Source organism: Erigeron canadensis, chromosome 9 (genome assembly GCF_010389155.1).
Source record: "Erigeron canadensis isolate Cc75 chromosome 9, C_canadensis_v1, whole genome shotgun sequence".
Classification (NCBI taxonomy): Eukaryota; Viridiplantae; Streptophyta; class Magnoliopsida; order Asterales; family Asteraceae; genus Erigeron; species Erigeron canadensis.
Window position 1 is genome coordinate 30,221,765 of NC_057769.1, and position 121,896 is coordinate 30,343,660.

Sequence of the window (121,896 nt, forward strand, 5' to 3'; positions counted from 1 at the left end):
TACAAAGCTTTGTTTGCTTCTTCCGTCCACGTGAAGTCCTTCTGTCGGATGCATCCCTTCAAGGTCTTGAAGAAAGGTAGTTGTCTATCGGCTCCTCGTGAGAGAAACCGATTGAGCGCGACAATCTTTCCGTTCAGGCTTTGCACCTCTTTGATGATTTTGGGCGGCGAGATTTATTTCAGTTTGTTTACTTTGGAAGGGTTGGCGTGGATGCCTTTGTTACTGATGTAGTACCCGAGAAACTTCCCTTCCTCTACACCGAATGAACATTTTTTCGGATTAAGTTTCATGTTTATCTTCTGTAGGTTACTGAAGGTCTCTCGAATGTCGTCGAGGAGTCCTTCTTCGTCTCTGCTCTTAATAACCATGTCGTTTACGTACGCCTCCAGGTTTTTCCCTATCTGCGTAGCGAAGGGCTTATCAATTAATATCTGGTACGTAGCCCTTGTGTTTTTTAGGCCGAAGGGCATTTTTTTGTAACAGTGTGTCCCTTTGCTTGTATAGAAGGTTGTTTTGTCCTCATCTTCCTTCGCCATTTGTATCTGGTGATACCCCTTGTAGGCATACAAGAAGCACTTGAACCTGTGATCCACAAGTTATTCTACCTTCAAGTGTATTTCAGGCAGGGGTAGCAATCTTTGAGGCACGACTTGTTGATGTTCGTGAAGTCAACACACATTCGCCACCCTCCGTTCCTTTTTTTTTACGATAACCGGATTTGCAATCCAGATGGGGTAAGGGGACTCTCGGATTATTCCCGCCTTTAGCAGCTCATCTACCTCCTTGCGGGCGGCTTCATCCCGGTCAGCCGAAAGGCTACGCTTTTTCTTGTGAATCGGCTCTATATGCTTGCGTTCGTTCAGACGGTGCTCCGTTACGAACGTCTTTCCCTCCAACGTTAGGGTCCTCGGGACCCCAGTCATATATCCATATTCGACTGTAATAACTTTTGAAGCTTGTATTTGCATGCATCTGAGAGATGAGCCCCTTTGGAGACCAGTTGATCCGGGAAAGAAGGATTGATGACTACCTTTGTATCGTCTGCTTGCTTTTGGGGTCCTGTCGCAACGGGGGTTCCTTCATCGTCCGGTTTTTTTACGTCATTGATCTGCTTAGTTCGTTCGTAAGATGAGTAGATCTCGCCCATTCCAGTCTCGGATCTGAACTTGACGAGTCTATGGATTACGGAAGGAACCATTTCGAATCGCTGCATTGTCGTCCTTCCCAGAAGGATGTTCTAGGGCGGCGGGGATCGCACGATGACGAGATCCAATGTTTCTGTCCTCTTGTGCGTCTTATCTTCGATGCAAACATCCAGATCGATTTCTCCCAAGGGCCAGGAGTGTTCCCCTGAAAACCCTACCAAAGGGTCCCCGTGGATCGGTTTTTTGTGCTCTTATGGCGTCTGGTAATGTGAGGAAGCAGTGTTCGTAGATGACGTCACACTCGCTTCCGCGGTCCAGGTAGACCTTTCGCACTTTGATGTTGAATATCATGGCCTTAATAATCAGAGGATCACTTGAGGGTTTTCCTTCCAGGGCGGGAAATAGTAGCCTTCTGGCCTTTCTTTGGCCGGCACTGATCCTCCTGTCGCTGTTTGATTAATCGCCAACACTGATCTTCTTTCTTTCAGGTGTTTATATATATTTTTCTTAACCATCATGTAGGGTGAAAATGCACAAAAACATATTTTATGGGTTGTGAAGACCTAAACAACGTTAAGGTCCCACGGATGGCGCCAAATGATTGTACACTAAGCCGTGATCGGGTTAAGGAAATGGGTGATAGGTGTTTTGAGATTGTTCGTTGGCGATTCCCCGAAGGTAGGGCTCTAGCTTCTTTACGCCAATTGAACAAGGTGGAAAGGTGGTTTATATTTAATCGTGATGAATATGTGATATGATGCCTTTGAGGTCTTTCTTTCCCTCCCTTTATAAAGGAGTGCCCGGTCTATGAAGTGGTCCAAGTTCATTCTAGGGTTTTTCCCCTCTTTACGGGCTTCAACAACTTCCCATATTTGACCGGTTTTATTGATGGGATTCAATCCTTTATTTATAGGGGATTGATTTTGTGATTTAATTCCGTCTGAGACCTTCGTTACAGACAATCCTTCGAGTCGCAAGTAGTATTGTTTGGCGGGTACATCATTACGCGCGTACAATGCTAGTATATATAAGAATATTTTAAAATTTTATAAACCATAAATTAGCGAAGTGCGAGTAAAGAATATCGATTATCTTCAATTCTTGGCTCCTTACAATAATTGATCGTTATATATGGACATGGACTCATTGATCTATCACTAATTGTCCTCTCATTAATGGGCCCGGCTCATTATATACTACATTTTTCTCGTGTGGTATATATGGTCCACGGTTCATATATATGTGTGTATTATTGGTTTGTAAGAATTGAAATTAATTAAAACGAGTACAATCTTATATATCTACTACATGTATGTCATATACTTCTTTAGCAATTAAAGTTATGTTTATTTTATGATTTTTTTTCCTCACGTGTTTCTCATGAACTCGTCCTTTTTTGAGTTAACGAAACTGCCTCAAATATTTTCGAACATATAGTTGCACAACAAAAACAAGATTTTGATGGGATCGTCGAGAAAATTATGATGGTGATGCCAGTTAAAGAGTAGCTTGATGTGATATTATTAGGTCCCGTAAGATATAAACAAGTATATCTATTCAACATGAATTAGTTTTATATGGTCCACATCAAGATTTGTGTAAAGATATATATGTTTATTTTATTTTATTTTTTAGCTCAATGAATTTAAACACAAGATTAAATTTTAAGTTATTTTATTGAATGATCAAACAAAAGTAGTTGCGGAAATACAAACATTTATGAAATCTAACTATCTAATTGAATAAACAAATATAATTTTAAATCTATCATTTACAAAATATATACTCAGTCAAAGCTGTAAGTTGATTTCACAATGTGGGAACTGGGAAATGTGTAAAGGAATAGAGGATATAGTGTGTAAAGTCACGTGGCTTTTATGATACTTGAGTAAAATTACATACTCTCTCCGTCTTATTTCTTTCCGTCTTATTTTTGTTGTCCACTGTTGATTTTCAAAGCCTTTTTGTTTTAACTTTGACCGTAAAAATTTGTATTTGTATTATATAATACTTGATAAAAGTTATAACATTGAAAAATTCATTTAAAATTAAATTTATTTATATATTTTATATCAAGTGTTATAGAATATAAACAAAAATATTTGCAGTCAAAGTTGAGCTTGAAAGTTAACAATGAATCACTAAAATGGGACTGAGATATTATTTACATTAACGTTATCAGGGGTTTAATTTTAGTCCACCTACTTGCTCTTGATCATTGATGGAAATGATTTAGCAAACATCCAGCGTTTGTTGGGCCCGGAAAAACTCACTAGACCATTAACTGGATTACAAAATCATACCTAGTTTGATGGACGGGTATATCATGCAGTCTTTTTAGTCTTTGTTTAAGCTGGGCCTATCTATACATGTTTAGACGTGGCCAAAAATCAGTTTTGGGTCAAAGGTTGGTCAACCCGATAAACCGGTTTGACCAAACCAGAATTAGTTTGAAACCGGTTTAGTCAAAAAGTTGATCGGGTTTTTCTCAAAAACCAAAACCGAACTGATATGAAAGTGATAAAAAGTCAAATCTAGAAATTGAAAACCAAACTGATTTTCAAACCGACGGCTTTTCTAAAAACTGAACCGGTTTCGGAGAAACTTGTTTTCGGATCGGTTTTTGTTTTTTCGAAACTGGTTTGGGCATGCCTATCTATGTTTTGAAGAAAAGGAAAAGAAAAAAGGGACTCATTTTTTGAAAGGTGAATTTCGCTGAAAACTTCGTGTCGCGATTGGACAGTGGAAGGTCTAGCATACGTTGTCTTAACCGGGTCTACGCTAGAGAGCTCACTCGAAGTAGAAATGTCTATTTCAAATACCCGATTGGGGGAAAAACCCCTATTAATCAGCCCGAAGGCACGACGATCAATAGGGGTAAACCTTGCTCTCTCAGACTTGAACATGGGTATATCCAAGCCAAGCCTTCATAAAGGGACTTCCTTATGTCCTCCCCAAGGCTTGAACTCAAGACCTCATGAATAAGAGGATGGTATTTCAACCATTGAGCTAATGAAAAAGGGACTCATTTGAGTTCTTTTGCTATGTTCGGAGCTCTTATTCCGTCGAAAGTTTTTGAACAAAGTCTTGTTTTTTTTCTCGTTATCTCGTACATTTAGTGATTCAGACGTAAACTTCTAAAATTTCCCTACAGACTAAGGCTGTGTTTGATAGCCACTGAATGGTATGGTTCAGTGTCTAAGGATGAATCGGTCAGTGTTTATGATGTTTGTTTAGGATACTAAATAGAATATGAACTGAACGAATGGTGACAAAGTCTTCTGAATCGTTCCGGCTCCAAAGTGATGCCAAACCATTCAACATATCCATTTTACCAATATATCCTTTATTATATGTAGAGCTCCCTTTTGATCAGAATTCCTTTTTTCTTTTTTTAACACGTAACAAAAATCCAGACAAAGTACAATCATATGTTTTTCTTCAAAATTTTAATATTTCAAACTGTAGGTGTGAAGTTAATATATATTTAATTATTATATAATAGATAACAAAATTTCCAATATATACACAATCGCTGAAAGTACGTTGTAAGCAAATTATTATCTATAAAATTATATTTATTATTATGCATATATATAAATATTTCTTTGTGTGTAGTATATATGTAAAAAAACTAGAACACCTTTAACAAAATTATCAGAGTCAACATGTATACAAAAGGTTAGAATGGTCATTTTCTATTATTCAGAACAGATATTAAACAATTTTTTTTATTCAGAACTAAATACATTCAGATACCTGAAATCATTCAGACTTTAAAATCATTCCGCACTAAATCATTTTGTGTTATCAAACACAACCTAAGACCTAAAATCAACTTAAGAAACCTCTAAATGAATAAAAATAAAATACACCAATTGATGTATTCTCTTCCATAACGTTCCTATGTTGGATTCCCATCGACGGCCTTAGCTCGAGAAGAAAGAAGAGACCCACACCACCATCGTCGGAAAAGAAAGGAGGAAACCACACCTCCGTTAATAGACACAACTTTTTCACACACTAGCTTATTTGACATATATATATTATTATATACTTGAAATCACTTAATTACATTTAGCTTAATTGGCATAAATTTATTTTAAATCACTTAATTACATTCGGTATCATTGAGTTCACGAAACAAATGTAAAAAACCTTCAGTTCGTTTGATTTTCATCTTTAAACAAGTCGGATTTGGAAGAAGTCGTGGTTAACTCGATGATACTTGATATGGAATATGGCAAATTTGTATTATGATTATTTCACTTGCAACTCCAAATGACTCGAAACGTGCCAAATTTATTTGTATAAATCTTAATTTGTCAATGGAAAACTAAAAATTAAGGGTGCGTTTGGTTGCAAAAAACATCATTTGTTTTCCATTTTTGTTTTCCAAAAAAACATGAAATACAGAAAATGCGGTTCAATCATAGTTTTCTAAGAATGTTTTCCAAGAAAACAAAAATTAATGTTTTTCACATTTCAATAAAAAACTTAAAAACCTTTTTTTTCTTCTTGTTTTTCATTTTCCCTTTCATTCCTAAATCTCTAACATGTTTTCAAGTTTTATAATTAAAACACATTTTTAAAATTTTATTTGTTATTTAAATAATAAAACTCCTTTCATTTTCTAAAAAATTATAAATAAAAAACTTAAAAATATATTCAACAACTAAACGGCCCTAAGCATTTATTTTGTTTAACCTCTACAACAGAAACCAATAGATATTTTTTACAAAACGTCTTATTTACAAAACCATAATTAACCTTTGAATGGTTAATCTATAAACAAAAGGAAAATGTTATATGATGTTAATATTAAAGTGATACATTCATATCAATTTTTACACATGTTAATAACTCTCATTAATTTTGTAATTTGTGAAAAAAATATTATATAACTAAATGATGTTAACATCATATAAGTTATCTTCATTAAAAAATAAGGGAATTATTGTGAGCGTTAGTGCAAAATCCCACAATCAATAAATCGTTAAAATGTCAAGTTTTGATCATTCGATGGCTATATATAGAGCATTATTAGCATTTCCATTTCTAGTTCTAAAAGTAAACTTATATATATTTTTATTTCTTTTGAAAATATACTATATAATTTTTTTTCAACATTTCAGTCTTGAAAATATATACTTAAATTCCCAATGTTTGTTAATTTCTAATATAAATATAATCATTTAATATACCTATAATAATTCTAATGAAATTATTTATAACGTTTTTAAAACAACATACGACCCCTTTACATCAAATAATAACCATATCCCTACTACAACCGCTAGCACATACCCGCTAGTCATTGCATTGTGCGGATACCCTTTAATATATATATATATATATATATATATGTGTGTGTGTGTTATTTGTATTTGTATATATTATATAAACTAAATTGTAATATATCCTTTTTAAACATTCTCTTTCAAAACAGTAGTCACGATTAAAAGTTGTTATTAGAGAAAAGAAAATTAACAGATTATACATGTTAATTTTCTCGTTATAGTTTTAGAAAAAGTAGGAAAGAAAGATATTTTACAAGACATTTTCCATAATATCTATTTAGAAATATATGAATCTGTGTGCACGGTCCTCGACAAATTAAATGGTAGTACTATCAATATATGGAAAACAATCATAAGTAGAAAGAAACTAATAGACTTCTCATCTTCAAGTCCATAAATACCACCACCATCCATCCCCTATCACATATAACACACTACTCATCACAAATTCACAATATCTCTTCTAATGGAAAGCATCATTATACAAAATATGATCATATCATTCTCCCATATTGTGGGATTTATTTAGATACAAACTTGAAAAAACAATATTATAGTTGGATTTGATAAATTGGTATATCCACCACAAAGCCCCTTCTACTAATAATTTGTGCAAGTAATGAGTACATCTTTTTACTAGCATCATTTAATCCAATATATGTTTGCCTACATCATATAATGTTTGGATATTATTTAACCCAAACCAAGACAAGTGATGACTTTTATCACAAATGATATGCAAATAAAGTTTATTTTGCTAATATAACAAACAATGAGTAAACATTATAGAAGGATACCAAACTTTACAAAACTTTCCACTTGAAGTACTCTATTTACTTCCCACTACTCCATGTAGTTGATATAACGTATCTATTCACTATTATAATGACAACATGGCATTGTTTTCACAATCTTGCTGATTCCTCCAACGACCTTATACATCGGATCATCATCACGTACTATATCTTCGGCATAAAGTTTGTTAATTGTGACATATTTCGGCCCTCTTGAATATACTGCTATAGGCATTTCATCACAAAAAGAAAAACATGTTCTTATATCTTAGCAAAAAGTATGCTAGCTAGCAGTGGCGGAGCCAGGAATTTTATCCCGGGGTTGCTGAACAGTTTTCATGATACTTATAAGTGTAAAGTTAAACTACAAATTTCATTTACTCTAGTCTGAGGTTGCCAATTACTTTAAAACTGGTTAAATACTTAAAAATAGTACTAGAAATATAGAGTTTTATAAAAATTGTGAGGTTGTCATGGCCACCTGTAATCACCACATAGCTCCTCCACTCATAGCTAGTGATGACTTTTAAATTGTTGATATCTATAATAGAGTAAATTACACTTTTCATCCTTGAAGTTGACACGTTTTTCACTTATGATCCCTAAACTTTAGACAGCGGTGTTTGGAGGTGACGGTAAACGGCGGTGTTTGGTGGTAAATGTAGGCAGCGGTGGCTGGTGGTGATTGTAAGCGATGGTGGCTAGTGTTGATTGTAGTGGCGGTGGCTGGTGGTAATTATAGGGCGGCGGTGACCGGAGGTGGCGGTGGGTGGCAGTGGCTCGTGGTGGTTATAGACGACGGTGGCTGGTGTTGGTTACAGACGACGGTGGCTGGTAGCGGCGGCTGTTGTTGGTGGTTATTAGGTGGTGGTGATTGGAGAGGCTTGGGGGTAAAGAGAAAATAAATGTCTAGTCGGAAAGTTTCATCGGAAAAGATGATCGTAAAAGAAAGAATGGAAGAATAAATTTATTTGTATGATTTTCATTTTTCGTCCCTCAAGTAGCTATTTTTTCACTTTTCGTCCCTCAGGTAGCTATTTTTTCACTTTTCGTCTCTCGGTATATGGTGAAATGACATTAGTGCCTTTACGTGTCTAGCACGTGCGTACGTTAATGGCCATTTTTTAATACCATAAGGACAAATGACGATTATAAAAAAAATGGTCAACTTTAGAGTCAAAATTATAATTTTTAAAATTTAAGAATTAAAAGTAAAAAAACATGCAAACTTCAAAGATAAAAAGTGTATTTATTCTATAATATAATGAAGATTTAGTAATGATTTTTGTCTCTTTTGTGCGCTATATAAATTCGCGGCATCGATAATGATCCAACCTCTCCATATATCTACTGTATTACGAGTATTAAATTTCCAAATCAAGCAAGTGCCAACACAACCAAATAGTCAACTCAATAGTCACTATCACCGAAAGAAATGAAAGAGACAAGATAAGTAGTTGGACTTGCTGAATAGTAAGAGCGAAAGAAGTGGACCGGTTTGAGAGAGGACTTCCCCACGGGTCGCCGGATAGATGTCGGATTTGATTCGTCAATAGAACGCGGCAACACGCCACAAAAAAATGTTCCGTTTTAACTCCCTTCAAAACACACCAACCAAGGATAAAATTAACACCAGGTTCAAATATTAGCCGTTACCCATTTTGTGATTTCTGTTATTCCTTCTTTTCGCTTTTAAGCAAATACTCATATAGTGTGGTAAATATGCAAATATAAACATAAACCTTTATTATAAAATTAAGTATCAATCCTTAGCTTAAATTTGAAACATATATAGCTTCCGAATCATAGAACGAAAAAATAATTGTTATTACATTACATATTAGTGACATATACATGAATTTGCACATGTTTATCCAGTGGCGAAGCTTGAAAATTTTCAGTGGGGGTCGGGATCTAAATTTTCTTTTCCCTAACACTATTTTTTCTAAAATGGGGGGTCGAAACCGAGTATATCAAAATTTTTCTATACGAAAACAATATACCCCTACATCGCAAAAAAATTTCAGGGAATCGAGCGCCCCTCCCCGCCCCTTAAAAGCTACGCCCATGTTTATACTCAATTGGTTATTCGAGTTATTCGGGTCATCCAAATCTTTGTATACCAAGCCATACAAAAGACTTCGGTTCGGGTTAACCCGAATAATCTTGTAAAACCCGATTAAAGTGACCCATATGATCAAAAGTCATTTGAGTCAGATCAGGTTATTTGAGCAAATCATGTCTTAAAAAAATCTAAAAAATCGTTATTTGTATTATACATCCAACCTATATATAACATTAAATTATTATCTTTTGTATTACGAGAGTAAATAAATATAGAATGATATGTTAAAATTTTATAATATCATAATTTAACAAATAAAATAAAATATGTTGAAAAGTGATGATTTATTATTTTTACAATCTTTTATTTTTTATTATTCTAGACAGATAAAATAAAGTATTATAAAACACTAAAGATCTTAAATTCAATATATGGAGTCAATATTTATTACATTATATGATAACAATCTATATAAACTTATAATTTGATAATAACATACGACATAAAACAAAAAATAAATGCTATAAACAAAAGTCAAATTAGTGATTATAAAAAAAGTAATTTAAAATTTAAAAATTATTTTATTATATTATTAAGATAAAAACTCATATCTAGTCTAGTGATTTTGTCTCTCTATACTCACCTTTAGTTATAAAAGATATCTATATCATACTTTTATATAAAAATTATCACACCTCTCATTTTTAGAAATAATTACACAATGGTTACATACAGAATTACTAAATTATTCTTAATAAACACTCACTACAGAAAAAGTTTTTATTAAATACCAAATTTGCACTTAATGAATTAATTTACAATCTAGACCTTTATATTAATAAATTACATTTTAAGCTATTTTTTTTTAACAGCAGTGGTGATTGGAGTCAGCGGCATGCCTCTTCATCATCCGGTAGAGATCGACCACGTCACAAGCGCAGTCAATTCGAGGGCATGACTGGCGGTAGAAGTCTCACTATCGTTCTGGAGGAAACTAGCTAAATGCTAGAGAAAACCCTCATGCTTCACCTCATTGACAAAGACTTCCCAATATGTCTTTCAAAGATTTTGAACCTGTAACCAACATTTGGCTGAAAAACATAAAGGGCATTAAATAACATTTTAAGCTATTATATTTTAAAAATTTCACTATCACAATTACATCAACCTACACCGCTTAACACCACCACCAATAGTATCATCACCGACACCAATAGACCGCCTTCACTACTACCGCCGCCGCATTGCACGGGTACCATGCTCATTTATTCTATATCTCTTAGGGCGGAAATTAAGGATTTTTTACATCATAAAATTTTGAATTTAAAACCTCTGCTTATTTGAAGCTCGGTAAGATCATTATGGGACACCAACGAACACACTCTAAAACTCGATATCTTAAACACGTTTAGTTAAGCTTTTCTTTTTATGTAGTTACATTTTTGTTGTAGTTAAAATATATTTTATTTTGAAAAAACTAGCTAATCAATAAAAGCCAACACTTTATTTTATTTTTTAAAGGTGAATTTCGCTTAAAAACTTCGTGTCGCGATTCGACAGTGGGAGGTCTAACATACGTTGTCTTAACCGGGTCCGCGTTAGAGAGCTCCTTCGAAGTAGAAATGCCTATTTCAAATACCCGATGGGGGAAACCCTGCCATCTCAAACTTGAACCTGAGTATACCCAAGCCAAGCCTTCATAGAAAGACTTCCTATGTACTTCCCAAGTCTTGAACCCAAAACTTCTTGCTTGTAAGGCAGATCTGCTTGTAAGGCATGTGCTCAACCACTTGAGCTAACTAGCAAGTATGCCAACACTTTACCTAATACATCTTCAACGGACTAAACCAAGTCAGGTATTCCAATGATTATGACTAATTATCACAAATTATCATAGACTAATCATATGTGGGGGTTTATTGGTTTAACCGTTTAAGCATAAAACAAAATCAGCGACCACATAAGATCTGACTTTTCAAAAGCCTGAAATTTATAAAATTAAATATACATATATGCGTAATCTTTTATTATAATTTTTTTTTAAAAGTTAAATTTTATTCATAAACCGCCAAACACCCACAAACTGTGGAGTGGCCAACTCTTTTACAAGTATACTATAAAGATTACAAATTTACATTGAAAGATGTCCATTCTTGCCAACTAGGAGAATTTAGACTCGACCGATTCTTGAGCCATAAAAAACTCAAGGCCTTGATCTCGTGAATAATCTTCTCCACCTTGATCGCTTTGCCTTCGAACTTCTTCTCATTCCTTGCCTTCCAAATACACCAACAAGTGACAAAGACCACCCCCTTAAATACCTTCCTTGTTTTCTTCCCAAATCCCATATGCATATATAAATCAAATGTCTTTCACAGAAAAGATAAAGATGGGATTTACCTTACACCAAACACTAATTCTATACCACACATCCATAGCAATCTCGCAAGAGCATAAAATGTGTTCGATGGATTCATCCACTTCCTGACATAAACTGCAAACCAAGCTTCCATAGACACAATTTTTATCTTTCAGAGCCAATAACGTTGGTAATCTATCCATGGAAGCTCTCCACATGAAGACATTACAGTTCTTCGCAACCCATTTGGACCATTTGAAGATGAAGTAATTACCTTGACTCGTCCCACTTCTAAGATACTCCTTCACTCCTTTGACTGAAAACACGGTATCTTTGTTTCCAATCCACTTTCATTTATCATTCTGTTGCTTTAGAACAATCCCGTCCATCAACCTCTTTAATTCTGTCCATTCCTGTATTTCTTCTATAGATGAGAGACCACGAGTCTACAAGCAATCAGACCCAAAAGTCTTGGAGATTGGGCAGAACCTGTCCTTGACGTAACACTTTTTCTTCTTCTTGAGTTTGAACAGATAGAGAAATATGTTTCTTAACGGCTTATCACAAGCCCAAACATCTAACCAGAATCGGATCGTATCCCCTGCCCCATATACACCTTTGAAACACCCACTTAACAACGAATTCCCGACCTTAACTTTATTAATGCAACTCACAATAGATTTCCAAACCCCTGTAACCCCACTATTAATTGGTAAAGGCTCCCAACATCTCTTGGTATTGTGTATAGCATCTATAACCTTTTTCCATAAAGTTCCTTTTTCATTTCTATACCGCCACAACCATTTAGACAAGAGAGCTATATTCAAATCTTTTAATTTGCTTAAACCCAACCCACCGGATGAGACATGTGAGGCTACTCTATCCCACGAAACCCAATGTATCTTTTTTGTATCTCCACCCACGCCCCAAAGAAACTTCCGAATTATAGCCTCAAGCCCATTCACTACTTTTTCCGGTACTTTGAACAAGGAAAAGTAGTAAGTGGGTAAACTTTCCATGACTGATTTGATTAAAGTTACCCTACCAGCTATGGAAAATACTTCTCGCCTTCCGCACCGCAAGTCTAGATTCAAAAATGATATATAGAAAATCCCAACTCGCAACACGATTCATGTTACCCCTATCCGAATACTCAGGTGGTCAAAAGGGAGTGACCCACCTTTATAGCATAATCGTTCAGCCATTCTATTAATCTCATTATTATCGATCCCCACCCCTTTTATTATACTTAAAGCATAGTTGCTCTAATAACTTATCGACCAATCACAACTCTCGATTTTTTGAAGTTGACAATTGTTTTCAATTTTGACTTTAATTTATATTTTTTTTTGTTTTCCATCACAAATTTACACTTTTTACCCAATAATTTTAATATATTAAATAAATAATAATTGTTAATATATATCTAATAAAATAATAGTTAATATTTATCCAATAAAATAAAAACTAATAAATATCCAATTGAATAATAACTAATATATATCCAATAGTATGTTCTATCATATAAACATAAAATTAATTAATTAAAAATAAATAAAATTTGATGTAAATATATTAACATTTTAAGAACAACTTCGATGAATATATTTGAAAAAAATATTTTAATATAAAACTTAAAGTGTTGATATATCGATCAATTTTTATTACTCAAAATAGTATATTATGTTTTAAGTTATAATAAAAAAAAATCTAATATTGATAATATCGTAAGCCCCGTGTATTAGAACGAGCCTAAAACAGTTGAACTAATAACTTATTGACCAATTACATCGTTCAATTTCATCAAATTGATTCTCGCTTATGTCATCATAATCCTAATAATCATTATTATATTTCTAGCAAAAGTCTCACTAATTTACACTTTTTTTGTTTTCCATCAATAATTTATATTTTTTAGCCCTAAATACTTAATTTATACTTTTTATAAAATTTAGTCCCATCAACTTGAGAATATTTTTTATGATATTTCATTATTTAATTAATTTGTTTATCGACCAATAACAGCTCTCGATTTTTCTCTAATTTTTCACAAGTATGTTTAATATTACATTATGAATATAATTGGTTTAAAATTTTTTTATAATATAGAAAATATTGTAACATTTGCCTTGTGGAGTGACTATGGCAAACAAATCCATCATTATTTCTCATGTAATTATTGTATTACTACTTGTAAAGTATAACACTTGAAATCGTATATCTTCAAAATTATAAGCTTTTATGACTTAAATAGTTAATTGTATGAAGATCTGGTATTAATAGTATAGTAAGTCTCTGGACACGGGTCTAAAATCTAGTAAATAACTATGTCATTACCTAATAATAAAAAAATTAAACTATGTGAGCATAGTTAAAACGTTAAAATACGTATTTTAGTTTTTAGGTTCGTTCGGTCAAGTTGTTCTAACCTAGTAGCCTTTTCATTCCACTCGTCATATTTAATTTTCTTTTATTTTTTACCCAAAATTTGTTATAGGGGTGCCACTGGAATTATATCTTTAATGAAAATATATGAAATTCAACTACAAAATAATTGTTCCAAATCCTGATTCACGCCTTCTTTTAAGATTTCCATAGAACATGACACTGATTGTTTTTTCTTTTATGCATTTTCTATGCAAACAGCTACTACATGTTCGGCGGAAAACATCAAAATTCTGTTCAGATCTATTACAAAACACTCTTTTTTGACTTTTTTAATCTTCGAAGAAAAATTTGATTCTAAAAAGTCAATAATTACTGATGTCAACATATAGAAAAAAAACTGATCAACTAATTTTAACTAGAAAGAAACTTTCATTAGTCTATTATTATTTAACATATAATAATAATAATTTCTGGTGCAACTTGTCTAATCTAATTAAATATCTAGTTAAATATACTTTTGATTGACAAATAGCGAAAAATAATATTTTTACATATGCACATTTAATCTGTCTAGATGTTCGTATGTAACTCTAAGTAGGGGGTTGATGGGTCGGGTTAATTTGGTTTTGCATTATTTGGTTCGGGTTATTCGAGTTACGATGAATTATAAATTAACCCGTAACACAAACCGAATAAGATTTGAGTTATTCGGGTTTGGATTGTTCGGGTTTGGGTTTTTTGGATCGGGTTTTGGGTAACCCAAATATAATGTGATTGAATTTTCGTGCATTAATTACGCAACATTATAACAACATAATTTCAATTTCAAAAACTTGAATAATAGTGATACTTATATAGATTAAGTTCTTTATATTTGAAAGGGTTGAAACACTTTTGATCATGTGTATTTTGAATTATTGCATGAAAAAGATGATTGTATTATTAGAATTAAAGTCATAGACAAAACAATTAAATATAGACTATATACAAATATAAAAACTACTGATATTAAATAAACAAATTTTGACAATATATAACTCTTCTTATATTCATATTTTTATTATCTTTTATTAGTGTAATTTTAAACATCTATTATTATTTAACTTTGCACGTTTCTGATTTTGTTTATAAATGAAATTTTAATATTCAAATAATATATACTTTAAACAAGTTTAATGTGTTATATTAGTGTATTAATATATATATATATATATACTATAAAATTTAATATTCAAATAATATATACTTTGGGTTATTCGGGTTTTATTAAATTTTCACCTGCAACCCAAACCGATTAAGCTTTGGGTTAATCGGGTTAATCCAAATGACGACCCACAAAAAAAAAAACTCAACCCGTTTCACCCAAACCCATTCAGGTTGGGTCGAGTTATTTGGGTTTGGTTATTTTCAACACCCCTAAACTATAAGTATCGAATCAATGGACATGGCTTCCTTTTTAGCGTAAAAATTAACTGCCAATATTGTCATCTACGAGTTATGGAATTTAATATTGTCCACTTGTATCATCACACATCTTCTTTGAACAAATAAAAATATGGCAACGCATGTTAGAATGTATGAACAAATATCACATAAATATTCATGTAAGCGCAACGGAATAATCGAATATGCAATTATATTAATTAACAAAAAGAGAATCGAAACATGTACCGTATGCAAAGCTTCCAATAAAATAAATAATAATAAGATTATTATTATTGTAGGGTTTAAAGTAAAACCCCTCTACAATTGCACACTAAACACCCCTATACCGTATGCTAGTACCCAAATCACGATCAACAACCCCTTGTTTTTATCCCTAAATGTCAAAACCCTAAGCAAAACCAAAACCCTTTTTTCTTGCTTGTAGCCGTCGACCAAAAGGAGAGACAAGAGGAGAAAACCCAAACTTAATTTTTTGTGTAATTGTGTGTAAACCCCTTTGAATTAAGCCCTCTATATATAGGCATAATTGTAAGGGTTTTTAACCTTGGTGGACAAGTAATCTCAAGGCTTAACAAGCCTTGAAATTTTCGGCCCTATGGAGTGGAATTAGGAAACAATTCTAATTCATAATTTCACTCCAACACCTCTTCTTAAATTTATTAAAAACAATTAACCTTTTAATTTAGTTTAAATATATATTTCATGATTATATTAATTAATATATTATTTTAATATACTAATTAATAATATAGAGTTACTGTGTCATTTCGTGTGACCTCGTAGGCTTAAATTATTTTCGGACATGCAGTTATTATAACGTGATCACATACCAACAACTCTCACTAAAGCATGTTATACAAAGGCAATAATATGGGTAGCGTCTAGCAACACGCCAATGCTCCCAGAAATATTTAAGGATAGTTTCTTAAAATATTATTTGAAATGATTTAATCTTTAATATCCCTTTGTTTTAGAAACCCTTGTTAATTATGAATATGGGTCAATGTCATTTCATAATTTAACGATTATGTTTCTCATTTTTACAATTAATCAAGATTACTAAGTTAATCAAGACATCCTATTGAGTTCATTTGGGTATGCGCATACAAACATCTTAATTAATCAATAAGGGCGCCAAATGGTTTCATACTTCAGTTGCAAGTTGAAGGAACAAATTCTATATTGACTACACGTGTTAGTCATGTCGTTTCACTACATTTCTGAAAATAGCCTTTTATTACTGCCTTGTTCAGGACAGTTAGAACTATATCAAGAAAATGCAATCCACACATACATAATCTGCTTGTATCTCAAGTCTAAGGATAAATAAATTAATAATTTCACGAATTTCACTTAATGATGCCGATCCATAAAATAAAAATTCGTTAAGTAGGGTAAGTCCGATATTCATCTCTTTGAATACCATGTGAGTTTGGCAGGACCATCTTCAAAATATTCCCTTTAATATTTTCACCAATCTCTCACATTTGCCTTAGTTTAACTATATTCCCATATAGTTAATCGCTTTAGAATATTTTAAAAAATATTCATAGATTTAAACATGCAAATATAGGACACAATTATTATAAAATGAAAACACTCATACCAAGTATAAAATTTATTTATTAAAGTAACAATCGTTTAACATCCTATTATCCAAATACCAATCACAGATTTACATGATATAACTAGCAAAATTTAAGACCTATGCCCTCAACATGCTTATTGAGCTTTCCTTTTGACAAAGCCTTTGTAAAAGGATCTACTAAGTTACAATCTATGTGAACTTTGAGTAATTTGATTTTGCTCAAGAAGTTGGAATAAATCTCTTTGAAATTAGAAGGTTCATTTAAATCTCCTAATACGTGTTCTTCAGATTCAACCATAAGATTTAATTTTTCACGAGCACATATTGTCCTTGAGGACCTACGAAGTGGAATCGCTTCATCTTCAACTTGAAGTTCATTTTGAGATTCATCTCTTTGAACATTCCCCCCCCCCCCAAGTTGATGATTGCTAATATTTACAGAAGTTGACACATCTTCTTGAGCCTCATCAAGTTCAACAATCCTCCCACTGTCTTCTTGAGATATGAGTTTCCTTTCAAGGAACTCAGCAAATCGAGATACCTTAACAGTGTTTTCAGTAGGAAAGTAGAAGTAGTAACTCATTGTTTCTTTTGGCCATCCTACAAAGATGCACTTAACAGATCTAGATTCAAGTTTGTCAAGCATATCTCGTTTCACAAGTGTCTCACATCCCCAAACCTTTCAGTAAGACAATTTGGGAACACTCTCATGCCACAATTCCTGCGATGTCTTGTCAACCTTCTTAGTTGGAACCATATTGAGAATGCGAACAACAGTCTGGCATAATCCCAAAACGAAAAAGGAAGAGTTGTATGATTCATCATTGATCGAACCATTTCTAACAAGGTTCGATTTCTCCTCTTCGAAACACCATTATGTTGTAGAGTATATGGATGAGTAAGTTGTTGAACTATTCCACAAGCTTTAAGATAATCTTTAAACTCTTGGCTTAAGTATTCACCACCTCGATCCGAATAAAGAATCTTGATGATTCTACTGAGTTGATTCTCTACTTCACTTTTAAACTCCTTGATAGTTTCGAAGACTTCATGTTTATGTTTAAGCAAGTAAACATAACCATAACGACTAAAATCATCCGTAAAAGTGACGAAGTAGCTAGCTCCTTTTTTGACACATGTCTAAATGGGCCACATACATCCGTATGTATTAGTCCAACTAGCTCTTTAACCCTCTCCGGTTTATTTGAAAAATGTTTTCTTGTAATTTTGTCGGAAACACAAGATACACATTTGTCAAATGATTCATCATTTGTTTGTAAAATTCCTTCACTTTGAAGTCTTTCAATGTGTTTCTTTCCAACATGAGCAAGACGACAATGCCAAAGATAAGTCTAGTCCAAATTGGGCTTAACTCGTTTGCTAACATTTACATTGAATTATCACTTGAATCACAACCATGCATATCAATTTTATAAATACCATCACAAGCAATAACATTAAAATAGTGAACATTATTTCAAGAAACTGGAATACCATAATCATTAAAAACATTACTGAATCCGTTGTTTTTCAACAAAGAAACTGAAATGATACCTCTAGTAATAAAAGGTGCATAATGAAAATTGTCTAAAATAATGACTAAACCAGTAGGTAAAACTAAATGATAGTCGCCTATTTCTTCTACAGCTGCATGATATGTCGTATTTTATACTCATTTCCCACGGTTACTATAGTTGATTTAGCATGTTTGTTGAGTCATTTTTATATACATTTGGCGCGTTTATGGTATTTGTTAGTATTTCAGGTTACTGACATGTATTTAAGCATAAATCTGGGAAAAAAACCGATATTATTAAGGTGAAATAAAGGCTAACTAATGAGTTCTGGAACATTTGGATGAAGTTTGCAGAAAGTCAACAGAAGTCAAAGTTGGAAGAGGAGGTGTTGCGCCGCAATAGAATTCCAGAGAGTTTTGTTGCGCCGCTACTGAGCTCATTGTGCCGCAACCCGATCAGTTCTCATTCAGGCTAAGTCAACGAAAGTCAAAGTCAACTGCAAAGTCAAATGGAGTTGTGCCGCAACTGGGTGCGAATATGGACAAAATTTTTGGAAACTATATATAGCTTGCTTAATCAATCTTAAACCCTACCTTACTTTCTCCAGCCGATTTTTGCATCTTTAGAAGAGGGTTTTCATCATTTTATTCATCTTTGAAGAGCAAGAATACGATTGGATTATTTTCATCATTCGTTATTCAGTTTTTAGTTATTCGGAGAACGATTTCAACATTCGGTACAATATATTTTCATATATTATTCTTTGTTTTTATATTTTCATTATGAGTAGCTAATTCTCTTTGCACCCGCTTGGGTAGTAAGCATGTCATAGGGTCAATTGAATGTTACTTGCAATCGTTGAACAAGATTTTTATGTTTAATCGAAGATCCATATTTATCTGAGTTTAAATATTGTTTTTGTCTTTTATATTTATTGATTAATAATTGTAATTAGAAGTTCAGAAAAAATCTATGTCATTGTCAATTGGTTTATGAAATGGTTAATCGATCTATAATTACCTAAAGTCGTTGGAGTTCGGAAGAAACTAACGATAAAGATTATAAACAGTTAAATTTACTTTGAATGTGTAAACATCTATGATAGAGGAAACTGATTAGGTGAATAAGCAGTTCGGAAGAAAGCTTTTAAAGGTTAAATCGTAAAAATCAACTCAGGATCTTAATGCTTAATTATTTTGAATAGAAATTAAACGCGGAAGCAATAACTATATTTAGAACAATTAAAGTGTCAAGTGTAACGTAAGTTCGTCTTGTCATTCTTTTGAGTCGTTCAACAAATGCAAGTAATGTTTAGACCCGATGATTGGCACGTGAGCTGATCCAAGTAGGTGTCCTTTAATTATTATTGTCATCCAAAATCATTTTTAATATCGTTTTAGGACAATCCCTGCCTCGGTTACACCTGATTTCTTTCGATTAATCCTTCGGGATTACCAATTATTTTCTAACTTTGCAACGTGGCAATTCGGCTAAAAACCCCCCCTACTTTTTTAATTACTTTATTTTAACAATTGCTTACAAAGTCCTTGTGTTCGACCTCGGATTTGCCAAGTAAACTATACTGCATACGATCGGGTCCACTGCCCGCAAGTGTGTAGTAGTCAGTCGCTATGTGATTCGTGTTATAAATTTTAAGACTCGAAATTACACATCACTGTTGGTAGGCCATTTCCCACGAACAGTTGTAAAGATCCTGGCTTCAGTTTCTTTCTCCTTCTAAGTCCCTGTAAAGAATTATAGAAATGAGTATCACACACGGTGTTGTAAACCCATGAATTACGCTTAATAAAGGAATATAATTCAATTGTGAAGATACCTGAAGTACTGGCCGAACCAGTTTGCTTCTTCTTCAACTCAGATAGATATTTAGAACAATTCCTCTTCCAGTGTCCCACTTCATTGCAGTGATAACAAATCTGGTCTTTAGCTGGATGTTCCTTTTTCCCTGGAGGGGTCTTATTAGGTTTAGGAGTAGCAACTTGTTTTCCTTTACCTTCATTCTTGCCCTTAGCTCTCGGTTGTTTCCCTTTCTGGATCTTAACCCCCTTGATCATGAGAATTTGCGGTGTAGCAGACTTCTTTGGAAGCTTCTTCTCATACTCATTCGCCATGGCATGAAGTTCAGCAATGGTTTTATTCATGCTATGCATATTGTAATTGCGCACAAATTCCTCAAAGTCCTTAGATAAAGACTTGAGAATCATGCCAATAGCAATAGGTTGAGGATAAGCATAATTCAACCTTTCCAATTGCTCAAGTACCTTTTCATCTTGAGTACATGAGGACTAACCGGTGTTCCTTGCTCGTTTTTCAATTCATGAAGTGTGTCAACTAGGTCAAACAACTCCATTCCAGCTTGCTTTTCGTACAAAGACTTGAGCTCGTTAATCATATCAAGGTGAAAATAGTTTTCAAAATGCTTTTGAAGATCAGGAACCATACTCCCTAACATCAAACAAGCAACTTCATTGTGTTTATCGTATGCAACATTGTATGCAGCCAACTCTTCAGTTGTAGCATTGGCTCCTGGAACAACGAGTGTTTGTTCTTCAAGGACTTGATATTTCTTCTCCGCCCTTAGAACTATTCTTAGCTGACGAAAATAGTCATTGAAATTTGGTCCAGAAAGTTTTTCTCTTTCTAGCATCGACCTAAAAGCCGATTGGTGTATGTTTTGAGAAGGATTTGTTGTTGCCATCTACAAAACTATAAAAGTTTAATTATCGGTATTTTCGATAATAATCCTTAAGAAATGTAATTTACCCATGTTAAATTCATTTAACAATTAATTTTATTAAGGATATGATCCAATTGACACACAATCATTTCATCTGTTGATCAGCTAGAAATGACAGTACTCAAAAGGTAATCGACGATCAATAATTGCATTCATGCAATTCCTAGAGATATGGGACTTACAACAACACTTTAAAGGGTTGTTAAGTGTTTTGTAAACATGTTTTGTCCCATCTTATGCCACGGGTCAAGGATCTCACATCTTAACTCGCTTTAAGTCGCCCAATTAAGAACATGTAAATAGTCCATCATCGGTCTCACGGTGGAGTGGTAATCTACCTTGAAGAGATGAAATTCGCCTACGGTCTCATGTAGGAGCGAAAAACACTGGCAAGTGTTTTTATCAAAGTGGGTGGCAATGACTTAACTTTAAATGGGTAATGCATTTGATGTGAATCAAAAGTTTATGTATGAAGACTCATGCAAATCTTCATAACATAATGTTTAATAAAATCATTTGTATAGTCTTAACAGCACAAGAGAGCTCGGTAGCTCCATTTGAACGCACAAAGAAGCGCAAGGGCAAAGGTTTGCAATTGACGCAATTAAAAACCCGTCCTTTTAGGAGGCTAGCGCACTCTGACTTATATCTCTCTTAGAGTTTGTTCAAATGGGTGAGCCGGTGTATCTCAAGGTTGAAAGACTCTAATTTTATTAAGAAATCTCTATTTTGATAGTTCTTAGTCAAATTTATATTTTCCAATGAAACAATTTTTGCATCACCTTTATATCTCATTATAAATACACAAAAATTAATAAACTTTAATAATTTCCGAACTAATTAATCATGTAACAAATTAAGGTGGGCCACCTAAACATGGTCACTATGGTTCATGATTGCGTAAGCCTTTAAACAAGTTAATTAACAAGTAATTCACATAAACAAGCTGACTGGAAATTTCCAGTAGCTTCACGACCAGTTTAGACCTGTTTCTGGTCCGATTCAGATTTTGACTAGAAGTACAAAGTTTTAGCCCTATGTGTTGAGCATCTACTTCCCAAAGCACAACTTCAAACTCATTACGGATTAAACGATATGAATTTTTTAGTGAACTGTCGCATAGCAGAAAAATCACACGGAAAGTTCACATAGTCACACAATAAACCCTAAAATTGGACTATCATGCTTTGCTATTTATATCTCTCTATATGTAAGTATTAATCACAAGTAATTTTGCATGAATTCCTTGTGATTTTACTTTTATTTAACAACCTTAAATAATCAAGATACACAACATGCAATTTATGTCAAATAAATCATGTCAATTCACAAACTCAAAACTTGCTTAGAAGGTTTCAATCATCCATTGAATTAGGTTAAATTAATTAAACAAAACCCTAGTTTTTATTTAATTAAATTCAATTTTAAGTAATTAAAAAAAATATGAAAACTAATTTAATTATTTAACAATTAATTAAAAACAACCAACCCTTAAACCCCCCCCCCCCTTTCAAGTTTTGATCTTTGTAACTAATATATCACATATGTGGCTCGTGATACCACTGTTAGAATGTATGAACAAATATAAAATAAATATTCATGTAAGCGCAACGGAAGAATCGAATATGCAATCATATTAATTAACAAAGAAAGAATCGAAACGTGTACCTTATGCAAAGTTTCTAATAAAAATAAATAATAATAAGATTATTATTATCGTAGGGTTTAAAGTAAAACCCCTCTACGATTGCACACTAGACACCCCTATACTGTATGCTAGTACCCAAATCACGATCAACAACCCTTTGTTTTTATCCCTAAATATCGAAACCCTAAGCAAAACCAAAACCCTTTTTTTCTTGCTTGTAGCCGTCGACCAAAAGGAGAGAGAAGAAGAGAAAACCTAAACTTATTTGTTTGTGTAATTGTGTGTAAAATCCTTTGAATTAAGCCCTCTATATATAGGCACAATTGTAAGGGTTTTTAACCTTGGGGGACAAGTAATTTCAAGGCTTCCAAGCCTTGAAATTTTCGGCCCTATGGAGTGGAATTAGGAAACAATTTTTATTCCTAATTTCACTCCAACACCTCCTCTTTATTTTACTAAACACAGTGTACCTTTTAATTTAGTTTAAATAATTATGTCGTGATTATATTAATTAATATATTACTTTAATATACTAATTAATAAAATAGAGTTACCGTGTCATTTTGTGTAACCCCGTAGGCTTAAATTATTTTCGAACATGCGTTTATTATAATGTGATCACATACCAATAACGCATATATAAGACAAAACCACCAACCTAGATTACTATGATCGTTTGTTGCGATCACATCCTGTCATCGCGCATGATTGTATCAAACACAGATTCAGACATTTTTCAGGCCTCAATTTGTATAAGTGTTTTTGAGCTAACTTATATCAAACTGACTTCCACACCCAGTTTGATATTCTATCTTCAATTTTCTTCATCGACATAGATTGAATTGAGTGCATGAACATTGTTATGCAGTTCAGGCGACACAGACTTTCATATGATTATTTTTTTGCATTATTAAGTGTAATCTGGGTTAGATTACAAAAACTCAAAAGGGAAATGATTAATCTTTCTAACAAAATAGCCTAAAAATTCTACTAAATATTGGATTATGACATGTGAAAAAATCAGGGGGCAGGATTAGGAAAGAGAATTAGTGGATACCACATGTCATCTTTTTAGAATGTTAGGAGGACTTTTAGGCTATTTTGTTAGAAGGATTAGTCATTTTCCAATCATAAAGCATGGACAAAGGTAGATAATAAGACAAACAGATTTATATTACAAAGATGGAGCTAAGAGTTTTACAAATATGTACAATTACAATTAATGTACTACTAGCACGACAGCTTCTTGCTTGGAAACCCGTAACTGTAAGGATTCAATCGAAAGCTATTAAAAATAGTCTAACGGTACCAAACCGGCCCTACACACGCTCATCAATGAGCTTTGAATAACGAAACGAGTGGACGAAGCAAGGGTCGATGGCCTTGCTAGTAGTAATGTCTTCATCAATGAGCTGGTAGACTGGTGGACGGGCTCATAGATACTACGATCGACCTTATATAAAATAAAATTATTTTCATATCATACACTTCATTGACAATATGAAAATTGCGGGTGATAAAAAAAAACATGATTGAAGCTATCTTTTTTGGTGCTTGGTGGTCCATTTGGAAGCATAGAAATGACGAAGTCTTCAACAACAAAGGTCGGAGAAGAGATTTCCTTATGGATTTGATCATTGCGCAGTCTTACACGTGGTATTCTAGTAGATGCAAAAAGAGAAAGATTTCTTGGTTGGATTGGATGAATTCTCGTATCGTAGAAGTTGGTGTCCTTTGAATCAGGTGGTTTGTTTTATCTTGATTTTTGCCTTGTAATTGTAAGTGTTTGATTCGTTGACTATTCTAATTAACTCTTAGCATTTCGCTAATAGTTCTTTCTAATATATATTGCCGTTTCAAAAAAAAAAATTCTTCTTTTTTTTTCCTAAAAATAATTGTGACTATTATTTATCTAAAAACAAAAATAACAAACTCAATAGTTAAAATAACGTCACATTATATTAATTAAAATAGACTACATTTGATATAAAACATTATAGTACTGAACAGTGTCACCACCACGTGGCGTTGTCTCATTGGTTAGTTTTATACCCATTATTATTTTTGGGATCTTGTTATATTGGATTCGACTTGAGTTTTTCTTTTTTTCGGTATTTCTTGGTTTTTTGTACCGATTTTTCTTTTTAGTTACTCGCCTGTGTGGCGAGTAGCCATTCATTCATGTCACACCCTGTACCACTATTCGGATTTTGTCACATCGCTTTCAGAATTTTTACTTCCGGTTATTTTTTGGTTTTTCACACTTTTTACTTTTGAGTAATCCAACCTTTTTATCGCATCTCGTACCACTACTTGCATTTTCGCATCTGTTTAAATTTTCAACTAATATATTGATGTTTTTGGCTTTTGCACCTTTTTCCTAGTTACTCGCTTACATGGCGAGTTGCTATTCATTCATGTCATACCCGTATGGCTATTCGGACTTTGCCACATCGCATCGCTTTCAAAATTTTTACTTCGGGTTATTTTTTGATTTTTCACACTTTTTTACTTTTGAGTCATCCAACTTTTTTATCGCACATCCCCTACCACTACTTTCATTTTACTACATCACAACCGTTTGAATTTTCAACTAATATATTGATGTTTTTGCCATAGCACATCCCGTTCGGGTTTTTACTACGGGTTATTTTATGGGTTCTTGGACACTTTTAAACAAACATATTAATAAGAGGATTTTTTAATTAAAATTACGCAAAACACACAAAAGTAAAGTAACCGTTAAAACAAGACAGTTAAGACTCTGCAACGTGATGTCCGAAAATTACTAGATAGAATTTTATATAAAAACTAGTTAACTAATAAAGGTAAAAACTAAAAGATTAACGCAATAAATATATATATATATATATATATATTATTTGGTCCACTTCACTCTTTCTTTCTCATCTAATAACTAAGACCTAAGGCAACGGAGTGTTCATGGGCTCTTTGTGGGTTGTGTCGATGAGGAAGCCGTTGGCACGAAGCTCTTCCACGAGCTCTTCCAAGAATCTCTTCCATGGATGGAAGTGTTTCGACGGGGAGAGAGAGAGAGAAATTTTAGGGCCAAGCAGAGAGAGGGTGTTTTATTTTATGTTTGAGGAAGAGATGAAGAAAAAATGAAGAAGAGGTAGGGTTGGTAGTGAGTGAGGAAAAGTTGATTTAGGAGAGAGAAAAGTTGATGTGGCAGTGAGGAAGAGGGAGAAATGTGTCGACGGTTGGCAGAGGCCTAATAGAGTCTCCTACTCTCCCAACATTTCGTCTCCATTTCGTTTTTCACCTCGTCACAGGAGGAGGCCGTTGGCACTACTTCGTCTTCATGGCTCGTCATGCATTTTTGTCTCTAGGAGGAAGGGGTGGAGATTGGAGACAAGGAAGTGGGACTCTAATGAGTCCAGGTGTATTTTACGGAGTATAAGTTTTTCTTTATAAATAGTTTTGGTTTCTTTCAGCATATATATATTGATAAACGAACCAAAAAGAAGAGTTAATTGAGTCGGGCCCACAAATTTTTTTTCCTTTTTATCTTTAGAGAAGTCTTTACGAAGTATTCTTAATTTGTTTCTTTATTCTCTAATTTTTTTTTTCTTTGACTACCACAAAGACAACATTTTAGATAATAATTTTAGTAATCTTTTTTAAAATATTTTTGTTTATATATTTGAACTTGTTAATACAAGAATATATTTTTTTTCCAACTTAATTAGTCTTGATATTATAATTTTTATATACCGTCACTGGATAAATAAATATAAATACTTAAAAAGGAACTTTGACCAAAAGCAGCATGGTTGGATCAGTGGTAAATACCCTTGTCTCTGGAGACAGAGGTCATGGGTTCGATCATCATCTCATGCAAAGGTTGGAAGGCCTTTTCTACCATTTAGGTAGAAACTAGAAGCAGCCTCTCTATTTAGGTAGAAGTAAGGTCTGCCTACATCTTAACCTCCCTCATATACCGTCGAAGTATTGGGGCTCAAAACCCACAGAAGACGACACTGAGCAGTTACTTACTTACTTACTTAAAAAGGAACTTTGCTTTTATATATGCATGTGACGTGTTTGCACATTGATATATACCGGCATGGCGGCATACACACGTACATACATGATTTTATATATGGGTTCTCCATTGCTGAGCTTAATTTGTTTATATAAAATCAGAGTCAAATCCTTGCTAGTCATGCTTAACTATATAGCTACATTTATTTTATTATAATCTCTATAACCTGCCGATTTTTGTAATCGTCAATATTATACAAACAAAACATAATATTGCTCCGCAAGGATCGTAAATAACTTAATATAAATAATTAGTCTTTTACTATTTGTCTAGAAAATATTAAATTACAATGTACCGAAAAACTACTAAACTATATTAATGAATATTCAATATATGCGCCAAAAAATGGTGTGTGAAAGCCGATATTAATTAATTACCAATTGTCGATTCTGGATTGTCAACACACTAAGTGTATAAAAGTGTGTTTGTTATTATTGTATTAGGGTTATATATTTTCAAAAAAAAAATGAATAAATGATAATGTAAATTGATAAATAAGAGGTAATATACATAATATGTTAATTATGGTTATATATACCTAAAAATTTAAAACTTGAGACACAAGGCAAATGTTTTATAATAGGAAAATATTTAATGTGTCTGTGGACGGTCATAGTAACCTCTTCTGGACCTCTTCCTTCCTCTCTACCACCTCGTCCTCTATTGCTAGCAAGCTCTTTCTCGAACTCTTCATCGTGGCTCTTTCATTTAAGTAAGAGGTCGGACGAAATGTATCTGTACAGTGTATATATATTTTTTAGTATGTGTGTGTGGAGGAAGAAGTGAGTAAGAGACCATATTGGTTTTTGGGTGTGTCTAAGACAGAGAAAAAGTGACAGTAAAAGAAGAGATGAGGAAGATATATGTTTAATGAGAGTGGCCTAAAAGGTAGGTCTAAAGATATGTCTAATAAAAAATGATTGATATTCGACAAGATCAATGATAATTATTAAAAAAGAGTGATAAGTATCCTGAAATGTAACAAACTATAAACGAATATCAATAGTGGGAAATAACTAAAGTTGTGTATATTGTATGTAAACAACTCGAAATCATGTTTATTGTATGTAAAAAAATGTATCCGACCAATCAAAAACTAACAAGTGGCAGCTATATATGGTTGCCACGTATGTTTTCTTACATACGATAAACATAATTTTGAGTTGTTTACATACAATACACACGACTTTAGTTACTTTTCACTATAGACATTCGTCCAAAGTTTGTTACATTCCAGGATCGTAATCCCAAAACAATATGTAATCCTAAAAAAAGGGTAATGGAGGGAACCCTAGTCCCAGTACCACAATTGGATACCCATGATCTTATGTCAAAAATGAATAGATTCGGCATATTTTTTCAGGATAAGTATCCAGAAATGTAACAAACTTTTGACGAATGTCTGTAGTGAAAAATAACTAAAGTCGTGTGTATTGTATACAACTGGAAATTATGTTTATTGTATATAAAAAAAATGTATCCGACCAATAAAAAACTAACAAGTGTCAGCTATATATGGTTGTCACGTATGTTTTTCTTACATACAATAAACATAATTTCGAGTTGTTTACATAATATACACGACTTTAATTATTTCTCACTATAAATATTCATTTAAAGTTTGTTACATTTCAGGATAATAACCCATATTTTTACACATATTTCTCAAGGGAGGTGATCTGTACACCACTAAACTTTAACAATGCACCACCAAACATGTTTTACAGTGTTGTATTGTACAACAATATAAAGCATATTTAGCAGTGTATTGCCAAAATCTAGTGGTGTACAGATCAGTTCCCATTTCTCAAGCATATCTCTGGTTTTGAAACCTTTATATATGTGGCGTGTGTTTAATCGTACATACCGGCATATGCACATACATGATTGTATATGGGTTCTCCATTACTTGATTATATGAAATATGAGAGTCAAATCCTTGCTAGTCATGCTTAACTATAGCTATATTTATTTTATTATAGTACTCTCCATGTTTCTCTCTAATCAACCTGCCGTTATTTGTAAGCATTTTACATATATATAGTTACTAGTTCACATCTTATTGTGATGAACAATATTTCATGCATGAATCTTGTCAAATTTACACTAAATCCTACCATAGTCACCACCTACAAAAAGCCATTTTCATCTAGACCTAATCTAATTAAGAAGATATGTAGCAGTAGTGTTGTAATTATGTCGTTGCCCTTGTCACTCTCACCAGCTAGGGTTCATGCTAACTATTCAGCTAGTTTACCTCTTCATTGGAAAGAGGTTCAAGGTATGAACAATTGGGACAATCTCATCCAACCCTTAAATCCTCTTCTTCAACATGAAATCATTCGGTATGGGAAATTCGTTACTGCGTGCTATGATGCTTTTGATCTAAACCCCAATTCCACGCGCTACCTAAGTTGCAAGTACAGCAAGAAGCGAATGTTTTCTGAGGTAGGGTGGGAAGGTTGTGGTTATGAAGTTACAAAATATGTTTACGCCACCACTAACATCAATATTCCCATCCAAAATGGTGGTTCGTGTGCTAGGTGGGTTGGGTACATTGCAGTGTCCTCAGATGAAGAGGTGAAGAGGATTGGGAGGAGGGATATTTTGGTAACTTTTCGTGGGACAGTTACCTATCATGAATGGATAGCGAACTTAATGAGCTCGCTATCCCCTGCCAGGTTGGATCCTAATGATCCCAAACCTGATATCATGGTTGAGGCTGGTTTTCTCAACCTGTACACTTCTTCTGAGACCAACATCAGGTTTGGTCTTGGAAGTTGTCGTGAACAACTTCTTTCTGAGCTTTCTAGGCTTTTAAGAATGTATAAACATGAAGAATTAAGTATAACATTGGCAGGGCATAGCATGGGGAGTTCTCTAGCTTTACTACTCGCATATGACATAGCAGAAATGGGATTGAAACAACCGTCGGTCCCATTAACTGTTTTTTCTTTTGCAGGACCGAGGGTTGGGAATGTCCAATTCAAGGAACGGTGTGAGGAGTTGGGAGTGAAAGTTCTTAGAATTGTTAATGCAAATGATCCAATCACTAAACTCCCGGGAGTTATATTCAACGAGTCTTTTACGGCTTGGGGATGTGCTTGTTATGCTCATGTTGGCATTGAATTGGTACTTGATTGTCTTAAGACAGATGATCAAGATGAGACCAATGATATATCCGATATCATGATAGGTTTGGGAGCGAGAAAGGGATCGACTCTGATGGACTTCTTCAAGTTCGACGACATTCTATGTGTTCATGACATGCAAACTTATATTAATATGATCAAGAACTGTCCAAGGAGATCAAGAATTCGAAGAAAGGGTTTGGATTTGATTTTCAAATTGAAAGAAATGAATATGAAAATGTCAGTAGCATGGAGATATGTTGCAATAACATGTGTTGTGTACCATTGTGCAACATTTGCATATACTATGAGCTTATCTTATCCGTAATTTAATCTCTCTCCTTGGAAACCTCGATAAGTCATGAATATTAATTAAGGTTTGATATGGAGTATCATATACGAGTAGTAGTTTAAAAAGGCATGGAATAATATTATGTAAAAAAGTTTTAGTCCAATTTAAGTTAGATGTAATGCTGCATTAATTTTATGTTAGATTTTGGTATTTGTGATGGAGTCGAGTTGTCATATATCAAAGATAGATGGAACAAAGGTAAATATTGCGTTAACGAGTTACTCTATATAAGAAGATAGCTCTTGTGGGCAGTGGTCCATCATGCATATATGTTTCCTAGGGGAAAATGATAAATTTCATCTTTAGACCACTTTCCATCGTGCAATAATTCATTTGTGTTCCCATTTATTTGCACGATTTCTGTTATTGGCTTCAAGACCTATTTTTGTTCACTAAACGAACACTATCATATATCATATCCTAATCCACTACTCATTCTAGTTCTTTGATGATCTCATTTCATGATGTTGCCACTTTGTCATGATGGCCGGGTTATGACTTATATGATCACTTAATTAAAATGCGTTTGTATTGAAAGCTGTTTGTAAAACCATTTTAAATGTAAATATTATAATGAAAAGATCAGTATTCAGAACGTCTAACTGCTAAAAAAGTCATCTTAGGGTGATATTATACATCTATTGTATATACATGTTGTTGTAATGTGTTGCTATTAATTTAATGAAGTGGATTTTCACGCATTTCACGATGAAAGTGTAGGAACTTTCCCTTATAACACGTCAAAACTATTGTATCGTATATGACATCGTTAAATAGAAAAAAAAATTCATTAAAAGTAACTAATAAACTTTAAGGTATAAAATCACACCGTGAATTTTCTCACAATAGGGAACAAATTGGCAACTATTAAGGCGAACTAAAGTCTAAAGACTAATAAAACTGTTTTCAATAATCTGTATCTCTATCTCTATATATATATAAAAAGCTATCAGAAATCGTTCGTTTGGCGCTCTCTTAGCCCGCCACGTCAGCAATTTCTTACGTGGCGTCACAATATTGATTCAAGAGACATGTCAGCAGCTACGTCATCATTAGTGGATAAATCGGCTGCCTTGTCAGCATGTGAACGGGCCTATAACAATACATTCAAAAATGACAGTGTTTGCTGGGAGTCGAACCCAGCGACCAAGAAGATAACAAAGCAACACGCTGACCAAATGAACCACAGCCAATTTGTTGATTTTTCACCATCTAATTCTATAATAAACTATCATATCATATAGCTGTATATAAAAGTAAAATTGTCCCCACATGATTGCATATATTTCCTATTCCTTTTTCTCTTTTCTTATTTAACAAAAATGTTTTAATATTGTCATTTTCCAAATTAGAAACAATATATTTTTGATAATTTATACCCATTATTAATAATTCAATACCACTTTCATATTAAACTAAATTAATTCTTGCGTAATACGTGGGTTAAACGTATTAAGTTTTCATGAAAACTTATAATTAGATTATTTCTCATATAATACACGGGCTAAACATATTAAATTGTCATTATGACTTACAATATAATTAATAGTTATAAATAAGACATCTTGAAATTTGATGATATTATTATTTAAAAAATATTTTGTATCAAAAATTATTAGTAGGATATGTATGTTAATTATATCTTTTGTAACAATATAGTAAATGTAGATGTTGAAAAATGATGATGTTGCTATTTTGTAACAACACCCAAGAAGCGAATTTCTCTCAACATACATATTGGTAACATATTTTATTTAAATACCATTAGATACTAACAATGTAAAACTAAACATTTATAACTGATATTTATGTAAACTCAAAATATGATAATCGTAGGACATAAAACAAAATAAAATAGTATAATGTAAAAAACTATCGAAAAAGTGATTTTAAAAATTATAATATAAATTTAAGAATTATTTTCCATCAATATATCACTAAAATAGTTACTTTCTATAATTAATGACATGTTAAATTTATATAACATATCAATTTAATAAACATAGGTAAAAGATGTTGAAAAATAGTGATGTTATCATTTTTACTATCATTTATTTATTTAATTATTCTAATACTATATACATATTAGTATCTATTATTTAAAGATCTTAAAATACTAACAATATACAACTAAGTATGTATAACTAATTCTCACCCATTTATTAATTTTTTTTATATCTATGACGTTATCATATATAAAGTTATATTTGATAAAAATGTATGATATAAAACAAAAAAAATTGATATAATCAAAAATTAATTTTGAAAATAATAATTTAGATTTCAAGAACTATTTTTTATTTTCATATCTTTAAAATAATTACTTGCTATAACTATAAATTGCAGGAATTAGTTTCCATGATTAATGACTTATTAGATAAGAGTAAAACTATAAAAATAAAAAAGAAAGTATAAAACATAAGCATTTTATTAATGATAATTAAAAGTAAATTTTTATCCAAAGGTCTAAACTTTTCCATTTTAAAATAAAAGTTTCCTTAATTTTTCTTTGAAGGTATATGTTGGTTTTATATTCCAAATCAAATTAAACTTCATTAAGATTAAAATTTTAGTAACGTTTATACAAAATAATAATGTTCTAAAGTTTACTTTCAGATCATTCTTTCTTTTGAATAACAAATTCTTTTACTCTTGCTTCTAAAGTATTCTTCAAATTTAGGACTTTCTAATACACCGTAGATATGTATGAAATTTTATCAATACAATGAATCACTAATCTCATTAACATTTATATTGTTATTTGCATCAAATCATTTATTTTTGACAAGTGACTATCATCAAAATGATTTATAATATCATTTTCTTATTAATGAAGCATAAGTGGCGAGACTCCATCTCCATGGCCTTGGATATCATTTCTTTCATTAAACAATATTTTGATGAAGTAGATTTTTATCATTGAAAATTATAAGCCTTAGCCAACGGGGTGTTCGTGGGCTCTTCCTCACTTCCGTCGACGAGGAATGCATTGGCAGCAAGTGGTTCGTGGGGTTCGTTGATGAAGGGTGGTCGATGGGTGGAAGTGGCAGGACGGAGGGAGAGGGGTTGAGGGGCCAAATGAATTTTTTAGGTTTTTTTTTTTTTGAGGAAGAGGTGAAGAAGAGGTTGTAATAACCCTCATTTTTATAATATTATATATGTGCTAGTTGTGTTAATTGTGATCCCGTGAGCCTTAGTTATATGAGAAGCTAGTGAATAATGCCCCTAATTAGCAATCTTAAGCTATTATCTAGTTCTAAATCAAATTTAATAAAATGCCTTAGAACAAAAATTTTAGAGATGATCAAGCGAGTGACAATAATAATAACGTAAGTCTCACAAGTTGAGACACCAATCAAAATTCCTATGAAATATCCAACAAATCAAAAACTAAACCAAATCAAGTAAATATGATCATGATAAATAAAATTTCCAACTAAAAATATAATTGGAAGTTATATGTGCGTAAACGCGTCGAAACCTTAATAAGTAAGTATATATGCTTAAAAATAAATACAAGTTTACAACCAATGGCTTATGTAACCAACTAAAAATATAAAAATATATTCATACATGTATATATACATGACTTATACATACATGACTTATACATACATGAATATATTCCTAACTAAAACAACCAATTACTTACATTTTACTAACAAAACACTTACAAATTAAATCCACACTTAACATATACCTACACTTATACTTATACAACAAAATTTTATTAAAAAAAAAATGTGTGTCTTTTCCTTTTCCCACTCCTTATGGCCGGCCCCTTTTACCCCTCACACACCCACAATTTCAAATTCACATTACACTAAAGTCTCTCTTGAAACTCACACAAAACACACTCTTCACATACCCTTCACACACTAGTCATTATTCTCTCAAGAAAAACTCTTTTTCTCCCTCTTTCTTTCTTCAATTCGGCCAGCCAAGAACAAGGGTGAATCAAAGCTAAAATCCATCTAAACACTTGTTAATAATAAGGGTTTAAGTTAGGTGAAGCAAGGGTTTGATTAGGCTAAGGTTTAAGGGTTGTTTTGAGGTTGAAACAAGGGTTATTGGAGGCTTTTTGGGTCACGAAAATCTGCCCTTTTTCTTCAACAAAAACTTGTTCTTCAAGGGTATATATCTTCATCTCTTTACTTGTTTAATCTTGTTTATGTTCATATTAAAAAGGTTTCATCAAAAGATTATGTTTTCTTTATGTTTTATTTCAAATATACACTTAATGAGGGCAAAGTTGATAGGATCTTCCTTCTCATGCTCATGCATGTTGGATCTATGAAGAAAAATCCAATGATTCAACTAGTTTAAGGCCCAAAAGTGTGGATATATGTTTAATAGTTCTTGATGTGATTTTTCCTTTGAAAAATGGTGATATTAATATATATTATAAAGATTTAATTTCTGGAAATTTTATAAAAATATGAATTATGTTGTTGGAAAGTTTGATCTATAAAAGTTAGCATCAAAAGGTTGGATATGTGTTGATAGTTTGCAAAGAGGCTTTTTGTTTGAAAAGATGAATATGTTTTGATATGATTTTTTTATATATATTTTTCTGGAAATATTAACAAAAATAATATTTTTATGCTTTCAAATAAAAGTATGGTAAAGATTTATTGTTAAAATAATGAGATAGTTACATGCATGCTAGATTTAAGATGGTTGGATTTGTTGTTGGATTATGAGATGAAGCTAGGCTTGTCATAAGTGAAAAGTATGTTAATATTATTGCTAATATTCTGGAAAAATTGTTAATATGTCAAAAATACAAGTATGGAACTAAACAAGTCAAAATAGGCTTGAAATCGAAAACCGAAGGCTTGTAAAAATGCACTTTTAGCACACACTTGCACCAAAATCAAATGACCAAGAAAATATCACAAAGTTACTGTGAAAAATTGATATTAATATTACAAAACTCAACTTGCTTGGTTCAAGACAATAATAAGCTCAAAAATCACTTTTTCGGGTCAAATAATCACCAACCGAAAGCACAAAATTGCACATATCACACCACCACCACAATCACGACTTGGAACACCAAAATATGATGAATATTCTGGACAAAATGAAACAAGAACAAAATTCCCTTTTGAAGCACTTAATTTGCTTGAGAAATGAGGCAAAAATCACTATTTCGGTAAACGATTTTCATGTTTAAAAGTCCTCAAATTATAAAGACACAAGAGAGGTTGAATGGTTATAAATTTTTATTGATAAAAGGTGCCTAGAGAGGCCTGGGATTTTTGGACAAAGACTCTTGTGGTGATTTCCAAGTGTTTTTTGATTTAATGAACTTAAATGGGATTTAAAGGATAATTAAATCAATAATAAATTATATAAATCATGGACTTGGCCAAATTCACATAACCAATGATAAAAATATCTCAAACATACTGGAGAAAAATAATCACAAGAAAAGAACCAAGTTTTATATGCTTCAAGAATGAATAACTAAGTTAAAATCACTAATTAATCACTATTATTAAATAAATTGATAATAAAGCTTAAATAAATATATAAAACATAATATTACAAATTTAAAAAGCATAATAATCAGTAGATAATCAAAAATAATTATCCATGAATTTTAAAGGCAATTTAAGAACCTAAGAATAATTATAAGGAATTATTTAATTAATTAATGAATAAATGGAATAAATAATTAATTAAATAATAATAAATCAAGGAAATTAATATAAATCAGAAAATATATTTTAATATCCATAATATTACAGTACTAATGTCAAATAATATTACAAAGCTAAGTGCACAAAAGAAATCAGGCGTATCAAAGCCAAACTACCGAAATTCCAATAAACGCGCAAAAACGCATAACACGAAAACTACTTTTATCACCAATTCTAATTTAACCAAACATTTTGAACATCATAATGCACTTTGATTCCATAATTAAGTAACAACCAAAGATAGGCAAGCCTACTAGCATACATCTCATGATCTAGTTTACTAGTCATGCAACACACACTTACGTTGTGTATATTTCGAATACCATGGTTTAGGCTTGCTTGAGGAAAGACACCACTAGCCGAAGATCTCACTCTTAATCAGCCCTCTTTCACTCTCAAATCAAGTGAGTCATAGCCCCCTTTCAAACTATTTTATGTGTTTTAACTATCGGGGTGAAAAGCATGAGATATAAGCTAAATTGCTTTTATTATTACATATATATGAAATGATTCTTGATATTATGATTATGAAATGAAATTGTTTCGTATGTTCATTATGATAAATGATTTATATGATGAGCTTGAGTTCTGTCAAACCGCTTCTTCGGTTCACTACTATTTACTCCGATTATGGAGGCCTGTAGTTAGTTAGTTGCGCAACTAGGTTTCGTCCACCCACCCATTAGTGTAACGATGGAAGGTTGGTTGCCTTTGTGACAACCTCCACTTCCAGTCCGACCACGGGTGTTCTAGCTACCTTACTTAGGTCGTCTCCATGGCACGACCTATTATTATTATTATTATTATTATTATTATTATTATTATTATTACGGCACTTGATTGACAGCTTGTGCAAGATTTGTATTATTTATTATTGGACTTTGAAAAAAATGGTAGTAGTAGTGGCTCAAGCATTTACTCATCTAAGTTAATTGAATTATACCCTTGTGGTTATATGATAACGATTTTATTATGGTTGATTATAGTAAGTTGAGCATACGCTTTTCAAATGGCATATTGGAGGTATACATGGAAGTTTGGTGACTCTCAAATTTTTGGTTATGATGGATATATATACTTTATGTCGTTAGCTAAAAACCTATGAACTCACTCAACTCTCGTAGTTGACATTTTTTTTTCTTCATGCTTTTCAGGTTTAGAGCCGTAAGTTAGCTAATGGACCGCCTCTGGATGTTGCATTTGTTTGTTGCTTGATGGCTTGTAATGCAAACAATTATCTTTTAAATTTGGATTTGGATTATGTAATAGTTTATCGACAATTTAATTTGAACTATGTAACCTCTTGATTTGGGATGATTTTAAGACTTTAATTATGATGTTTTCCATTTAATCTTTTGTATCATGTCGTTCTGTGGCATCTCGTGTTTTCGCTGTAGTCGGGGTGTTACAGAGGTAGGGTTGGTGGTGAGTGAGGAATGGGTGATTTAGGAGAGAGAAGAGCTGATATGTGACAGTGAGGAAGAGGAAAGATGGTGTCAACGGTTGGCAGAGGCCTAAGTTGTAAATAATCATAGTTATTGATTATATGTAATAACAATTAAGTACATTATTATATCTTAACCAGCAAATTTATCCATACGTGCAACTGACGGGTATAATATTTTCTTTATAACATGTCATTCACAATGAATAACATAGTGTAAAATATAGACCGGTGCAACGTACGGGTTTCACCTAGTTAAATTATAAAGTGCTAGATGTTAGCAACGTTTAGTTGTTTAGAAAAACTATAAGCAAGGAAAAAAAATCGAGCGGCATATGAGAATGTTTAGATTCAAATTCCGCCGACTCATACTAATTAAAACGCCTTGACTTACAAGCGATCGAGAAAATACTTCTATTACGATAGTTTTCTCAAATAGAATCTTATAATATTGAGTTTATAACTTTATGTCGCTGCTCAGCTGGTTGCAATGATGACCCACCGTACCAAGAGGCCAAAAGTGTATTCGTCTTTTAAAGAAATATGATGTTACTTGACTTTCTTCTCCTCGCTTAATTAATTGAGATTGGGGAACAACAGCCTACAAAGTACAACCCTTGACTCACCGTCATTGACCAATGGCCACCGTGCAAAACGTGTTATACGACAACTAACCTTCGTCTACGTAACTTCCAAGCAATAATTAAGATTTTTACAAACCAATTAACATCACTTTTTTTTTAAACAAATTTGATCCAAAATATAAGTTTGAGATAATATACGAGTAATAGATAAACAGATAAATAATTAATGTGTTTCAGTCGTTGAACTAAAAATTACTTTATAACAAATGAAATGAAATGTTTGATAATTAAAATTATAGAAAGGAAGTATATTCTTTAACTCTGTATTAACTTTTTCTTATTTTTTTTACGTACAAATGCATATTGAATTTTACAACGAATGATCTAAATTATGTTGTTTTAATCGAGTTCATACTAGAGAGCATCCTGACTCAATATCTAGTAGGAGGAAAACCTCATAATATTTCTCCTATATGCAAGACAAAATACGTATTAATTAAGGAAAAACTTTGTCCCCTTAGACCGAACTTGAATCTCCCTATATCCAAATCATCATTGAGGTACTTTCTTACCACTCCGCTTTTAATGAAAATATTATTATGGTGCGATGCTTCGTTAAGGTAAAGGTACACGAGTATAAATCAAGATATAAATTAAGGAGGATGATGATTATAAATGGTATACCTGCACTATTATGTATAGTATATATTAAATTACCTGTCTTTTATTTTTTAAACATATCTCCGTTAACTCTTTAAATCGATTACTTTTATATCACTTAGGGAGAATAATTAGCAAGTATGTCCTAAGACCTACCTTAGCTTTTATATGATTTGTTTTTAAAAAACTATCTAATATTTTTGATACGAACTATGTTAGATACATTTGTGTTACATAGTTAAAAAAAATAATATTCATAAACTTCGGTGACTATTATGCATTTATGCGTTATACCATCTTACATAGTTACCGAAAGAATACAGACGACCACATTGAAAGAAAATGAATTCTTGTCAAACTTTCTTTCATTATCTTATTATAGTTATTTTTTTCTTAGCCCTTAGGCTATATGAATTGATCATTCATATAAAGATATGTATTTTTTAAAACTACATTTTGGTCCCTTGGTTTCCAAACTTTTTCCAAAGACAACTCTATTTTGTTTTTAACTTATAAAAAAGTTTCAAGACAATAATATATGTTGTAAAAAAATTGATGGTGCCCTTACACTCCTAAGTTGGATTAAAAAAGTTTCTTTTTCTTTGGGTATAGACAAAATTGTCTAAATCTTACATTCTCCATATTCCGCTTTGAAAAGAATCAGGTACTATTGTTGTATGTTACCCAAAAATTTGTATTGAGTCCAAATTATTTCGAAATATAGCCGGAGATTTTTCATTATTCAAAGTTTTATTAATGTTTGATGATTTATGTTAATGAAATTTTTTTGATATCGTGTACGGCCCTTAATATTGCACGAGTTTCGTTTGAGTTCTTTTACATAGTTTGGAAAATCCATATTAAAAAAAGTTAATGCACTTGATAGTCATACTGTCATAGTATATTTTCATAAAGTAGTTGGTAAAGCTTAAAAATGCAACTTTATAGGCTAATTGTAATCACACCTGGGCGGTTGGGCCTGTTGATCTTTATATTTTAACCATAAAACTAGCTTTCGAATTCTTATATCTTTTACAGGATAAGATAAAGCCCACTAAAGCTGCTTGAGATAGCCCACCAGTCTAATATTTTCTCATCAGTCATCATACATCAAGGAATGTGATATAGACATTTAGTACGTATACGAATAATTAAATTATTAGTATTAATAAAAAATAAAAGGAAAATCAATTAGAGATAAACAAAATACATTTCATTATTAAGAGTATTAGCATGTTATTATGTTAGAATATTTTATTTGAATAAAAGATAATTTCAAACTCATTCCTAGTTTTAGTTTGAATTGAATATTTTTTATATATATTAAAAGAGAAACATAAATTATAAAAATGAAAATTTTGGGCCATAAATTGAAGTTCATCTTTTATTTTCAACCCTAGGTTCAAAATGCTCATTTTTGTGGACTTTTAGTCAAAAATGATGTTAGTCCTCTAACTTCAAACACCCATACATTTCGACTTTTTACAAGTTTCCACTATTTTTTCGTAATATAAATTGCAAGCAATATAGATTGTAAGCAACATGAGAAACACTATTTTAAGTGCGGTCAAACGATTTATTACAAAAAATCATGTCTAATAATTTAATAACAAAACAATCTGAGAACCGCTCTTTTAAACGATTTTTTTTTAACGTCGGTCCATGTTTTAATGAGTGTTTTCATTTACAAGCTTACAAATTCTTGATTTTTTAATATGATTATTATGAACGATCCTCCATATTCTAATTAGGTTTTTCTTTACAAGATTATTAAAATACAAGATAAATAAGGTAATCAAAGAAAAAAAAATTTCTCATTACGGTAATTTTTTCTTCTTTTAGTTTTTTATACCTTTTAATTTATTTATTTTTTTTGTCAGCTTTTTACATATACACGTTTAACTATTTTTATATGATTCTCCCGCGTTTTTCGCTGGTTATAAGCTAGTTTACCTTAATACTAGTATATTAACCTAGGTTCAACCAGGGCATATTGATAAAAGTTTTATAAAAACGTATCTTCGTAATTGAAGTTGCAGCAGTCCAACAGTACTCGTAACCTCGAAATAATATACCTTATAATGAACTTATTAACCCGCATAATATGCGATAAAATTCTATTATGGCAAAATTATTGAAATGATTACCATGTATATATTATTAGAGTTTTTAAAAGGAAATAAAAATATTTTTTTTTAAAAAAAATCCTTAAATAACAAAAATAAAAATGCAATAAATTTTTAAAAGGAAAGTGTTTATGACATCATAAATAAATAAAGTTAAAAAGAACAAAACTTTAAGAATAAATTTGAAAATGACAAATACGTTATTTATATAATTTAGTGATGTCATAACAATCTTCTTTTATTTAGTATAGAGATTAATATGAAAACTAATGTCAGACGATTTTTTAAAGTTAAAAAAGTTTAACACATTCTTATATTGTAGTGTTGACTCCTGTATTAAAGAATTTTTTTCATTTTTAAAAGAAAAGGTTTATAAAATAAATGTCTAAATTTTAGGTAACAATTCAAAATTTGATTTTATGCTAGCTAACTTTTTGGATTTTTTAATCTAAAGAAAAGAAAAATTATTAATAAAATGACACATAAGAAAAAAGCTTATTTGTCAAAAAAGAAAAAATGACAGATAAGCCTTATAATATTCTTTCTTAGTTATATAAAGAAATAATTAGCTCAGTCCATGGATAGATAGTTTTATATGTTTTATAAATTTTGTTTTAATATTTTTTGAGTTTTTATGCTAAATTATAAAATTATGTTTGAGTAAATGAATTGATAACTTCGGTGAAATAAATAAACAATATATATATAGGTTTTAGGTAAAATAAAAGTATTAAAATAAAATAAATAAAACAATAGGTTTCTCTTCACTGAAAATCAACGTGCATCATGAAAACTTTTATATATATATATATATATACTATATAGTAAAGTTATTTTAGGAACCCCTAAAAAGACGGAAACCTTTAGGAACCTTCTTTAAATTAAAATTATAACTATATTATTGCTTACACGTGTTCATATGACTATATAGTTGTTTACACATTTTCATATGACTATCTATGTACATTTGATCACAATTCACAATCTATCTCATGGAAAATTTAATTATAAAAAAACTTGCATACATGTGATCGACTTGCATACATGTGATCATATCAATATTCGTGCACATGTGATCAAAAATCCATATCTCTACATAATTGTATAACGGATGATAATCCATGTCTCTACATAATTGTAAAATTCAAATTTAAACATTTATTATTCAAAGACAATCATCATGTAAATAATAATTATCGGTTGGGCTTGACTTGAAAAGTTCCCAAGAGTTTCTTACATTTTAAGGTTCCTGAAATACTTTCCACTATATATATACATATATATGTATTAACTTACATTTACATTTCATCAAACATCATATGCATAAAAAAAAATCAACTATAAAGTATAGATCTGGTTAAAGTACAACTATTAGACCACTAAAATATCAGTTTTTTTATATCACATAAACAAATCAGATTTTAAAAATATCATATTAAGATAAACCTTATCCGATTTAAAAAGTGTGTTTATACAAAAATAAAAATAAAAAAAAATTTAAAGAAAGAAAAAAGAATGTCTAATATATTTCTAAGTTCATTTTTTAGTATAGGATAAATACTTTATTCATTTGGATGTTAGAGTTAAAGTTATCTATGTTATAACTAAAAGAGGAGATTGGGGGTATACTTGACACCCTTTAAAACTCTTTTTAGGCCTAAAACGCTCTCTAATTGCTTTAGAGCTCTCTCTTTTTCTTTTTTTTTCTTTGTTTATTAAATAGATACATATATTTAAAACTCTATCATAAATTTTTTTCTTTCAAAACAAATCTTTTTAAGTTTTAAAGATACATAATATCCTTAAAACTCTCCTAATAAATTATTTATATATGTTGAGTCAAGGTTTGGCTGACCAGACTTGGTCGCTGGTCAGAAATCATCAGCGAGTCCAGTGACTCTTTGCCAACAATGCATTCTTATCCAAATTGTAATTCAATGCAGGAAGAATTCAAACAAGAAAAAGACAAGAGTCACATGGTGGTTATTCTAACTGTCTTGTACCATTTATAGCAAAGATGCAGTTGGATCTAGAAGATAAGGGTTTCTCTTTCATACCCGATTTGGTAAAGAAGACAAAGCTTTCTGATGCAAGTACTTCAAGCCAATAGGATCTCGACAATCACCATCCTTTCACTATCAAAGCAAGGCTGTGTTGTCCAGATTCCTCCCCTATATAAGGCAACACAGCCGCATCAAACACTTTGTGTTTGTCACCATAAGTGCGTGTCACTTACTTTCTCTCTTGTAAATTGTTTAAGTTTCTACTTAACAATTGTATGTTCATTTACTTTCTTATAAGTCAAGTTGTAATATCGACCATGCATTCACCGTTTAATCAATGATACATATGATTAGACTTGCATAGATTCTTGCATTTGAATTATACTCTTGTTCTTATTCTTTACTTATTGCAATTTACATTCTTGTCTAGATAATTAATATTAGTTAAGCAAATTGTGGACTGTCAATATATATAACCTAAATTTTTATTAATTATTCTTATTCATATTATTCATTTTTTTTCTTATCTTTAATAACAAAATCAAATTCAGTAAATTTTTCAAAAAATATATATATATATATATATATACGGTTTTTTTATATCACTTTAATTTATTTATTTTTTTTGTGTATTTTGTTTGTTTTGATTATTATTTGATATTGAATTGTTCTGTTATTGTTATTTTTTTTTATCTCTTTTAATTTAGTTTGTTGTCGGTTGTGGTTTGATTATGGATTCTTCTTCTACCACAAAAAAGTTTATTCTTTTAAATTTGTTTTGTTCATGCTTTGTTATTTTTCACCTATTTTGTTATTTATAATTTTGATTTTATCTTTGACATATATTTTGAAATTATTCATCCATCGGACGGGCCTGAAAACTAGTACAATATAAAAAATATTCAAATTTTGTGTTAGCTTTCATCACTGAGCCACTAACCTTTATTTACTTTCGATATACCATCAGTTATGTTTTAAATAAGAAAGTTATACTTCCTCCTATTTTGTTTGCATGAGATATTTATGTAACTAGAAAGGTTATACGTATCACCTCTTTTATATCTCCAACCACTTACAAGATTAGATATTTAGATGTATTTGTAGGTTAGTGTAAGAATCATATAAATTGAGAAAACTATAAAAATCTTTAGATTATAACTTGATGTGAATGATATATATGAACAGATTTGTTCACATATGAGTATATCAAGTTATACGTATTTTTACATATTTTAAACAATATCTTTTTGTTCTCATACGAAACTTTCTTTTGTTTTCACATGTGACAGAAGTCATTCACATGTGATTTAATACAAATTTTTTAAGATTTTTACAATTCGCGTAAATAAAATGGTTCTAGTTTGAACCTTCCCCAAAAACTTTAAAGTTCTCACAGTTCACGTAAATAAAAGTAAATCGAAAAAAACCCCTTGATTCTCGACACTGCATTAGTAACAACATACACATGGCACACAACACATGTTCGAGTGCTTATGTGTGTGTATATATTTATATATATGCATGTTCAAAACATAAAGTTCTTACAATGAGAAGAATATGATTTTTTTTTTTTAAAAATATGATACTTTTATTTTTTATCCATTACGATCCAAAAATAATTACACAATAAAAAAGGAAGTGATGCTAAAATAATGTTCTTGATGGTTATACACTTAGAGGAACATCTGATACTTTTATAAGCTAAAAACCCATTTTGTTTATCATTAACTTTTAGTTTTAATGATTAAGATGATGTATTTACTATTTAGTTATTTCAATAATGAAAATATCAAGAGTTCAATTCTACATTTGACAAATTGGATCAGAAGATTTTCTCTCGTTTGTGGTAAATTTTTTAACGCACTTGCAAATATCTTCAACTAAACTCGCATAATTATAAGCATCTTTATAAGATGTTTTAAAGATATTTTACTTATGTTTCAAGGTATTATACGTATGTATCCGTTGACCATTTGTTGGGGTTGTGCGGGGTGGCAACAATGGTATCACAAAAGATAAGTACTTGTGTAAGTTGGAGCCTTTATCATCTTCATTTTAAAAGACTTAATCAAAATGTCTGAACTTTTAAGGATGGACAGAAGAAAAAAGAAAATTGTAAAATGAATTATCTTCATGACTCGTTGGTACATATGGAAAACAAGAAATGATAAAATATTCTCGAATATTGGGGCATGTCTTACAAAGATTTTGCGCAATACCAGGCTTTGCGTCTCCTTTGGTATAATAGCAAAACAGAAAAACTAAATGAATTAGTTGAGATCACTGAAGGAAATTTTTCCCAAACTATTCAGACTCGAAAAGGAGAAGAAATGCTTAATTAAAGAAAGGTTTTCCAACGATTTAAAGACCTTCGGGTCCGATTGCAAGTGGAACCGGGCACCCACCTCTAATGAAGAACTTCAGGAATTGGGTAAATTACAAAGGATGTTGGCAGGGGTGGTTTTAAAGCAACAAAGTGATAGATGGGAGTGGATTGGCAGTAAGGACAACTCATTCTCAGTCAAGAGTGTCAAAGAGTACTTAAGAAAACGATAAAGGCGAATATGGGTCGGTGACTCCATCAGGTTCTGGCTCGATAAGTGGGTTGCCAACCAGCCACTCAAGGAAATTTTTCCCAAACTATTCAGACTCGAAAAGGAGTAGAAATGCTTATAAAAAGAAAGGTTTTCCAACGATTTAAAGACCTTCGGGTCCGATTGCAAGTGGAACCGGGAACCCGCCTCTAATGAAGAACTTCAGGAATTGGGTGAATTACAAAGGATGTTGGCAGGGGTGGTTTAAAAGCAACAAAGTGATAGATGGGAGTGGATTGGCAGTACGGACAACTCATTCTCAGTCAAGAGTGTCAAAGAGTACTTAAGAAAACGATACGACTACAGCGGCAGATTCACCTTTAAATGGTCCAAATGGGTAACGAAGAAATGCAACATATTTATGTGGAGGGTCTCCATGGACCGAATCCCAACTTTGACAACACTCAAATCTAGGAACTGCACGTTTGGAAGCTTGGAATGTTGTTTATGCGAAGGGAATGAGGAAACGATCGAACATCTACTTTGTTCTTGCGAGCTTGCTTTGGAGATTTGGCAAAGAATTAGTCGATGATGTAAGGTAGCAACGATTTTCCTATTTTCCGTTAGAGATATTTTCGAGGTACACAGGTATGTGGGATTAAGTAAAAGGAACAACAAGATTTTAAAAGGGATAGTCTTTGTCACATGTTGGTGCCTATGAAAAGCAAGGAACGAGAAAAGGTTCAACGGTGGCAACGTGAAGGTGAAATGTGTTATCCATGAAATCCAGACTATTAGCTTCCTATGGTTTATAAATAGAGCAAGACAAAGGAATTGTAGTTGGCTAGAATGGAATTCGTTTGAGGTGTATATGTAAATATTACCTGTAAGATACAGGTCACTCCGTTTTCTGGAGTTTGGCGAGTAGTTAATGAAGTTTACTTTTCAAAAAAAAAAAAAAGTTGAGATCATTGGTATAAATTTAAAGTTGTGTAATTTTGTATATGGTTAGTAATATTTGTTGAGAAATGATTTTAATCCTCAATCTTAGCATTTGTTATAATAAAGTGTTCAATATTGAAAGATACATATAATTGAATCGAAAAATTTAAGATGCTCATGATGGGTTCATGGTTAACACGAGACTTGGATTGGTGGCTGCTACTATAAGCTTGCTGTGATATATTGAGCTTAAGTGACATTAAGATATAACGACTCTTTCTATCTTCCAAGGTTGAAGTATGTGGCTATAAATAAAGAAAAAGAAAAAGTTTAAAAGTAGCAAGAACATCTATGAGTAACTGTTGTTTGTCTTCTTCAAACTCTCAATTCAATCTTATTATTATCAGTTTAGTTTAGGATTTTTTTTCCCCACTTTTGGATATTGAATCATGTCTTGTTTAAAACCTCTCTTTATCATCTATCTTAATATCTTCTATATCTCTTTCTATTGTTCTATATCTATTTCTCACATTTTATCAATATTTGTTCCCAAATTTGTTTTGCGATGAGTGAATAAAAATTTCTTAAAGAAAAGGAAATCATTATGTTTCAAAACTTGTATTTTGGGATATGTTACACCGTATTAAGTAAGGAAGCGAAGAGAAAAAAATTTACCCTTTGAAAAAAAAAAAAAAAAAAACACTTTACATTTTGACGAGTAGCTCCACTTCACGAGTGCACTTTCACATATACAAACACGAGTCAGCAGCAAACCCACCCATCAAATCAAATCAAAAAATAGACTCGTATATATCTACCCCATTTTGTTTTTATTTTTATTTTTGTTTTTAATATTAATATTAAAATATTTTTATTTAAATAAAGTACTCTAACATACAATTTCTCTTTCTTCCCCAAAATACAAAACCCTAAAAATACCGAAACCCCACAATCTTGTGATCTGTTTATAATTTTGCAGGATTCTTCTCATCATATTTTTCTTTTTATATTTTCTGGTAATTATATTCTATCTTCATTTCATTATATCTTAACTAAACAATTTATGTGTGTATATATATATAGTTAGTTATAATAATAATAAGTAATTAATATGTCACACACACACTTACATTTATAGGTCAGGTTGTTATAAGCTGATTCTAAGTTAATTACAATCCTTAGCGTAAAATAGATACTATCTTTCGTTCCAAAATAAGTGTCCACTGTCGTAAGAATTCCGGGTGTGGTCACACTGAAAAAAACTTGCCATACAGCGGCATGATCTTGACTTTCACGATGTGTAAAGTTTCCGAACCGCGTGCTCTAAGCATTGCTCTAGTTTATAGCGCTATAGGAGTACGATAAGTTTGCCCTTTGTTTTTTGCACAGAAGTTTATGAGTCCGGTTTTTTCAGGAAAAAAAAAAATTAATGGTAGAATAGCCGCAAACCTGAGTGATTTGGTATTGTTGTTTTATAAAGGAACATTTCTTTTGGGACAAACTAAAATTGAAAGGTAGACTATATTTTGGGACGGACGGAGTAAGAAAGAAGGAGATGCTGACATGTGGCGATTTCTGGGCTGGTGTGTCTATGTGTGTATCACTTTTATACAAAGTTTGATGCACGGCGGCCTAAAAGCTAATGCACAACTGCTACGTGTCACTTTCTAGTTTACCATATGGATTTGTTCTAAAGAACCAATGTATATGTATATATTGCTTAAATGTCTTAATTTTTTGTTCAAAAATTTGCGTGCTATGAAGCTATTGAGAACTTCATTATTAGATACTATAAGTTATGATCAAAGCATTGTATTAGTTGCATTACAATTATTTTTTTTTTTGTTTTGTTTTTATATAGGTGTATTAGGTATGGAAACGGCAGTTTATATGCTATCCTTTATCTGTTTTGATGTGCTTTTAAGTAGGAAATGTGAATAGAAATCCTTACAAATATATAATATTGGCTCATGGTTCGATCTTTTTAGGTTTAGGTTAACCAGGGGCAATCAGCGAGAATTTGGGTATCTTTGGATGTAGTAGAGCAAATGTGAACCTATATTGTGGTTAATATCAACAATAGCTGAAATATGGATGCCATAGCTGTTTCTGGAAATTCTAATTCAGAACTTCAAGTTCCAACAGAATTTGATTCCAATGATGCAGCATATGAGTATTATAAAGAATATGCAAAATCCGTGGGATTTGGAACTGCCAAACTAAGCAGTCGTCGTTCCAGGGCATCAAAGGAGTTCATTGATGCAAAATTTTCGTGTATAAGATATGGGAACAAACAACAATCTGATGATGCAATTAATCCACGACCGTCTCCTAAGATAGGTTGTAAAGCAAGTATGCATGTCAAGAGAGGTCCAAATGGGAAATGGAACATTCATAGTTTTGTAAAGGAGCATAACCATGAACTTTTGCCATCTCAGTCACATTTTTTCCGTAGTCATAGGAGTTCTGATCTGCTTAAGAATGATACTAAGGTACGTAGAAAAAGTATATTAGCTGCCATGTCCAAAAAGGATGGCGCTTATCAATCTAGTGGTTTGGAGAGTTATATTCGAGATCAAAATGATAGGGGACGGAGTCTAACTTTGGAGGAAGGAGATGCTCAAATCCTTCTTGAGCTCTTGGTAACGATGCAGGAAGAGAATCCAAATTTTTTTTATGCTGTGGATTTAAATGAAGAGCATCAACTTAGAAATGTTTTCTGGGTCGATGCTAAGGGCATGGATGATTACAAAAAATTTGGTGATGTGGTTTCTTTTGACACTACGTATTTCATGAACAAGTACAAAATACCATTGGTTGTTTTTGTTGGAGTCAACCAACATTGTCAGCCTACATTGTTTGGATGTGCGTTGATTGCAGATGACACTTCACTCACTTTTCTTTGGTTATTTAGCACGTGGTATCTGGCAATGGGAAATCAGGCCCCAAATGTAATACTCAGTGACCAGATTAATTCTATAGAATCAGCTATTGCAGTAGTCTTTCCGGGAACCCGTCACTGTTATGGTCTATGGCATGTGCTGGAAAAGGTTTGTAGGAAACTTGATTATTTGAACCCATGGCATGATACCTTCATGGCGAAGTTCAATAAATGTATACACAAGTCATGGACTGAAGAAGAATTTGAAAGGAGGTGGGAAAAAATGGTTAACAAGTTTAGTCTTAACGAGGATGTGTGGTTTCTATCATTGTACCAAGATCGCAAACTATGGGCTCCTACATTTTTGAAAAATGTATCTCTTGCTGGGTTGTATACACTCTCTAGATCCGAGAGTCCAAACTCATTCTTTGATAAATACGTTCATGCAGAAACATCTTTGAGGGACTTCGTAGCACAGTTCAAAGTTATCATGGAAGATAGGTATGAAGAACAAGCCAAAGCAGATTTTGATGCGTGGCATGACACACCTGAGCTGAAATCTCCTTCACCATTCGAAAAGCAGTTGTCCTTTGTATATACTCATGAGATCTTTAAGAAGTTTCAAGTTGAGGTTTTGGGAGCAGCTGCATGCCATCTTAAGATAGAAAAAGAAGATGGGATATCGATAACGTATGTCATAAAAGACTTTGAAAGCAGTCAAGATTACATGGTGGAATGGAATGGAACAAAATTGGATATTTGTTGTTCTTGTCGTTTATTTGAACTTAAGGGTTATCTGTGCCGGCATGCTATTGTAGTTCTTCAAATGTCTGGTGTTTTCACTATCCCAATTAAATATATACTGAAAAGATGGACAAATGCGGCTACAAGTAGGTGCCCTATCAGTGAGAATTTGGAAAATGTACACAAAAAGACCCGCCGTGTAAATGATTTGTGTCGCAGGGCTATTATATTGGGTGAGGAAGGATCAATTTCACAAGAGAGTTACAAGATTGCATTAGGTGCAATAAAAGATGCTTTGTTGCGGTGCTCGAAAGTAAATAACTCTGCCGAGGAAGAATCCCAAGGTGTGGCTACTTCCAAAGAGTTAAAGTCGTCTAACTTAAATGTGAACAAAGCTGTTATGAGAGCGGATTCTGGGAAAGAAAAGTCGAGAAAAACTGGTACTCCAGTTGTAAATGAGAAGGTCTGTTTTGCTTTTAAACTTTCTAACATTGTCTTCCATATTTCATGGCTTCAAGTTTGCTGTCTAAATAGGCTTATCTGACATGATTCAGGAACCTGCACAGCCACAAGTTGTCAATATCGGGATTGATGCTAGTTTTCACCAAATGGTGTGTATTTCTTATCACTTTTTATGAATTATGATGCATATATTTATTATAATTTATAAATGTAAACAGAAATCGGGAACAATGAGAAGATTACATTGTAATGGCTTAAGAAATAATAAGGATTACAAAGAGAATATATAACCCTTGCTTAACTGGGAGACTGATTCAGGTTAATGCTAATGGGCCAGACCCTAATTAAAGTTAATACGACTAAATTCTGACTAACTATGCTTATATTACCCTCAAGCTGGAACATCCAGCTTGTTACAGATATAACAAATTCAGCTCCTTTTGAATCTTCCTTGTAGCAATAATCCAAGGCTATAAAAGAAGCAAATATAATTGATCTCACTTGGGATTGAATGAAGCAACCTTAACAGGTCTCGATAGATCTCACTTGGTATCAAAACTCAATTTGAGTAACTAAAAAATCCATAAACGAAACAAACTGAAATAAAATATGTTGGAACAGGTCTCAACTGCACCAAAATCCAAAAGATATAGCAACCTGTCAAGACAAGCCACAACTAAACCAAAAAAAACTTAAATCATTAACAAATTACCTAAGACCAATAATCTTCTTGGTCACCGGACACTGGCACATATTCTGTCCCAGCAGACTTAACAGATCCACTATCAGATGTCCCTTCATCCATCAACCTCAATCAATCAAATTGAAACCAAAAGAGACACAATCACATCAAATGATCTGGTTAGTTAGGTTAGTTCGCTTAACGAACTAACCAGATGAACTGAACCCTAACATAGTTGCTAAAATGCAAATCCAAACATCACCAGAATATTTAACAACTTTGGTGACCTATATCTTCCGTTAGGGACATCCAATCATGAATTCCTCCAGTCAGAATGTACATCTGTAATTCTGTATGTCTAAAAGATACAGTCACAAAATTATGAAGATCCAACGGTTGACGAATGTGGTGTGTTTATTCTCCCATGGCTGCACAGAAAGTAACGAACAGAAAAGAGCAGCAACTTCGACTGTTTGCTGCATGTTGCTCAAAACTTTAACTACAAAACTGAACGATCAATACTGAGAACTGTGTACTTACTGTTTAGAACTTTCAGTATGAATTTGGGGGCGATTCAACGGTTATTGAATGTCAGATCACGATTCTACCATAACTAGGCAGATTCTGAAAAACAAGAAAAAAAACTGAGAAAAAAAAGGAACTAAAACCGAAACAGGATGTACCCGGGGTTCTGATACTATGTAAACAGAGATGGGGGAACAAAGGATTACATTGTATTGTCTTAAGAAATACTTGTAATAATGATTACAAAGATATTAGCCTTTTTTTTAGCTTGGAGACTGCTAAGTTAATGCTAATTGGACAAGCCCTAATAAAACTTGATACCAAAAATTCTGACTAACTATACTACCAATAAACATGGTTGCTACCATTAGAGTATGTTTTGATAATTCATCTGCTGCTAGTTCGTGATCTAATATATATATGTCATATCTGTTGCAGGAATTTTCTAACACAAGACTGTTACAGTTGCACAATATAATGCCACCACAATTGCAAGGTATAGTGCCGACGATGTTCCATAACGTGGCATCTACTCCTTTTCACAATGTAGCTTCAGCACATTTGCAGGATTCTCGTCTACCACATTAGCTTGAGCTCTATCTTTTTTCTCTTGTAGATAATATTTGCAATCTAGCTACATTTGTTCATACCTCTAATTTGTGTAGAAATTAGAAACAATTTTTTGACTTGGTCAGTTATCGATATTCAAATATATCAGTTAGTGCATTCAATGACTGTGCATCCTCATTCGCTAGATAATGTTTCATCTTCTTTGCTCAAGCTAGTTATTATATGTTTTTAAGTCTATTGTGATGCCAGGAAAGACCTTCGATGATATTGGATTGGAATATGGGAACATACAGTGCAAGTATGCAGATTACCGCTGTATGGTAAGAGTTATATTTTCTGACAACTAAACATTATGTACTTTTTCATTGCTGAAATTTTCATGAATGTTTTCTTAAATTCTTAAATGGTTAGACGTGGTACCATATATATGCTAAATACCCGCTCTTACTTGTAGTAGCTATGTTGTGAAATGCATAGTAGATCATTTATTATAACCTGAACCTGTTTGAACTCGTACCCAACCTGTTCCTTAACATTTTACAACTTTTGACAGTCAATTAGTTGTAAGCTACTTTCTACTGTGATACAAAACTCAAGAAGTATAATGCCCTAAGTCCCTAACACATTGCACAACTAATATATGCATGGTATACTATAACGCAAAATTCGTGAGAAAAGCTAGAAGTACATGAGAATATCTACAGATTTATGAAACAAGAAGTCCTTGAAACTTTAGGAGCTAATGTAATGATTAGGAACGAACTATTAATTATGTTCAAAACATGGTTGGAACGTTCAAAGTGATTAGCGTGTTGGGGCCTAGAATATCCTTTTCCTTTGCACTATTTAGGGTGGGTAACTTTGTATCAGGCTTCATATCCAATCACGTTGTAGTGTTCTCCGTCTTTACTGCTTACCCTCAGTTCTTAGCCAGTTTATAACAGTGGGATATAATTGCACAACACCATCAATCTTTTTAAGCATTTGTGTATGTGTCTTGGATTGGTTGCTTTTAGACATACCTATCTTATAATCAATGTGTTAGTGCCTAGAACGATTTTAGGTTTGTGATAAATGTGCATGTTATTTGTTAAAGCATAGTACGACTCTATGTTACTCGTTCTGGTAAATGTCTCCAGAGCATACGCGTCAAATCTATGTATTTTATGTGTTGGTCCCCTCTGACTTGAACTCAATGCTTCAAGACCTGAATGGTTCGAAGTCCCAATAATTTTAAGGTTATAGATCGATCTTTCGCCAGACTGTTTATGTCATGTGATGCCAAAGCCTGTCTTTTTCTAGATACTACTGTTAGATTGCTTGTTTTTATGTCTATACCTTTTTTTTTTAAATTTTATTTTGGTTATTCATGATTTGGTTTTGGTTGTTTGTTCATGTCATTTTAATCATGTAAGAGGATTGTTTGTTCACACATTCCATTTTGCAATCCAAGACATCGTGTATATTAAAACATTATCTATTTATATTTTCTGCAAACGTATACTCATTTAAAATCAAACATCTTTATAATCAAATTGTATGTTTCGGCGGTGGAGCTATATGGAGATGAAGAGATTGTGTCTATCTCATAAGTCATAATGTGTAATTGTATTAATCTTTTTCTTTTTAATTAACCTTTCAATGAAACATATACCTTTCATTGAAAGGTTAATTAAAAATTTTCAATGTTACGATTATAGTTTACAAGTTTACAATTGTAAACTATAATCGTAAAATTGAAAATTTTTACTTTTCAAAACATTAATCAAACCCGTCGAATATGAATAAACCATGGACGCCCTCACCACGACGTGTCGATGCCTATGGCGTCATGGGCTGCCCGCCTTGAAGACATCACAATGACTTGTGGTAAAAAATCACTAATATATGACCCATTTTTAAAAGTAGATAAAAAACAAGATAAACAATTTTATTATTAAAACTTTTGACGCATGTATCAGAAATAGTCATATAGAGGTGGAAGGAACAGAGAGTGCTCAATCTTAAATTTTCATTTTTTTATGTTAAATATTAGCAACTGCCATTTTTAATTGTTAAATCTTAGTCCCGCCTCATTATTATCCGTTTAACACATATGGCGCAACACACAATTTTGATGTATAATTTTTCGTAAGGACAATTATATGACCACACTACTAATTACACCAAACAATACTAGCTTATTTCCAAAAATTGAATTTTGTTCTCTACCTCGTGATAAATAACCTTCACCAAATATGCTACATTAACTTTGATGTGTAATTGTGTACATTTGATGTACAAATTACGCCAAGTGCATTATTGGATATGCAATAATAAATAGTTATAGGTCCATGTTTAATGGCGTGTTTAAATGCACATTTTATTGCTCCCCTCCTAAATTCCTGAAACCAGGGTTAGCATATGGGTCGGTAGGTCGGTATCCTTAACATCAGTTAATTATGTTTCATTCCATTTTCGTCTTAATAATATGGAAATACCTTCTAATTGTCTATCCCTTTAATTTAATGAGTGATCTTAATTGATTGGCTGATGTGGAACTAGTCCATTTAGCAGAATTTATGAAACACCGAAACTTCAAACAGGTAGGCGTACTCGTTTTGGAAACTCCATGGGAACGGAAACTTGTACGAAATGCGTACGAAACGTTTCCTTGAAGTTTCCATATATACCGAAACGTTTCTGTGAAGCTTCCATACCGTATCGAATTAGTATTAAGGTTTCAATGAGTTATTTTTATTCCAAAAACGACTGTCAGCTTGCAACTATGCATACCTCCAAACACAAACCAACTACGTTCTACAATTGAGATCACCATTAGGCTTTTTCTATTCGAAAAATGATTAGTAAAAACTTAATTCGTGATCACCGGTCACCATCAAACATATATTATAACTTTATACATAATCTTTCAAGTATTAAGTGTCTCTATATATATTTTTATTTTTATATACTTTATTGTCGTATCTTTGCCGTATCCGTATCCTAAATTTTTTAGTTTTGCCGTTTCTCGTTCTTGTGCCTCTTTTCCATATCCGTTTCGGTGCTACATAGAGCAGAATCCTTTGGTTCATAGGTTAAAGACTAAAGTTCAATTGTTGATAATAATTTAGTTATTATTTAGATAGTTTATTTTCCGTTCAATATTTTTTATTTTAACAAATGTACTTTTATTATTGATACAATAGGCAATATTATATTTGGTTTGGTTTTATGGTAAACGTTCAATTTTTTGATTTAAGACAATATAGAGAAACCAATCAATTTATTAAGTCTATCATCTTGTTGTGACATATGTATTTGATTTTATTGTCATGTAATTAATAATTATGTAATCAGATACTTGTTAAGTTGTTATGATGCATTTTTTTTTTTAAAAGCAGTAACGGATAAATGGCTAACACCGCTCACGCGGATGCGCTCACGCTGGTTCATCTCCTGGCATATTGGTTGTTATGTTATAAGAATCGAATTCACGACTTACCATGTAGAAGGCCGTTTCTCGTTCAGTTTTTAATTAGTTTCTAAACTATATAATTGCTCGGAATATTTTAAAGGAAGCAACAGCCCCCTTCCCCTTTTTTGGTACCACCCCATGTTTGTAAGTACCAGATTACTATTTCTTTAACAATAACATAGTTGACAAATTGTTATGGTATAATAGAAAAATGAAGAATAATGTATCTTAGGAGGATAGAAACTACACCAAATAGCGCCTGAACACAACAAAAATACCCCGTAACACACGGCCCAGTCTTCCCATTGGCACGCACCATCCTCGAATCATTGATTACTATGAATATTTTTAAATCCATCGCCAAATGCAGCTCGATCAATTATAGTATATCTATCTCATCTCACAACGCCTAATAAACTAACATCCATCCATTGGGGTCTTAGCCTAGCAAATTTGGTGAGAAAGCATTAGTTACACTATACCCACTAACACTAATAAAAACAAACCCTTTATGACGTAGCCAAGATTCGATCATGAGGTGGAAACATCAAAATTAAAAGTATTAGTCAGTTATTTTTTCTGTCTTTATTAAAAAAACTAACATGCAAAAACCACTTATCTATTAAATTAAATGTAACTTTAGATAGGTCTTAATTGATTCATCTTACAAAAATGTAGCACTCATCGACCATATCAAATTAACTGATAGAGATACCCAAGGAGGGCAAGAGGTGCCCATAATTGAAATTTTACCATGAAATATTTAAATTTTCCAATAAAATTTTAAATTTTGTCGCCTTTTGAATTTGTTTTTCATAAATTTTTATTTGTGTATCATAAATCTGTTTTAGTATCGCCTCAGACAATTAGTATTTTTTTTTTCTATCGTATTAGTAGAAGGAAAATGACACGTACATCATAAAATCCAATTTACGTACGTGCAATAATTAATATGTGTGCCCTACGCTTTTTGATTACAATTATGGGGGTAAAGAAGCCGAACGGAGCTCAAACTCGAGCTCATATATTTTAAGAGAGCTCGAGTGCGGCTCATTTCGGCTTGTGCAGTGACGGAACCAAAATTTGAATTTTGTAAGGGTCAAAATTAAATGAGTCACCAACTACTATACGACGCCCGAAAAAATATATCATTAAATCAAATTGCTTAGTTTAAGTATCATGCATTATCATCGTCCTGCATTAAACCTAACTAGAAAACTAAACTACTCTATTAGTTTAGGATGTACGTACCTATAAACATATGAGTTTTGCATAACAAATTTCGTTCATGGACAAATAAATTTTCAATTCTTATAAAACAACACTTTAAAATATGAATCACGTAAATAAACTAGCTAGTAGATGTTTTGTCCTCATCTTCAAGAAATAGCATGTTACTCCCTGTCAACTTTTGACTCAGATTTCTAGTGCCATACCCCAGAGGATCCTGTCATTGTCTCTTGCGATCTTTCTCACATTTTATACTCAGAAAACTATATATAACTGCAAAAGATCTTTGTTAAAATGACATTAAAAAAGAAAATTATCAACTTAAATATGTTTTATGCTGAACAAAATTATAAGCTCTCTTTTCATTCAATTATTTTTAGAACAAATTTTACCTACAAATTATCAACGTTCGCTTTTAAAAGAACTTTATAATTTAATCATAATTAGCGTGCTCATTCACACATTCATAATAATCTCTCTGAAAAATCGTCATCGGTAATGCCGGCTATTCCGCACACCGACATTGGTAACGCCCGCCGGCTATTCCACATACCGACTAGTTAGAGAAGTCTGGTGTTAGCACCACTAATTTTTGGCGATCTATCCAAACCGTTTTTATGCCAGTTATTCTAGTTTTATTATAATACTAAATATCTGTCGTTAATATTAGAATATAAACGTCAAGTTTGTATAACATGTATATTGTCATGTGAATGTGAATATATAATAATGAATATGTTTGTTACATTCACGTGACAACATACGTGTTATACGAACCCGGTCATTAAGAAAAGAGAAAAGTGAGTATGGGGCTGTTATGCATCCAACTTGAGTGAAAAATCTTTCACATACCAATATTTTAATATTTTGAATAAATGATTGGCCCCCCATGATTTTTATGGTTTAAAAAAAAGTATGTGAGGGGTTTTTCACCCAACTTAGATGCCTAACAGTCTCGTATTCTCTTCCTCTTTAAGAAAAACTCTATTATTTTCGGAAGAAAAATTAAAATTTACTGCTACAACAGGCTGTCGTTGGAATATTATTTAATCTTATAATGGGCCCAAATTAGGCAGTGTATCTTGGGTCCGGGGGCAGACAAATGTGCCTTTTACGAACATAATAGTAAATCCTCGTAAATAAATGCAAAGACCCCATTTCCTATGACACCCATAATGTGGTGGTGGACTATTCAATCAATATCAGAGGTTCTCTTCCCATCAACCATCACACCGCAAACAACTACCCATTTACAATCTAAATTCATATACAATGTGGAAAGTGGAAACCATCACCAAATTAAATGGTTTAATGGTAAGAAGGTTTCTTTTCTCAATAAAAATCATAAATTTGAATTTTTTTCATAAGAAATTAAGAATATTTGGGATACATGTATTTAACTTTTACATATAGTGGGTATGAATGAGTTTTTCTCTCCAGATCTCTGGATAATATAAATTTCTCATCAATAAGTTAAAATTGAGGATATATTCAGCGAAGTAACTTTATAGTACGAGCACAGTTAAGATAACATACGCTAGATTTTCTGATACGAGTCCTCCACATCTTACAATGCGGAAGTGATATTCGTATAAGTTTTTTGGATGTATCAAATTGTTATATTATTTGTATATGCAGTGAGCTACACTACTCATACAATATATATATATATATATATATTAATGAAATTAATAGTACGTACGAACATTATTTCCCTCATATATAATGCTTGCAACTTATATATGATAATCTGTCTTTTAAATATAACTCTTATTCACGAAGGCTTCCGCAACAGCGGAAAAGGCCATATAACACTTGAAATGTTGCAAGCATCAAAAAACTTACTACTCATTGGATGACTACCAATTTTTCCTACTAATATCCATCTTTTTTATTCTATTCTTGTATCAAAGATATCCAAATTTCAAGCCTTGATGTGTACAATAATCTTCATAATTCACAATAGGATTTAAGTCATTAATGTATATATATGTACTCGTGAAAATAATCGATTTCAAATGGTCCAATACAATATTGTTGTACCGATCAATAGGATTCTAAAACATCATAAATACATGTAATAATGCATGCTCGACAAGTTTTATCATCTACTGAAGTCTATATATGAAATTAGTTGCTTCATTATATGGATGTGTACAATATATCATTTTCTAAGACTCTTTAATAATATATAACGATTGTGTCAACTATTACAAAAACTTTATGATTCTGTATCTATATGATAGACCTATATCAACTTAGCAGTTGCCACGTGTCTTAGCTCTCACCTTCCTTCTTCTTTCTTTACAATCTCCCATAATCTTTCATCCTGGTCTTATCTTACCCACATTGACCTGTACAACCTTCATTATACATTGCACGTGAGGGCTGAATTTGTCATTTCATACCCTCCACCATTACCACTATATCTTACCTCTCACCCCCATTCACTCTCTTCATCCTCACTCCAAACTTGCCATCCTTACTCTCAACTTGTTCAACACATCAAAAACTAGAGCAACGACTTAAACAAATAAATACACATTACATTGTAGGAAACAAAAATAGAGTTTTGAAAAATGACTACCATATTATGGTGGATCACATTAGTGTTGGCGTTCACTGTCAGTACAAAAACAGTGAACGCCTGTCCACCTTCCGACCTGGCAGCTTTGTTGTCATTCAAAGCTGCCTTACACGAGCCTTATTTGGGCATATTTAACTCGTGGACAGGCACAGACTGTTGCAACAAATGGTATGGCATTACCTGTGACCCGTCCACTAAACGGGTTGCAGACATCGCCTTACGTGGAGAATCTGAAGATCCGCTTTTCCAAAAAGCAAAAAGAACCGGTTACATGACCGGTTCAATCTCTCCCTCTATTTGCAACCTACAAAGGCTTTCAAATATAATAATAGCGGACTGGAAGGGCATTTCAGGTACTATACCTAAATGTATAACTACCCTGCCCTTCCTCCGCCACCTAGATCTCATCGGAAACAGAATTTCCGGCGAGATTCCATCAGATATAGGAAAACTATCCCAATTAACCGTTCTCAACTTAGCAGACAACCAAATCACCGGCCCAATACCGAACTCCATAGCAAATCTATCTTCACTAATGCATTTAGACCTACGAAACAACATGATTTCGGGCCAATTACCTTCCGGAATAGGCAAATTACGCATGCTAAGCCGAGCATTACTATCAGGAAACCGCATTTCGGGCCAAATTCCCCGAACTATAGCCCATGTGTACCGTTTATCCGATCTAGACCTGTCTTTAAACCGCTTATCGGGACCAATACCCGACTCATTAGGCAAAATGGCGGTGCTAGCTACATTGAATCTAGACGGAAATATGATATCTGGTGAATTGCCACCATCATTGATGAATTCTGGAATAAGTATTTTGAATTTGAGTAGAAATGGGATACAAGGAATGATTCCGGACGTGTTTGGGCCGAAATCGTATTTTATGGTAATGGATTTAAGTTATAATAATTTAAAAGGTGTGATACCGAAATCGATAACGACAGCGAGTTATATCGGGCATTTGGATATAAGTCATAATCATATGTGTGGTGCGATTCCGGCTGGTTCGTGGTTTGATCATCTTGAAGCGTCGTCGTTTAGTTATAACGATTGTTTGTGTGGGAAGCCACTTAAAGCATGTTCTTAATTAATTACTCGTAAGAATTTTTCGATTAATTAATGTTAATGTTAATGATTATTACTTGTTGCGGTTTACATTTAAGGAATGAGAATGTAAGTGTAAAATGATGTCGTTTTACTCGTGAAGGTGTTATTATAAAAATAACGGTGGAGTAAATTTTCGTCGGTGGAGGTGAAAAAGTAAGGAGATACATAAATATAGTGGGGACTTAATGTTCATGGTAATAACGTGAATCGTTTATGTAATGGTAAAATATGTTGTGGTTTTTTCATAAAATAGAAAGTTTAGATGCGATAACATTTTTTATTAATTACAGGTGTCCTACTGTCTGTCTAACCTAATATATGGAGTATATAATATATATATATGATGATGTTTATAAATACGACATATTTGTGGTACTTGCGCCAATGTTTAATGACTTAATTTGCTGCTTTGTTTCTACATTTTTTATTTTAGAAAACTGAAAAGTGTGAATCCTTGAATTTGTAGACTTTTCTCCCCTCATATATCTAGTTGTATGCTTTTGAGGTGTCTATTTCGACAAGGGTTATATAACTTGTATTACATGTCCTTTCTGATCAATTCCTTACTCCATTATCTACTAAAGACATTGTTACGTTAATGTCATTTTTTCATCATCACTGCTACTTTTCATTTTTATTCCCAACTCATCCCCTTATAATCGGATCATACTTTTTACTCACACCGTCTTATATTAATGTTCAATTTTGACGTGTTAAGTCTTTTGCTTTCAACTTTAACCGTAAAAAAACATTTGGTATAAAATATATGGACGAATTGAGTTTTGTATATAATTTTCATTGATATAACTTTCATCAACTACTATATAACACAAACAAATATATTTATGATCAAAATTGAAAAAAAAAATCAAAATTAGACATTTAATATGTGAAAAAAAGATATTTTATTTTACATTTTTAGCACTCCACTCTTTTAAATAAAGTAAGCGATCTGTACATCACCAGGTTTTGACAATACATCACCAAATATGTTTTACATTAGGGGGATGGGAATATAACGTTGTCAGGTTTCTAAGCTTAGGTGTGGAACACTCACATATTGTTTTTTTAATTCATAAAAATCATGGGGGCCTATGCATTTATTCATTAAACAAGAAATAATAAAATATTAGTATGTGAAAGGTTCCACACCTAAGCTTAAGTGTCAGACAACCTTATATTCCTTTTTCCCTTTATATTATTATACTATGGACACTTTAAAACATGTTTAATGATGTATTGTCAAAATCTAATGGTGTACAGATGGATTGAGATCTTGAGCCCTCATGTCACTACAAATTCACCCCCTCTCTATTCCTTGTAGTACTCTACGAATGGTCTAAATAGAGTTGCTACTATTACATCTCCAACCTACAAAACTAAAACACATTTTATAACCGTCATATTACCTGCCGAGATTTTGTTGGGTTCAGCCGTTTATGGCCACAGGCTGTCAGGCTCTCCTAAATTGGCCCAACTCATGTTGGGTAATAATCAAAACCCAACCCGATGTCCTGATATCCAATGAATATTTAAAATGCTTTTAAACACTTTATTTTATCTTTGGTCTTGTCATTATATCTGTTGTGAATAAATTATCCACATCTTCCAAAAACATATATATAAAAGATGGGGAAAGATTTGGTAAAGTATGCAGTATCTATCTTAGGTAAGTAGGGGGGATTATGTAAAATTCATGGGGGCTATGGATGTTTATCAAATTCAAAAGTTTAATTTGTAAATTTTTTTAAAGTTACAGTATCTAAGCTTAGGTAAAGTTTGCAGTACGAATCATTTTCCCATAAAGGATTCCAGCTAGAAATCGTCAACAAGATTCACTTCAATAAAAACTAACATAAGTAAACGAGCTGCAATTAAAAATAGTTTAGACGGATGTGCTTAATTAATTTGGGCAATGAGTTTTCTTAACTCAAAACATCACCATTTGTCACAAAACGTCAAAACATTCCATACGAGAGGGACACTTGAATTCTCATCTGTATATTATAATTATATGTTAAAAATTTAGAAAATATGAGACATGTGAATTGATCAAACTACTTTTAGTGAATTAATCACCATCAACTCTTAATATTAAATTACATCACTAATAGTCACTTCTATTATAAAATATACCTGTTACCCCTTTTATATTATTAATATTTGTACATTAATTACCTACATCATTTAACGCTATCACTACCATCACCATCCGTTGCCGCAATCACACCACTATCATCGTCAGCTTGACGCCGCATTGCGCGAGTTTCATGCTCTTACTCCTTCATAAAAATTATCACGCCCCCAATTTTTAGAAATAACTACATAATTGTTACATACAAAATTAATAAATAACCCTTAATAAACACCAACTATGGAGAGAGTTTTTATAAAATACCAAATTTGCCCTTAATGAATTAATTTACACTTTAAACCTATATTTTAATAAGAACTAATTGCATTTTTGGTCCCTGTGTTATCACACTTTTTGCAGGTTTGGTCCAAACTTTTCATTTGTTGCATTTTTGGTCCCAAAAGTATGCATTTTTCGCAAGAATGGTCCAATTTAACGATTCCGTTAGTTATCAACCGTTAATTTGATCATGTGCACCTCATGTGAAGGGCAATATCATCTTTTTTGTTTCTATTTAATGTATATATATATATATATATATATATGAGAAAATGGAGTATGTGGCTGTTAAACATCCAAGCTTGAGTATAGAATCCCTCATATACTAACTTTTTAATATATCTATAAATGTTTGACCCCCCATGCTTACCACCGATAATCCTCCCCTACACCACCAAGAGCACATAACCACCACCACTTGAAACCCTAGCCGCCACCATATCGGACTATTGGATTTCTGGCAAGAGAAAGAAGAAGAAGAGTCGAATTGTTGGGTTTATAGCAAGAGGAAAAACCACCCACCACCACCACCTTTTCTGAATTTATATGTACAACAACCTTGGAAACATTCACTTCCATCCGGTCCATCTTTTCTTTTATAAAATATGTATAATAGATGTAGATCTAAAAAATAAGAAAAAAATATGGAAATTTGTGTGTGTCTGTGTTTATAGATCTGTGGGTGTGTGTGTGTTTATGGATCCGTGTATATATGAAAATTTGATGTGAGCCGAAGGTAGTGAATCCGTGAGTATGTTTGTTTACAGATCTCAGTGTGTTACGACCTTACTTGAACAAGATCTGTTCCATAGGCTCGTACCTCTGTATCCTTGATTTCTATCAAGACAAAAACTCATGTCTAGTTGATGAAATAGATACATGTAGCTAGAGTGTGATTAACCGAGCCTTATGGTCTTGACCATGGCCCAGTAGAGGATCTCTGTTTGTCTATAAATTATGTTGGTGGTGGCCGAATGTGATGATTGATTTGGGTTGGTGGTGGCCGGAGGTGAGTGGAGGTGGGTGGGTGTGATGATTGATTTGGATTGGTGGTGGCCAATACTGTAATATATATGTGTGTGTGTATGTATATATACATATATATATATATATATATATAAACTGCAAGATTGGTCCTATTTGTGTAAAAAGACGATTTGCCCCTCACATGAGGTGCACATAATCAAATTAACGGTTGATACTTGACGGAATCGTTAGATTGGACCATTCTTACGAAAAATGCATACTTTTGGGACCAAAAATGCAACAAATGAAAAGTTGGACCAAACCTGCGAAAAGTGTGATAACACAGGGACCAAAAATGCAATTAGTTCTTTTAATAATTAACACTTTAAGCTTTTATCTTCTAAAAAATTTCCACTCACAATTACATCAACCTACACCACTTGGCAACGACACCACCACCAATAGTCCCATCACCACTAGACCATCTTCTTCACCACCGTCGACGCATTATGCGAGTAACATGCTTGTAAATACATATCCATACTCATTTAAATTCATATCCTGTTATCCACCTGGATTAAACGGGTTAATAAATATCCATTGGATATCAAAATAATTGTTTGTTTGAACGACATTGACTTCGATGCGAACATGTTCGATGCAAGAAGTGTAAGCTAAATATCAAATTAGTCTATTGGATTATAAACCAAATATATATGCAACTAACAAATTGATTCCACCATCAATCTAAAACCAATTATATATCCATTTACGATCTATTAACAACATTAAATAATCATCCATATACGATCCATTAACGACATTAAAACTTCATATCCATATCCACTTATTGTGGACCGGGTGGAGAGGATATCCATGAAGTCGGATGACCATTTACCATCCTTAATATCATGAGGTTTAATCAAGATGTATGCATTTTTGCTTTTTTGTCTCTTTCATTAATTGATTTTTCATGAATATTAACATATTTTATCTGAAAATATCATGATTAATTCATCATTATCTATTTCAGTAGATGGGTTTACGTTAATATAAGCATATATGTAAACAAACATCCATTGAAAAGCTAATTTTATTGGGACCTTTTTAGTTAAGAAAAAAAACTATATAAATCCAAGTTAAACTTTATATATGTCATATATGTAAAAGGTATCTCCTTGTAAAATAAAATATGACAATAAAAAACTCATAGTAAAAAATTTCATATCATAGATCTGTTAATTTGTTTTTTTCATTCAAGAATGTGGAAAATCTGAGTGAGACCTATATGACCAGTATATATATCTAACATATTGGATAATCAACATATCAAAGTGGCGCAGCGGAAGCGTGGTGGGCCCATAACCCACAGGTCCCAAGATCGAAACTTGGCTTTGATAAGAGGTTTTTTATTTATTTTTTTAATTTTTTGTTTAAGATTTAGTTTATTTACTATCTAGATTGTCAATTTCAGCCCCTGTACAAAAAATAAATAAAGATACATTTGAGAATTTGTTTTCTTCGTTGACAAATTAAATAAGGATATAGTATCCAACAATATCAATCACACTTTTCTTTAGTAAGATTACTAATATTAATGTTACCTCTAATTTTTATAACAACTATCATCTGATTATTTTTACAAGTTAATTTAAACTTCAATATTAACTTAAGAAAATGTCTAAGTATAAACCAAAAGAAAATCTTACAATTTCTTTGGAGCTTAAAAAAAAAAACATACTAATTGGAGTAATATATTTTGTATGTCTTGGTAGATATCATAGTTTTGTTTAGATGTAAATACACATATTCAAACTGCTTCAAACATCATGGATTTCTTATAACCATATCTAGACTTTCAATGCATCTATATTGAGGATGAATTAATTAATGTAGGAATCTATAATGAGAATGATGAACGTATCGGTTTCTAAATGGTCGTTTACAATTTCGGACTTGAATTTGTTGCTGTGAGGATTACATAGAGTTCATATAAACAAAGTTTTCATGTTTTACCTGTCTAAAAAACAACTTTACATCATTATTTATCAACTTATAATAGTAATAAAACAACTTCAATTCACATCAACATAAAAAAATTAAGAAGATATTACAACTTGTATCATAGATATGCTAGTATATAATTCAAAGTTTAGTTTTTAAGAACATGAATTATGAATGTGAGAGTTAATTCAATAATGGTGTTAATAATAGAAACAGACATATTGTACAACAATAAATGCATACCATTATCATATAATTATGTACTTTTCATTCATGAGATGAAGAAATAGACAATCAAGGAGTGTAATGTAAAATACTAAGGGCCATATATGCAACTTTCATTTCTACTTCATTTGAACCCATTTTAGGAGTGTACTTTGAAGTAAACTGTATAGTGTTCATCTCTCAAACTAAACAAAGGCTGCATAAGATAATTCATGTTTAGCCCATTTGCCACAAAGCTAATTGGATGGTAATGACTGATTCCCTCATTCAACTTGAAACTTGTTGCTGTCTTAAACCCGGAATCTGATTCCTCGGAATCACAGCTTAACTTTACTGTTCCATTGGAAGTGTATACATAGCAACCCTTTTGGGTTTCAGACTCTAGTCTTACCATTCCATCATTTGCATCAACTAACCGGAATCTTGCATTCCCGAGATCAGAGGAATCACTGATTCCAAGGCTTTGCTCTTTCCCTTGTTGTACTATTAACATCCCTGGGAGATTGTATGGCTCTAACATGATTGTTTTGCCAATAGCATCCTTATATGACGATATACGAGTTGAAATGTGAGATTCTTGTAAGATGATTCTAAACGTTGAGGAAACGGAATCACTAGTTCCGGGTTCTGGGAACTTCACCATTGTGATGGACTTGTTTGCATTTGCTAGAGCATAGCTTGACTTCTCTGCTTCTTGAGAAAGAGATATCAATTGAGAATTGTATTCGGATGGAATTGGAGTGATCCAGTCAGAAAGAGATCCCGAGTTTTGTTTTAGGTTAGTTTCACTGGTGGTTAAGCCAACGAGTAGATAGGGACCAAATAGAATTGCATGAAGAGAAGCATAATCAGACCGATCATCTGGATATATAACATGTCCCTTTTAGTCACAAATCTTAAATATTTCAAAACTTGTAACCCATGAAAAAAGACACATATAGTACCTTGAATGGCCTCCATTCTAAGAGTTATTGGCATTTCAAGAGTAATAACATCAGATGAGCTCCATTTTCTCGTGACGGATAGAAAATTACCTACATTAGTACATAAATCTTCATAATATAAAAAGTGTAACATTTCTTCCTGTAAAGATTCATTTTTGATTATAGATTCATACCAGCAGATGTTATAGGCATAGCCTGTCCATTCAGTGTTGCTTTTGCGTTTGATGTAGTCCAAAATGGTATTCTAAAATTCAAAGTAGACGACAACCCTTCCTGCATAAAACACATAGCCCGTCTAAAGTACAACAAGTAAAATATGCAAATATGCGTGTTTTTTGGTAGCATTGTATATAATTTGTTACCTTCTTTGAGGAGATTGTGGTAGTCACTTGAAGGGTAGGATCCCATGACGCAACTGGCTTTACTTTCTGATCAACAAAAAGCTGCCCAGATTTCCAGTTAAGCGAGCTTGATATGTACTGTATTATGTATAGTCCCGGATTCTTCCCTGATTCTTCAAAGTAGATTGAATCACCCAATTTTGAGAACGATTCGATCCCTAAGAAAATATTGAAATTAGGTTAGAATAAAATGGACAAATGTTATCTTTTCTTTGGGCATCATGTATATAAAGAAATTTAAGAAACCAAATATTCAAACCTGTCCCATAACAACACCAAAATGAATTAAACTGTGTTCCCCATTTATGGTATCCTGAAGCTTTCGACATCCCAGGGCCTAATGGCAACATATATATCATAACTCCGGGTTGTTTTCCTCTTTGAATGCTCAAGACACCATTAGTCAATGCTCGTTCATAATAATCTGCATACGCCATTTCCTTGGTCCATCTAAACAAGTTCCGAGAGACCTGGAAACATATACTACAAATGTAGTTAAATGGATATATTAGATGAGATAAAGTTTCTGTATCTTTAATATACCTTTAACATGTTATAAGTGGTACAAGATTCTTCATTCTCTGTCTGTAATGTGGTTGCTAGTCTTTTTGGTTCAGACCTGAGATCACCAATTAAGTAACATATTCTCACATTAATTTGAATATAGGGGAAAAAGTAAGTAAAGACTGCCCCAAAGTTGTTGTTCGTTTGTGTCCATACCAGAACTCGCCGACTGATGTCCCTCCTGTAGCATACATGTGAGAGGAGTTCACTATATCCATGAAAAACGTCCCGATTTCCTAAAATGCAGAAAATAGTCAGATATGCTAAATAAGGTTTTTCTTATATACACCTTAAAGTACCATCAGTTGAGTATAAGTACCTTGTAAAGAGCATCACCAGTTACTTCGTACCTCCTTTGTGATCCAACAACAATTGGAATATGCGTATTGGAATGAAATCCAGATAACTCATCGGCCTACAAGTACATTTTCGCACAAGTTAATGTTTATATACTCATACTACTCAAACAAGCCTTTGGTTTTGAACAAATTCAAATTTGCATGAATTACCTTTATAGCCAACAGTCCAAGAAAGCAGGGCTTGTCAAAAAGATGAGCCAACAACAAATGCTTAGCATCACCCTAGTAACAGTAAGAAGCCGGTCAACATTATATACATAGAAGATTTTGCAGGAAAGCGCCTAAAAGAACCAACAGATCAACGACATACTGTTATGGTGTATAGCCGATACATGACATCATTCATTCCACCCGTTTCTTCATTTAAAGATTTCCAGTGTCTTTCAATAGTGTACTGTGTAATCACATTCTGCACGCGTTTAGAAAAATAATCTGCCATTTGAGTCACCATTTCTAGAGCTTGATTGTTTCCCGCAAAAACATACTGATCCACTAAACCTGCCATTATCTGCCATTACAAGATATTAGGATAAAAAATTCTAGACAAATTTTCTAAAAATATGGTAAAAAATTACCTTGTGAATGGTGTAATATGGAGCCCAAACAGGTTGAACGGCTTCAAAACGATCAAAAAACTCAGAAGGGAAAGCAGAGAGGTACCCTGCATCCAGCTTTTCTTGACACTCACCAAGTGCAGTCACTACTGCAGTCATCTTCTCTTTAAGTGAATTATCACCGGTACTTGCCCACATTTGAGCTGTGGCACTCAAGTAATGTCCTAACAAATTTTTTGACAATAAAAAGGGTTAAACCAGTATAAAGTTCACCATATAAGGGGTCTCATGTAGTTTCCAAACAAAAAATAATCAAACTAATAATAATACCCCCTGCAGGCTGCAGCCATTCAATTGGTAGCAAATCTAAGTTTTTGCACCTACATAACTCTTGGCAACCCTTTACATGCATAACTTGACTTTCATGTAGGTCTATCAAAGGAGAAATCAAAGATACCGAAACGAGTAATGAATCAAACTAATAACAAGTTCACACTTTTTTTTTACTGACACAATCTACTTTTTATGTATGCACTCAAATAACTTGGTTTCCATACAAGTCCATCAACATTCAAGACTAATATCAACAAGAACATAAAGAAAAAGAAAAATGTTGAATCAGAAAACATACAAACCTACGAAATGACCACGAAGCTCTTGATCAGGGGACTCCCAACCGCCATAAGGCGTACCAGGAGTTGGCAAACCAGCAGTCTTTCTAAAGCTCCAAACCAAACTATCAACATCCAACATCATCAAGTATTCCAAATTGGTTTGTTGAGCTTGCCCATGAACCGAATCCGGGTCTAATCTAACATCACCTAATGGCACTTCATTCAAAAAATCCCCAACAAATTGTGACTTACCACCACCTCCTTGCCTTTTCATTTGTCTATACATCATCATCCAACCAAATTCATCATCTTCTTGTTGTTTCAATACTTTTCTTGGTAACAAACTAGCCCAAGCAGAATCATCAGTTGGTGTCAAATGATCATGATGATGAGAATCCAACACTTCATGTTTCCATGTCTTGTTTTTTGAATTCAAGAAATCATATCGAAATGTATGTGACGATAACTCGGTTGGCGTATTAGTACATTCCTTGCACACAACAACATTATCACAAACCAAAACCAAAATGTTCAACAACATTAACAATTTCATTTTTGTTGTATATATGAAATTGAATATTTTCTATACTAGCTAGATTACCATTTAGAAACACGTACACTATATCTCAAAATGAACCACATATGTATGTATACATATACATATATTACCTAACTTATAACTACTTTAAAAATAATCATTGATCAATAATGAATATGACAACCAAAATATGTGATATTCAATGAATTTTCGTGTAAGGAAATATTGTAATAATTTTGTGACTTGCCGCGACTAAAATGGAAACTAGACGTTTGAAAAAAACATTACTAATTCACAAATTCACACATACGATAGGTTAATGATTGAATTAGCAAGAATGTTACATATAGAGACTTTATGTAAAGTGGAAAAATGCCTTCAAAGGTAAGATGATACAAAAGATGTTGTTGATAAAGATTATATGTTGTACAAGAAAGTAAAAGACATGGGATATTCACGGATGGAATGTCTTTTTCTACGTAGTGATTGAGTGAACTGAATTTTATATATGTGTATATACATATCAAAAATAGCTGTGAGTGACAGAGATATATAGAGAAAGAGACAAATGATCAGTATATATATATAATAGTATATTTTAATGTATCGTAATACAATAGTATAAATTAACATAAGGGAAAAATGAGTATCGGACTGTTATGCATTCAACTTGGGTAAAAAACCCCTCACATATCAATTTTTTAATATTTTAAATAAATGTTTGGGTCCCATGATTTTTATGGTTTAAAAAAAGTATGTGAGAGGTTTTTCATTCAACTTAAATACTAACAGCCTCATATTCCCTTCCCTTAACATAATATTGTATTTAATTACTTTGTATAATATCATCTTCTAAACACCGTATAATATATAATCTCAACTAAACTTATTTTAAAAAACTCATTTGGTTTAATCGTTAGTCATTCATTTTACTCAACTATTAATTATTCCAATCCCTATATTTCATGATCACACATACATTATTAGAGTATTCACAACGTACTAGTCCTTCCTCATCCATGCGCTCGCTCTTGGTTGGAAGACGAGTACACACCGTTAGGTGTGACTCGTCTTTCAGTCCGTTCTGGTTCGTTCGTCCCCTCAAGGACGAGACTCGTTCCAGTTTTATTTTTTTCTTTTCAATGTAGCGGTAAGAATTTGATTTTCAAAAAAGTGTCTAAACTAGTCCTTCAACGGCCCAGTTGCTTAATTTTAAAAATTTTACACTTTTGGTCCCTATTTATCATATATATACAAACTATTTATCTTCTTATTTTCTACTAAAAAACACACACTCTTTTAAGCAAAAAACACACATTCATAATCAAATCATGGCAAACAACATACCAAACATGACCGTTCACGATGCAAAAATGGGCATGCAGGATCACATGCTTAACGATGATACAAACAGATCTGCAGTTAACAATGTGATTGAGAACATAACTTCCAATAAAGTGACAATCACAACCAAAGTTGAACGACTTGAAGCTGCAGAACATGTTTGTAACACTGTCGAAGATGAATACACTATTTATCTTCAGCAGAAGATCGACTGGCTCAATCAAACTATTTTCCAGTTTACCGCTACTACTACCACTTTAAAAGCCACTCTAGACCACGCATTATTCTGGAAAGGCGCTATCAGTGATGGTTGGCCTGATGATTACCTGACTGACCCTGGGGAGGAGTAAGCATCTCCACAACCCAGCGACGCCACCGGGTCTCATGAACCATATCAATACATTCATCGCAATGACGACGATGGTACTGTGGACTTGGACTACTCCGAGTGTTAGTCTTATGTATGCTTTAAACTAATGTATTAGTATTAAGTATGTGTTAGTATTATGTCTGTTTTATTTTATTGTATTGTATGTTTTTTATTTAATGAAATTTTTAAGTGTGTTTTTATTAAAAAATTGAAGTTGTATAAGTTTGAGGGTTAAAAGTGTATAATTAAATAGATGGTAGAATATTGGGTTAAAAAGGTAAAAATATATAAATGGTGAGTCTTAGACTAGTCATGACATTGTAGGTGTATTGGGGGATTAGTCCTTGATTAGTCCTTTGGCTGATGTAGAACTGATGTGGTGCTGACAAAAGACCCGTCTGTAGAGGATGAATGATAGGCATTGTGAATGCTCTTAATTTATACCATATCCACAAAACGAGTCATGAAGCAAAACAAATTATGTACGTCAATATGGCATTTGTCGTCGTCCACGAAGTAATCAATTTCATTGCATTACACAGAGTATATTGTACATAGCATGTAGTAGTAGCATGATACTTGTGCATAGCAGTGGACAAACATAAATATTATTTGTGATGCTCGATGATAATATATTGGTTGCAATATATAAATGATATATATTTAAGTGTTACATGTGATCTTTGACAACTTGAAAAACCACAAAGATTTTACATTTAATTAGAAATAAACTACCAAGGAAACCATTAAAAAAAAAAGGTTAGAAATTTAGTTGTGACTCTAATAAAAATTAAAATTGGTCTATCCAAATTTCACATGTTAATGTTTTGGCTTTTTTTAGTAGAAGCCATATCTTTTTTCCCTCACACCTAACTAGGGCTGTCAATTTTGACCCAACCTAAAACCCAACCCGAAACCCAATCCGAACCCAACCCAAAAAAATCAGATTAGGGTTGAGTATTTTCGACCCGCCAACCCACCAACCTGATTTTTTTTGGGTTGGGTCCGGGTTGGGTTGTCAGGTCGACCCGCCAACCCAATATCTTTAAAATAATTGAATTATATATAATAGTTCATACTTCACATTACACTAATTCATACGTCCTATTCTCATTTTTTATATTTCTAACCTAAAGTAACTTCAAATATGAAATAAAAGGAGGATTTAAAATTCTATGAGATGATAAGTGATGTAGGATGAGGCGATAAGTTTGTTAACTTTGTGCAAAGTATTAACAATACCCTCGTATTTCTTTCTTTTTTGTACCTTTCGTTTTCGGCTTACACCATCAATGATAAAGCTTTATATTGGTTGATTTATTCCATTTTATATTTATATATATTTGCTTCTCGGGTCACATGGGTTGGGTCATGGGTTGGCGGGTTGTGGTGCAGGGTTGAAATTTCTGACCTGAAACTTTTAATGGGTTGGGTTAGGGTCGGAGTTTTTCAACCCGCCAACCCAAACCCGAACCCATTGAGAGCCCTAGGTGACACTCATTTGCAAACAAATTAGCCATATGTCATATGGGCTTTGTATCAAATGACCAAGTTGTTTTTTGTATATGATAAAAATGAATGGTCCTGATTTATCATACTGGAAATGAATGACTAGATTGTGTCTTGCTTTAGTGTCTTAAATTTTTTTAAATATAGGTTGTGAAAATGCTTTATATATTAGCATAGATGCATGTATGTATGTATGGATTCGACAACAAATGAGAACATGTAATCCGATAAAAGGACAAGAGTTGAGTTTGGTTAATTTTGCTGATAAGTTTGTAAAATGTTGTTCCCGGTTTCTTGTTTTTTGTTGTTGTTTTTATTATAGTTTGTTACTTTGTCACAAGGTTTGGTAAGTAGACAGAAAAAAGGACAAAATAAACTTACTTTAGCAGTGCACTAGCAAATGCACACTTGCTTTGAAAACTGAAAATGTATTGATGAAATAAAATAAAGAAGAGAAGAAACTGGTCAAAATTTTAATAGTGTTCTGTAAAAGATTAGATTATTATATTTATATTACTCGTATTATAAAGTTAGTCAAACAAGCCCGTGCTAGCACAGTCATCGCGAATTTAAAAAATATACATATAATAATTAAAAACCATATATAGTTTGGATACATTACATAGAATTAGCAATTATTTGATAGCTATTAAGGGTTAATTGGCAAATGAAAGATGACACCAGATAAAACACCGCCGCCGATTCCGTAGTGATATGGGCGTCGTATGAAGTTTTGTGGTATGGAATGCAACACTAGAATGAAAGGAAAGATGACTGTTGCTTTGTCAGTTTGTATGTTTATTAATTTATGAAATGTATTGTGGTATGATAATGTTAACAAAATACAAAAAAAAAATCTTATGAAAAAGATATTTTATTTGTATCATATTAATCGTCCAATTTTAACTTGTCAAATTTTTTGTTTGCAACTGTAACCATAAATATCTTTTTTGTAATATATAATAGCTCACGAAAATCATATTAATGAAAAGTAAATTTAAAACACAATTTGTCCGTATATTTTATACGAAGTGTTATATAATATAGACAAATATTTTTATAGTCAAAGTTTAAGGAAGAAGATTTGACAAATTAAAAGGGGACATTTAATATGGAACGGAAGGAATAATAACTAGATGACAAAAAAATTGGTTTAAAATGATGTATATTGTGAGATATGGGTTGCCAAAGCCCTTACTCTTTGATTACTTTGTAAGCAAAAGACAAGTTTCCACAAAATTGGTAAGCACCTCTCGAGCCAAGACACTCTTGATGGAATGGAACCATTCGATGATCCTATGTCTCGTAACGGCTATCTCAAAAACTTCAAAGCTCGACATATTCTTATAATCACTTGTAAATGGTAGCCAAAACAGCGTACTTCGAGATATTCTTAACTTACATTATAGTATAATACACACATAAAATCACTTGTCTGGTGGGCTAAAGCAAACTACTGCTAAGTTATTGCACGAGAATTGCCGACATATTCTTAGCTTTTGCAATACAAGATTAAGCTCTATTATATTTAGTCTTCTAAAATTTTTGAGCCTAATCATTATCTTAGCTATATGATCGTGAAACATCAAATTAGAGGATGTGACGAGTTAGAACAATTAATACGGACACATCTTATCAAATCTATGTGTAAGAGAACGAAATAGACACAAAATATAAAAGGATATATTTCGCCTTACGAATTAATGGTACCAAAAAATTCTACAAAAATAAAGCATGTGTATTCTTTTAAGACAAGTAAATAAATATCTTTAACAACTATTGAAGTGGATGTAACAATAAAGTTGAACCACACTTCATAACTCAAATGAACACCCAATCAAAATAATATTTACTTTTAAACAAAAAGGTGAACCACACATATCAAATCCAACCGCACATAACATACAAAAGTAATTTTTCAGGATATGAAAAGCAATAAACTCTATTATGAAAAATTGGAATATGTTTTTCTATTTGGGCCACTCATAGATGACGAGACATTAATGCCTAACCGTTCTTTTACTTACGACCGGTTCCAATCTTTTAATCGGGTCACCGCAAATTATTTGCTTGGGAATTAATTTATAATTTGAAATCTCTTGCGAAGAAACAAGACTCCTTGTTATTAAACCAGTTGATAACGGTTATGTATAAGCCAGATAAATCTTTTAGGGATGTTTGGTACAATGAAATAGAAAGGGTGGAAATGGAATGAGAAACACTTCTCATGTTTGGTTGTAATGGAGAATGGAAAAGAGAATCGAGAATAGAGAATCGATTCCATTCCTCAATTCTCTATGAAATGTAGAGAATTGATGGGAATGGAAAGTTTTAATTTTTTGTTTTTGTTTTAGTGATGTTATATGTATTAAATTTGATTATTATTTAAAATTTAGTATTTTTTATATATTCATTCTCTGCTTGTACCAAATGACGGAATCGATTCTTTTTTCAAATACTCATTCTTTTTCTCACTATATTCATTCTCTATTACATTTACATTCTCTTTGATTCACTCATACCAAACATCCCCTTACATGAACATGAATTTTGTGATTTTTCAATCTCAATTAAAAAAGACTAATCTAGTAATCTTGTGTATCATATCATTTTTCAGACAAATACGGAACTACTCGTACTTATTTGTGCTATAGTCAAAGTCCAAACGAGTCTTCAATAAATGACCCATAATAGGTGAGTGAAGACAGCAACAATTGATATTAACACAAGATATGTGAGTATTTATTTATTTTTTTTATTATTATTTTTTTTTTGTATCATAAAAACAAGGCCCACGACTACAATTATCATGTACTTATGCCTTTCAAGTCTCTTTAAATACAAAATAGACATAAGCTTTTCATTCAATTCTATTTAGGTGGGAATCCAAGTTTGGAGATATCACCACATGAACTTGTGTTCCTTACGTCCTTTGCCATAATAATTTTCTTCTTGTCCAATAACAACGTATTTAGGGAGCATTGGTTGGAAAAGATATATAACCAAATAGAAGGAACCAATTCATAGTCTTGTTATATGATTATTTTGACAAAAATAGATTGAGGAAAAAACCAATTCAATAGTCTAATAACCAACTTTTTTGAAGTTTTTACAAAATAAGCAACCAAATCATAAAGGTCTATTGAGGTCTTGCGATTTGCCAAATCTACTTAGACAGTCTTCTTTGCTTTTAAATTTTTATGTTTTTTATGTTTATCCTGTGATTTAAGATTTCTTATGAGATTTTTGCATGTATTACTTCTTCAAATTCTTGCATTTGAGGAGCACTTTTTTTTTTTGAAAGATATCGAGCACTTGAAAAAAACATCTTCTTGTGGCTTTTTGTACATCTCTGTACATCCACGACTCTCGTCAAAGATCAGAGATAAAACATCAAAAGTCTCTAGCAATGAAGGCCGATGTCAAATCTTACTTAGATTAAGCCTAATGGATCGCAACACATGAAATGACCATTATGCGTTAGCCAAAAAATCGACGATGAATTAAAAACTCTTTGTACCTGTTATACGATAATAACTCTTGCCGAAGGTAGCATAACTGATTCTGCCCTTCGTCACATTGTTTGCTCTAATGGGAAAAGTTGTACAATTAACATTAACTCACCATCAAATTGAGGTGTAGAAGCAAGGTGTACAAATTGTTACTTTTGGTCTTTATAAACAAGGATAAACATCAATATGACTATCGCCACAGAGAAGTAGAGAACCATTTATATATTATGTCACATGGTAGGGATGAAACTATCATTGTTACTGCCCCGTAAAATAGACACCCATTTAGATAAAAAAAAAAATACTTGGTTAAAAGGTCACAAATACATGTGAAAATTCAAAATTATCTAGGCAAAGGAAGTTTTCAATACTAAACTAAATTCATTCTGGTATGAAGTTACTAAATGCCCCTTATGAACAGTAGAAAACAACCGTAAAAGCCGTTGAACCTTAAAACGACATCAGAGCATCGTGATGTATGTGTATCAAACTATCAAACCAAATGCACCAGGGTATCGTTAACATTAATCAGTATAGCCAAGTACAATATGAGTCCAAAAAGTGTTGATCCAACTGATAAGGCATTTAAACTCAAATCAAAAGATAGACTCTGTGAATGTGCTTCATATTATACCACCAAGCTTTAAACATGTCTTGCCAGTCCAAAATAAGTTGTGCCAATGAAAGTGTGATGTATCATTTCTATATTCGAATAGCCTTGGTATCTGGTATTTTTAGCTTGATTTGTGAAGAATATGCACACTAAAGTATTTTAAAAACCGGTTTAACATCACCCATAACCTGGCCTTTTGGTTTATGAAATAGAAAGTGATATTCGTATCACAGGTTTAACACTAAAGATCAATGAACCGGGCCAAATGGATGATTAGATTAATAGTGCAACAATTCTCAAAATGATTAGTGAAAATAGCTATCATTTTATAGAAATTTAACTTGTTTCATTTCAGGTTAAAAATAATTAGCCTACAGTTTGAGCCAGCCATACAAGACAGTTAAATTGGATCAAACCAATGCAAACTATTATCAAGACCCTTGAAAATAAGAGCATGTGATGTATATGTCTTGAAGGAAATGATAATGAACACTAGCAAACATACACTCTTGTAGATAAAATAAAATTAACGCACTTGATTAAATTGGCTGGAATCTACAATTCTGAATACAAAAGTTTAGCATCTCCTAATACCAACACTTCAAACTAGCAAGTAGCCCGGGTTCTTCTGTTAAAAATGATCATTTTTCTGCATCTATATTTAAAGGTAGATCGAGCACAGGCAAGCATATCATTACAATGTCCTCGGTGTTGGTAGCTACGCTTGTAATGATGTTTTTTGCCACATGGGAAGGCCCAAGATCGCCCTTGCATGCGTAGCAAGATAGGCAGAATTTAACCTACAAAAAAAAGCCACCATGGTTCTTATTGACTCCAAATGTAAAACTTGCATGGGCTTAGTTTAATTCAGTACATTAAAACATATATACATGAAAGTGACATTAACAAACGTTAATATTAAAAGACATTAAAAAAAGAAAAAAACAATTAAAAGACCATATCAACTATTCCAACCACAAGAATCAAATTTTGGCCAAACAATCTTAATAGAGCTGGAAAACAGGTAAGCTGGGAAGCTAATTAAAGTTAGAACTAGGTCTAATAGCCTGATAGGTAGCTTTATCAATTTGAATAAAGGGTTGGTTGAATCACCAACACTTTATTATCTTACCATTAATCAAACTATAAATAACTTAACGATATTATATATATTAAAACAATATACTTGTTTAGATAGATCAACTGTAGGAGGTTGAATTGAATATACGTCCTTAGGCTCTACCAGTTTCAAACTTTAGGAGGTTCAACCCAAGAAGACCCATTTAAAGTAAAGCTGTATTGTAACTTATTGCCTACCTCCATCTTTTGAAATCAATAATCATGTACAAACTTAATGTTAAATGGGTACACATTCTGTTCATTAGAACTTAAATAATGCGTTTCTAGCTTTACATCACCTCATTGACAAGACTCATGTTATCATAGATATTGCATGTCACACATTTGAAATGCTTATAAATATGTATGGATTCAAATTCAGACAGCTCCTAGCATTAATGTTATGGCGTTTGAAATGATTAAGTTAGTAACAATAAACAGATAAATAACACTAAAAAGTAAAAGGAATCTTACTTGTCAACATCTGGTGTGGCCAAGGGATCATATATTTCCTCCCTCTGTTCAACAGGCAGTGCAACACCTGCCACTGCACCCATATCCTGACCAGCTTCACCCTGAAAAATAGGCATCCAATCATCAAACATCATATCCATACAGATTTCAATAACCCAAATATATATGACTTCATTTATAAATTAAACTGAAGTTTTTAAATTGAAAAGCAAAGGAAATAAAAGTATAGAAATGATCTTTGCCTGTTGAGGATATTGCATATATCCACCATAAGCTCCATATGCATACAGTGATGGATCTTGAGTCGCTCCATAAGCATAGGCATCATAACCTTGACCATAAGCATAGTATGCGCTTCCCCATTGAGTTGGATCTACTTGTGCATTCCAGACACCAGATAGGTCCTACAGTGAGGTATTGTTCAACCTTGTTAGGTTATCAAAAGAAAGTAGAAGATACAGATGCATCATATGAGGCTCAAGGTGGCAATGTGGCCCATTAATGATAAAAATGGCGATTTGGGTTATATTTGCATTCAATGAATTAACATGGATAATTTTGGGAAGTGCATCAAAAAGCGAAAAGGGTAGGGCGGATCAATCATTTCAAAGGCCTGTCACTCAAAAAGCATATGCACATCACATTAAACATCCCAAAAACGTTTAATATGGAAATCAGATTCTCATGGTAAATTTGTACAAAAATAGAACAAATCATACTTGAAAACTAATTTTCGTAAAATTCAAGAAAAAGAAAAGAAGTATCCGCCAGCATGCCCTTGGCCACCCCTACTTGATCGAAGTCTCAAAACTAAAATAAATAGATAAAAAACTACTCATCTGTAATTTAAAGTAAATTTAAGACTCTGATAAGCTGAAAAAACTACCCTTTGAACATCTTATGCAGTATTATTCGTGTTAAAGAAACCTAGAAAGATGATCATTATCAATGGAAACTTTGGTAAGCTTGAATCTAGACCTTAGGGATTTAAGCTTGAGATTGTAGATCGTAAGGAACCTTCTCCTACTTTGTTGAACATGTTATTTGAGGAGTATCATACAAATTTTCAATTAAAATGTTAAAAGACAGCAAAAAGCAAAAGTTCACCTGCTTAGCAGCTTGGCTCTTGCCCCAAGAAAGGTGTACTATAAGTTGACCAATCTGGGTTCCATGCATCCTTTGTATTGCTTCTTCAGCCGATGTCCTGCATAGCACACAATCACCATCAAGGAGTCAACAAATATTATCTAATAAGAAATCAAGAAGAATACAGATTTACTTGAGAGCCAAAAAGAAGGCCATAGATACACATAAAAAGACATATACACACCACCCCACAAAAGTACAATCGATGTTAATAAGCCCAAGCGATTGTCAATTGAGGGGGTGGGGGGAATGGGAGGGTCAGATAATGCTTCAAAAGAGGTACCTCTGGTATAGGTCTAGATGACCTGAAACCTCTAGCCCGAAGGCTGCAATGTCTACAGATAATAAGTGCACCAAATCTGATAACATAATTTGACTTGTTTTGCTAATAATTCAACTATTTTTATTAAATTTCTGCATTATAAGACTTTCCTTTTAAGCTAACTTTCAATTAATTATACCGATTTGACTAGTGACACACTATATAATCTGAAACGGCCCATTCAAAAGCAAGGTTGTAAATATCGCTTTTCGGTATTGTCTCGGTCGACCACCGAAGCGATATATCAGGAATATATCGGGGATATATCGGACATATATCGTCTTGGTTGACCACCGATAAGCGATATATCGGGGATATATGGGGGGGGGGGGGGGGGGGGGGGGTTACAACACTTAAAAATATAAGGGTCAAATCTAGAACCTAGCTGTTGAACAGGTATGAGTAAGCTCGTGTTTTAGAATTTCTGTTTGAGCCGAGAGGGTACACATAGAATCAATAAGCATTTCTGACATTGAAGACTGACCTGGCTGTAAATTGTACAAAACCACACCCTTTGGCTACAGGGATCTTGACATAGACAATTTCCCCAAACTGCAAGAAATACTGCCTCAATTCCTCTTCAGTGATAGCATGGTCAAGATTGCCAATATAAACCTGGATATAAATAAAGATTGTTAAGAAGCACAGGCACAACGGCTATTAGAGGTGGTGTTATATACCAAACAAGAACTACATATCAAGGGAATATCCAACAGATCTAAAGTTGCCCAAAGTTTACTTTTAATGCACACAACCTCCTAAATGGTTGATTTAAAGATTGAATTTATCATTGTAATAATTTTGTTTTTGTAATCATAACAGAGAATAATTATTTAAATAAAAAGACAAGAAAGTGTTTGTGAGTCAATCCAATCTGTTTTAAGTTCTTCGGGTGCTAAATTTGAACAGTTACATTCCAAATCCCTTTTGAGCAACTACCCCTAACCTCTAACAACTAAAACTTAGAATACAGAACTTACCGTTGTGTTAGTTAAATCATTGTCCACGGGAATTGCAGCTATTGCTGCTGGATATAAGCCTGCCAAAAAAATACAAAAAGACAAGTGTTTAGTAAGCTACACAATATAAGGTAATATCAACATGGTTGCTATTTGATTGTCATCTTCAGCTAAATTTGCAGACAATAGCATCCATTAACTCATTAAGGAGACATGGAGTAAATAATTGACTATTCAACATATAATGGATTCAGAATATACAATGAGAACATCTCCACAGTTTATGGGAGTAGAAAATTTGGTACATTCATAAATACACGCATTTATTTCAGATTAACTCCTTTCTTTCACGCACCATTAACCAACATAAACCGTATTCAGATGTGAACATAAGGGGTATCGATTCTACTTTTGAAAAAATCATTTGCATAGAAGCTACTACAAAACTGATTACCAGGGGTAAAAGGCGTAAAGCAAACATATCTTATCTTATACACTTATCAAAGATTTTATCCCTTCTTCAACATAATCTAAAAAACTTCAACTCCTATATTACAAGACGTTCTCGCTTATTTCATTTCTTCTTTTGCCAACTAATCTCTTGGTTGGTTGAATAGCCAGATGTCCCTAAATTTCGGCAAAAGCATATGCAAACATTATAGTAGTACCTTTTGGTGCAACATATTGCTGTTGGAAGACAGTGGTCTTCTTTGGTGTTGCTGCACTGATTCGCATGGGTCTGGTAGAACAATAAATTCCGTTCATCTCAGTCATAGCACGGTTTCTTTCCATCTCGTCTGCAAATTTAACAAAACCATATCCCTTTGAACGTCCTGTGTTAGGATCAGTCACAACTTTGGCTCCTCTGACAGATGGATATTGTGTCCTAAAAGTTTCTTGTAACAAATGATCAGTAACATCGGGTGCTAAATCGCCAACAAAAATAGAATGCTCAGGACCAGCATCCGGACGTCTTTCTCCAATCCCGGAAGATGCCCAATTTAACCTAAAAGTTAATTCGGTATTTGGAACTTGTGTTCCATTGTATGTTTGCAGAACCCTTTCTGCAGTCGAGTGTGAGCCAAACTCCACAAAACCATAACCTTCTGGTAGCCCGGTTGCCTTGTTACGAATTACCTTTATTGAAAGGACCTGCACATATACTTTATGTCACAATCAATCATTTCAATATTTCATTCCAAACCCTTCTTCATTCAGATTTTGAATTTGATACAGTTATCAGCATTATTACACGAAGTCACGAACAAGTCGACAACTATGGCCATCTGCAAGTGTTTGAAGACCCTATTCGGAAAATTATTCAATCACTAAAACTGAGGCTCCAACAAAGAAGCCTAACAATCAGACCTACCAACTAACATTGGGAAGTAAATTTTTTTTTTTTTTTTGCCCAGATAATACTTAATGATAATTTCAAGCCATTAATATGGTCAGACTTCTCCCACACCCTCAAAGATGGTAGACAATTTTCAATTTCCATTCCTAAGAGGTTTGAAAGTGCAGATTTCTATTTCTCGTCGCTTTATGCCTTTTTATAAAGGGCAATTTATAGTTTTTGCTACTTGGCATGTTTTCAGCTTATTTTAGGAGAAAATTTTACTAGATCATTTCAGGGGTTTTTTTGTTTACGGATATAGAAACCAAAGAATTGCTCTCATTCAGATAATCAATTATGGACTTATAGTGTATGTTTAATAGGGCTATGGCTAGAAGTCTAGAACATGAACACCATCCCAATATCCAACAAATATAGGTACAGCCTGAACCCATCAAAGGTGCCATATTTGGAATCCCATTCCCATTACTACTCAAAACACATACCCATAGTAAATTTCCTTTAGAAACCAAACACCATATTAGACTGGTATTTATTTTGAACACATTATTAGGTCTGATATACGAATTTCATAAAATAGAATCAAACTTTTGCCAACATGCCCGCTACAGTCGCACATCCTAAAGCCCTAATTATCTAAAATGCAGGCCGCACTTCTCACACACCCTCAAAAACTATCGAGAAAACAAAAAATAACTATAAACAACTACCGATTGGCCTAGTGGTCAGGCATATCTTGAAACGTCACTAGAACCAGGGTACGTAATGTTAGGAAACAGTCACGGGGATAGGCCGTGTACATCAGAATCAAAGACTCGTCCTTTCTACATTTACAAAAAATAATTTTCATTCATAAATGTATTATTTGGATATCAAGATTATCGGTTACGGTTAAAGTTCTCGCACACCCTCATCCAACAACTACAAAATTTCACTAACTAAATAATATATGAAACCCTAAATGGCAATACCAAACAATACACAAAAATTATATATATAGGAAAAAAAAAATCACAATAATAGATATATATTTTTATATTTATATATATATACATAGAAGAATAGAGTAAAAATGAAAGACCTCATTAGTGGGAGCAAACCAAGAATGGAGATAAGATTCATCAGCCCAATAAGGTAAATCACCAATCCAAAGTGTACGGATTTCTTCATGAGTAGCAGGTTGGTGGTACGGTGGTTGTTGTTGCGGTGGTGGTGGCGGTGGTGCTCCGTATGCATATTGCGGTTGTGGCTGCGGTTGCTGTTGCGGTTGTGGTGGTGCGCTCATCATCCATTGTGGTTGTGTTGCCATTTGTGTTTGTTTTTCTGTTCCCAGTTTCCGTTTGGGCTTCGGCCTTTAGGGGATGGGATTGGGAAACATTATATAGGTTTTTCTTTTCTTTTTCTTTTTTATTCTACTATAAAATAAATTTATATATTTTCTCAATAGTTATAAATAAATCCTATATTTTTTTTTTTGAAAGATTATTTCCTCTTAAAACTTCGTTTCAGCCGAAGGTTTATCATACGTTGTCTTAACTGGATCCGGGAAAACCCTAGTAATCGCACGACGATTAATAAGGTTAAACCCTGACTTCTCAGAATTGAATTTGGATATACTCAACCCTCATAACTGAGTCCACACTACGTATCTCTCTAGAATAGAAAAATGTCTATTTCAAATACCCAACGGGGGAAACCCCCTACTAATCCGTCTGACCAAGCGCTCATAAAAATGACATCCTATGTTATCTACAATGATGGTCTTTCTACCACTAAGCTATGTAGTCTTTTATTTACTATTGTTTGTTGAATTTGAATATAATGAGATTAAGAGAGAGAAATAATATTAAGAATGTGTATGTTGGGTGAGTTTTTGATAGGTAAACACACGATTTAGTTTGAGTAGGTTTGTGCTTAAATCAATAAACCAAATTAAAACACTAGGACTTAGAAAACCAAAACTTATAGGATTTATTTTTCGGTTTCAATTTTCTTTTGTTGATTTCATTTTTTCTTCCTTAATTTGTTTTCACACACTTTAAATTCATTAGATTTAAAAAAAAAAAATCAATCGTGCAAATTTGACTAGAACACTAATGTATACAATTGATTTTCATTAATTATTTCTATGCGGAAAAAAAGAACTTTAGTACTTCGCTAAATTAAAGCAAAAAATTAAAAATAAATAAACACATACAAATAACGCTTCATAAGTACCATACACTATATGGATCCAAAGTAAATCTTTATCTCATATTTCTCTTTGTATTCATTAATCATATTTGAGCCATTGATTGATCGTTATTTATAATCATACAATTTGATTTGACTATGAGATTCAAGTTCTATCTTAAACATATTTAGATATCACTAAAGTATTTAATTTCTAACTATAGTGGTCCTAAATGAATTTTTTATTCAGGGTTTTTCATCAACGAATTTAAATTTAGGATCTATTGCTAGGCATAATTTAATAATATAGGGGGCGTTTTTTAATAGTTGAAAGGGTTGTCATTGTAAATGTAATGCTCAGATCGATATATGTACAATTTGAAGAAATAGAGGATGTAGCGATGAATTGAATTGGTTTACGACTTTTTTCTCTTTTAAGTATTCTATTTCTCACTTTATCAATCTTGTGCTCTTATACCAATTGATACGTACAAATTGGTAATAAGAACACAAGATTGATAAAATGTAAAAATGAACACTTAGAGGAGAAATATGGTAAACCTAATGCAATTTATCGAAACTTTCTCTAAATCTTCAGAGTTTACATATATCAATATGAGCATTAACAACCTCTATAATATTCAACTATTACAAATGCCCCCTTTATTATGTTAAATATAAAGTTACAAGAAACAAAATAAAAACTAAACAAAAAATCTCAACAAACGTCAACCAAACTTGCGCTTATGCTTGCTCCGGCAATTGCCACCCATCGCAGAGATGGAGCCAAGAAATTTTTTGTGAGGAGACAATTTTAAAAGTTGTTTGTCATATTTATAAAAGTAGTACCAATAATGCGAAAAAAAGGCCCTAACACGAAAATAAAAAATGGACTATCAAAAGAATTTGTTATCCACACCCGGTCTTACACTCATATTCAACAATACTAGTTTTTTTAATAAATAATGATCACACGTGTCCAACAATGTCTTATTAAATGAAAACGTAGTCAATTATATAATGCAAGAAACCAAAAAAAAAAAAAACTTAATAGGATATAATTAACTTATATATATATATATATATATTTTCTTACATTATGATAATTATAATTATTTGTTTTTTATAAATATATATAATAATTTGAAATAAAAATAAATTATCCACTAACAGTTCCACTATTTATGTACTACACATTTACATACCCAAACAACGATAAAACTATACTTCATTCTTTCCATTAAAAATAAAAAACAACTCAAGTTTTTTTAATCTCCCAACGAAAAAATATATCTCAAAATTAATGCTTCGATGACCAATAACATTCAAAGAATAAACTTATGACAACGAAGATAAAACTTGTATTTATTTTCTACTTATTTTTTCTTACTTTTATAAAAAAATTAATTACAATTATACCAGTTAATATTTAAAAAATTATATTTTATTAAAATTATAGTAGGGGCAGCTGACCCCACTGCGCCAGACCCATTTTCGTCATTGTCAACTGACTACCATACAAAAAAATAAACCCCAAATTAAATCGACGAACATGTGTCAAACATAAAGTTGCCAACATTTATTCGAGAAATGCCCAGCATGCTTGTAATTAAAATGAAATTTACGGCCATATGCGTTATGTTGGAATACAAACTAAAACCCCGGATATGTAGCTGTCGGCAATGGTCGTAGTACACCTCTGACCACCAACCCTGGATATGGTTGTTTTACACCACCATTGTGTCGGCCACCGCCGTTGTTTCAGATTATATCACTGCAGACACACCGGATCGCTAGAACATTTATCTCCAAACTAGCGTCATCCAAAGTCGCAAAGCACCGCCATATAAAATGCATAACAAAATCAAAAATAACCTCTTTTGTTGTTTATCTATTTTTGACGGGAGAAATAATACTTATTGAAATACTTTACCACGAAGATAATTAAGAGAAAAAAAAAAAGATAAAATGATAACTGTGATGATGATATGATTATTAATAAGATTAGTAAAAGGATAAGTAATAGAGGTGTGTAGTGATTATAAATATATAATAAGAATGAGTAGAGAATGGATAAGTGGATATCTGACATAAAAGTGAGTAGGTAGAAAATAATGGTTGCAAAACTGTGTGCGGAATCAAAGATAAAAGAAAGATAGGTAAAAAATAGCGGTCACAAAATTGTGAACAATATCCTTATTGTAGTATTATTTTTAGCTTCTAAAGTTTTCTAAAAAGAATCAAAAACCAAGATGGACCGTATGTGATATTTTTTTTTGACAATATGGATCATGAATGCGATATAATACGGAGTAAAAATTTTAAATCTCTTTTATGTAATTTATTAATTTTGTCCTTTTCTCCCGGCTAAGCGGGGCAACCCCTCTAGTTTGTAACAATATTAACATGTACGTAACTTCAGCCTGCTTCAAAGCGCGTTTAAGAACATCCAACAAAACTCTCAATCCATTCTAAATACACTTTGAAGTTTGAAAAAGATTGTTAGACCATCCATAATGGGGATGTTTGTGGGAAATTTATGGTGAGATGACATGGATGAGTGTTTGTAGAGGAGGATTGTAAAAGGAAGAGGAGAGAGGGTGATAGGACCCTTAGAGGGGGTTAGGCTCCAAAGAAATAAGAGAGAAAGACACAGAAACTTTTATCAATTTTCTTTTTGATAATTCATATGCAAACACTACAATTTATAGGAAACAAACAATAAGTAAACGTGGTCCTAAAATGATGCGATAACTGATACTACGTGCCTAGGGTGGAGACATGGACTTGTACTCCTTTCATAACTAAATGCATACAAGAAACGTGGGAAACTAACAAATGACATCATGGGAAACTAGACATCATGGGAACTAACTGCCACATGAGTGGTGGGTTTGTTGACAGTCAGCTGCAACAGATCATATCACATGGTTCGTATCAGAGGGTGTTTGTGTGTGTATGTATATAATAAGGGGACGTGTAGGCCGACCACCCCTTATGTAACCCGACCACTCCTTTTGGAGCGACAGTCGCTCCTAAAGGGGTAGTAGGATACGACAACGGGCGACAGCATACGACAACATTTCTGAACGATTCGAACCTACCACCTCTTTTGGAGCGACTGTCGCTCCTAAAGGGTGGTAGGTTCGAATCGTGCAGAAATGTTTCTGTTTCCCCGTGACGATTCATTCTTTATAAGTTCAATCGTTTCATATTCATTCTTTATAAGTTCAATCTCATTATTCAATCGTTTTGATATTCGATCGTTTTCATATTCATTCATTTTGATTTATTCGTTTTCATTTATTACTGTTAAGTGTTTTTATTATTTTAGATGGATTGCTTGGAGGAAATTTTCTTAAATCCAAATGCGCCGGAAGGTGTAAATGACGAGTTTGTGTACGAAGAGCCCGATGACGAATTTGAATCCCCAGATGTCCGTGATGAATTTGATTACGATCACGATGTTTTTTATATCAAGGAGGTATGTATATAATCCAACCTTTTCATTTTTTGCGTTGTTATTTTGTGAGTAATTGTATTTTGTTATTATTCATTAGATTTGTTGCTATAAAAGTATGTAAGAAAACTAATTATTAAAACTACGGATAAAAAATTGTTTATAAAAACATATTAAAAAATGTACGTAAAAATGTAGATTAACAAAAGCTATTAAAAAATTGTTAAAAAAAAAGTGTATTATAAAAAAGTGTATAAAAAGTGTATTATAAAAAAGTGTATAAGAAAGTGGATTATAAAAAAGTATATAAAATAGTGTATTAAAAAAATGTATTATAAAAAAGTGCATAAAAAGTGTATTAAAAAAAAGTGTATAAAATATTTCAGGTGTTTGACACACACATAAATTTGGTAGACTGGGCTCAAAGAACGGCAAAGGAGCTTGGTTATGTGTTAGTTACACGAAGATCAAATGTCACAAAAGGCGGAGAAGTTAAAAAGGTGGTCCTTATTTGCAACCGTGGTGGAAAAAAAGATAAGCGGTCAACCGGGGCACCCAAAGGGAGTACCAAAATTGACTGTCCATTCAAATTGGTAGGCCGTCTGACAAAGGACCATAGTTGGTGGGTTGAAGTTATAGATCACCGACATAACCATCCATCAGCTCGTAATTTGGAAGGTATTGCGTACGCAAGACGACTAACCGATGTTCAAAAAGAATTTGTGGACGAAAAGGCGTTGCTAGGTTTTGGGCCAAATAGCATAAGGGACCAATTGAAGGATGCATTTCCCGGCATCTTGACCCGTTCACAAGACATTTCTAACTACCTGCGGCAACACCGGCTAAAGCACGCCCAACAACGAGGGGAAACTCGAATGCAGGTGAAATAAGAAACATACCTGCATGTGGATCATATAACTATATGTTTATTTTTTAAAAAAATACGACTTCCTTATACTTTGGTTGTTTACCCGTTGCAGATCGTGCTCCAATTACTATCTGACCATCAGTACACGTATCAGTACACGACGGATAGCAAAACCGGATGTTTGACCAATCTCTTTTTCGTACATCCTACATCACTTGACATATGGCGTGCATTTCCTTGGATCATTGAAATAGACGCCACGTATAAAACCAACGTTTACAACATGCCGCTTGTTGAGATTGTGGGTGTCACTCCAACTGGCAAGACATTCAGCATTGCGCACGCACTTATTGAAAATGAGCAACATGCGGCATACACATGGGTGTTACAGTGCTTGAGGTCGACGCTCGAAGAAGGGTTCGTCGTGCGTGTGGCACTCACTGATCGGGATCTGGCCCTCATGAAAGCGGTTAAGGATGTGATGCCGGAAACGAAGCTGATACTGTGTAGAATACACATTTGGAGGAATATTGAGTTACATGCTAACCCATCGTTTGGGTCAAAAAAAGATTATGGTTCGTTTAGACACCGGTGGGATAAACTCGTAAACTCAATCACGGTTAAAGAATACGCAGAGAATGAGCAGCGGCTAAAAGTATTCTTGGCAGATAAACCAAGTATATACATCCCGTCCCCATACTGTTTTTATGATAACGCTTACGATGTAACCATGTAGCTAAATCACTTTTTATTTTCCTGCAGATCTTTATAAGTATCTACAAATACAGTGGCTTGCCTCGTACAAGGAGTTATTTGTGTCATGTTGGGTCGACCAACACCGCAACTATCGTAACTACACTACCAACAGGGTTGAGAGCGAGCATTCTTTGCTGAAGTCAGTTATGCATCAAAAGCGGCTTACGTTCCACAGAATCGTTGAATGTGTTAACTCTGTTGTTAGCGGGCAATACACCCAAATAAAGGGGTCACTGGAACATTGCAGGCAGTACAATCAAAATAAACACAACTATCCCTGTTTAAAGGATTTGCTCGGTAAAGCCTCCCATGTAGCCTTGCAAATTATGGTTGACGAAATTGATCGATTGAAAAATACAGTAAAAGGGGACGTGTCAAAGTGCGGGTGTACGGTATGGGCTAGTTGTGGCTTGCCATGTAGTTGTCGACTTCTAACATACATGCAGGAACGTAAGTACAGTTCATTCAGATACAAATGGTCCATTTTACTTAAAAATACTTAATGTAATATTTTTATTCCTACAGGAAGGCGTGTACAAGAATATGAGATAGATGCATTTTGGTGCAAGCTCGATATAACCCCGTCCACCTGCCTGCCTGGAAATGTGAAGAAAGACTCGGATGATGACGAGCCTGTTGAGGCCTTTTGTGGCGAGGTTACTGCTGCCTTGGAACGACAACCCATAAAACAACGGAAAAGCTTGATGTCAAAAATAAAGGACCTCATCTATCCGGGTCGGTCCAAAATCAAGGATCCGGAGGTCCAAAAGAAAACACGTGGTAGACCTGTTGGGTCAAAGAAAAAGGTATATTATTATAGTCTAGAAAATTATTAATTGTTAAATACTATACGAGTATACATCTAACTTAATTATTCATTCATTCATTGCAGATGCCAGACTTGAACGTATCACCTCCGATGCCACCACCACCAAAGATGAAAAAGTCGCGGTCCGTGCACGTGACAACACCTAAGTATCCGGATACCGCACCAGACTCAGGCTCATGCTACAGAGACTTTCAGGCGACGAGACACAGTGACCATGTGCCCACGCAGTCACGTTTCGCGGAGCCTGACACCGAATTACGGGAGGACACCCGTGATTATATTGATGAGTTGATCCGATCGTCACAATTTTCAGCAGCAGGGCCGAGTAATGAGCCTACAACCGAACCCTCATTCTTAGATCAGTTGTTCGGCGCAGCCGAACCCGCGTACTATCCTGTGCCACCAACAGCACCAACAGGCGTAGTGGATCAGTTCTTCAGTGCCGATACTTATTTTCCTGCAGGTCCTAGCACTCCGATGCCAGCTGCACCATCATCGTACTTTGATTTTTTTAGTACGCCCACACAACCTTCGATGCCACCAGCACCATCACCTCCGATGCCACCAGCACCAGCACCATCACCATCACCAATATCTCCCATATCAGCTGAGCAGCAATTGGCTGCTCTACCAGTACCACCACCTAACACTCGCCCACTGCAGACGACGGGTATAAAGGGTTACCTTGATGACATACCGAATGTATTTAGACCATACGTCAAGGGGATTATTAATGTCAGTGGTGATGGCAACTGTGGATTCCGGGCACTTGCTGTTGCATTGGGGTACGATGAAAACGAAGGTTACGAGTGGATCCGACTACATATGTTGGCCGAGTATGAAAACAACAAACAATTCTACGATGAACTAACAAGATGGGGACAGGTTGAAGCGAGGTTTTTTGAGGGGTTATCAAGGTCTTATGTAGGGGTGTTTAGACCAACTGGCTACTGGATGCACATGACTATGGGGGCCATGTTGTTGTCCAACAGGATGGGTATAGTAATTCACTGTTTATCTACTGCCGCCAGTTGGACTTCGTTCCCATTTACCTATGGTCCTGATGAGATGCCTAGGAGAGAGCCCATATCAATAGCATTAGTACATGGTCACGGTCACTATATCATGGTGCAGTTGGAAGGTGACTACTCGATGGCCCCGGAGATCGCATATTGGGTACAGGATCGTGTAAGGCCTCCCGTGAGCAAATGGAAAGATTTGTACCGACACCGCCAGTTAGCCTACAATAGATATATAGATGCAACAAAACCTCCTCCCATCTATATGGGAACAGTGGACTCATCTGATTAGGATTGTAATAAAGTTTTTTGTTTTTTGTTATGCCCGTTTTTTTGTTTCCTTTTTTTTTTATCAAAGAAAACTTGGGGTGTTACTTCGTAACTTTATCATCTTTTTACTTGCTATATTACTGTTAATAATATAATAATACTACGAAATTTGGGGTGTTACATTTTTGCAAACCGGATAGTCCACCATCATTATAAACAAACAGTACACAAATAATAAAAATGTCCATATCAAACACAAATAATAAAAATGTACGTAAGAAACTGTATTTATAAAATTGTCCATACTTCGTACAAATAAAAAAAGTCTAATCATCGGAATCGTCGTCGTCCTCACCGGCATTATCATCACCCACACCTGGTCCGGATACAGAGCCTGTCCCACTAAAAAATCCACTCATATCCGACAAGCTACCAAATTCCCCTGATGGAGGTCCATAATGCGCCGATGTCCCACCCCATAACTGGCTGGGGTCGAAATACGCATTACCAGGCTGGTTCAAGTCAACATGGTAGCCAGAAGGTTGGGATCCAGAGGGGCCAGAATAGGATCCAGACGGGCCGGAGGAGGATCGTTCCGGAGGTCCATAATGTGGTTGCGGCAACTCAACAGGGAAATCATGGGATCCGAAACCCCTGAGAATCCTCCCTAGTCCGCGCTGATGTCCCGATCGCGATCCAAACGCTTCCGGGAACAACTGGGTTGGAGGTGTCGGTGCAGGATCCTGTGAATGTCTCTCCTGCGCAGCTTCCAGACGGGACTGCATATAAATAGTAAGGTAAGTTTAATAAATGGAGCAGTAATTAAAAGTAATTTAACTTAAAGTTATGTATATACCGCAACTTCCGGAGGTTGTAGTCTGTGGGTTGCCGCCCAAGTCGACTCCCACGTGGGCGGTGGCCCCTCCTTCTTTTCGTTATGGTGCTTGGCCTGCAAACAAGTCAAATAATTAGCATTAAAAAAACACAAGAATTGTATACTTTTGTTAAAACCAAACGTACCAACGCCCGATCGTGGGCAAGAGAAATAGATTGCCGACCCTGAGTCCCCACCGCTTGTTTGGACCGGTTTGTCTTGTTTGTCTCGGCCCGCTTGAACCGGTCATCCCTCGTATAGAAACGCAATAGTTTTCCCCACTCTTCCGGGTCCATACCAGCTGGCGGTGCTGTCTGCAGGGTATCTGCTGCGCCTACACCCCCCCCCCCCCCCGTGCTGTAAAATGCTGAGATTTGAATTTTGACTTTCTCTGCCTATATATGCTAGCTACATCAGCACGGAAAGCCAGTTTTGCTGCCTTCCGGGTGGGGTCGTCCTCATCAAGCTCTAAGTACTGGTCCATCACAAAATAGCGCTACATTGTTTAAAAATACAAGTTAGCATTTTCGGGGTTATCATTGTAAAACATATTAAGTAAAAAAATATAAAAAGAAACATATTCTAACCTGTACTTCCTCCAAGATATGGTCCCTCATAGACTCAGGCACATCGTCCCATGACTCGTAGTACTGGGGGACATCTCCGATCAACGAGCCTAACAAAGATTTGTACATAGCCCCGTAGTCCCCGATCGACTGAAAGGTCTTTGATTTGTAGTCGAAGTACATGGGTAACGGGCCTCCATTTTTCTTCAAGGCAGCCTCAAGTTTTAGATTTTTGGCTGCCCCTCTTGGTGGTGGTGGTGTTTTCTTCGAGCCTACAAAACCAATAAGTAACAATAACATAAATAAGTTACTTTAAACGATAAGAATACAATTATTTCAATGCATAACTAAATTTAATGTAAAGTCAATTTTCTTACCGCTGTTTTTGCAGCCTGATATTTTCTTCCACCACGATCGGTGCGGATCCCTCCCATCGCCGTCGCCGCCGTGAGCTCCTAGCATTTTTCTTATATCTACATAAATAATACACGTATTATAATTCTTTTTATATCAACTTTTTTAACAACTTTTTTTTAACTTAATTTTTTATATGACTTTTGTACTACTACTTTTTCAATATATGTTTTAATATCTTTTTATACTTATGTTTTAATACCTTTTTTACTTATACATTTTCCTAGCATTTTTCTTATATCTACATAAATAATACACGTATTATAATACTTTTTATATCAACTTTTTTAACAACTTTTTTTTTAACTTAGTTTTTTATATGACTTTTGTACTACTACTTTTTCAATATATGTTTTAATATCTTTTTATACTTATGTTTTAATACCTTTTTTACTTATACATTTTCCTAGCATTTTTCTTATATCTACATAAATAATACACGTATTATAATACTTTTTATATCAACTTTTTTAATTACTTTTTTTTAACTTAATTTTTTATATGACTTTTGTACTACTACTTTTTCAATATATGTTTTAATATCTTTTATATATATGTTTTAATACCTTTTTTATTTATACATTTTTATTTTTCTAATACAAACATTTTCTAGTACAAACTTTTATAAACTTTTTTTTAAATATATTTTTTATATACTATGTAATACACTTTTTTTACATTTTATATTTTTTACACTTTTTTACAAACATTTTTACATAACAAAAACAAGAACAACAACAAGAACAACAACAAGAACACAAGAACAACAATACATTAAATCTATGGGCGTATACAATACGTTAAATCTATGGGCATATAAGATCGATCATAATACATCTATGCATAACAAGAATAACATCAAACTAATACATATACTATATAGCAAATTAATAGATACGAAATAAAAAAAAATAAAAACTTACTTCAACGTTGGGTTTACGAAAGGGGTAACGAAGGGTCGCTCCTAAAGCCTCACTGAAAAACTGGGTCGCTCCTAAAGCCTCACCGGAATATCTTGGCCGGAAAAAATGGGGGAGAGGGGGGTTGGATCGGTTGGGGTTTACGAAAGGGGTAACGACGGGTCGCTCCTAAAGCCTCACTGAAAAACTGTGTCGCTCCTAAAGCCTCACCGGAATATCTTGGCCGGAAAATATGGGGGAGAGGGGGGTTGGATCGGTTGGAATGGAGAAGAGAAAAGGAGATTGGAATGGAGAAGACTGATGAAGAAGCAGGGGGATGGATCGGTTTTTATTTATTCGATGCACCCCTTTAGGAGCGACAGTCGCTCCTAAAGAGGGGGTTTGACGGGTCAACGGTACAACCGGTATATGCATAGGTATCCGCGAGCAATAAATGTATCGACCCTTTAGGAGCGACTGTCGCTCCTAAAGAGGGGTGGTCGGGTTACAGAATATTCCGTGGTCGGGGTATGTGGCCTGTATAATAATTGTATGTATATTAATTGGATTTGTTGGAAGATAAATGTTATTGTTGTGAGTGTTTGATAGAGAACCCTTAGAGGGGGTTAGGCTCCAAGAATAAAGAGAACAAGATAGAGAGACTTTACTGTCAAATTTCTTCTACTTCATAATTCATATGCAAAGATTACAATTTATAGGAACAAAACAAAGTAAATGTGGCCCTAAACAAATGCAAGAAAGTTAGGGGTGTTGAAAATAACCAAACCTAAATAACCCGACCCAACCCGAATGGATTTGGGTGATACGGGTTGGGTTATTTGGTTTGTGGGTCGTCATTTGGGTTAACCCAAATAACCCAAAGCTTAATCGGTTTGGGTTGTGGGTGAAAATGTTATAGTTTGGGTCAACCCAAATAAGATGCGTTTATATATATATATATACACACTAATATAACACATTAAATTTGTTTAAAGTATATATCATTTGAATATTAAATTTTCATTTATAAACAAAATCAGAAACGTGCAAAGTTAAATAATAATGGATGTTAAAAAATACACTAATAAAAGATGATAAAAATATGAATATAAAAAGAGTTATATATTGTCAAAATTTGTTTATTTAATATCAGTAGTTTCTATATTTTTATATAGTTTGTAATTTATTTGTTTTGTCTATGACTTTTATTCTAATAATATTATCATTTTTTCATTCAAGAATTCAAAAAACGCATAATCAAAAGTGTTTTAACACATTTGAAAATAAAGAACTTAGTCTATATAAGTATCACTATTATTCAAGTTTTTGAAATTGAAATTATATTGTTGCAATATTGCGTAACTAATGCACGTAAATTCAATGACATTTTATTTGGGTTAACCAAAACCCGATCCAAAAAACCCAAACCCAAACAACCCAAACCCAAATAACCCATATATTATTTGGTTTGGGTTACGGGTTAACTTATAATTCTTTGAAACCCAAATAACCCGAACTAAATAACCCGAAACCCAATTAACCCGACCCATCAACACCCTCTACAAGAAACTGATAGTACGTGCATAATGGAGTTGTACTCCTTAACTAAATGCATGCAAAGATGACGTGGGAAACTAACAGCTTATATCATGGGTAACTTGACATCATGGGAAACCAACTGCCACATGAGTGGTGGGTTTATTGACAAAGTAAGATGGGTCGTGTCCTATGACATGGGTTGTATCAGTGTTCTTGAGCTTTAGCTTAATAGTTTGAAAGACTATTCCCTCTTGTATGAGGTTTGGTGTTTAAGCCTTAGGGAGGACATAAGAAATAGACATTTCTACTTAGAGTGAGCTATCTAGCGCGGATCCGGCTTAGACAACGTATGCGAAACCTCTCACTGTCGAATCGCGACACGAAGTTTTCAGCGAAATTCACCTTTCAAAAAAAATGTAAATGTTGTGGGTAAAAAATGTTTATGAAAAGGATGTATCGAAAGCAGATGTAACATGTTGATTAGGATATTAATAAGAAAAACAACCTAAACTAATTCGGATGGTCTTAAACTTCACAAATCGCACGTCCGTGGTGACGAAACTTGACATGGCGCCAAAGCTAGATACTAGCGAACCAGAATAGTCCTATGGGGACAATGATATATCATATATACAAAAAACCCAATAGTCTACAACTTGGTTCTCAATTTAAATGCTATCAAACTTAGTTTTTGACAATCCATAGATGTACTGTTTGACGCCCTTAATCAAATCTCACACAAGGCAATTAACCAAAGGATTCAAGAGTAGCCGAGTAGGCCTGTTTTTATATTAAAATTAACAATGCATGGGACAAGTAAACTTCAGAATTATGCAGAGCGAATAAAAGAAATGTAACATTAAAACTGATGATATACAAAGAGTAAAAGATGCAACGAGTTTCACCAGTTTCTTCAAAATTTTAATAGCTACAAATTACATTTCAGAGCTACATTCCAATCCCCTCCTAAATATCAAGTATTCGAAAATATTTCATCACCATCTTATGAGCTAAAAATATAGCTTAAAATAAATTAAGCTCTACCAGAACCATACTTCTTTCCAAAGACAATGACCTGAAGCTTGTCATAAACTGCAAGAGTACCAGCACTGGCTACACCACGTAAGATATTTGCACCAGCACCCTTGAACAATGAACGAGCACCCTCTTTCTTCAGGATTTGACTGAATGCATCGAAAGAGCTCCTGTACTTGACTGCTTCACCAGACGTCATCATCATTCTTCTACGCACGGTGTCAATGGGGTATGAGGCAAGACCAGCACCATTTGTTATCAGCCAACCAAGCCCAAAGCTAGCAACAAAATTATCCTGAACACGCATAAACATGAGTTCAGTAACCAGAGTACTTTTCTGATAATGAATTTAAACATGGCTGGTAAAGCCCTAAACAAGTTATATAGGTCATTTTTGAATAGAAAGGGAACGATTAATTGAACCAAAAAAAAGATATGAACAACCACCAAACAGAACAAACGGGTTAAAATTAGTTTAGAGACCTTATTTTAAGGCAGAATATGTCCTAGATCATTTATGCAGAATGCAACAAACTTAAGCAAAATTAGTTATAATAAATCCCGTGACTGTCAATATGTAGTAAACAAAGGTTTCAACCCGAACTGGTGTTGGCATATTAACCCAACATATATGAACAGGAGCTATTTGTGGGCCAAGTCAACAAATTCATGCTAGTTTAGCCAGTGAAAAACACGACTAATTTACGCCTGAATCCATTTTGACTAATTACCCAACCCTCTTGACCCACTCATCTTGACTTCTCAAATGAAAACAACCAGAAAGATAAGCTATTAACCTGCAATGAACCAGTGAGAAGGACCGGCTTCAAAGAGTCATACAAGCCAAAGTAAAGACCACGGTACACAATGATACCAACACATGAAATGCTGAACCCGCGGTAGAGCCCAGCAACACCATCTGTAGCCAACGTCTTCTTGTAGACATCAATTAAGCCATTAAATTGTCTTTCTCCTCCCTTCTTTGTAGCCTTGGCATCGTTTGCTAAGCGAGTTCTGGCATAATCCAAAGAGTATACAAATAGTAGGGAGGTGGCACCAGCAGCACCACCAGAGCCAAGGTTTCCTGCAAACCACTTCCAGTAGCCATCACGGTCTTTCTTAAAGTTGAACAGATTCTTGAAATAGTCCTTGAATGCAAAGTTAAGCGCCTGCAAAATGCATCAAGTATAGAGAACATCACAAAAAAAAAACCAAATGAATGAATCGATATGGATTGTGTTCCATCTCAAATGGATAAACATAATTCTATCTAAAGGGGCAATATGTCAAGCTGGTTGAAAGTCTCCTAAAGTTTATACACATTACACAAGGCATACGGTGTCCTAAATGGTTTTATTCAAAATGTTATATTACTACCTGTGTAATCACAATTAACACATAAAAGTAGGGAATAGAAATAAAACTATTTAACAGGTCAACCGTACCAGGCCCGTTTCAATCATACTAAACATGACCCATTAGCAGCACACCAGGCTAACTTGCCGTCGTCTCTACTGAATACAGATAAACTACACATCTATGCAAATTAGTGACAGTACAAGAGAGTATGACAGACCTGGGTCGGGAAGTAACGAATTACATTAGCAGTATTTCCTCTCCACAAAGACAAAACGCCTTCGTCTTTAATAGTTCTAGAGAAACAATTTCCAATACCCTTGTATGGTTTAGAAAGACGGCCAGCTTTGAGCATCTCATCTTGGTTTTGGATTAAAAGCTTGACACGCTCGATTGGAGCAGCTGCAGTTTTGGAAACAGCAGCTGAGACTCCCCCCATAAGAAAATCAGTGGCAAATCCAGTCAACCCTTTCTCTGCTGGAGCTTGAACAAAATCCGGCCGAGAAACATTTGTTGTTTTAGCAACAATTGATTGAGATGCTGGAAACTGAAAGGCTGAATTTGAATAATTGTCATATGGAAATTGTTTCTGACTTGCAATTGGTCTTTGAAAGGCACCATAACAACTTTTGTTCTGATGATCAGCCATTATATGTTTGATATATCTTTAAGTAGCAACGTGCGTGACTATACAATCAAGCTACCTAGATAAACATGCGACGATTTTAATCACTTAATCACATAAAATATATGACCAAACGAACTATAGATACATATAGATATATACATATATATATAATATACATACAAAAAAAATCCGAAAGATAAGGAAAGGAAACTCAGCAAAGGTTTACTGATCAGTGTATGGAGATGACCGTAATACATACAGTTAAAAATGAAATATATACGCATATAAATATAGATATACATAAGAGAGTTGACAGAGTTTCAAGGCGATATACATGAAGCAGCAGGAACATACGCTAAAATGAAGCGTGTGGGAGGTTCTAGAGGAGCTTTGTCATATGGAAGTCAAATTTATACTACTAATCGTATTCAATCAAATCCCTTTTTCTTAACGTTAAGTATCAACGTAGTTTGACAACATATAAAGAGGCAATACTATAATTAATGATGATTATCGTAAGTCTTGAGGATTCCTTCTCAACTAAGTAGTGTATCATTTACATTTATGAAACGAGTTGGTTGTTTATAAGGATTAATGACGGGCTTAATAAAAATAACAATAATGCTATAGAAAGACCAAACTCTGCAAAGAGGTTTTCACCAGACCTTTTGAAAATTTAATAGCTACAAAATAACATTTCAGAGCCACATTCCAATAATCCCCTCCTAAAGTTCAATTATTCAAAAATATTTCATCACCGTCTTATCGGCTAAAAAGGTGGCTTAAAATTTAATTAAGCTCCACCAGAACCATACTTCTTGCCAAAGACAAGGACCTGAAGCTTGTCATAACCAGCAAGAACACCAGCACCGGCTACAGCACGCAAGATATTCGCCCCTGCACCCTTGAACAACGACCGGGCACCCTCTTTCTTCACAATTTGACTGAATGCATCAAAAGAGCTCTTGTACTTGACAGCTTCACCAGACGTCATCATCATCCTTCTACGCACGGTGTCAATGGGGTATGAGGCAAGACCAGCACCGTTTGTAATCAGCCAACCAAGCCCAAAGCTAGCAAGAAAGTTATCCTGAATACACAAAAACAGATATTCAGTCATGAGAATACTTTTCTGATATTCAATTTAAAGATGAGTTAAGTCCTAAACAAGTTACATAGGTCATTTGACTAAGGAAAAAGACTAAAAAACCACCGAACAGAACAAACATGTTGGAATTGGTTCAGAGCCCTTATTTTAACTACAATAAGCCAGTGCATGTCAGTCTGTAGTAAACAATGGTTTCAGCCCAAACACGTATTAAACCCCCTATGAATGGACGAGCTATTTGTGAGCCAGGTAAACAAATTCATGCAAATTCATGGAAAAAATAAATGACTAAACTTCGCCTGAACATATTTTGACTAGTTAACGGACCCACATAACCAACCCATCTTGACAACTCAAATCAAAACAATGAGAAGGATCAGCTACTAACCTGCAATGAACCAGTGAGAACAACCGGCTTCAAAGAATCGTACAAGCCAAAGTAAAGACCACGGTACACAATGATACCGACACATGAAATATTAAATCCACGGTAGAGCCCAGCAATACCATCTGTAGCCAATGTCTTCTTGTAGACATCAACTAAGCCATTAAATTGTCTCTCTCCTCCCTTCTTTGCAGCCTTGGCATCGTTTGCTAAGCGAGTTCTAGCATAATCCAAAGAGTATACAAAGAGTAGGGAGGAAGCACCAGCAGCACCACCAGAGGCAAGATTTCCAGCAAACCACTTCCAGTAGCCATCACGATCTTTCTTAAAGTTGAACAAACTCTTGAAGTAGTCCTTGAATGCAAAGTTAAGAGCCTGCAAATTGCATCACGTATACAGAAGATGAATAAATATGTGGATTGTGTTCCATCTCAAATGGGAAAAACATAATATCAGCAATACAGGCAATATGTCAAACTTATTGAAAATCTCCTAAAGTATATACACGAAGGCATATGACATCCTAAATCGTTTTACTTAAAATGCTACTGTATATTATTAGTGAAATCACAATTAACACATAGAAGTAGAGAATAGAACTAAAATTGCTAAAAGGTCAACCGCACCAGGCCCAACTCAATCGTACTAAACATTACCCATTAGCAGCACTAGTCTAACTTGCGGCCCCTACTGTGAAGAGACTTCACATTCATGGAGGATAGTGAGAATACAAATGAGTATGACAGACCTGGGTTGGGAAATAACGAATGACATTGGCAGTGTTTCCTCTCCACAAAGACATAACGCCTTCATCTTTGATTGTTCTAGAGAAACAATTTACAATACCCTTGTATGGCTCAGAAAGACGACCAGCTTTGAGCATCTCATCTTGGTTTTGGATCAAGAGTTTGACACGCTCAATTGGAGCAGCTGCTGTTTTAGAAACAGCTGCTGAAACTCCCCCCATAAGAAAATCAGTGGCAAATCCAGTCAGCCCTTTCTCTGATGGAGCTTGAACAAAAACCGGAGAAACGTTTGTAGCAACCAATGATTGAGATACTGGAAACTGAAAGGCTGCATTTGAATGATTGCCATATGCAAATTGTTTCTGACTAGCAATTGGTCTTTGAAAAGCATCATAACAAGTTTGCTTCTGATCAGCCATTGTGCTCAAAATAAAATCCTACAAATGACGTATTATACAATGAGTCAATGAGTGAAAAAATATACCAACTACAATCTTGTAAGCCACATTATTGCACTACCCATAGAAAACCAATTAGATTCAGGAATTACTTAAATAGCATCTACTAAAAAGAAATTTCCAAAAAATACTCAGTTAATCAAAAAATACATTTTCAAACAACTTCACAAACTTCAACCCTATTAAATGCAAAACGATGGATCACAGAACACATACCCAACAACAATCCAGGCATATCATGTAGGTGGATACAGAATTACATATCAAAGATTCAATAAAATAAGATAGTAATGAATAATGCCAATCATAGATAGAAGAAACTCTGGCTTAGGTTCATCAAAACCCTAATATGTTCTTAAATGCAATCTGTCATTTAGCTTTTATGAATATGCAAATTACAAAGAAGAGTTCACATATAAACTGGTTCAATATTTAACAATTATTATCAGTAATTAACTAATTCTGAATTAATCAGCTAACTAATAATAAATCAAGAAGTCTAAAACACAAATAAAGTTTAATAGCCAGTTCAAAAACAATAGTTTTCAACTTAGTACAGACTTTATAAGAACTTAAGTTTAGTTTAAATAAAATTTGGAACTCTTAAATTGCTTTTATAAGTTGAGATTAAATAAAATTTGGAACTCACCGATTAAATAAAATTTGGAACTCTTAAATTGCTTTCAAAATGTTCAGATACGAAAGTTACAACTTGGGACCTCTTGTGAGGTCATCAGAATGCCTGACCATTCAGCCAACTTATCTTCTATATCAATTACTCAATCTATATCAATTAATCATGTTCATTTCTCTATAATCGTTCTATAAAAACCCAAAATATCTGTCTACTTTACTATTAGACGCAAGCCAAAACGATTTTCCAATACCAAAAACACTTAGATATAACTTACTACTTACTAAGTTGATCATGCAACTCCTAACTGAAATTAGTATTAAAAAGCATAAAATAAACAGTGTGTAAACCGCATTGATTTGACGATTTGTTTAAAAAAAATTGCAAAAATTACGTTATTTCATAGAACGTACGATATCAGTTGCTCGTTACAAACTTTTCATAACAAAAACAATAACATAACACATTTCAGACTCAAATCATAATTTTCAATTTGACCACCTTTTGAACACCACCGCTTACGAAACAATGCAATAACAATCATTTTAAGAGATCTTTGACAAGATATACAATTCCTTTTAATCCACACAGTAACCGTTAACAATCTATACTACAACTTAACAACACATGCATAATAAAAGACTCTGCATAATTTTAACTTTTTTTCCAAAATTTAAAAAAAAAAAAACAAAATTAACCTAAAAAAAAGTCATAATGAAAACGAATAAACAAAAACATCCGCAACAAAATTATAGATCCAAAACATTTTTTATTTATAGATCAAAATTGTATTATATATATTTTTACTATATCGTTAAATAGCAAGGTGACCGTACGATCAGACTACATAAAATGTGACGATAATAATAACGTGAAATAGATGATTAAATGAACTATAGATACACAAAATATATATATAGACATACAGGAAAATCAGGAAGGATACGGAAAGAAAATTCAGCAAAAGATTACAGATCATTGTACAGAGATGATGAAAATGTAGTACACACAGTTAAAAAATGAAATATATGCATACAGATATAGATATAGATGTAGATATACGTATATGTATGTATGTAAACAGAAGAGAGAAAGAGAGGATATACCTAACAAGAAGGTGGAGGAGATATAGCGTTTGAGGGAGAGTGTCAGGGCGAGAAAATATGAAGCAGCGGCAATATATGGTGAAATTTTAGTGTGTGTGTGTTTGTGGGAGGTTCTAGAAGGGTTTTGTTAGATGGACGGTGAAGATTTGTTTTTGATTAACAAAAGGAAAAAAAAAAAGGGTGAAATGGAAAGAAAGATTTTTACTACCAATCAAATCTTTTTATTTTAAGTAGGGATTTTGGTCATGAATTTTCCATATGTTAATTTGCATTTTTGTTTTTTTTGGAAGCGTGTAAATCCATATTTTAGTTTAATAATTTTTATCATAAACGTATTAATTATTTACGAATGCCAAGAGGTTATACATTATTTAATTTGGTCCACGATAGATGGTTTTCCCGACAAGTGGTTCGATTAATTAAACCCCTTCAAAAAGAAAACCTCGTTGTTAAAAATTTAACTCAAGACCCTAAATCTATATAATTATTAAACAGTGAAAATCCGAATGATTTTAGAGGGTCTAAAAACTAAAACCTATTTTATAAAATTGTCACATAGGATTATAATTTATGTGGCATCTTCTTACTTTATCTGATTATATTTATCTTATTTATTCATATTTAAGGAAAATATTACAATGAAAACTTTAAATAATTTTTAAGTTCGGCAATCTATATTGTCTTTGCCATAAATATGCCAAAAAAATTTAGTTTCATATTTTATCATCTTATTTCAAATCTTTCTTGAATAATAACAAAATATTTAATTATTTATTTGATTTACAACATGACGAGGTATTCAAGCACAAGCCATCTCTTTGGCAAATACATACCATCATGACTTATTTCATCATTTAATAAACATTAAATTAAATATACTATTGTGGTATCTATTTTCTTTTCATTCTGAATAAATCTTAAATCTCCCTTCAACAAAAATTTTTTTAGGCCTCTTATATTATTTTCTAATGACAGACCTATTCTCTGTACTATCAATAGGATCAATTATAACAAGTCACAGTATAGCTTTTGTGGATTTGTCAATGTTTGGTTATCAACATAATAGTGATAACTGATGATATTGTTGACATTTTGATTAAAGATACGTTTCATAGTTAGTTTATGTTGATGTTGATGATAAGATATAATATAAATTAAGTCAAAATAATAGTGATTCTTAATGAGATGTTAGAAGAGTGCCCGCGCGTTGCAGTAGCAACGGTTTATAACGTGTGAGATGCCATAATGGTAGTACAAGCTATTTAGGTTACTTTCATGAAATGTGATGATGATGCGTCTAACCGTGGTTATCATTCTAAATATAAGTCAAGGATTGGATGCTAAAAGTAATTAGGTGAAAAAATTGACAATTTTAAATATATTTGTTAGGGTTATTTAGAGGTAGTTTGGAGATATCGAAAAAAGTACTGAATTTCTTAAAATAGGAAGGCCAATTTGTTTTATAAGGGATTATTGATATGTTTCATTTTTATTTTATGTAAATATTGGTGATAAAATGTAATATAATGTAATTCAAAGTAATACTGATCTAGGAATTGAACATGAACTACATATCAATATTTACATAATAATAAACTTATAGAATAATTCATTAAACAGTTATTGAGAACCTAAATATGTATATATAACTTTTTTTCCCAAACAGACCTTTTCTATGTATTAAACAATTTTTTTAATTGTCGCACATTGTGCGGGTAAGATACCTAGTTTCAAATAAAATCGTTCCTAGACTCACCCTGTATACATCATTGACCAACCTAATTGGTTTTTAAGTTTGATAAGCCTAAAAAAAAGTATTAAAATTATAATGAATAATATATTTCTTAACGTCTTTTAGTTAGATAAAATGAACATAATCATCAAATGATGCTAACTCAGCTCTTTCTAGTTTTTTCCCAAAGACTTTTTAGAGTAAATATGTGATTTTTTTTTCCATATATAATGGATAGGAGTGTTATGCTTGTATGGTCTGGTATACTGTAAAAATGTATTTCAATTTTGACTGATAAAAAGATGAACATAATCAAAATAAGATAGCATTTTACTATTTATTTAATAAAAAAATCAATAAAACTTTTTAGAGTTTTAAAATTATTACAAACTGTTATCTCTTAAAATTCCTAAGAAATTTAATAAATCATATATTTCAAATAGGTAATTAAATAAAACTTAAGTATGTGTTAAAATCTATAATCTTTTATAAAGTATATTGAATTATTTTATTTTAGAAAATTCAACATCTTTTTATACCCAAAATACCCCTATTTCCTAATCATAATTCCCCTGTACACCTAATCTATACGTTTATACTATCTGATAAAAAAACAATTCTCTCTTTAAATGTTACATTCAGAAATTATCAAAAATAACATTAATGATTAACTTATACTACCAGACATTTATCTTTAAATGATTAAATATCTTCATTAACCTTTTTTATCAATTACTTTTTACATCAATTATCTACACTACTTGATGTCGCCTCCACCACCAACAGTTGCTCCCACCACCACACCGTCACCGTCACGACCACCGCCACATTGTGCGGGCACTGTGCTAGTGTTTTTAAAATAATTTATTAAAATATAACTGAATGTAAGTTAATCATTTTCCACTTTTATAAAATAACTTTTAATATGAAAAAGAAACGGAAAGAAAAAGGAATCTATAAAACTCTCTAAAGCTTGAATTATTATGAACTAGATTGATAGTTGCACAACGCGGAGGTGATGGCGGTAACGGTCGTTGGTGATTATAGTGGTGTGGTTATTAATGTAAAGGTAATTGATGTAAATAAGGCTAGTGTAGATATATTAAGATTTAGGACTTGTATGTTGTAAATAATTTTTTTAAGAACCTTATAGATATATTAAGTAAAAATATTTAAACTATTAAATAAAATAGAGGGGTAGTTTGGGTAGATAGAGGTTGAAAAATCTTTTGGGGGTATTTTGATAGATGTAGTGTGGGGATTGAAAAAGTGTTGAAAGTCAAGGGATTTGGGGTTTTTCAAAGATGAAAATTTTAAAGGATGAAGAGTAATTTGTTTTATAAAGTGTAAAGGTTTTGATTTGATTTGGGATTAAAAAACTTAAGTCTATTCACAGTCCAAAATCATTGGGACTTCAAATTCGAACCTAAGATGCGTACGTAATAGTGAAAAAATAAAGAAGGAAAAGAAAAGTACTCGTAACATGTTAAATTACATCGTAAATATTAAATAAAAACAAATATATTTTTAGTTGGAAAAATCGTTACATGTAAAAGCAACATTGTCAAACTTAATAATACATTCGTCCCAATTTAAATGTCATAATTTGATATTTTAAGTCGTCCTTGTTTATCTATGGCCGTAATATGTTTGTTTGTGTTTATATAATACTTAACGTAAAGTATAAGAATGGTTGTATTTTAGGAGTATTTTACATTGATATAAATCTCATATATTATTATAAAGTATAAACAAAAATATTTGTCACCAAAGTTGCAAAAAAAAAATTTAGAAAGTCAATTTAAGACATTTTGATTGAAACGAATGTATTAAATTTTCAATGTCGTTGTCACTCTCTCATCATACAAAATTATGAGACCGGTTACCTTTTTGTCCATAATAACTAGTCCAACTGGTCAGAGGAATCCTAGGTTTTACCTAAGGTATTGAGTTCGATCCTTATGATTACAAGTCTTAGGGGTTTTTCCTCTGAATACTTGTAACGGCCCATGATCAACATCTCGTTGTCTAGGGTACGTGCAAGGCTTCACCATTATACGGTGAGATTTTCCTAATGTCGCATATCGACTGAATGTTCGAAAAAAAGACCAGTTACCTCTTTAATACTTTTTTCTTAGTGAATTTGGATTTAACATTATTGTTTTTTTCACATATCAGATTTCGTTTTCAATTTTAATTATATGAGAAACTCGTTCTTAAAAAAACATAGTCTTTACTTTTGAAAGTACTTTTGGATAAATTCAAAAACTTAATTCTCAAGTCTCTTCTTAAAATAAAAATAAAATTACTAGTATATGTATATCAACCAGCTTGAAATACACATTTTGATATTTATAAAATCTTTGTATGGGGCTTGTACCTTTATTTTTATTTTATATAAAACAAGCTACTCATTCCTTGTTTAAGCAGTTCAAGTTTTACAATAACCATATTACTCTCTTATTTATTCGACTAATTTTAACATCTTCACCTAATTTATACTTATAATACGCTTAGTGAAATAATTTACAACATAAATCCTCAAACTCTTAAATAAACATATTAACCATTTTATATCAATTAATTTTACATTCACCATCACACTGTCACCAGTGGCGGTACCACATGCAGAGACGGAGCCAGGAAATTTTTTGCGATGAGGCAATTTTAAAAGTTGTTTGTTATAGTTATAAGAGTCGTATCCGAGAGTGAAAAAAAAATGGGCCCTAGCTCGAAAATAGAAAATGGACCATCAAAAGAATTTGTTATCTACACCGGGTCAAACATCATATTTAAAAATACTAGTTTTTTTAATAAATAATGACCACATGTATCGAACAAGGTCTTATTAAATGAAAACGTATTCAATCATATAATACAAGAATCCCAAAAACTATACGAGTACTTCTTTTGATATAATTAGCTTCTATATAATATATATATATATATTTTCTTTACATTATGATAATTATAATTAATTGTTTGTGATAAATATAGATAATAACTTGAAAGAAAATAAATTTTTATAAACAGTTCCTCTATAATGTATTACATATTTACATACCCAAACAACGAAAGTTTTTTCTTAAACTATAATTCATTCTTTCTATTAAAAATCAAAACAACTCGAGTTTTTTTAATCTTTCAATGAAAAAATATATCTTAAAATTAATGCTCGATGACCAATGACATCCAAAATAATAAGTTTATGATAAGTTGACAACAAAGGTATCATTTGTATTTATTTTCTACTTACTCTTTCTTACTTTTAGAAAAAATTTACAAATATATTATTTAAATTTTGAAAAATTACATTGTACTAAAATTGAAGTGGGGACAGCTGATCCCACTGCCCTCAAGCTGCAACCACCCCTGACCACATTGGGGGGTGGGGGGGGGGGGCAATTAAGCAAATGTCTCTCTCAAAATTTAAATTTTGTCATGTATTTTGAAATTTGCATCGATTTAAAAAAATTGTTATAGGTTTTTAACATTTTGCCCCCTTTTATATTTATTTTTCCTGGATTTTTAAATTTTGCCTTCTTTAAAAAAATTTATGGTAGCACCTCTGACCGTCACCACCACCAACGCATCCGCTGCTCATCATCACCGCCACTACTACCATTGTTGCACTACCCCATCGCCGTCTCATATTCTGAGCATACGTGATAAAATAACACGTTTTCTTTTAACTTCATACTCGTATTAATTAATCTGATAAAACATATATTTGTGAACAAACCCGGCCCGTAGTGTTGGATTCAAAAGTGTAACGTCCATACACATAAATGAGTCGAACTAGAACCATTATTTTGTGAACAACCCCGGCCCATAGTGTTAGGTGAATAGGTTCAAAATCTCTGCTCACATAGTGTTGCGGTGTTGCCTGTGTTGCAAATGTTGGACTAACACAAACCGTTCTAGTCAATCCATGCTTTAAAATGTTTCAAATATTGTACTAAAATAATAGCGATTTTACCAACTATAGCGATTAGCGGTTAACGAGTAAAAAATAAAATGATTTTTTGTAGCTTACCATTTACTCTATTAGTTAACTTGTAAATATTTTATTTTATTCTTATATAGCACGGTACCCGCACAATGCGACAATTTCATGGCGGCAACGGTGTGGTGGTAGGGACGACTGTTGTTTGTTGGCGGTGGAGGCGGTGTCGAATGGTGTAGATAATTGACGTAAAAGTAATTGATGCACATGATTAATAGAGATATTTTAAAAGATAAAAGACTGATAGTGTAATTTAGTCATTAAGGATATTTTAGACATTTTTATTAATTTAACTTCACCATGCATGAGAACATTTTTTTTTATAGTATAGTACAAATAGGAGAATATACTATACTGGAATTTTTATTTTTTTTCTTGAAAGACAGCAATGAATAAATGACTAAAAGTCTTACGTGGATGCGACCACATTACTACGCCAGTTCGACTCTAGCCATATCCTAAAAGGTTTTCTTCCTATGTGTTAGGTGGCTTTGCTCTCCTTGTGTTAGGTAGAAACCATATTGTGAAAACCTCTTGACCCAGTTTGGAAATATTTGTTCGATTTATTTTTTATTACATTTCTTTAAATTGTGCAAAACTTACTAAGGGCAGGCCTGGCAGAACCCAATAGTTGGTTTTGATTTTTAATCACTTCCTGAAATCATTCATTAACGGCCCAACTTAAGCCCAAATATCAGCCCTAAAGTTCAGTTTACTTTTGAGAAAAGATAATTGATGCTTTTTATGAATCCTAATTTTATGACATTTAAAAATAAAGTTTCTTTTTTTTTATATTAATGGTAATTAACATAGCTAAGTTTGATTTATTTATGTTTTTAATTAATTAACCTACATGAATATAAACCATAATTTATTTATTTTATTTTTACATAAAGAAATAAAAGTTCTATTTTGCTAGAATTGAAGTCTATTTTTATTAAAAGTACGTACGTCTATGAGTATTATTGTTAACGAAGTTTGTAACCATTTTCTTTAATAATAGTAATATAGAATATATATATAGAGGGTTGGGAGTATGTGGTTGTTATGTACCTAACTTAAGTATAGAAAACCTCACATTATGTTTTTTTTTAATCCATAAAATACATAGAGACCCATTATTTATTCAAAATATTAAAAAATTAATAAGTGAGTGGTTCTATACCTAACTTAGGTGCATGACAACCACACACTCACTTTTCCTATATATATATATATATATATATATAAAGTTTACGCACCCCTCTCAAAATAGAAATAGTTACTCACATGTCACATACGAAATTACTAAATTGCCCCTTAATAAAAAACCACTATGAAAAAAGTTTTATAAATTACCAACTTTGCACTTAATGAATTAATTTACACCATAAACCCTTATTTTAATACTTAACACTTTAAACCCTTATCTTCTAAACTTTTCACTATCACAATTACATCAACCTACACCACTTGACACAACCACCACTACCAACAGTACCATCACCGCCACCACTAGACCGTCCTCTACACCACCGCCGCCACATTGCGCAGGTACCATGCTCGTGTATATATATATATATATATATGGTAACTTTCCAACGAAAAAAACTTTGAAATAAGAACGGTGAAAACAAGGGATAAATTTGGAATAATTATCTTTCTCTTTCATGTTCATACTTTTTCCAGCAAGGTAAAAAAAAGCTTTACCCCATGATTCTTAAGTGCCTATAACTTTAACATGTTTAATTTTTAAATTAGAAAAATCATAGTCAATTAATTTAATTTTTCAAGCATTGTAATTTAAGATCCATTTTCTCACGTAACAGATTTATATGCAATTGTGCATCCTTGTACAAATAAAAAAAATTTGCATCGAACAAAATTGTGCATCCAAATCCATTAGTAACTCAAAAAGAGTGTGTATCCATAATCCACTCTTAACTAACAAAATCACAAGCATAATATAAAAACTTCAAGAATCTCAGGATGCAGCTTTTAATTTGTTCATCTACACCTAAATCCCAGGATGCGAAAATAGAATATAAAACAAAATATCTATAATTTACAAGTGGATGCATTGTATTCTGTATAAACAAAATTGAAAAAAAGCATCCTTTATCTTACGATGTATGCTTTCACACCCCTCAACAAAACTCAACGTCGTTGAGTTATGCAAGTGCGCCATACACTCCCGACAATCCCAAGGGTTGCTCTGATACCACTTGTAACACCCCGCCTTACCACAACACAATATTGTTCGCATTGCCCGCAGGCTCACGACTTTGTTTCTGGTTGCTCGGACAAACTTCCCAAAAGGGTCACCCATTTGGCATTAGAGCATTTTCCATTGAAAAAGATACCAACAAAGAAATTTAATTACTATCATACCAAAAAAGAAATTTAAATATAAGATTGGATGCACTTTGCATCCCTTGAAAACGATATTGGATGCAAGATAAATGGATGCATTTTCAATACAATAGTCTCTAAGTTTATTATTATTGATTTAAAAAACAAGAAATGCATAGCCTTGGACCCGAATGGAAACATGTATACAACCGAATAAACATCGTTTCGATCCAATTCAAAATCAACGCCTATAAATCCGACGACAGCGGCCGCGTATTTCCTGCGGGAAGATATGGCAATGTTGTATTCGAGAATCGAGATCTGACGTGTTGCTAGAAGTGCAAAACAAATGCGTCGGTGGTAAGTTGGATGTGGTGGTGGCCGAAAATAATTAGTCTATAATATATTATAAAGCAGATTCCCCCTGTCTAAAATTTTAAGTTTCAATATTTACTTCCCTAAAATGTCCTTTCTATCAATTCTATATTTAACAAACACCATTTCTCTCTCCTCAAATCTCAACCAATCATATTTTTTCTCTCTCCTTCATAAATCATTTATTCCTCCAATTCATTCAAAATCTTTTATTTCACAAACCGTACATCGATAAATTATAAAAATTATATGGGTGTTCTTAAAATTTCATGCTCTTTCATCAGAGATGTCATTCGATATACTTTCGGCGAATTTTTAAATCCGAGGGCGGAACCTGTACGGTTAAGGCATTTGGCTATCACACTTTATGACCTATCACCTCTACCATCTCACCGCCGCAACGCGCGAGTACCTACTCTCGTTTCTGAAAATTCAATTTGGGATAGATTAGATGAGAAGTTGAAATTATTGTACAGATTGTTGGTTTGTTGCAGCAAATGGGGGTATTTGACAGGGACGTGTGTATATTTATCTTTCCAATAGTACCCTTTTATTTTATTTTTAATTTGAAAAAACATTGGTTTTTTTACAACCGTAGATTAAAGCAATCAAAGGTGGACAACTGTTCTTATTTGGTATATATATATATATATATAGAGAGAGAGAGGGCAGTTCTTACGAGAACCATTAAAAGGTCGAGAACTGCGAGAACTAATCTCATCCATTCAAGTATGTAAATCAATGGTTGAAAATCTATAATGGCATTTGTGTAAACACTTATCAAAATTAAAGACTGAAACATGTGTAAAGGGCATTATCGGTATAAAAAATAACGAGCATTAATGAGATAAATTAATTAATATAAAGAAATATTCTCTTTTTGTTACACCCAAATTTCTGCCCCCAAATCCCTCCGTCAATAACTCACAAAAGTAAGTACGAAAAATCAATAGAATCCTAAATTTAAAATTCGTGGTTTGTGTAATTGTGTTTTCATCTAAGAATCCGGGATCTACTAAGTGTATTTCAAGTAAAAAGATTGGATTATCATACGATGAGTAAAAGAGGTAAACTTTTTAACCCTAAAAAAATTGTTGTGCGGAACGCATGTTCGATTCATCTGGTTGTATAATTGATTTCATTACACGTGTTTATAAAAGTTAGATCGATTCTTGGTATTCATATCGGAAACAATATGTATTTAGTGTTAAATAGTTCTTTTTTTGGTAATCAGGGCATATTTATTGGTTGGCATATGAGCGGTTTTATTTAGGGTCACATGTGTTTGACGTATAATAGTCTGAAATATGGGTTTACATATTACAATCATATGAAATTTGGGGCATTTGTATGATAAAACACAAGATATTAGGGTGGACACATGTGGTTTGTGTGGTTCGATAAACATATATATAGTCTCTTACGGTTCATGTAGTCTCATAGGGATGGGAACCCCCAAAAAAGTGAATGGAAATCTAAATGGTTGGCTTTTTTTGACTTGCTAAAATTCAATTCATTTGTTTGTGATCATGTATTAGGTTTGTGAAAATACCTTTAGAAATGAAAAAACTTATTGTAATGATATGTGGATGGAGTTAAAACTGCATTGTATTTGGGTAGCTGCTAATACGGTGATTAGAATCAATTAAGGTTTTTATTCAGATGTATTATACTGGTTATATTGGGTTAGACAAATGTGATAGCTTATTACTTATGTGCGACTTGACACATGTTCTGTATATGTGCACCTGTGATTGAAAATTTTGTATTATGTTTTATCTTGTATGTGTATTGTGTGGTAGGATAAGCCTATATGTTGTGACTAATGTGTTTATCATATTCGTGTACACATGTATGGGTCTGTGTACACATTTCTATGTGAATCGGTTCACATGTGTTTATGTGGTTCACTTGTGTTGTGGCTGTTGATGTATGTGTGTTTTGTTCTAGACTAAACATAAGTGTTCATATGGTACAAATGTGGTATGACGGTTTATGTATGAGGTTCAAATTAAATAACGTGTTTTTAGGATGTACTAAAACGTATGTGTGTACCACGTTGTAACATATCTTACATAAATGTGTTATGACCTTGTTTACTTTTAATGATTTGGTAAATGCATATCAACACATGCTATTATTTATTTTTAGTGATTTGTTAGATCCTAAATCTATGTGAAAATGATGTTGGTATTGTGACAATGTGACCAGGTTTAAGAATTTATTGTTGGGTAAACCCAAACAATTAATCAAACAAAGCTAACTGGCCAAATGAGGTAAACAACTTAAAACCCGTTTAAATTTTTCAATGTGCTTAGACCTCTTAAGCTCTTTTTCATGTTTCCAAATGTAGCATATCTTTCTCTGTTAATGACCTCTCTACTTCCTTTCAAGTAAAATATTTTGCAAACATGAAACCTGCTAACTTGTCAAAAATCTACCTTTGTGTCTTTACTATAAAGGCAACCACACATCAACATACTCTTACTTTATATTTGTGTGTTGAGTGTATATTTAGGGCATGTGAAACAAATCCAGTAGAAACCACATCGGGCACATATATGGTTATTTAAGGTCGCGTTTGGTTTACAGAATTTGATGGAATCTGATGGAATTGGAATTGAATTCTATTCCTTAGTGTGTTTGGTTGGTTAAAGATGGAGGAATCACATTCCGTTGGAATGTTAACATTCTCTCATTTGATGGAATCTCCATTCCTTAGGGATGGGGGAAGGAATCTCATTCCGTCCCTCACTTGAATCTTTAAAAAATCAAAAACATTCCGTCAAATTCCATTCCTTCATATTCCAATTCCTTTGAAAGATTCCATTCCTTCTAAAAACATTCCGCGAACCAAACGCGCCCTAAGATTCTACCTCTAACTATGGGGCTGAATTATTTTTAAAAAAAATAAATATACACAGGCATACTTCGCTTCTTTTTGGAATTGTTATTTTTGATAACTGCAGACAAAAAAAAAGGGTGATGTTGAACGATTCAGGAGGAGTATTTTATTCCCTTTTAGTAATTAAAATAAATGTATTTACAAATTGACCATATTATCCCTATGTCTTTTAATTAAAAACTAGTTCTCGTAGTTCTCGACATTTTTTTGGTTCTCGTTTGATCTTTTTACTATATATTTATATATATATATATATTTATATATATATATAGGGTGGGTTATTTATTATACAAACATTTAAAAAGTACAAAAAGTAATGTGTAAGTTAACTTACACATGCTTGTTCTTTCCATCTCCGACCACCAACATCACCACCATCTACGACCATCACGATGATCCTCCGGCGACGACGACCATCTCCGGAGAGACTTACACATGTGTAAGTACAACTTATACATGTGTAAGTTAACTTTCCGACGAGAATCATGTTCGTTTTCGGGTGGATAGGGTACGGGCCAGAGACCCTCATCCGTTCTAAGCTGACCGTCAAGGAACGCATATGGGAATCGTATGGATTTGATGGGCGGCGATCCAAGAGATGGTGATGGTTTGCTATGGTACGGGCGAAGCCCTTGATGCCGGCGCTAGCGCCGTGGTTGGGGTGGTCGGAGATGATGGTGGCTGGTGGTGGTTGTCTCCCGAAGGAAAAAACCTAGAAATTTTAAACCCTAAAATGCTAAAAAAGTTGTACTTACACATGTGTAAGTCTCGTCGTCGGCGGAGGATCATGGTGGTGATCGGAGATGATCATGGTGGTGGTGGTCGGAGATGGAAGGAAGAAGGAAGAAAAAGGAGGAAATACCTTGTACTTTTTCTACTTTTTCAAACTCTTGTACTAAAAATAACTTATATATATATATATAGGGTAACACTCCGGTGAGAACACTTTTAAAATAAGAACGGTGAGAACACTTAAAAATATCATTTTGATGCATTAAAAGTCCATAAAACTAACATAGTGCTTAACTAATTATCATTATTTAAATAATGATAATGATAATTAGTTATGCACTATGTCAATTTTATGGACTTTTAATGCATCAAAATGTAGAATTTAAGTGTTCTCATTTTAAGTTTGTTCTCATTTGATTGCCACCCTATATATATATAATATATATATATATATATATTCAGTTACATTATTATCTGTCACATCTAAGTAATGCTATATTAAAAAATAAATTGTTTTTAAATGTTACTCGTAAAACCTATGTAGCACCGAAATGGGTACGGCAAAGAGGTACGGGAACGGAGAACGGAAAAACTGAAAAATCAAGGATACGGGTATAGCAATAAAAATATATACAAATATAAGTTATATCAATTTTTTATACAGAAATACTTGAGACTTGAGAGATTATGTATAATTGTATATGTATAATTGTATAATACATGCTTGATCAGTGATCACTCATTGAATGTTTAAGGTTTAATAATTGGTTTTGGAATAGAAATTTTTTTAATGTTGATCAAATTGTATATAATATTACCTGTGTGGGTTTGGGGAATAGAAAAAGTCCATTAAAACCTTGATATTAATTAGAAACCATATGGAAACTTCAAATAAACGTTTCGGTATATGTAGAAAATTCAATGGAACGTTTCATATGTGCTTCGTACGCGGAAACATTTCCATGGAGTTTTGGAAACGGGTACGGCTACCTGTTTGGAGTTTCGGTGCATCATAGCGTAGAACTCTATAAGGATGTAGTAATTGGTTGTAATAATGATTTAATCTAAATCTATTTTTTTATACTTTGATTTATTGATCAGTCGGTCATATAAATATACATTTTGTTAAATTACTTTATCTCTATGTATTTTTGTGTATAATATAATACTCATATTATAATTACATTCTATTTCTAATTATATTTGGATAACTTATCCCGATTATTTAGTGAGTAGGAATTTGTAAGAAAGCTGGACGCCTTGCTATTCCCTGAATTCATGCATGCATATATATATACATCATACCAACGTCGTCTACAATAATCATCAATATATTCAATATCAACTTTTCTTTTTTTCAAGATTTCCACAAAAAGTTATTCGTTCAAAGTTTTTATCCGATAATCATCATCAATAATCAAGTTAAAACTTAGTTCCAATATTACGTTATATGGAGGGATTAGTACAACAACAATTTGTTAACAAGAATTACCACGATTATGAAGATGGTCTCGCCCCTGGCTATCGTTTTTGTCCAACGGATTTAGAGCTTATTGTCTACTAATTGAAAGCAAAGATCGAGAAAGATTTGTATCCCCCTTGCTGCATATATGAAGTCAATATCTATAACTTCAGTCCCGATGATCGTACTTCGGCCATAATTAATATATATATATATATATATATATATATAATTATTTGATCGATCTATTCTATATATTGATTACTTATTATATTCTTGATGATTAATAGTTATTTTTGATATATGTATAACGTGCATGTGTTGATGAATTACACAGATGAATACCGATCATGTGATAACAAGTGGCACTTCTTCACATAAATTTATGATTTGCCAAATAATAAACGAAGATTAGGTTTGATCCAGTGGTTTGTGTGTGTTCCTTTAGAATGGAAAGTCATGGGTTCAACCCCATCCCTTTTTAAAAGTTTTTTATTTATTTTGTTTTTGGCTTCTTACACCTTGCCCTCTTTTTTTTTCCTTTTTCTTTTCTGCCCCCTTCTTTTTTTCCTTATTCTTTTTTGCCCCTCCTGTTTTGCTTTTTATTAATTCTAACATTTACCCTTATATAATTTATGAGTTTTTTTTTAATCTTTTGTAACATTTGTTTTTTATACCTTTTTCCACACTTTACATTTTTTTCTTTTGTAAGTTTTTATAATGCTATATACTTTATTCAAATGCTATACATTTTGTTTTTAATCTTATTTTTTCCCTTTTTTTGTATTATATATTCGTTTGTATTTTTTATTAAACATTTAGTTGTTATACCCTTTTCACATTTAACATTTGTTTTTTTTATAACTTTTTCATTTGGTTTTTCTTATTCCTTTTTTTGTTCTCTTTTTTATTTTACGGTTTTAGTATATTCTTTTTTTACATTTACATTTCAATACTTTTTATCAACCTTAAATTTGTGGTTTTCTTAACCCCGTTCATAAACACAAACGCTTTTAAAAACCAACGACATTTCTTCGTTTTTGTTTCCCCTTCTTATTTTCCTTTTTCTTTTTTGCCGCTCCTATTTTGCTTTTTATTAAATTTAACCTTTACCCTTATATAATTTATGGGTTTTTTAAATTTTTTTGTAACATTTGTTTTTTTATACCTTTTTCTACACTTTACATTTTTTTTCTTTTGTAAGTTTTTATAATGCTATATACTTTATTCAAATGCTATATATTTTCTTTTTAATCCTATTTTTTTTCTTTTTTTGAATTATATATTCGTTCGTATTTTTTAAACATTTAGTTGTTATACCTTTTTCACATTTAACATTTGGTTTTTTTTATAACTTTTTCATTTGGTTTCTTATTCTTTTTTTGTTCTCTTTTTTATTTTACGGTTTTAGTATATTATTTTTTTACATTTACTTTTCAATACTTTTTATCGACCTTAAATTTGTGGTTTTCTTAACCCCGTTCATAAAAGCAAACGCTTTTAAAAACCAACGTCATTTCTTCGTTTTTGTTTTTATTTTTTTAAATTTTTTCTTTTGGTTATTGGCTAACAGCTTGACGTTCTTCTCAAATAGCAAAATAGTTAATTTTTGTCATCCCCGGCCAATTGCCAGGTATAACACTAGTTATATATCAATATATTGATCATTAATTATATATCTATATATAATTAATATATTAAAGTCAAAGTTTATAAATATTGACTTTGAATATTCAAAATAAGACACTTTTCATGGAACGGAGAAAATATTAACTAAGCTTAAGTACTTTCACGTTATTTTTTATAATAAGTACTAGTTTTATGTATGTAGAGCCAAGTTGTATTTATATGAGAGAAAGTGATTTTCATATATTCAATCACAATAACCAAACTTCTTCATTATTTTGTTCATGTATGTAGTTAAGCAATTGGGTGCTATGCAAGATTTATAAACTGAAGGAAACCAAGGAAGAAAAGAATGGAACTGGAAACGGGAAACATAACAATTCGTATGCATGAGGAATGATGAAGAAGAGGAAATTAGTGCACACGATGAACAAAACCAGCTACACATTATTAATGATGAACCGTCACCCAAACGAACAAGACTAGCATCAAACGTCGACTACAACCAGCATGAGCTAGCAGGGTACTAATTCTAATTATGATCATGAGAGCATGTTAGCGGCCGATGGTTACCATTATCAACAAAATTAGAAGCAAATGTCGACATTATCAATGATCGCATCCGCATCAACATATAACACGGCTTCAACTTCTTCTTCTACTACTACTACTACTACTCTTCCATCATGTCCCCCCCCCCCCCCCACTAGACATGTTTTTGGATGATGATGATCCTGATTGGGTTGATGCTCTTAATTCTTGGAATTCTTGGAATGTTCTTGATGACATAGATTTTCCAGATGCTGATCATCTTTACCAACCCGACGACGATTTTGGCCGGTATCTTCTTGAAGATCGAACTCATGTTTTGAGTCCACTCCACTACTAGAAGACATACATTGTTTGCACTAAATTATTAACGAGTGTTATTTATGTAAAGTATGCAAATTGTGTAGTGAACCTTTAGATGAAATAATAGAAAGTAGGTATTTGAGGGAATGTAGGTATTAGAACTACTATTAATATTGTGCAAAAAGGTTGGTTTTTCATTACATGTGGGGGGATTATATAGTCATATAAATTGCACTTAAACCCTCTTATTCATAATTACAAGCAAGTACATAGTGAATTACATGATAAACCTTTCATCTAAACAAGCTAAATAACAAGGACATTACTAATCTATATTTACAAAACACGTACTAACAAATATAAAAGCTAACAATCTCCCCCTTTAGCACTGTTTTGTAAATGATCATTGTTGAGCTCTTTTTTTCTTTCTTTGTCATCTGTTTCGCTTCTTTGTTGATGATTCGGGTTTGTCATGAAGAAAGGTTTGGTCTTTAAAGGCTCTCTTTTTGTACTCGCTCTTCTTTCCCTTCCAATACTTCTTTGGGAAAAAATGGTACTTTGGATTTGCTGGTCGGTCTGGTGGTTCAATTATGTTGAGAATATTTGATGTGGAAAAGACTTTGAAGATTTCTCTTTATTTTCATTATCTTCATGCAACTTTGACTGTTGGATTCTTAAACATTTTGTGAAGGCGGAGACTTAGGCTTCTTGCGAAATGCGGAAGCTTGGCTTGGTGTAAATTTGGTGTGAAAAATGATTTGTCATTTTAGCTCCCCCTCAAATTGAGCAAATTCTTCGGAGCAATAAATCATCTTCAAAGCTTTCATTGTGCTCCCCCTTAAATGGGCAATCTATTGTGCTCCCCCTCACAAAGACAATCAATATCAACCTTTAACACATTTCTCCCCCTCATGATGAACATGTTTAATATGTTTATCATGTAATATTGATTGATTGCCCAAAAGGTGAATGAAAAGGTACAATTATGAAGTAGCGTCTCAATTAAACATGTTCTGACCGGGTTGTACACTGAAATGTGTACAAGCCAAATCACAACCACCTACTTGAATCCAGAAGTTGGGACCCATGTGAGGGTGGGTCCAACGGGATATTTGAAGAGAGAAGTAGGAGGTTGTGCATAGTCAAGCACTTTTTGCACACGAGGGTGAATGATTCGTGGTGCAAACTTAAATAACTCAGAGAGAGAGTACTTGATGGGAGTGCTTTTAGGTTTTGGGTTGGGTTTACTATGAGAAAACCAACCATATCGATCTTTATAGCGAATGATTCCAGTGGTGGAATCCTTGTATCTCTGGCAATGGCTATTTATATACTTGAGGGGAGATCCGGTCTTGCGAGGTGTGTAATATGGGTTCATTTGTTTGAAAGTAGAATGGGGTTTAGTTGGAATGGTTTTTGTTTTGATGAGATGAGGTTCTTTTGAGTAGTTGGGAGTTGTATGAGCTGGTTTGGAAGATGGTTGTGGGTGTTTAGTGTTTTGGTGAGATGTTTTGGTATTATAAGAATTTGTTTTGGTTTTGGAGGAAGGGTTTTTCTTGGTATTGTTTGATAATTTTGGGTGTGTGTAATTTGATTGGGTATTTGAAGGAGTGGATTTTATTTTAGTTGGAGAT

The 121,896-nt window shown here is 33.0% G+C and overlaps 10 protein-coding genes, 1 long non-coding RNA gene and 1 other non-coding gene across 13 annotated transcripts in view; 6 read left to right on the forward strand and 6 right to left on the reverse strand.

The window, feature by feature from the left end:
- The window catches only part of LOC122583543, a 2,792-nt gene extending 1,869 nt beyond the window's left edge, over positions 1–923 (reverse strand). Inside the window, exons 1-2 of the mRNA XM_043755936.1 lie at positions 678–923; positions 224–401 (exon numbers count right to left, since the gene is read on the reverse strand). Coding sequence (XP_043611871.1) covers positions 224–401; positions 678–923 — 424 coding nt within the window. The remainder of the gene's footprint in view (positions 1–223; positions 402–677) is intronic.
- Positions 924–29,270: 28,347 nt separating this feature from the next.
- LOC122583544 (galactolipase DONGLE, chloroplastic-like) lies at positions 29,271–30,560 on the forward strand. Its single transcript, XM_043755938.1, has 2 exons — positions 29,271–30,206; positions 30,288–30,560. The coding sequence occupies exons 1-2, from the start codon at positions 29,271–29,273 to the stop codon at positions 30,531–30,533; spliced, it is 1,182 nt and encodes a 393-aa protein (XP_043611873.1). The 3' UTR covers positions 30,534–30,560.
- Positions 30,561–47,436: 16,876 nt separating this feature from the next.
- On the forward strand, positions 47,437–52,895 carry LOC122583013 (protein FAR1-RELATED SEQUENCE 4). 2 transcript variants are annotated; one of them, XM_043755451.1, is made up of 5 exons: positions 47,437–47,574; positions 48,547–50,646; positions 50,738–50,794; positions 52,291–52,348; positions 52,672–52,895. In XM_043755451.1, exons 2-5 carry the CDS (start codon positions 48,649–48,651, stop codon positions 52,767–52,769), a joined length of 2,211 nt encoding a protein of 736 aa, XP_043611386.1. In that variant the 5' UTR covers positions 47,437–47,574; positions 48,547–48,648; the 3' UTR covers positions 52,770–52,895. The 2 variants fall into 2 exon arrangements, with proteins under 2 accessions (XP_043611386.1, XP_043611387.1); XM_043755452.1 differs by having other exon boundaries at positions 52,677–52,770.
- Positions 52,896–59,433: 6,538 nt separating this feature from the next.
- Positions 59,434–61,096, forward strand: LOC122581358 (DNA damage-repair/toleration protein DRT100-like). The gene has a single exon (XM_043753578.1). It carries the CDS (start codon positions 59,689–59,691, stop codon positions 60,790–60,792), a length of 1,104 nt encoding a protein of 367 aa, XP_043609513.1. The 5' UTR covers positions 59,434–59,688; the 3' UTR covers positions 60,793–61,096.
- A 2,909-nt stretch (positions 61,097–64,005) lies between these two features.
- Positions 64,006–64,214, forward strand: LOC122584088. Its single transcript, XR_006321439.1, has one exon. It is a non-coding gene; the product is annotated as a small nucleolar RNA U3 (small nucleolar RNA).
- A 2,202-nt stretch (positions 64,215–66,416) lies between these two features.
- On the reverse strand, positions 66,417–70,446 carry LOC122581316. The gene is made up of 12 exons (XM_043753527.1): positions 69,878–70,446; positions 69,264–69,466; positions 68,999–69,196; positions 68,839–68,910; positions 68,649–68,744; positions 68,486–68,565; positions 68,309–68,384; positions 68,025–68,235; positions 67,727–67,923; positions 67,538–67,637; positions 67,365–67,454; positions 66,417–67,281 (listed from the first exon to the last, which is right to left on the reverse strand). Exons 1-12 carry the CDS (start codon positions 70,407–70,409, stop codon positions 66,560–66,562), a joined length of 2,577 nt encoding a protein of 858 aa, XP_043609462.1. The 5' UTR covers positions 70,410–70,446; the 3' UTR covers positions 66,417–66,559.
- A 7,812-nt stretch (positions 70,447–78,258) lies between these two features.
- LOC122581356 (polyadenylate-binding protein RBP47B') lies at positions 78,259–84,456 on the reverse strand. The gene is made up of 8 exons (XM_043753576.1): positions 84,201–84,456; positions 82,431–82,914; positions 81,784–81,842; positions 81,288–81,418; positions 80,443–80,539; positions 79,578–79,739; positions 79,336–79,436; positions 78,259–78,542 (listed from the first exon to the last, which is right to left on the reverse strand). The coding sequence occupies exons 1-8, from the start codon at positions 84,426–84,428 to the stop codon at positions 78,461–78,463; spliced, it is 1,344 nt and encodes a 447-aa protein (XP_043609511.1). The 5' UTR covers positions 84,429–84,456; the 3' UTR covers positions 78,259–78,460.
- Positions 84,457–88,154: 3,698 nt separating this feature from the next.
- On the forward strand, positions 88,155–90,219 carry LOC122583545 (protein FAR1-RELATED SEQUENCE 5-like). Its single transcript, XM_043755939.1, has 5 exons — positions 88,155–88,247; positions 88,626–88,775; positions 89,138–89,632; positions 89,732–90,160; positions 90,205–90,219. The coding sequence occupies exons 1-5, from the start codon at positions 88,155–88,157 to the stop codon at positions 90,217–90,219; spliced, it is 1,182 nt and encodes a 393-aa protein (XP_043611874.1).
- Positions 90,220–91,681: 1,462 nt separating this feature from the next.
- LOC122583546 lies at positions 91,682–92,515 on the forward strand. The gene has a single exon (XM_043755940.1). The coding sequence runs from the start codon at positions 91,682–91,684 to the stop codon at positions 92,513–92,515; it is 834 nt and encodes a 277-aa protein (XP_043611875.1).
- Positions 92,516–93,095: 580 nt separating this feature from the next.
- LOC122580889 lies at positions 93,096–93,544 on the reverse strand. Its single transcript, XR_006320907.1, has 3 exons — positions 93,514–93,544; positions 93,350–93,442; positions 93,096–93,272 (listed from the first exon to the last, which is right to left on the reverse strand). It is a non-coding gene; the product is annotated as an uncharacterized LOC122580889 (long non-coding RNA).
- A 4,138-nt stretch (positions 93,545–97,682) lies between these two features.
- On the reverse strand, positions 97,683–99,761 carry LOC122582859 (ADP,ATP carrier protein, mitochondrial). Its single transcript, XM_043755292.1, has 3 exons — positions 99,397–99,761; positions 98,618–98,989; positions 97,683–98,115 (listed from the first exon to the last, which is right to left on the reverse strand). The coding sequence occupies exons 1-3, from the start codon at positions 99,613–99,615 to the stop codon at positions 97,819–97,821; spliced, it is 888 nt and encodes a 295-aa protein (XP_043611227.1). The 5' UTR covers positions 99,616–99,761; the 3' UTR covers positions 97,683–97,818.
- A 686-nt stretch (positions 99,762–100,447) lies between these two features.
- Positions 100,448–104,298, reverse strand: LOC122582858 (ADP,ATP carrier protein 2, mitochondrial-like). The gene is made up of 4 exons (XM_043755291.1): positions 104,242–104,298; positions 102,046–102,480; positions 101,301–101,672; positions 100,448–100,894 (listed from the first exon to the last, which is right to left on the reverse strand). Exons 2-4 carry the CDS (start codon positions 102,460–102,462, stop codon positions 100,598–100,600), a joined length of 1,086 nt encoding a protein of 361 aa, XP_043611226.1. The 5' UTR covers positions 102,463–102,480; positions 104,242–104,298; the 3' UTR covers positions 100,448–100,597.
- Positions 104,299–121,896: the final 17,598 nt, after the last annotated feature.

Bases quoted from the DNA above. Each gene is read 5' to 3' on its own strand.
- LOC122583544 (XM_043755938.1), top strand. From the start codon at position 29,271: ATGTCGTTGCCCTTGTCACTCTCACCAGCTAGGGTTCATGCTAACTAT. The intron at 30,207-30,287 runs GTACTTGATTGT...GGAGCGAGAAAG, and splicing joins CTCATGTTGGCATTGAATTG to GGATCGACTCTGATGGACTT.
- LOC122583013 (XM_043755451.1), top strand. From the start codon at position 48,649: ATGGATGCCATAGCTGTTTCTGGAAATTCTAATTCAGAACTTCAAGTT. The intron at 50,795-52,290 runs GTGTGTATTTCT...TATCTGTTGCAG, and splicing joins ATGCTAGTTTTCACCAAATG to GAATTTTCTAACACAAGACT. The intron at 52,349-52,671 runs GTATAGTGCCGA...TTGTGATGCCAG, and splicing joins AATGCCACCACAATTGCAAG to GAAAGACCTTCGATGATATT.
- LOC122581358 (XM_043753578.1), top strand. From the start codon at position 59,689: ATGACTACCATATTATGGTGGATCACATTAGTGTTGGCGTTCACTGTC.
- LOC122581316 (XM_043753527.1), bottom strand. From the start codon at position 70,409: ATGAAATTGTTAATGTTGTTGAACATTTTGGTTTTGGTTTGTGATAAT. The intron at 68,745-68,838 runs GTAATTCATGCA...ATGTACTTGTAG, and splicing joins TTGGACTGTTGGCTATAAAG to GCCGATGAGTTATCTGGATT. The intron at 68,236-68,308 runs GTATATTAAAGA...ATATGTTTCCAG, and splicing joins CCACTTATAACATGTTAAAG to GTCTCTCGGAACTTGTTTAG.
- LOC122581356 (XM_043753576.1), bottom strand. From the start codon at position 84,428: ATGGCAACACAACCACAATGGATGATGAGCGCACCACCACAACCGCAA. The intron at 81,843-82,430 runs GTACTACTATAA...TTTTTTTGGCAG, and splicing joins GCAATATGTTGCACCAAAAG to GCTTATATCCAGCAGCAATA. The intron at 81,419-81,783 runs GTAAGTTCTGTA...ATTTATATCCAG, and splicing joins ATGATTTAACTAACACAACG to GTTTATATTGGCAATCTTGA.
- LOC122583545 (XM_043755939.1), top strand. From the start codon at position 88,155: ATGGGAACTAACTGCCACATGAGTGGTGGGTTTGTTGACAGTCAGCTG. The intron at 88,248-88,625 runs GTATGTATATAA...TTATTATTTTAG, and splicing joins ATCAGAGGGTGTTTGTGTGT to ATGGATTGCTTGGAGGAAAT. The intron at 88,776-89,137 runs GTATGTATATAA...AAAATATTTCAG, and splicing joins ATGTTTTTTATATCAAGGAG to GTGTTTGACACACACATAAA.
- LOC122583546 (XM_043755940.1), top strand. From the start codon at position 91,682: ATGCCAGCTGCACCATCATCGTACTTTGATTTTTTTAGTACGCCCACA.
- LOC122582859 (XM_043755292.1), bottom strand. From the start codon at position 99,615: ATGGGGGGAGTCTCAGCTGCTGTTTCCAAAACTGCAGCTGCTCCAATC. The intron at 98,990-99,396 runs GTCTGTCATACT...TGCATTTTGCAG, and splicing joins TTCGTTACTTCCCGACCCAG to GCGCTTAACTTTGCATTCAA. The intron at 98,116-98,617 runs GTTAATAGCTTA...ATGCGTGTTCAG, and splicing joins TTCTCACTGGTTCATTGCAG to GATAATTTTGTTGCTAGCTT.
- LOC122582858 (XM_043755291.1), bottom strand. From the start codon at position 102,462: ATGGCTGATCAGAAGCAAACTTGTTATGATGCTTTTCAAAGACCAATT. The intron at 101,673-102,045 runs GTCTGTCATACT...TGCAATTTGCAG, and splicing joins TTCGTTATTTCCCAACCCAG to GCTCTTAACTTTGCATTCAA. The intron at 100,895-101,300 runs GTTAGTAGCTGA...TTGTGTATTCAG, and splicing joins TTCTCACTGGTTCATTGCAG to GATAACTTTCTTGCTAGCTT.